General features: G+C 44.0%; 3 protein-coding genes and 1 long non-coding RNA gene across 5 annotated transcripts in view; 2 read left to right on the forward strand and 2 right to left on the reverse strand.

Moving 5' to 3' along the window:
• The window catches only part of Cd8b (CD8b molecule), a 16,793-nt gene extending 12,617 nt beyond the window's left edge, over positions 1-4,176 (forward strand). Inside the window, exons 5-6 of the mRNA XM_028860223.2 lie at positions 681-717; positions 3,494-4,176. Of these exons, the coding sequence (XP_028716056.1) occupies positions 681-717; positions 3,494-3,506 (50 nt within the window). The 3' untranslated portion in view covers positions 3,507-4,176. The remainder of the gene's footprint in view (positions 1-680; positions 718-3,493) is intronic.
• A 17,165-nt stretch (positions 4,177-21,341) lies between these two features.
• Positions 21,342-38,345, reverse strand: LOC114685582. 2 transcript variants are annotated; one of them, XR_005091105.1, is made up of 5 exons: positions 38,259-38,345; positions 26,817-26,886; positions 25,822-25,899; positions 22,613-22,767; positions 21,342-21,671 (listed from the first exon to the last, which is right to left on the reverse strand). It is a non-coding gene; the product is annotated as an uncharacterized LOC114685582 (long non-coding RNA). The 2 variants fall into 2 exon arrangements; XR_003733478.2 differs by having other exon boundaries at positions 22,613-25,899.
• Positions 37,894-44,564, forward strand: Cd8a (CD8a molecule). Its single transcript, XM_028860222.2, has 6 exons — positions 37,894-38,183; positions 38,273-38,635; positions 39,164-39,268; positions 39,438-39,548; positions 40,325-40,355; positions 43,360-44,564. The coding sequence occupies exons 1-6, from the start codon at positions 38,138-38,140 to the stop codon at positions 43,409-43,411; spliced, it is 708 nt and encodes a 235-aa protein (XP_028716055.1). The 5' UTR covers positions 37,894-38,137; the 3' UTR covers positions 43,412-44,564.
• Positions 44,565-49,547: 4,983 nt separating this feature from the next.
• On the reverse strand, positions 49,548-104,670 carry Rmnd5a (required for meiotic nuclear division 5 homolog A). Its single transcript, XM_028860224.2, has 9 exons — positions 104,247-104,670; positions 90,447-90,589; positions 77,386-77,520; positions 76,001-76,101; positions 60,029-60,195; positions 59,146-59,311; positions 58,371-58,473; positions 55,605-55,759; positions 49,548-54,077 (listed from the first exon to the last, which is right to left on the reverse strand). The coding sequence occupies exons 1-9, from the start codon at positions 104,386-104,388 to the stop codon at positions 54,014-54,016; spliced, it is 1,176 nt and encodes a 391-aa protein (XP_028716057.1). The 5' UTR covers positions 104,389-104,670; the 3' UTR covers positions 49,548-54,013.
• Between the last annotated feature and the right edge of the window lie 39,509 nt (positions 104,671-144,179).

Consider the following 144,179-nt stretch of genomic DNA (forward strand, 5'->3'; position numbering starts at 1 on the left):
GGCAGAGGCAGGCGGATCTTTGTGAGTTCGAGGCCAACCTGGTCTACAGAGCGAGATCCAGGAGAGGCACAAAGCTACACAGAGAAACCCTGTCTCGAAAAAAAAAAAAAAAAAAAACAAAAAAACAAAAAAAAAAAAAAAAAAAAAAAGATAGAACTGGAGTAGATGAATTTCATTAAAACTCTGGCATTAGCTACATGGCTTTTAGGCAAGTTATTTGATAATTCATATGTTCCATGCCTCAGTTTCCACACATGTAAGATGGATATAGTGGTAGTAGAATCTAGTAGCATGCGTGAAGGCTCTTAAAAAATGTGGAATGAAGGCGGCGTTGGTGGCACAGCCTTTAATCCAGCACTTGGGAGCAGAGCCAGAGATCTCTGTGAGTTCGAGCAGCCTGGGCTACAAGTGAGCTCCAGGAAAGGCGCAAAGCTACACAGAAACCCTGTTCGAAAAACAAAAAAAAAAAAAAAAAAAATGTGGAATGAATGAATGATTTTAAATACTTTAAACCTACATAAGCAAACAACAAAAGTGTGAAATATGAAGAATTTGGGGCCCACCCTAGCACCACAGATGAAGTCGTGGGTGTTGGTTAACCCTGCCATCCTCCTCTCGGGCTCCAAGGCTTGATGCTGGTGACCAGCAAAGCACTGACTTGCCTTTCTCTGCTCTTCCAGGCCAGCGCAGGAAAGCCCGAATTCGCTTCATGAAACAGTAAGTGCTGTTCTCCAAAAAAGCCAGGAATGGGGGGGGGGGTCCTGAGGGTGTGGATGACTTGGCAGAGTGCTTGCCTAGCATGCTCAAAGCCCTGGGTTCCGTCCCCAGCACCATGTGAACCAAGCATAGTGATTTACTACCGGCACTAGGAGGTGGATTACAAGTTCAAAGTCACCGGGTGTGGTAGAGCACACCTTTAATCCCAGCACTTGGGAGGCAGAGGAAGGCTGATTTCTGTGAGTTTGAGGCTAGCCTGGTCTACATAGTGAGTTCCAGGACAGCCAGGGCTACACAGAGAAAACATGTCTTGAAAAGAAAAAAAAAAGGGAGAAGCTCAAAGTCAAAGTCATTCCCTGCTATATAGTACCAGGCCAGCCTGAGGCTACAAATCCTATCTCAGAAGTAATTAACCAGCTACGTAAATTTAAAAATACATGAAAAAAGGTCATGTATTTTTACCTGTCAACCTTTAGCAGGAGCTAGAGGCTTGTACAAGACAGAGGCTGTGGTTGCTCCTAACGTCAGGTCTAGGATCCCATCCTCAGGCTCAGACAGTGTTCTTGGATTTGATTTGTTGTTGTTTTGAGACAGGGTCTCCCCTATTCCATGCTGGTCCTGAACTTGCTATTTGCTAAGGCTGACCTTTAACTCCCGATCTTCCTACCTCCACTTCCTGAGTGCCGGGACAGCACACATACCACCATGCTGAAGATCAAACTCAGGGCTTGGCGCACACAGGGAAATGCTCTGCCGATTGAGCCCCAGCCCGCAACCCTTGGATGTGATGTTTTCCTCCAGCACAGACGATGCTTCACATCTGCCAACCAACCATACATATCAGTTTGATCCCCAGAACATCTACACACACACACACACACACACACACACACACACACACACACACACACACAGAGGTTTGAAGAAAGAAAGGACCATGTCTCCAAATGGAAGAGGGCAATAGAGCCTTGTGCTCAAGGGAGAGACAGGCGTACATGTGAAATGGCAGTAAGCATCTTTACCCACTGAACAATCTCTCCGGCCCTGCCTGATATATTTTATAGGCTGTTTGTAATTATAGTTTAGGTGGTGAGCAAGTTCTGATGGTGAGCTGGTTCTGCAAGCTCTGGGCTGGAATTAGATACCACCTTCACCTAACAGACGAGAATCATAACGTGAAAGCTTCTAAGACTCCGGAGAGTTCTGGGCAAAAGCCTCCCCTTATGGCCTTTGTAGAGAACTAGCCTAATGCTGGTGCTCCCTGTGATTTGTCCCAACATGTTTTTTCATTTTCACCCGCTCCCCAATGACCTGACAATGCCATTTTTGAAGAAGCAGGTGATAGGATGCTGAGATTTGACAACCAGGAGTTCTGTGGACCAGTGAGGCAGAGAGTGTGCACAGTGTGGTTGTGTGTGTGTGTGTGTGTGTGTGTGTGTGTGTGTGTGTGTATGTGTGTTTGGGGGGTCCTGACCCCCCTCCTTGCTTGGGGCAGCTCTGCACACATCTATGATTTGTTTTTATATTTGCTTATAGTTTGTACTGATTGGCAAGGTTGCAAACAGCTGTAATACCGGCACTTAAGAGGTGAGGCAAAAGGATCAGGAATCCAAGATCGCAGCCAGTTTGTCTCAAAAAGAAAAAAAAAGAAAAAGAAATTTAGCCAGACTTGGCAGTGCATACCTTTAGTCTTGGCACTTGGGGGACAGAGGCAGAGGCAGGCAGATCTCTGTTGAGTTTGAGACCAGCCTGGTCCACATATCGAGATCCAAGAATATGTAAAGAGACCCTGTTTCAAAACACCAAAAAGAAAGTGAACAAAAATGTTTGCAGATTTATTTACTTGAAGGAGTATGTGTGTGTGTGTGTGTGTGTGTGTGTGTGTGTGTGTGTCTTGAGACAGGATCTCAAAGGCTGGCCTTGAGCTCATTGTAAACTCCTGATCCTGTAAAGTTGGGTTGTGGCTTCCAAGTCTTTGGAAACCCCTTCTAGTTCTGCTGTTATGGTCCAGGTATGGACACAACAGCCCCTGGGCCTCACAGATCACCTATTAGCAAACTCAAGTTGCAATTTGAGGCAGATATTCCCAACCTTCCATTGTCATAGCTCATCCTCACACCAATGGCCCATCACCTCTGGACTCCTGTGTGCTCTTGTAAGTCAGCTCATTCTAGAAAGGGCTTCAAGAAGCAACATCATTCAAAACCAGGGGCTTTTAACATTTTTAAAAAATGTTTCTTTATTATGTTTGTACATGTGCACTCTGGCAGGTCAGAACTACTGGTACTGGATATTGAGCTCAGATCATCAGACTTGGAAGCAAGCACCTTAACCACTGAGCTATCCTACTGGCCCCAAAGCTAGAGTGGTTTTGAGCTATATTTGTGTGTGTTATTTTGTTGTAGTTTGGTTTTCTTTGTTGTTGTTTTGTTTTGCTTTTTTTTTTTTTTTTTTTTTGAGACAGGGTTTCTCTGTGTTACTTTGGAGCCTGTCCTGGATCTCACTCTGTAGCCCAGGCTGGCCTCTAACTCACAGAGATTCACCTGGCTCTGCCTCCAGGAGTGCTGAGATTAAAGGCGTGCACCACCACCGCCCAGCATTTTTTTTGCCTTTTAATCCTTTTAATGACAGAGATGGGCCCTAAAAAACCATCCTAACATAAAGCTCTCAGCCCCGGGCTCACCTGCTTCCTCCTGCATCTGCCATTTGCTTCTGCTACAGAAATGCAGTGTCACGAGCCTGAAAGGGAGTCTTACAGTTTGCTCTTGCTTCCCAGGTTTCACAAATGATCAGTGCCCACAACACCGATATCCTGCCACAAAAGGATCGTGACAGCGCTCAGTCAAAAGCAAGATCTGGACAAATAAGGGAAGGGTTCATTCAACGGTGGAGACTCACTGCCTTGCTGAAGCCTCCTGCCTTGAACTACCGCAAGCTCTGTCTATGGACCGCATGCATTGGAACCGCTTGGTGGTTCATCAGGAGTCTCACAGAGATGGCCCCAGCATCCAGAGTCACTCACAGAGTGTGCGGAAGAACCAAGAACTCCCACCGTGACCCCCCTGTGGTTCTTGTACCCTTCTTGGACTGGACCTTGGATGGTGGCCTTTCAGTCACCATCTTTGTAAGTTGCTTGGTAGGGCAGCATTTTGGGCTCTTTGGCCTCTCATGGGAGAGGGCTGGGGACCAACCCTGGGTCTTCCCAGAGAAGACTGCCCATCTTCATAGGGAGAAGCCAGCTTGTGAATGAGGCTTCCTGCAAACAGCTGCTGGGCTCTGGGCAGCCATCCTGGTCTCTCAGGGCTTCCCGGGGGTCAGGAGACACACTTCTACTTCGTCTCATAGTAGGAAATTCTTAAGTTTCACTTCTTCTCTCTCACGGCTTGGATACTTCTCTCACTCTCTGGCGTTTTTATGAAAATGTCGTGGCTCTAAAAATAAAGTCCCGTGTTAAAGATACAAGTGGTTCCTGTGACATACAAGGATAGTCCCTCTACGGCAAAAGTGTCAACTTAGGCAAAAAAAAAAAAAAAAAAAAAAAACAAGGCTTGGGAGTGTAGAACACTAGTCTAAACACACAAAGTCCTGGGTTCAGTCCCCAGCCCAGGGTGGGGGGTCATTCAGTATGTTCTCATCTTACATCTAAGACCCTCATTTGGTCATATAATGTGTCCTTAACTTGAATTGTGGATGAAGACAGATTAGGAAGTACCCAGGACTCCCAAAGCCAGGTCATGTGGCTTTGGGGCCACTACACACACACACACACACACACACACACACACACACACACACACACACGTTTTCACCTGCAGCGATACGAATTCTTTTGATAGGAAAGAGCAGGTGTTTGTTCCAGCCGTTGGGGGGCTTTGGAGTCTGTTAGCAAAAAAAGAGAGCGCTTTGTTTATTTATTTATTTATTTATTTATTTATTTATTTATTTATTTATTTATTTTTGAGACAGGGTCTCACTATGTAGCTATGGCGTGCATAGAACTCAATATGTAGATGAGGCTAGCCTTTAACTTGCAGAAATCTACTGGCCTCTGGCACCCAAGTATGGGAATAAAGGTGTGAGCCCTACACCTGGCAATTATAAAAATATTTTAGTGTGTGTGTGTGTGTGTGTGTGTGTGTGTGTGTGTGTGTGTGTAAGTAGGTAGGTAGGTCTGAGAACAACTTTTAGAAGTTGGTTCTCGCCTTGCGCTGTGATTCCAAGCATAGAACTCAGGTCATGAGGCTTGCACCTTTACCTACTGAGGCGTCTTACCGACGATCCTGACCAACTTTTTTTTTTGAAGAATGAGCTTTCTTGTGGTGTATGGAGGTTTCACAGATCAGTAGCCATTATGTTCCTGGAGATATTCAGGTAAAATTTTGGGTTTTTTGGTTTTTCTTCTATCATAAGATAAGGGGAAAAGAACAGGCATACTTTATACACTGCTGACAATCACAGAGAGGAACTTTTGGTAGGTAACAGTCTTTACAGATTAGAGCCATAAGGACCTATCACCTCATGTCCCCATATGTCCCTCCCTATTTTTAGCACTTGCTCAGGAAGGTTCAGCCCCAGAGACTCCTGCATCAAGACCACCTTGTACCAAAGCAAAGGTGTAAAACCAGAGTTAAGATTGGTTCGTTTGCTAAGCATGTTTTAGCCTCTGTGGCCAAAGAGGGACTGACCAAGGAGCAACCGCTGAACTGGAGTCGGGGTGGAGAGGAAGAACCCCAAATTTTAAAAGCCTCTCCGTTTCCTCCGCCATGGCCTCTAGCCGTTTAGGACGAGGGAGGCAAAAGCCGTTGCAACAGGCACGTGCAGAATTCCCAGAAGCATTGTGACGCGGTCCATCCTGCCTGCTCTTCACGGCCACTTCAGAGAAGGGCCAGGGCACACTGGGCTGTGTTCTGAGGTCTCGGAGAGTCACAGAAGCAGAGCTGACTCCAGAGGAAGGGCAGCACAAACCCCCTCCCGCCTCTGAGGCGCAACTGAGGCAGAACTGGGTGTGGGGGCTGAGAGTCAGACGGTGTAGGTGCACAAGGTCCTCAAGTGAAGCAAATGCCTTCTGCAAACGACAGGCCGTGCCCCAAGACTGCTGGGAGAATAGAAAAGGGTCAAGGCAGTCTCTTGCTCTAGCCACACTGTGTCAATGGTAAGTCTGAGACCCAGGCGGCTTATAGATAGCTTCTGCTTCCTGAAGGCTCATACCCTGTCCGCAGCGGAAGGAAGAGCGCACCGCACGGTAGCTCAGGCCACCCCAGGCTGTGATATGTGAGCATCTCCCTGCCTCTGTCTCTGCAATTACATTTGCTTGTTTACAAGTTCAGGTGGGGCTGGGCTGGCAGGAGGTGGTTGGCTGCGCGCTGAGCTGGATCAGGCGCGGCTGCCAAGGGTTGGGGGCTGTGATGAGGTCTGTGCTCAGCACCTGACTATTGTACGGGAGAGGGAACTCAGCTGTCACTTACTGCCTATAAGTCTTTGCTAGATACATTCGGCTGCCATGTTGGGCCTGGCCTTCATTTTAAATAGGTCACATGCCATGCACAAAGAAAAACTCATTGAATTGTTCCTTGTGGTTTTGCTTACTTGGTAGCCTAGAACTGGAAACACTCAAAGGTCCAAAAAAAAAAAAAAAAAAAAAAAAAAAAGATCTCAAAACCCTGGGTTAAATACCCAGCATGTTAAGAAAAAATGAAAGGGTAGGGGTGATGAGGAACCAGTTACATAAATTATGGTTCAGCTTTATAAATGAATTTATAAATTAAGAAATGTGTTATCTAGGCGCCTTTAATCCTAGCACTCAAGAGACAGGTGGATTTCTGTGAGTTCAGGGCCAGCTAGGGCCACATGGTGAGACCTTGTCTCAAAGTATATTTATTATATATTTATAATATAAAATACATAGGAAAAAGAAAGTGGTGGTGCACGCCTTTAATCCCAGCACTCGGGAGGCAGAAGCAGGCAGATCTCTGTGAGCTCAAGTCCAGCGGCAGTCTACAGAGTGAGCTCCAGGACAGAGAAACCCTACCTCAAAAAAAAAAGTGGGGGAGAAGAAGAAAGGAAGGAAGGACAGAAAGAAGGAAGAAAGGAAGGAAGGAAGGGGGGAGGGGAGAGAGAGGGAGAGAGAGAGAGAGAGAGAGAGAGAAAGAAAGACAGAAAGAAAGAAAGAAAGAAAGAAAGAAAGAAAGAAAGAAAGAAAGAAAGAAAGAAGAGAAAATGTCACCCGACTGTTCTGCAAATTGGATTTTTGTCTAATGATCGACAGAGTCTCCAAGTATATGTTTTATATGCATAGAAAAGGGCCTGTAAGAATTTACTCCAAGAGATGACTCAGTGATTAAGAGCACTGACTGTTCTTCCAGAGAACCCAGGTTCAATTTCCAGCATCTGCATGGCAGTGCATAACCATCTGTAACAAGTTCCAGGTGGACCCAATGCCCTCTTCTGGCCTCCACGAACGCCAGGTGTGAAGGAGTTCACAGACATTCATTCAGGCAAAAGACCATATACATATACATAATTTATTTTATTTTTTTATTTTTCAAGACTGGATTTCTCTGTGAAATAGTCCTGGCTGTTCTGGAACTCCTTCTGTAGACCAGGCTGGCCTCGAACTCACACAGATCTGCCTGCCTCTGTCTCCTGAGTGCTGGGATTAAAGGCATGCGCCACCACCACCTGGCCATAAAAATAATTTTAAAAAAGGAATTTACTTTAAGCTGTTACTGGCAGTAACTTTGGAGGCTTTCCATTTCTGCTTTATAAAACCATCCTCCGGGGACTGAGGATGTAGTTCAAAGGTAGACTGTTTATCTGGTGGTGCATGAAGCTCTGGGTTCAATCCCTACCACCTTACAAACCTAGTATGGTGGGGTGCGTGCCTGTAACCTCAGTACTCAGGAGGCAGAGACAAGGTGGATCAGAAGTTTAAGGCCATCGTTAGCTACATAATACATTTGAGACCTCATCTCAAAATACAGCAATAAAAATAAAACTCTAAGTATAGAACATTGCAAAAATGAGTAAGATTAGTATTTGAGCTGATTTTGTATGGATCTGTGCTTTCATATATTAATTTTATGACGATGGAGACAAAATTTTGGAAAAGGCCTATTGCACTTTGTAAAAAAAAAAAAAAATTAGACCATCCAAACAATTCTTCCATAAATGTAGCATGAAACTTAATGTAGTGTGTCCCCTTACTTGCAGCCTGAATGGCCTTGGCTGTGAGCTGGGATCTCCAGTGTTAGGAGTGTCTCCCTCTCTGCCCTGTGGTGGGTCTGGATAGACAAGAGGAAGGAGAAGCATCTGGAAGCAGCACTGGTGTCCTCCTCTGCCTCCTCCAGAGAAAAGCAGCTGCAGGTGTGCTGCCCACCAGGCCCCTCCACGGAGGCAGAGGGGCTCCGGCACCAGCCCCGTCTTTCATCCTTACTCATCGCGCTCCCGACCACAGCAGCTCATCGGCGCTGTAGGAAGTGGGCGACTTGTTTTCAGAAAGAGATTCCCCAGCTCTTGCGGGCTGAGAAGCAGATCCGAATCTGCCACCCAGTCAAAGAGAAAGAGAGAAACAGCCCTGGGTTCACAGCCCTCTCCAGGCGGTAAAGGACAAGGAGACTTCCTCTGTCGTTTCTTGGGAAACCTCCTCAGCTCGTCACCGACACGCGGCGGGACATGAGTCACTGTTTCCTGGACTCTTCCCATAGCACGGCGCAGGGACTCGCATCTGAATCCAAAGTCTCAAAATCGGGGGGAATGGACATGTGCGGGACACCTCTGCTCCTGTTGTTGTTTTGTGTTTTTGCTGTTGTTTGGGGGAGGTTGTTGTTTGTTTTCCGGTTTTGGTTTTTGTTGTCTTTCGGAGACTGGGTCTCACGTGGTCCTGGCCGATGACTTGCTACGGAGTCTTGAATGTCATTCAACTGTTGAATCCTCCATCTTCCTTCCTCCTGCTACCAAGCGCCGTTTAAAGGAGCATGCCACTGTGCCTGGCTGCTTTGGTTTGAGATAGCCTGTCCCTTGTGGGGGACTGAGCCCTCCTCCTTGGGAATCTTCATACTAGTTCAAATATACTTATTTGGGTCACCTTCCGCATGTCCAGCTCTCCCTGTGCATGGCTCAGGGGTACACCATGGGCAAGACAAAGCTAGCTAGGGCGCGTGGTCTTTAACAGGCACTCAGCAAAAAGACTTCCCAGTGTCCTTTTCACCAGCCAGAGCCACGGCCTCTAGAAGCCACTGGCTTTTCCTGTCATCTGCTCACATGGCCAGTGTCCCTAAGCCTTGATGCAGGAAGTTAAGCAAAGAAACCGAGTAAAATGCTGTTTAGAGGTCTTCAGGACCCGGACAGCAGATTCTACTGAACTGAGAGAGCATGCCCCTCCTGTGGCTGCCCCTCTGGCAGCTCCCCGCCCACGTGCTTTCCACACTCCCGAGGGAATGCCTAGTCTACCCAGCATAAGTGGCACAAGCTTGGTGACCACGGAAAGAACTCAAGCTCAGAGACACAACCATCAACAGGGCACTCAGATGTGTCCCAGCCATGGAGATTCGGCACAGACACGTCCACCAACCCCAGGAACTGATATTCATGGAGGACTTTGACTCAAGGCCAGCATTTGAGAATAACCTGCATGGGTAGGTCACTGTCTACTCTTTAGTTCCAGCCCTGGACAAACAAACAGAAAAGTGCCCGGACGGGATGGCCTGAGGCAGGAGGCATAAACTGGCTTCAAGAAGTCTCAGCAGCCTCTCACGGGAGATTTTGTGAAGATCTCTGTGGTTGGGTGGGGGTAAAAAAATATGAGGGGAAGAATTGAGTTGGTGTGGGTTGGGGGTGGAGGCCCACCTTCCCCAACACTCCCCTCCCCAGCACCTCCAGCATCCTGTAAGCCTGAAGCTGGCTGCTGGGCTAGCTACACCAAGCCAGGCTCCATACAGGCCGTGACCCCTGTGCTCCACCTCACTCTTACCACAGGCTTCGGCCACCCTCAGGGAACGTGTAGAGGGGACCACAATAGGAAACTCAGCCATCACAAAGCTCTACCTGCCTTCGAGGCTGGACAAGAAAAGAGGAGTCTGGGCTGACCCCTCCTTCATCCAGCATTCACCCCAAAGCCACACTGCCGCTGAAGTTCAGACATGCGGAAGTCGGATGATTTCTGTAGGCAAGCAGGCCTACGTGGAAAGCCGTTTGTGGGTTCTCCATCCCATACCTGGTGGTCTGCCTTGTGCTCTGGGAGGCAACAGAGACAAGAGGCTTGCTGGCTTCGGGAAGAGCCAGGCTCTCCTGGACCAGGGGGTCTGACAGCTTACCCAGGACACAACGGAGCTGTCACGGGAGAGGCAATAAGCTTGTCTGGCTTTTAGCTATAAAATTTGAGAATGAGCATGTCTGTGCGCACTCTGAGAGAGGTAAGCGAGGGAAGAGTGGATCCAGGGAAGGTTTTCCTGTAACTATTCCTGATTATCCTGAACACTGGCTCCTCAGTGAACAACTCGATTTCATCCTGGCCAGTCTTGCTGGATTTTAATTCCAAACACTCTCCTCTCTTTTTAGTATCCAATCTCCATTAAGACCCTGTGCATGTCTGTGTCTAAGGGAGGAAGGCTGACTCACAGATTCTCATTTTTCCTGCTGTGACCTCTGTCTACTCCAAATCTCTTTTCAGTTTGTTATTTGTTTTGTTTTGAGACTGTGTGGCCCAGGTTAGCATCAAACTGGTGATTATTCCGCCTTCTGCCTCCCAAGCACTGGAGGCACCACCACACCCATCCTGCAGAGCTCATTTTCAAAGCATGAGTTGTGACCTGGACCTTTTCTAAACCCCGTGGCGGCGGCGCAAGCCTTTAATCCCAGCATCCAGGAGGCAGAGGCAGGCGGATCACTGAGAGGCCAGCCTGGTCTACAGAGTGAGTTCCAGGACAGCCAGGGCTGTTACACAGAGAAACGCTGTCTTAGAAAAGCAAATATCAAAACAAAACAAAACAAAATACATTTTTCTAGCCGGGCATAGAGATACACACCTGTCATCCTAGCACTCAGGACTTGGAGGCAGGAGGATCATGAATTAGAAGCCAGCCCAGGCCACACGGCAAGTTCCAGAACAGCCTGGTTAACAGAATGACACTTTTTCTCAAACAAATTTTGGAGACAAATGAAAACTGTCACTGGCATACACATGTCATCGGGTAGGTGAAAAGTTAAAAGGGTAAAGCCAGCCGGGGGTTGTGGTGTGTGCCTGTAATCCCAGCATTTAGGAGGTGGAGGCAGGAGGATCAGAAGTTCAAGGTCAGCCTTAACTACATACTGAACTGGAGACAAATGATAAGAAACCCTGTCTCAAAAGCTGCTTCCCGGGGAGCCTGTGACTGGGGTATTGCTGATGGTGCATCCGCCGTGTGGAAAAGAGCTTGGTAACACTGTCTAAAGTCAAGTGAAAGGCATGCTCTAACCCAGCTATCCTGGGAAGGAAGCCCCGGTACAGGAGGAGCACCATTCCGTAAGAAGAAACACGGAGTATCACCCTACTATCGTTCTGGGGATGGTGCAAAATAACTAGTAATAATCTCAAATTCATCAAGAGGGAATCACCAAATAAATATTGGCTAGGTATACCCCAAAATATCACGAGCCACCAAAAGAATGACTTTGAAAGAATAAATTGAGAGCCAGAGAGATGGCTCATTGTATAAGGGTCCTCAGGCCTAATGAGCAAAGTTCCATCACTGGGACACACAACATGGAAGCAGAGAACTGATTCCTGCAAGCTGTCCTCTGTCCTCTACATGTGCTCTGTGGAGTGCACAAGTACACACTTGTGAAAACACACACACACAAACATGCACACACTCGAGTGCATCCATGCACAGACTAGGTAGCTAGGCAGATAGACAGATATAAAAATTTATTTTAAAAAAATGAATTGGTTGCCGGGTGATGGTGGCACATAATTTTAATCCCAGCACTTGGGAGGCAGAGGCAGGTGGATCTCTGTGAGTTCGAGGCCAGCCTGGTCTACAGAGTGAGTTCCAGGACAGGCACCAAAGCTACACAGAGAAACCCTGTCTCAAAAAAACAAGAAAGAAAGAAAGAAAGAAAGAAAGAAAGAAAGAAAGAAAGAAAGAAAGAAAGAAAGAAAGAAAGAAAGAAAGAAAGAAAGAAAGAAAGAAAGAAAGAAAATTGGCCAAATTGCCAGAGTGGACAGCTGCAACTTCCAATAGTTAGATTTACACTCTTTAGACTTTGTGACATTGTACATTCAGTAGAAACTGAACCCTGAGTTTTGAATTTTGATCTTTCCCTGGTTAGTAAGATTCAGTGTGATAACACTCTTCAGAAGCCGAGCGGCAAGAGCAAGCGGTGGCTCACAGTGGGCCACCAGGTCCTCAGGGAGAGCAGACAGCACTTGCCGATGCACCGTGCAGCTGATCCAGGGTGTTTGGCCGGCTGGTCAGATTCAAGGTCTTTTCAACCTAGGATATTTTCAAGTCAGGACAAGTTGATTTGGAGATAAAAGAGCACCAAGAACCACCCAGGGAGGCAAAGAAGGGTTCAGAAAATGTAAAATATGATTTTGTTTTTATAAGAAGCTTGATCACCCACAGAAAGCAGAACTCTGAATCTCCAGCCATGTGTCTAGAGTCCTGTGAGAAGGCAAATCCCACCCAGAGCGCGATGCCGCCCAGAGCAGGATACCTCAAGGCCACACTATGCAGGAGTAAAAAGCAAACGTTCCCCTGCAAAACAAAACAAAACAAAACAAAAAAACCTTCATTTCATCTAAGTAGCAAGAGATATTTATTTTTAAATTATTCCTCTTTTTGTTTTTACTAACTGACTTAAATTTTAATGCATTGAAAAATATAAGTGTTTTTATTCATTTCTTGAGCACTCTAATTCAAAAAAAAAAAAAAAAAATCGATCAGAGCTAGCTCAGAAAAGCAGACACGAAGGGAGCTGTATGACCCGGACAGTCGGGGACTGTCGAGATGGCCTTCTGAATCTAGGCAAGCATTTCACCAACTGAGCGATGTCTCCAGCCCTGGGTCACCCAATTTTTTACAAGTGTCCATAAGAGGACACAATGGTGGAGAATATTGTCTTCAATAAACACTTGTTGGGAAAACACCCCACACTAAATGTCAACTTACAACCAGCAAAGACTAAATATATCGAAGTCATAAAACTCCTAGATCAGGGGGCTGGAGAGATGGCTCAGTGGTTAAGAGCACTGGCTGCTCTTTCAGGAGACCTGGGTTCAAGTCCCAGCACCCACATGGTAGCTCACAATTGACTGTAGCTCCAGTTCCAGGGGATCTGACACCTTCACACCAATATATATAAAATAAATAAGCTAAATAAATTAAAAAGAAAACTCCTAGGTGAGAACTCAGCAGCTAGCCTTCTTGCACTGGTCCTGATTTCTCAGATATGAGAACAAAATCTCACACAGTGACAGTGAAAAGAAATACAGGGGCTGCATTATAAACTAGGACGTTTCTCCACAGTCTAAGCAGCATCGGCTAAATGAGGAGAGGCAAAATACTTGTCAATCACAATCTGATGAGGGCTGAGATCCCCAAATTAAAAAGATTAATGAAAAGAACTAACAGTAATAATAACTTGATTTTCAAGTGAAGACAGGCAGGACTGAGAGTGTATGTCGGTCGATTGGGAGAGGGCCTGCCCAGCACACGTTCCAGGTTGAGCCCTGCACATCAGCAGGTGTAGCGGACACACTGCTGGTATTAGCACTGTGGGGGTGGAGGCAGAAAGATCAGGAACTCCAAGTCATCCTCAGCTACATAAGCAAAATCAAGGCGGCCTGCTCTACGTGAGACTCAGTCTCAAAAACAATTACAGAAAATAAAGGGCCAGAAAGATGGCCCAGCAGGTAAAGGCACCCAGCACCCAGTGATGTGGACCAGGTGTCCTGGAACTCAGATAAGGCAGAAGGGAGACTACTGCACAAAGTTGTCCTCTGACCTCCACAGAAGCACCGAATGTAACATGCGTGAATGAGCACACACACACACATACACACCAGACACAAGCACACGCTTCCTTATATGCACATCGTACACACCCATTACTCCATAGTAATAAATAAAATAATAAACAAAGAAAGGCACCATACAGACGCTGCTTTAAAAATGACTAAGAGCTATGTGGGAAAGTAATCAACATCAGTAATAATCAGAGAGAAATTAAAACCAATACAAGGCTACCTCAAACCTAAGGGTGGCCACTACCAAAACAGGTAAATGTTGCCAAGGATGTAAAGAACAGGCCCCTTAACACGCTGTTATGTAGGCTGCTGCAGTCACTATGGAAACACGGTATGGAGGTGCTTAAGGAAATAAAAAATTAAGGGTGAGAGGATGTTTCTGTTGGTGAAATCATTTGCTATGGCAGAAGGAGAGAACCAGAGCTGAAAGCTGACCTCTGACCTCCACCTGCATGCGCAAAGACACACCTAAAAACATAAATATGTTCTTTAAAAAAATTAAAGAAAGAAGGGATTGGAGAGATGGCCCCGTGGTTAAAAGCACATACTGTTCTTCCAGAGGACCCATCAGACGGCTCACAACCACTTTTAATTCCAGCTCCACATGATCCAACACCCTCTTCTGACCTCCAAGGGCACCTGCACTCACATGCACCTACCCTAACACAAACACATTCACACATACACATAATCGAAAAGAATAAGTATCTTTTAAAAACTTGATAATACAACGTAAACTAAACGTAGAATTACCATGTGGCACAGAATCCCTCTTTTAGTCTCTGGTCTCTGTGTTGATCGCAGCACTGCCCATGATACCCAAGATATGGAAACAGTCCATGTACCAGTTGATGAAGAAAATGTGGTTCATATAATACACAACTGCACCATGAAAAAGCAGCTCCTACCATCTGCCATGAGGTGGATGGGCTTGGAGAACACTATTCTAGTCAACTAGTAATCGAAGACAAAATAATGTCTAATCTCACTTAGATCTGGAATCAAGAAACAAAAGCCTAGTTCTTGAAGATAGCTAAGGAAATGGTGGTTACCACACTGGGGGTGGGGGAGGAAACAGAGTTCTGCCCGTCAAAGGACACAGATCACCAGCCATGAAAGAGTCTGGAGACTAAAGCTAATTGAATTGTATTGTTTGGGGGATTTTTAATCGCTCTTGTCAGCAAAAAGATAAAGTCTTCCTCACCATTTTAACCAGTGACTGACTGTCTCTCACAGCACTGTGCTGTAGCCGTCACGTACATACACATGAAATTTATTAAAAGCCCCAAACCCAAGCATTTATGAGGGAAATAAATAAGAATATACCATGAAGCATAACAAGGCTCATCCAACACTGCTGTTCAAGAGAGAAAATAAATACAATCAACTAAGAGAAATCCATGACTTCTCCTTTTGAGACAGGGTCTCCTGTGTCACAGCTGAGCTTAAAGTCACTATGTGCTGGGGAAGGGCCCCCTGGCATGCTGGTGACACTACCACCTGAGTCACGCTCCAGCCCTACAGTGGACTCTTAAACCTGCAAATCGAGTATAAAATACCGCACACCTAGGCAACCTGGAGATGGCTCTGTGCTTGAGAGCGCTTGCTGCTGCTCTCCCAGAGGACTGAGAGGGGTTCCCAGCACCTCCGTCAGGAGGCTCACAGCCAATTATAACTCCAGCTCGGGGGGGGGGGTGTCTGATGCCCTCTTCTGGCCTCCACGGACACCTTCGTGCATGTGAGAACTCCCCCACCCCCACCTCCCATATGACATACCTATATGAACTGAATCCTGAGGGTGGGGCAGATAGTATTACATAATAGATGTAATAATGTCTACATATTATTATGTAGATCATCCCAAGAAGGGGGTTCTCTACCTGTGAGAAGTATGCATTACAGAAGAAGCAGAATGTGTATTCTAAGACCTGCACTCTGATTGTTCTGGTGTTCAAGAGACCACAGAAGAGAGGTGATTTTTTACCTTCCTGTCTATGTTTGGATAGCACATTTTTCAGCGTTGCAGAGTTATAGCCAGACAGAAAGAACAAAGCAACCTTAGTTCTGAAAAAAAAAAAAGTGTTTGTGCATTTATCTGTGTGAAATGTACCATGAAAAGAATTGCTGGGTTGAAAAGTCATGTCAAAGCCGGGCAGTGGTGGTGGTACACACCTTTAATCCTGGCACTCAGGAGGCAGAGTTAGTCAGACCTCTGTGTGTTTGAGCCCAGTCTGGTCTACAGAGCTAGTTCCAGGACAGTCAGGGCTATAAGAAAAAAAAGAAAAGAAAAATCATGACCGGCCATCATGGTGGCACCGACCTAGAGTCCCAGCACTGGGGAAGTGGAAGCAAGAAGATCAAGATTTCAAGGTCAAGGTCAAAGTCATCCTCCCTGGCAAGGTAAGTTGGAGGCCAGTCTAAGCTACCTGACACCCTATCTCAATAAACAACCAGAAAAGACATGGCACACAACAGCTTTTATTACTGCTGGAAAATAAGCCCTGAAAAGAAAAATAAATCACCAAATTATAATGAATTGATCTACTTTCTGTAACCATGTGAAAAACATATCTGTGAATCCAATCCAACACATTCTCTCCTTCCCTCCCTCCCCCCTCCCCCCCCCCCTCCCCCCCCTCCTCCCCCCTCCCTCACTCTCATATACACAGAGGCACACAGAGACAGGCATGCACATACACACACCCTCTTACACTCACACACACACACACACACACACACACACACACGCAGGCATGCATACATGCAGACACATGCATCTATGTTTATTGTCGGAGAAGTCTGGCTACATCTAATCTCATTACAAGAGACTAAATGGACACATGCTTACTGGCCCGGGCCTCTTTCATTAGTCACTGTCAGCATTTATTAAGCACCCCTCGTGTGCTTCACACTGTGCGGTTGTACTGCACTTCCCCAACCAACCCCTTACAAGCACGTCACTCCTGCTGTTTAAAAAGAGGACCCTGGTCTCTCTTCAGCCTGCTCTACTTCAAGGAAGTGGGCATTTCCAATTGTCACACTCTGTCCCCAGCCAGCGACACAAGAAGGCATCTGTGCCTGCCGAGGGTGAAGAGGCTGAGTTGCGATTCTTTCTGCATGCCTGGGCTCTGGAAATTCATCTAATTTTCCCTCTTCCCCCTTGCTGTGTCTCCCGCTTTCCTTCCCTGAAAGTCTATGACCCAGAAATCCTTCTCGACTTCAACATTGTCCTTGTGCACTCACTGATCAGGGGTTTCTGTTTACCAAGTTTCTCAGAATAGTCCACTGTTGACAAGGAAGTCCACACTTGAGAGTTAATCTTCATTTCAAAACCATGTGGGCGACTGCCACCATTCTTGGTTGCCATTAGAAGTAGATGGTGAGACCCTGTCACTGAAGCCCCCACATGTTTCCCTTGAGGGCAGAGAGGAATCAAGTGAGGACGTGGCTGGAGGTGTCCTCCTCGCTGGGATAGCCTTCACAGTGCCAGAAAGTGCTATGCAGGCTGCCAGGGGGGAATTGTCACCAACCGTCTTGCTCAGCTGCAGACCACGTGTGTTATACTGCCAACCTGCCAGGCATGATACGCACACTGGTGGAACAGGGGCACACGTGTTAGGGAGCAGATTTAAGGCCTTTTCTACAGGAGAGAATTCATTCCTGCTGCTGCTGTAAACCTGGCCCCAAGCCCGTGGCTGGGTGCTCAGAGTTCCTAATGGGGCACTCCTGCTGTTGGTTTGCTCAGTAGAGTTATTCTTTGTTTTATTTTCATTGTTGAGAAGCACACATTGGTGTCATAGTGCCATCACCCAGCCATACAACTAGGGAGAAGTTGCTGGCTAGCTAGGGTGCAGGGGCAACCCCCTTTCCATCCCCTCTCCCTTGCTGGAGCTCAGATGACCTCCTTGAGCGAGAAGTGGAGCTAGAAAAAAAAAAACTCAGGCCCTCCTACTGGTACCATGAAGCACCCACCAAGACCACACTTCCTCCCTGGTTTTCAAGGGCACATTAATGTAAGATAATGACACTTTCTAAAAGCCACCCGAAAATAGGGGTGCCTCAACCTGCTTGGTCTACAGACTCGTCGGAGCAGGAGGATGCTGTCTGGGATGTTTCCCTCCACAAGCTCCAGTCAGAGATGACCCTATTCAGGTAGGCGCTTCAGTTCGTGACCAAATGATGCTTTGTGTCTTCTCCGGGAGGGCGGGGTCCGCCACTGCTCCTTGCTGCATGCCTTTGTAGATGGCTGACAGACATGAGCTGCGCCATGAAGCCTGCCACAGCTGGGCAATGGCAATAAAATGTGGGTGGAGGATATGCCAGAGGTGAGCAGGACTGTGTCTGAAAGGCTCCAACACCTCCCATTTGGCACGAGGACCATTTAGACTCATAGGTGAGAGGAGAGAAGAAGTCTCAGCCCTTTTCTTTGCTTATGTTGAGGATACATTTTTCTTTTGGTCCCCCCTCACACACCTGTGGTATCGGGGGTACCAGGCTCCGGCCCGGGCTTCCAGGTCACTCCAGAGCCCAGGGCATCTGCTTGCTGTGTCCTTTCTCACACATGCTCAGGTGCCTCATCCCAGGGCAGTCATTGTCTGGCTTTATCAGTCACAGGGACACACTGCCACAAGCCCCTGTCTCTGTGTGCCTGGGGTTGCTGTGACAGTCACTAACTCAAATGGGGTCAGATTAAAATGCCAAAGAAGCCACTGTGCCCTTGGCTCTAAGAGGAGTTTGAAAATGGCCTAGGAAGTGATTGAGAGGGACCTTGGAGGAGAGAGCAGTTGCCTCCTGGGAGTTGAGGGGAGTCAGGCAGAGCCTCTGCCCCTCACCCCCAGTCACCCCCAGGCTCCCAGCTGCACACCTGCACCCTTTATTGTGGGGATGCTATGTAGGGCAGCTCGCCACCCTATGACGCCCCCAAACCTCTGTGCTTGTTGGGGCTGGAGGAACAAGCTCAGAAAGCAGACATGCCTGTCACCCTGTTCAGTTCCCAGCCTCCTCGTGCTCAGGCTTTTCTCTCCCTCTTTCTTTCTTTCTTTTTCTTTCTTTTCTTTTCTTTCTTTTTTTTTTTTTTTTTTTTTTTTTGTTTTTCGAGACAGGGTTTCTCTCTGTAGCTTTGGTGCCTGTCTAGATTTTGCTCTGTAGACCAGACTGGCCTCGAACTCACAGAGATCCGCCTGCCTCTACCTCCCAAGTGTTGGGATTAAAGGTGTGTGCCACCACCACCCGGCCTCTCTCTGCTTTTTCCAGTCAGCTCGGCCCCACTGACCTGTCACCTTCAAAGCTCACACTAGTGTCTTGAGTACTGCGTAACCCTGCACAGCACCCACACACATGAGTGCACAACAAATATACCAACACCTAACAGGCAGTATGCTTAAAATAAAAAGGCAAACAGGGATCTGGTTATCTGAGAGTGCAAGCTGGGTTTGGTTCTTTGGGGACATGGTCTCATGTAGCCCAGGCTGGCCTTGAACTTGGCCACAGAGATCTGCCTGCATCTGCCTTCCGTGAATTGGGATCAAAGGCATGCGCCACCATGGCTGGCCCCTGGTTTTCTTAGTGAAATCCGTAGTGATAAGTAAGATGAGATGGAGTCTTAATACAGCTTTGACAGGATGTCTGGATAGGTTGCCAACATTTTAACGGTGTGCATTGCCCGAATGAACACCCTTGCAACACGCAGACTCACGCTCATATAGCTGAGACAGAGAGCGTTTGCTGTAAATGTGGCAGGAACTCAAAACCTAGGACCCCAAAGCACTGGTCTGTGCTGTGACGTGCTCAGGGACAGATCAGGGCACAATGCTTCTAGGTACAATCCAAGAACTGAATTTTACAGATCGCTGAGCCTGACATCAGAGAGGCAAGGGCTCTCTGACCCGAGCCGCAGACAGAGCCTGAAGTAGTGCCCAAGTCTGCACCCCGCCGTCCCGTGGGGAACAGAGCAGGAAAAGCCCACCAGAAGGGCAGCGCACAGGGGGAGGAAGAGGCTTTAGGAGCCCAGTCAGCCAAGGACTCACCATTTGGAGAGAGCTGTGTATGTGGGGGCTAGCCCTGTCACCCACGGCTGAGCTGGGGTCTTGCTAAAAGTGAAACTGATTTCTGGAGGGTTCTGGAGGTGTTTGCTACAGGGGAGTAGATGTTCCACCCCGGGGTCCTCACAAGCTTCAAAAGAGTTCCTCTGCTTGCTTTCGGCTTCTGAGGCCCGTTGGCTGCCTCTGCTACTTCTAGATGTTTCTGAGGTCACAGCAGACCACAGCGTGTTTCAGCCTAGGCAGAGGCAGTAAGAAACCCAATGTGAACGTGACTCTAGTAGGCCAGAAGGAGACCCTCTCCTGCCTCCTCAGCATAAGGCAGCCACCTGCAGGCTTCCTGGTCTCAGCATTGCCCAGGGAGCTGTTTCCTCTCCTCCCAAGCAAATGAGATAGACATCAGTGATCCTTTCAGCAGATAAGAAGTAGGATCAGAGAGGTTCAGAGCATACTGGAAATCACACAGCATTAATAAACTGCAGAACTAGGATTCAGACCCAGTGGCCTGACCTGACACCTTAACCAGTGAGTGGCGTGTGACAGACAGCTCAGTAGTCCATAAGCAAGCTTTGTGGGTGTGGGAAAAGGATCCAGGAGAAGGCCAATGCAGCTCTAGGAAAACCCAGAGTTACTGGATTTGAGGGCAATAAGACAAAACTATACTCACCCCTTCAAGATAACTCAAAGCAGATAAAGTCAGAGAGAATCAGAGGCTGAATGGGCTGCATAAGACACTGGAGGGGGGGCCAAAGAGAGAGAGGGAGGGAGAGAGCGGGAAGGAGGGAGGGAGGAGGGAGGGAAGGAGGGAGGGAGGGGAGAGAGAGAGAAAGAGAGAGGGAGGGAGGGAGGGAGGGGGAGAGAGAAGCAGACAGGGAGATGATTCACTGGTTAAAGCACTTGCCACTCAGGAGTGAACCAGAGTTCGGATCTTCAGAAACTCATGTAAATGTTGGGTGGGCCTGTGGCCTGACTGTGAAAACAGAGGCAGGATTCCCAGCAAGGCTTGAAGGGCCATAGAGCATGATTCCTGACTTCAACCCCCCCACTCTCTCTCTCTCTCTCTCTCTCTCACACACACACACACACACACCACTGGTGAAAAAAATAAAAAAGACAGGAGCCGGGCAGTGGTGGCGCACACCTTTAATCCAGCACTAGATAGGCAGAGGCAGGGGGATCTCTGAGTTCAAGGCCAGCCTGGTTTACAGAGAAAGTTCCAGAACAGCCAAAGTCATACAGAGAAACCTTGTCTTGGAAAAAAAAAAAAAAAAAAAAAAAAGACATGACATGAAAGCACAAATCATGGAGGCATAATTAAATGTCACTATACTTGAGATTTTTGCTTTTTTGAGTATATAGCCTGGCTAGGGCTCTAGCTCAGTAGTATGGCTCAGCAGTATGTCAAAGCATTGGTGGGCTGGTTTGTATAAAGCTGGGCAGGAAACACATTCACGCTAGGCAAGCTCTCTAACAACCAGGCCCCAGCCCCAGACTCCTTTTTATTTTTTTTTTAAGAATCTTTTTTAAATTGTATTTCTATTTTATATGTGCTTTGGTGTTTTGCCTGTGTGCATGTCTGTGGAAGGGTACTGGAACCCCTTGAGCTGCCATGTGGTCCTGGGAATGGAACTCAAGTCCTCTGGAAAAGCAGCTAGAGTGTTCTTCACCACGGAGCCCCTCTCCAGCTCCCCAGACTCGTTCTTGAGTCCTTGTGTTAGGTTTTGAGACAAACCTTTTGCTGAGTTGTCCAAGCTGGTTCTGAGCTCACTCTACAACACAGGCAGGCCTTCAACTCGCCATCCTGCTGCCTTGGCCTCCCTTGGAGTGGGATGGCACCATCAGCCCCAGGTGAAATAATCTTGAATCCAAATAGCAGGGACCATCTCCGCACAGTCCACACCGAAATTCACCTTGATTAAGCGTGATATTAAAATTGAGTATGACCCGGCAGTCACCAGACCTCTAGGTGTGGTGACTGAGGGTATTGTAGCAGGAATCTTAGAGAGTCTTATTAATAAAATCAAACCTGAGGCCAGTTATTGGGGTGAGGCTGGAAGATCAGAGAAGCAGAACAAGCCACAGCTACCTCACCTCACCAGTTCCTCAGCTGATCCTGTTTCCTCAGGCTGGAGGCCTCTGAGTCCTCATCCAGAATGGGTCTCATCTGAATTGCTGCTCGAAAGCCTGAAACTTAACTAGCTAAAAGCTTAACCAGCCAAATATGGTCTTCACGCCTCATATACCCTTCTGCTTTCTACCACCACTCCCTGGGATTAAAGGCGCGATGAGTCACCATGCCTGGCTGTATCCTTGAACACATGGATGTCTGCCTCTGGAATGCTAGGATTAAAGGTGTGTGCTACCACTGTCTACCCTCTATGTTTAATATTGTGGCTGTTCTGTCTCTGACCCCAGATAAGTTTATTAGGGTGCACAATATTTCGGGGAACACAATACCACCACAGGGTATTTCCAAAGAGATCTGGCTGAGGAGAGGAGACGCACTCTAAATGTGCACCAAGGTCCAGAACTGAGTAAAAAGAAGTGAACTGGGCACCATGTCCCCTCTCTCTCTCTGCCTCCTACCGCAGACTCCTTCCGGCTCCCAGGGCTCGGCTTCCCCCACAGTGATAGACTGTGCCCTCAAACTGGGTGTACGGTGGTGGGGCACGCCTTTAATCCCAGCACTCGGGAGGCAGAGGCAGGCGGATCTCTGTGAGTTCGAGGCCAGCCTGGTCTGACGAGCGAGATCCAGGAAAGGCGCAAAGCTACACAGAGAAACCCTGTCTCGAAAAACCTAAAAAAAAAAAAAAAAAAAAAAAAAAAAAAAAAATCAAAAAACAAAACCCACCTTTCCTTAAGGAGCCTTTACCAGGTGTCGGAACAGCAGGGCAGGTGACTAAGTCAGAGCCCTACGAAGACAGGAAGAAGGCCCTTTCCATCCTGCACGCACCTGCTCTCCGCTGGGCACATCACAATGGCTAAGTCAGTTTGTGGGTTTCTCGTCTAAGGATAAGTTAGAAGAAAAAGAGCTTTTTGGTTTCTTGATCCTGAAGTGAACAGATTTGGACTCTCCGCCCACTGAGTGTTCTAGTCCCACAAGGAAAGTATTTCAATATCCTGGCTTGGAAACGACACATGTTTATTAAGAAAGCTTATATCTTTCTCAGCTCCAATAAATAAAACGAAGAGCATGGGGCCAGTAAGATCCTCAGCTTTACAGGCTTGGTAGATTGAGAACCGACTCCCATGAGGGATCCTCTGACTTTCACGTGGGTGTTTGCACATAGAGGTAAATAAATAAGCAGTTAAAAATCATAGGAGATATACGTTTGTTCCAATGTACAAGATTTCATGCCCAGTCACTCATGCAAAACTATGCCTAAAGTTATTTGCAAAATTAGTCATCAATCAAAAACCTCAGATTCCCAAAAGCACAAATATGGTTACAACCTCAGACTGCAAGGAAATAAAATGATGTATGAAAGGAAGTGTAAGTGAGGACAAAGTGAAGCCATGGGTAGAAAGAAAAGTTTACTGGGGATGGGACTGCCAAGACGATGGGGGAGGGGAACAGAGAAAAGCAAGATGGCAGAAAAGCAAGATGGCAGGCTTTATAGGCAGCCCACAGGGTGGGTTTTTTGAGCTGATGCAAACCATTCTGATTGACCCAGAACTAGACGCCCTTGCCCAAGGTAGTTGGACCTTTAAGGGCAGATGAAGGAAGGTTCCTGGTAAACAGAAACCTACCTTATGAGATCTGCTTTCTGGTAAACAGAAACCTACCTTATGAGATCTGCTTTCTGGTAAAGAGAAAAATGCCTTTAGGCTTCTGTTTCCCAGCCAGAGTCCTTCTGTTTGGGACATGGTCGCCAGCTCTGCCCCTTTGGGGGGCTGCTTTGGACCTAACAGGAGGGGAAATCTATTCACTTGGGTATTAAAAACTTATTTTAATAACTCTTAGAATAACTAACAAAAATGGAAATTGCAGACTATTTCAAAAATCACTGTATCATAACAGAAATGTAGATAGGACCTGAATGCCCACCTCATTAATTAATGAGCAAAATTAATGAAATTGTACTCAATTACCCCTGTGAGATTCTGGCCACAAAGGTGAAATAAGAAGTTTTCTAAAGCAGTCTGGAAACTCGTATATTCACTCACCCCCCCACACACACACTCCTTCCCTTAACTCCTCTCAGATCGGCCCCCATGTCCCTACCCCATCAATTTCACACCCTCTTTTTCAGAATCCAATTTGTGCCAACACAGGTCTCGTTTTTTGTTGTTGTTGTTGTTGTTGTTTGTTTGTTTTGCTTGTAGTTGGGTGACGGGAATTCTACTTCCCAATCTCTTCCCCACCCCCCACCCCCGTTCCAAATTGCCAATACTAATTCAACACTGCCCCCTGCAGGGCTGACGCCGCTTTAATTCAAGGCTGGTGACCAGCATGGTAGACACCGACAGGACTGTTTACTGTTCCCAGTCTGGGTGACTTGGTAGAATACTCATTTTTCCTGGGCTTTTGTGTCCTCTGTGTCCTTCCCCTTTATCACTGTGCTACAGCATCACTCCTTCCTGTCTCCTTAAAAGGAGGAATGTTGGAGCAGGGCATGGTGGCACATGCATATCATCTCAGCACTTGATCAAGCCAGAGGATCAGGAGTTCACAGCGAACCTCGGCTACATAGAGAATTCAAGGCCAGCGCAGGCTATTTTAGATACTGTGCCTCAAAATGTTGGCCTGCATCTTCTCTGAGTTCACCCCTGACTCCGCATTCTAGACCCTCTAATCTCCGAACCCAATCAGGTGGTGTGCACCCCCCAACCTCCGCGCCACTCTGAAGTCCGGGTTTCTGCCTCCCTGCTGCATGCTAAGCTCTACCCGCGGCATGCTAAGCTAAGCTCTACCCGCAGCATGCTAAGCTAAGCTCTACCGGCGGCGGCATGCTAAGCTAAGCTCTACCCGCGACATGCTAAGCTAAACTCTACCCGCAGCATGCTAAGCTAAGCTCTACCGGCGGCGGCATGCTAAGCTAAGCTCTACCCGCAGCATGTTAAGCTCTACCCGCAGCATGCTAAGCTAAGCTCTACCCGCAGCATGCTAAGCTAAGCTCTACCCGCAGCATGCTAAGCTCTACCCGCAGAGCACAGCTGCAAACCTGCCCAAACCTGACTGGTACAGAGACCACCGTTCCCTGGGGCAGCAGTGGGGGGAAGTGCTGGGACTCTGCTCTGGGGCTTTCTGTGAGCAGACAAACGAATCCATGTGCCATAGGGGAGAGGAGATCAGGTCCTGCATCAACCGCGGTGGGCATTCCAGACCCTGCCAAGTCTAGTCCAGAGACCAGAGATGAACCTGCAAGCCTGGCTGTTGTAATCCTATCTCATCTCTCCAGCCATCATGCTAGGTACTTGGAAGCCAAGATCCCTACCTTCGGCCTGGTTGGCTGGCCACTTGCCCTTTCTTGACTCCACCCAGATTCAGTCTACACTGTTTCTTTTGATTCTGACTCTGGTACCCAGGCTCATCTCCTGTGTCATCACGTGTTCTCTAGCGGCTGTTGTTCTGGTGCCCCTTAAGTGCACAAGACCGAAATCACATGAGTGACCAGCACAGAATCTGCCAGCTGCAAACATCCACATCTCGGCATGACGCACTTGAGAAGCTGAGCATGGAGCAATGGGGAGACTCTAGGTCGTGGCTCCGACTCTGGACACTTGCAGAGACATCCCGAAAGACTGCGTAAAAAATGCAGAAGCTAAACCGGGAAACACTGAGTAGAGCTTCCCAAGAAAGGCCCTCCCTCCACCCCAACCAAAAGAGGAAGGACCACCGGAAGGGGGAGAGGGCAAAGCTTCTGCTCCTTCCTCTTCTTCATTCTCCTCAGAGTCCTTTCATTTCTAACTCCCTCTCTCCCCGTCTTCCAAAGAAGAAACACTCCATGTGTTGTTCCCAACTGCAGGAGTTAGACCCATTGGCTCTGGTGAGTAGTAGAAGCAGGGTCCACCTCTCCCATGTTCCCATCCCTGCATCCTCTGTGTTACACAGCTCACCTCAGGGGTCTCAGACTGCTCAGATCCCTTTAGAAAGTCAGGCGGGTTTGGCTCTCACCAATAATGAAGTCCGGGTTCCTAGAGCGAGAAAGGGAAACAATTTACGATTGAACTGAGGTTGCTAACTGCCTTCTTGGGTAAAAAGAATCAAGTTTCCACTGACTTTTGCACGTTTCTATTTAGAGTAAACTGTTTCAAGATGATGAATTCCCTCCCACACAACAAGAAGAAAGATTACAAACAAGGGGTGTGGGAAGGACGTCTCTTCCTAGTGTTTAGCCTGAGCTGTTGTTGGAAGAGTTCAGGACCCTCCAATCAATAAAAGGAAAGCTGAAGACTCGTTCGGTTATGGTAATTAGTGGAACACTTGGCAGGAAAGAAATCAGATTCACTGACAACCAGTCAAACACCTCTTTTAGCTGGGCATGGGGGGACGGGCTTGTCATCTCAACACCATGCAAGTTCCGGGACAACCTGGGCTACAGAGTAAGAAAATTTAAAAACAAAAACAAATAAACAAACAAACAAAAAACCCACCAAATTTTTATTTTAAGAGATTTGAATATGGAAGGTGTATCCCTATTCAAATCCACATCCAGTACATGAAGGTTCCTCAGCTCCTGCAATCATGTTGAGATTCCTTCAAGCAATGGGTGGGCAAAGGATTCAGAGAGGTGTTTTGAGAAGAGGAAGGCTGGGTTACCAATCGGCAAGTGGCAATATACTCACAAACTGGGGAGGCACAAGTTCCGACTGTGAAATATCGACTGTGTGGCCAGCTTCAGCTGTCAACACAACCTGGGGTCACCTGGAAAGAGGGACCCAGAATTGAGGAATGACCTCCATCAGATTAGCCCATGGGCACATCTATGGGGCATTGTCTTGATTGATGATTGGTGTGTGAGGGCCCAGCCCACCATGGGCAGCACCAGCCCTAGCCAGGGGTTATCTAGGCTGTATAAGCAAGTTATCAGAACATAGGGCTGGGAGCAAACCTTCAAGCAGCACTCCTCCATGGTTTCTGCTTCACGTCCCTGGCCTGACTTTCCTCTGTCATACTGTGACCTGGAAATATAAGCCAAATAAATGTTTTCCTCTTCAAGTTTCTTCTGATCAGAGTGTTTTAGCTAGTGTACCAATATCACAGAACTGAGAGACTGAGCATTGCGAAGTGTGTTGATACAGTATTCATCCACAACTCACCTGGGTGCTAACTAACACCACTTGCTTTGGAGAGAAACTTACCTACAGGTACCGGAGGGGAAGAAAAGTTTCAGGCAAGGTGTTCTTCTCCAGGTTGATACGATCCTCAAGTCATTCACTCATTTTCCAACCCAACACCCAGAGAAATATATTTTTAAAAAAAAGAGGTGTGTGTTTGTGTGTGTGTGTGTGTGTGTGTGTGTGTGTGTGTGTGTGTGCATTCAAGTGCACTTGTGCATATTCTGGTGCCCGCGAAGAGCATGGATCCCCTGGAGCTTGATTTACGGGCAGTTGTAAGCCACTTGATGTGGGTGCTGGGAGTTGAACTCTCTGCAAGAGGCCTGAGCCATCTCTATAACTCCAAGAAATCGCCCCCCCCACCCTGCCCGCCCCCAGTTAGGATGAAATTTCATGCAGTCCAGGCTGATCTTGAGCTTTCTATGTAGTCAAGGATGGCCTTGAACTTCTGGTCTTCCCGCTTCATCTCTCCGGTCCTGGGATTACAGGCATGCCCTGTTATACTCAGTTCATGTGATGCTAAGGAACAAACTTAAGGAAGGATTCATGTGTCCCAGGCAAGCAACCCTACCCACTTAGCTACATCCCCAGCCTGAGAAAACTTTATATTTGAACTCTACATAATACATGCAGGGATGTTGCTTACAGTGTTGATTGTAATAGTTAAAACAAACAAACAAACAAAAAAACAGAACCAGCCTTAAAGATCTGTCAAAAAAAAAAAAATGGCTGAAGAGTGGTGGTTGCTGTAGAACCCTATTATTTTTATATTCCCTTTACCTCAAACTTAAAAGCTTATACAACCATTTATTCATTTAAAAAGTTATTAAGGCAAGATAAGGTCTTCGTTTTGAACTTGGACGGTTAAGGAGCAAACAGACTCACACTGTTATGCAGATGACCGCAGCCTTCTCAGAAGCTCTTCTCATCTTGCAAAAATGAAACTCCATTGAACAGTGACTTCCCACCCCACACCCTCTCCAGCAGCTACCATCCTATTTTCCACCTGATGTTGACCACACCGGAGTCATAAGGAACTGGCCTCTCGTGAGTAGGTCGTTTCACTTAACAAGACGTTTTTAAGGTTCATCCACATTGACACACACTTCTGGAAACCCTCCCTTCTGAAAGCCGAACAGTATTGTTTTTATTTTATGTGAATGAGTATTTTCCTGAATGTATGTATGTGCACCACAAACTTGCCTGGTGCCCTTGGGGGCAAGAAGAGGATGATCCCCAGAACCTGGAGTTCCAGATGGTTGTGAGCCGCCCCACGGGGGCTCGGAAACTGCCTGGCCATTTCTCCAGCTCCCTGAACTGTATTTCACTGTGTGTGCATATGCCGTCTCCTGCTCGTCTGTTTACCTGTGCGTGGACGGTGCTTTCACGGTTTAGCTCTTGTGAATGATGTCACAATAATGACTTGTTTTTAACTTGACATCAGTGGCTTCTCATCATCAAAAGGAACCTATTCCCAATGTAAATATTGTTATTTTAAAATGAAACCACAAGAGCAACCTTGTAGCCTACAAGCAGCATGCCATTCCTACCTCAACCACCATCCATTATAAAGACAGAAGACTAAGTTAACTTTGGGGAAATTTTCATTACTCCTTTTCTCTCCTTGAATATAAGATTTTTTAAATTTTTTTTTAGAGAGAGTCTCATGTACCTCATGTTAGATTCAAACTCAAATATGAAGGATGCCCTTGAACTGATCCTCCTGCCTCAGCCTCCCAAGTGCTGGATTTACAGGTGTGCACCACCATGTCCAGCTCTGAACAGAAGAATTGCACCTCACCTCCTCTGCAGAAGTCTATTTTCGTGTATTATGTGACATGAAAGCAGAAAGGGATACTGTGGAGAGAGGAAGGGACCAGCGGCAGGGTGGCAGGGGACATGGGAGAAGATGGGGAAAGAGCAAAGTCTAATGACATGAAGTGTGAAAATGCCATAAGAAAACCCATTAGTTTGCATGCTAACTTAGAAATCAGTACATTTGATTTATTAACATTTATTTATTTTCCTGTACATGTGTGCCTATGTGTATCTTTGTCACCTGTGGACATGCCCAAGGAGTCCAGAAGAAGGCAAAGGATGCCCTGGAGTTACAGGTCATTATGAGTCTCCCTACATGGGTTCTGGGAACCAAACCTGGTCCTTTGGAAGAACAAGTGCTCTTGACTGCTGAGCCTTCTCCCTGTCCCTATTTTTTGAGATGGGTCTCATTATGTAGCCCAGGCTAGCCTCAAATTCATCAAGATGTGCCTGCCTCTGTCCCCCCAGCGCTGAGATTAAAGATGTGACCCACCACACCCAGCCAATAAAAATTTGAAGCCAAGGAACCTTCAGTATCTCATTAGAATTATTTAGGATGATGATGTTAGGGGACGGTGGATGAGAGGCATGGGCTCTCTTGCGTTGCTCCTTATAACTGAATGCCATTGCATAATCACCTCACAATAAAAAGCTCCATCTTAAACATAACCGGGGAAAGCATTCAGCTCTTAATGACTTTGGTAGATCTCAATAGGAAATCATTACCACCGCAATGAGACTGAGTTCAGCATCTATGGTTTTCCTCTTTGTTTGCCGTGTGGGGTAAGCACTGAAAATCTTAGTCTTGCGTGTAAACAGTTGCTTTGTTACAACTCACTAGTCTTTTTGACTTTTGCCAAGTTTTTTGCAAGAGGAAAAAAGAGGCAAGCATAATAGTAGTCCATCATCAAATTTCACTTAGTTTATTTGTGTGTGTGTGTGTGTGTGTGTGTGTGTGTGTGTGTGTGTGTGTGCCCATGTGCGCCCATTTGCCAGGATACACATATTGAGGTCAACAGGACAACTTCTAGAATTGGCTCTCTCCTGTTACTCTGGGCTCCAGGAATCAGATTCAGGTCATCAGGCTAAGGCAGGTGCTCCTACACATGGCATGTATGTAAAGGTCAGAGGACAACTTGTGGGTCCCAGGGAGCACACTCAGATCATCAGGTTTGGCAGCAAGCATCTTCACTTTCTCAGCCATCTCACCACCAGCCTCCAAATAAATACCTCTTGAAGACCAGGTGTGGCACTCTGGGATAAATGTGAACACAACCAGGTCTCTTCTTCAAGGGGTGGTGGGTCTGGTTGGCATGTCCAGGTATGCTCAAGGTCCAGGTGACACAGAGGACATGCGTGGTCTTTATTGCTTGGAATTGGGGATACAGAGAGAGGATAATTCCAAAAGGAAAGCTTCCTTTCCAGTCTGGGTCTTTGTTTTATTTTGTCTTGTTTTGTTGAGATGGGTTTTCATACAGCCCAGGCTGGCTGTGAACTTGCTAGTAGCTGAGGATGACTAAACTCCTGATTCTCCTGCTGCTACTTTTAACATGCTAGAATTATAGTTGTGTGCCACGATATACTGCTTGAGCTGAGTCTTGCAGAAGAGTTTGCAAGCAAAGAATAATAGAACAATCGATGGCATGAAGCAGAAAGGAGCAGATTCTCCACTGAGGAATGGAGACCAAACCTAGAAGTGAAGACATCAACCAGGCGGGAGGAGGAGATGGGGCCATGGGGACAAGTGTTTCAGGGCCTCACAGGCAACATACAGGACCAGCCAACATTTTCCGAGGGACCATGGGAAGCCCTGAGCTACCAGGATGAAATTTTTACTGGATAAGACCAGAATAAAAATAGGTTGATCATTTCAGAAACCATCACAAAGATCCAAAAAGCAACCTAGTTGTACTTGAGGTGGGGGTGTTCCAAGTACAGGAACATAAAAATGAAAGAAGTGAGATTGTTCTTTTTATTATGTATGTTTATATGTATGCATGCATGCATGTAAATATATATGTGTGTGTATAATATATGTATGCATGTGTATGTGTATGCATATATGCATTGTGTGCATGTATATGTATATGAGTGTATATGTATCCATGTTACATGGATACATTGTATTTTGGGTATTGTGGTAGTTTAAACTTTCCATAAGCTCATAGGGAGAGGCACTAGTAGAGGTGTGGCTTTGTTGGAGGAAGTGTGTCACTGTGGGGGTGGGCTTTGAGGTCTCATACATACTCAAGCCATGCCCAGTGTGATAGTTCACTTCCCATTGCCTGTGGGATCAAGATGTAGCTCCTTCTCTAGCACCATGTCTGCCTGCATGCTGCCTTGTCCCGCCATGACGATAATGGACTAAACTTCTGAAACTGTCAATCACTCAATTAAATGTCTTCCTTCTTAAGAGTTGCCATGGCCATGGTGTCTCTCCACAGCAATAGAAACCCTGCTAAGACAAGTTTAGTACTCTACCACTGAGCTTACACCATGAGTCCTTGACAGACATCTGTTTTTAATATAATATTTTTGTTTATTCTTTGAGAAATCATACACATCTGCAATGTTATTTTGATATTATCACCACCACATTCACCCTCCAGCTCCTCCCAGATCCCCCATCCCTCCTCAAAACTTCATGTACTCTCTTTTCTTTTTTTTGATAACTCACTAGGTCTAATTAATGCTGCCCATATGCACATGGCTGTGGGGCCACCCATGGGAGCGTGACCCATCTACCAGGGATGACGCTCCTAAAGAAATCTGCCTCTCCCTCCCCTAGGATCCATAGCTCCTGCACTAGGGGGGCCTCGGTAGCCCAGGCCCTCCATGCCATGTTGTTCACTGACGGGGTCACCTCCAGGCCTTGCACAAGCAGCCACAGCTGCTGTGAGTTCATGAAACCAAACAGGGTTCTCAAAAGAAGAAATGGAAATGTCAAAAAAAAATTTTTTTTTTAGCCATTAGGGGAACATAAATTGAAACCACTTGGAGATTTTCTCTTACCCCAGTTAGAATGGCTAAAATTAATGACCACAAATGCCAGCTAGGGTGTGGGAAAGGGGAAGGGGAACGGTCGGTAGAGTGGGAACTGGGAGAGGTAGTATGGAAATCAGTGAGACGATCCCTCTAAAGGCGAGAGATAGAACAGCTATTAGACCCAATGCAAGTATTAATCAAGGGTCTCCAAAGGAACAATTGTTAGAATGAATATGTGTGTGTGTGTGTGTGTGTGCGCGCGCACACACACACACACACATACATACATATATTCATTCTAACAATAGTGTGTATATGTGTGTGTGCTGTGTATGTGTGTGTATATGTATACATATACACATATACATATGTATACACACACACACACACACACACACACACACACACACACACACACACGACTTATTACAGTGGTGTATAGCCCGTGGTCCGAGTAGCCCAACAATAGCTGTTCCATGACAGGAAGGCCAAGGATCTGCCAGTGGTCAGTCTATGAGACTGATGTCTCAGCAGTCCCAATCTGGTGCTGGAGTCCCAGGGAAGACCTAGGGAGTGGTGAATTTTCAGACCACGTCGGAATCCTGAAGAAGCAGGTTTTAACACCATTGACGGGATGGCTCAGGGACAGAATAGACGAACTTGCCAGTAAAGCGAGGGCAAGCAGGCAAAAGGCAAAAGCTTCCTTCTCCCATACCCTTTTTAAAATGTGTGCCGCACCAGAAGGTGTGGCCCAGGTTTAGAATGGCTCTTCCACCTCAAGAAATCCAACCAAGAAAAATCCCTCACAGGTGTGCCCAGCTGCTTGGGTTTAGTTAACTCCAGATGTAGTCAAATTGACAGCCAAGATCAGCCATCCCAGCCAGCTGTACTACTCCTGGGAATTTCCCCAAAGGATGACATATCCTCCTGTGGAGACACTTGCTTCTCCATGCTATCGACGCTCTGTTCAGAATTGCTAAGACTTGGAAACAGCTCAGATGTCCCTGCACTGATGAATGGCGGTACACTTACACAATGAAATCTTATCCAGCTGTGAAGAAAAATGAATGTGCAGAGTAATACAGCTCTCAACCCTAATCTGAGAAGCTAATACAGTGGACAGTGGTTAATAGGGAGACTCACAAACAGTCAAAGCGCTGAGAATAAGTGTCTGGGGAGTGCCCAGCCATCACTGGGACCTCTGCACCACTCCCCATCCGCCGAGGCTCAGGGGAAGTCATGGAAGAAGGGAAGAGTCAAAGTCTGCTGACACAGTGTCTTCTAGACACCGCAGGACCTGCTGCCAGGTATTTGTGACTGAGCTACAACGAGGTCCTGATAACCCCAGCGTTTCCTGTGCCGTCTCTGCAGACCTGAGCTGATGAGGAGAGCAGCGGGCCACTTCAGAATCACAGGTTCCGAGATGTCTGTGCTTTCTGTGGCACAGAGTCCTGATGAAGGGTAACCACAGATATCTTTTCCACTGCTGTAAATCAGACTTCCATGGTTAAAATTATTTCACTCCCATGTTTTAAAAACATAAGGACAAAGCTCACTTAAAGGTGCTTCAGTTACTTTTCTGTTGCTATGATAAAACACTATGACCAGGGCAACTTATCTAAGGAAGCGCTTGTTTGGGGATTAAAATTCCAGAGGGCTAGATATCCATCACCATCATGGTGGGAAGCATGGTGGTGGGCAGGCAGACTTGTGCTGGAGCAGTAACTGAGAGCTCACATCCTGATCCACAAGGAGGAAGTAGAGAAAAGGACACACTGGAAAGTCTTTTGAAATGTCAAAGCTTGTCCCCAGTGACACACCTTCTCCAACAAAACCACACCTCCTAATCCTTCTCAAACAGTTCCACTGGTGGGTGACCAAGTATTCAAAGAAATGAGCCATGGGATCATTCTCACTCAAACCAGCACAAGGGCTACTACTATCAATTCTGTCTTTCACATCTTAAGAAATAAAGGTCCAGCCATGGTGGTGCATATCTTTAATCCCAGCACTGGTGAGGCAGAGTCAGGCAGAGCTCTGAAAGTTTGAGGCTAGCTTGGTCTACATAGTGAGTGAGTTCCAGGCAAGCCAGGGCTATATAGTGAGAACTTGTCCTTTACAAACAGAACAAGACACTTGCGTGACAGAGTACAGTCATTGTTCTTTGTGCCACATATCACAGGATGGGTACAGGAGATCAGATGCTGTGATGGACAGGCCCAACTCCAGCTCTCTGCACGCCTGGGCTACAGAGAACAAGCATCTTGGAACGATGCAGTCATATCAGCTCTGCCGCATGCTACAGGGCGGATGTCGCTGTGGTTAACATTTGAGAACCCACCGACTTCTGTGAAAAATATTCTTGGGGTCACAGAAGCTCTTTGGTGGGTTTGACATGTTGCCTTGGCATTCCCCTCACCCCCCATGGGGCTCTGTGCAAAGGGCAATGGCACCCTCGTGGCTGACAGTTTTCTTAGCTGCAGGACTTGAAGGCTCCTAAGTCAGCTACAGCTGCTCACTTCTGAGAGCTTGAAATGGAATGGCTATTATCCCCTCAAATCCATCCATCATCCTATTCGGGGATCTGGCTCTGAAGATCCGCATAACTGAAGGTTGACTGCGGCTCTCATCTGAAAAGTATCTTTTCCACCCTCTTTCTTATTCTTCTGACTGTCCCCGTTGGCCCCCAGGGTCCTGGGAACATCCTCCTGTAGGAGGAGCAGTGACCAAGCGAAATAGAAAACTATCATCTAAAACAAGATTGGTTGTGTGGGTGGTCAGAACCTACCTGTTTCCTTGCTGCCCTCATTCATGTAAGTTAAGAGAAGCACACACACACACACACACACACACACACACACGCACGCACGCACGCACGCACACACACACACACACACACACACCATAGGCACACAACTATATACGCACACATATACACTGTATGTGCATACACATGCACACTATACACATATACATACACACTACACATGCACACATACACTCACAGACACAGGATGAGCATGCACGTGTTGGCCATTACAAAGGCTTTGCCTCCTCTGACTCCCTCATCCTCTTGTTTGAAGGCGTCCTCGTCCTCTTATGTGAGGCGCCAGTGGGATAGCAACGAGGGTAAAGGTGCTTGCTGCCAACCCCGCCAACCTGAGTTCAATCCCTGGGACCCACACAGTAGGAGGAGAAAACTGACCCCAGTACTTGTCCTCTGACCTATAGTGCTGAGGTACATGATGGTACACATACTAAATATATATTTTTTTCTTTATATATATATATTTCTTTATATATATATTTCTATATATATATATTTATATATATTTCTTTAAAATTGAAAGTGTTGTGTGAATTTTATAATTTCAACGATAAAATGTTACAGGCATAATATATTTATGCAGCAGCCTTGCTGGCACAGTAACTACTTAAAATGGGAAACTCCCTAAACACCCACCAGTAAACTAAATTTTGAAACAGACATGTGGAATGCATCCGTGTAAAAGAATGAGGTAGGTCTACAACTACCAGCCTGGAGAGTTTCTTTCTCCTATTCTCAAGTAAGAAAATTGAAAATACACGTATATTCGTAACGCGACCCTTGAAATACGTGATTTGAAATGAGGAACGAACACCTGCGCAGACGACATCTGAGAGACCCAGCCAGCTGCTCCAGTGGTTTCGACTGGAGAACTGGGGGGCAGTGAGGAGAGATGAGATAGAGGCCTTTCTCTGCACTCATTCTTGTATTGTCTGACATTTTAAAATTTACAGTTGTGTGTGTGTGTGTGTGTGTGTGTGTGTGTGTGATATGCATGCATCCGTGCCTGTGTGGGGGTGCACAAGTGTGGGGTTACAGGTGCACATGTCCAAGTATGTTCAGGAGTGTGTGGAGGCCCAACGCTGGTGTATTTCATTGCTCTCCACCTCATGGTACGAGACAGAGTCTCTCAGTTGAACCCAGAGCTCACTCACTGCCAGAGCAAGTCTAGTTAGCCTGCTTGCTTCGGGCATCCCGGTCCCTTCCTCCTGGCAATGGAATTGCATGGGCTCTGGGGATTCGAACTCAGCTCCTCAGGCTCCCACAGCAAATACTTCACCCACTGAGCCGTCTCCCCAGCCCCTTGTCTAACATTGTTTCAAGAATATATTACTCTTGTCATTCGAAAAGCCACTTTAGAGCCGATGTGGTGGTTCAGTAGGTATTGTGCTTGCCGTGAGAGCCTGGTGACCCGAATTCAGTCCCCGGATGTAAAAGTGGAAGGAGAGAACCCACGCCACAAACGTGTCCTGACTTCCATCCACATTCATGCTGGGGCATGTGTGCCACGCATTCCCCCCATCATACACATCACACACAATAATAACAAAATACATAAAGTGATGCCGTCAACAGCTCTGAACATAAAATGCTCATGTCAGAGTGAGCATTTCGATGTTCTAAGAGCGGGGAGCGCTGAAGCCCAGGCTCTTGAAGCTCATCCAACACTTGTCTGCATAAGTCAGCCATACTGAGCCGGTGGCCCAAGCCTGCAATCCCAGCACCCCGGAGACCGAAGCAGTCAGGTTACCATGAACCCAGGGCCTACTTGGACTGCATAGTAAGTTCCAGGCCAGCCTAGGCTACGGAGTTGAGATCTTGTCTTCAAACAGAGACAACAGGAGAGCAAACCTCTTCAAAGGAGTGCAAGCTCAAGTGTGTGGCAGAGAATGCCAGGTGACTTGCCTCAAGCTATAGTCGAACAGTGGCAGCAGAGGTGCACTCTGTGTGGGACTCGAAGTGGGAAAACGCCACTAAGTGGAAACCCTGGGAAACTGAGAGGAAAGCACATCACCGAGGGGAAGAAAGAATGAGGTGCCCGTGTGCTCGGGACAGAAAAGAGTAAGCAACTGCACGCAAGATTCACCCAGGACACTCACACGCCACGCACTTATGTACGCGCATGCTCGCTGGCTTGCCTTTGAGTAGAGCGGGAGGAAAAGGAGGTCCAAGGCAGACAGCACGGGTCCTGGCATTTGCCAGGCAGAGAGCAGCCAGGGCTTGAAAACACAGAGGAGTATGTATGCAGTGAAGGAAACATCTGTCTGTCTGTGAGGCTGCGGCTGCAAGGACGTGGAAAAGCCAAGGGCTAGTCGGCAACCAAGTCAGGGGGTTGTTTTCATCCCGCTATGCAGGTCGCGGGGTGATATTGTCAGATCCCCAGGACAAGAATGATGGTCACAGTGTGTGGCTGGATCATCCCATTAGAGGGAGTTAGGTATGGAGGCCAAGGCTGCCAAGGCTCTCAGAAGGGAGGCGACTGAGCTGAGTTTCGTCCCCTGGGAGGGAAGCCAGGGAAGGATATTGCCAGTAGCTGAGTGCCACCCAAGGCTCTAGCTGAACCACCCACGTGGAAGTCTCCTTGGTGGAAGGCGCAAAGCCCTTCTGGTTAATGTCTCCGGTCTGCTTTGCTGGGATGGCTGTGTGTCTGATCCTTCCTCTTTCCATCTCAACCTCCGATCCTCATCAGACGGAGGTGGGAAGGGGCACAAAGCAGCGTAAGAGACGCTATTGAGAGCAAAAGAAGCGGGAGAACAGGAGGATCTAGAGTTCAAGGCCAGCCTTTGCCACGAAGTGAGTTTGAGGCCAGCTTAGGCTACCCAAGACCCTATCCAAAAGAAAAAGGAGAAGAGTGGGCACTCTTCTCCCTTCCTTCCTGTCACTCCCGTTTTATTTTATTATTTTAAGATTTGATCTTGCCGGGCGATGGTGGAGCACGCCTTTAATCCCAGCACCTCGGAGGCAGAGGCAGGCGGATCTCTGTGAGTTCGAGGCCAGCCTGGGCTACAGAGTGAGTTCCAGGAAAGGCTCCAAAACTACACAGAGAAACCCTGTCTCGAAAAAAAAAAAAAAAAAAAAAAAAAAAAAAAAAAAAAAAAAAAAAAAAAAAAAAAAAAAAAGAAGAAGAAAGAAAGAAAGATTTGATCTTTCTCCTTCCCCTTTTCTGCCATTCTTGCAATAGAACAATCCCCAAGGACCGCTTTCCAAGCGTTTTCTCTTCCCCCAACCTCAGTTTTCAGCTGCCCCCAGGCTGCTCTGCAAGGCTCAGTTCTCTGAGCTCCCTCGCCCCTGGAAGGTGATAACCGCAAAAAGGAGGCTAACAGTTTCTTCAGTGGGGGCTTCGGATGACATCATATCCTCAGTCTGCAGCAGGGCCCAGTTTCCTCACCCACCACGGCCCCCCCCCGTTCCTGGGCCCCTCCCTTAGCGCCCTAGCTTGACCTAAGCTGCTGGTGGGAGCATACCATGGCCTCGCGGGTGACCTGCTTTCTCTCGCTGACCCTGCTGCTGAGTGAGTTGGTGACCCCGGGGAGGGCAGGGCTGGAATACATCGAGGGTGTGGGGACTCCAGACTCAGCCTCCTTACCTGGCCCCCCGCAGACGCCTTCGCTGGGCTCCAGGGTTCGAAATCCTTTCAAATGTCGCCTCCGAATGTGGTGGCGGAACGTGGCGAGAACGTGAAGCTGATATGCAAAGTGCTGTTGTCCACTTCGCAAGGATGCTCTTGGCTCTTCCAGAAGCGGGGCGACGGACTTGCACCCACCTTCCTCATCTATCTCTCTTCGACCCGGAAAAAATCGAATGACAACCTATATTCAAATCAGATCTCTGGCGAGAAGAATGGTGACGAGTACACCCTCACCCTGAGCAAGTTCAGCGAGGAAAACCAAGGCTACTATTTCTGCTCTGTCACAAGCAACTCAGTGGTGTACTTCAGTCCTCTCGTGCCGGTCTTTCTGCCAGGTCTGGGCGCGCAGGTCTCTTCCCCTGGGTGTTGGGGGGGGTCACATCTGAACACGTTTCACACGCAGACGTCCTCCTCTTAAATCTCTTGGGGACCCCTGGGGGGGGGCTACTTTCACACCGTCCCTATTTCACAGACCAGAAAACTGAGGCTGAGGTGCCAGGCGGGATTGGAGGTGACTCTTAATACCCCGGTATCTGGGATGGAGTTTGAATATGTGTACTGCCCTGTCCTTGTTGGCTGGGGGAGGGGCGTTAGAGCCGGATATTGACTAAAGCGTTTGGTGGCGGAGGGCCGCGGCTGCTGCGCTGCGGGGATCTGGTCCAGGCGTCCTAGGCCCAAGGTTACACTTGCGAGCAGCGGGAGTGGCCCGGCACTTGTCCAGGGGTCCCGTCTTTCTCGCTAAAAAAAAAAAAAAAAAGCCAGGAGGGGGCGTCTTCTTGGGTAAAAGCTAAGCGGGAAGAGTTTGGGGCACCAGTGCATCCACCACCACATCCTAACCCTCAGGCATCCTGTTGCTCCTGCAGAGAAGCCCACCACGCCAGTGGCGCGACTACCCACACCAGTGCCCACTACCGGGACATCCCGGTCCCAGCGACCAGAAGCTTGCCGGCCCGGGGCGGGCGTTTCAGGTTAGACGCTCTCAGGGTCCGTGATCGGGGTGGGCAGACAACCTGGGAGGCTGCTTGCCAAGGCAAATCCTGATCCTGGAGGGAGACCTGGGCGGGGAGCAGAGCTGGGGCCGGGGGCGGGGGACTGTCCCCGAGGGTCTCTAAATGCCACCCACTCGGACCTTGTCAGTGAAGAAGAGCGGATTGGACTTCGACTGTAATATCTTCATCTGGGCACCCTTAGCCGGAATCTGCGGGGTCCTTCTGCTGTCCCTGGTCATCACTCTCATCTGCTGCCACAGTAAGTCCTGGGGAGTCGCCGCGGGGAGGAGCCTACCCCACTCAAGTGCTTTGTGCTCGCCCTGACCGCCCTTGTGGGAGATGAAGTTCAGGCTTGGGGGGAGGGGGGGCAGCTGCCCTGCAGGACCGGTGCCGCTTTCCTGGAGGCAGGAGACAGGCAGGCCACCCCGCTGCTCCTTCCACCCTCTGAGAACCCTACTCCAGGACCGCCAGAAGCAGCTAAGCCAGCAGCTAGCGCAGCCAGGGAGTGCATAAACCCTCCAGGGAGGGGGCGGCTGTGGCCCTGAGACCTGGCCCCAAGAAAGCTGGGTCAAAACCGTGGCTGGCTTGAGAGTTACCCTTAATTCCACCCCCACAAACCACTCGCTCCTCTTGAGTCCTGTGCCAGCCTGGTTACAGATTCCCAGCTTCGCTCACATCTACACTTAAAATGCTGTTGTCGTCCTGTGTTCCCCAACCCCCTCCGCCTGGAGACAGGGTTTCATGTTGACTAGGCTAGCTTAAAACTAGTTATGTAGCCTAGGATAACCCCAAACTTCTGATCTGATCCTTCGGCCTCTTTCCATTTGGGAGTGCCAGGACTACAGGCATAGGCCACCAAACCAAATTTAAGATTTTTTTTTTTAACTGAAGCTTGAGGACAGGGTTGGCAAAGTAGTGTTCACTCCAACTCTGAGGAGTTATGATCCTCAAAAGACCAGAGTAGAGAACGCTCTTGAAAGGGCATCTAGAAACTGCAAGAGGGCACTCATTCACTCGCCCTTCTTCCTTGTCTAGGGAACCGAAGGCGTGTTTGCAAATGTCCCAGGTGAGTACTTTTCTGAACTCTGGGCCTGCTCACCGGGGCAGCCTGCTCACCGGGGCAGCCTGCTCACCGGGGCAGCCTGCTCACCCCGGGCAGCCTGCTCACCGGGACAGCCTGCTCACCGGGGCAGCCTGCTCACCGGGGCAGCCTGCTCACCGGGGCAGCCTGCTCACCCTGGACAGCCTGCTCACCCTGGGCAGCCTGCTCACCCTGGGCAGCCTGCTCACCCCTGGGCAGCCTGCTCACCCAGGGCAGCCTGCTCACCCGGGCAGCCTGCTCACCCCTGGGCAGCCTGCTCACCCGGGCAGCCTGCTCACCCCGGGCAGCCTGCTCACCCCGGGCAGCCTGCTCACCCGGGCAGCCTGCTCACCCTGGGCAGCCTGCTCACCCGGGCAGCCTGCTCACCCTGGGCAGCCATGGTCCCAGTGGTTCTGGCTGACCAGTGGCAGGTGGTTGGGGACTCCTACTCAGAAAGAGGTCGTGACAGTGAAGTCCTGGTGGCAGGGAAGAGTCAGCCAGTCCCTAAACAAGGAGAAGAAGAAGGCAGGTAAGGTATTGGAATTCATTCCTGAGAAAAGGAAGGCCCACAAAGGGCTTGGTGGGAGAGCACTGGGACTTTCTGGAAATCCTGTTCTGTCTAGCTCACCTCCTCTACCACCATCAAAAAAATAAAATAAAATAAAATTCCCCTCCAACCCAGCATAGCTCCGGGAGTACATGGGGTCCTCCTCTTGTTCTAGATGATTCCATATGGGTGTTTTGGAGGTGTATCAAGACACCTCTCTACTTATCCTCTTGATTGGTCCATTTTTTTTTTAAAGAGAAAGCCATGTTTTATTACTAAAATATAATAAACAATGCCCCCAGTTCCTAATTTTTCTGTGAAAGCACAGGGCCTTGAATTCCTGTCAGGGTTTAGGGGATAAAAGGACCAGAAGCAAAGGCAGTTAGCTCTCTGGTAGCTCAAATGTCTGCCCCACCCAATTCCAGCTCAGTCATTCTGAAATGATCAGAAAACTAACTACAGCATCTAAGAGAGATCTCAGTTTTCACTTTGCTTTGACCTTATGTTAGGACAGCCCCTGCCCCCAGCAGTGGCATCATCCAACAGCCCCTGCACCCCAGGGAGTGGCATCTAACTGCTCTTGCCTTCCAAAGGTGGCATCATCTAACAAGTGTTGTCCCAGCTTGGCAATGGGACAAAGGGGTTCCACTCAGAATTTGTCTGAATCTACACAGCAGCCGCAGCCTTGTCTTGCAGATATCATCGCCCCCCAACTTTCAGACCACAGCTACAAGATAAGGAAACCCATCTGAAGGGGCAAAGATGGGATCACAGTCAGATGATCAAAGCCAGACCTCTTAAAGCAAGGTTTCAGTGTGCCAGTTGCCTGCTTTATGCAGTCAGCCCTTCATGCCCCATGCCCATGGGTTCCACATCATCAGAAGGCATGCCCGTCATGAACTTTCTTTTTGGTCATTTCCCCCTAAACAATAAACAGATTTTACAGTTTTAGGTATTACAGGCCATCTGGAGATGATCTGTGTGGCAGTGCAACGTGTACAGGCTAAATGCCATTTTATATAAAAGGAACTCCAAAGATTTGGCTCTCCAAGATGGGTACCCCAAGCAGGGATAATATCGAAGTCCTCCTTGGATAGTAAGGACAACTGTATGTTTTGTTTTTCTTTTCATTTCAGGTTTTGTAACAATCTTTAAAGTAGTTACTATGCCCTCCATTTTACAGAGGAGGAACCTGAGGCGTAGGACTTTTGGTGATATGTCTCAGGTCATACTGCCAACAAATATCAGGCTTTTGCAACTTCCATCTAAAACTCAGTTTACCTTCCCGGGTCAGCAGGCTGGCTGGGGCTGAGTGCTAAATACAACCCACTATATACATTTCCTTCCAGTAGATGGACGTATTTAAAATTTCCTATCCGGGTTCACATTTTGCACGTTTTCTATCTCCGTGCTGGAATCTGCCTTTAGCAGCTTAGACATCGTTTAAACCAAGGCGATGTAACAGTATCCAGTGTGGTTGTGTTGCAGGTGGTATGCTGAGGGCATCAAGACAAAAGCCTGTGAAGGGTTTTCCTTGCTTTCATGATCGAGTGTACTTGGTTGCTTCGGCAAGACAGTCACTTATCTTGACTTTTTCTGAATACTCTCATTTTGAAATGTAAAACAGAAAAGCCTGCCCTGGCCGTGAAACCCAGAGCTATCCAAGGTTGCCTCCTAGAACTCACACGTTTGAGTATGAGCTGAAAGGCAGGGAGGTTTTGGAGGAGCCATTCGGGGCACCCACTTTTAGTGTGACGTCAAGTTCAGGGACTTTGAACTTCAGCACTCTGCTTGACTGAGGATGGCGCCTTAACCCTTTTGCATCCTCAATTTCGGGTTGTGGGGATCAGAATCAAGTAACCGCCGGGCGGTGGTGGCGCACGCTTTTAATCCCAGCACTCGGGAAGCAGAGCCAGGCGGATCTCTGTGAGTTTGAGGCCAGCCTGGTCTACAAAGCGAGATCCAGGACAGGCACCAAAGCACCACAGAGAAACCCTGTCTCGAGGAAAAAAAAAAAAAAAAGAATAAGTCACCTGGTTTCTTAAACAATTCACCTCAATATCCCACCTTCCTGAGACTCCAGAAGGCTCTAGGAAGCCTAACTGGGCTCAGATCCTGCTTCAGCTGCCTGATAGTTGTGTGACCTGAGGCAGGTTCTCTAACCTCTCCTGAGCAGTGCATACCCCTAAATGGTACCACGAGGCTTAAAAAAGGGTTACTTACCCATTCTTGCTGGCACCCTAGGGACAAGTTCTCAGAGCCATTAAAAACTGAGGGCAGCGGATGCTGTCCTGGAACATGCTATGCAGACCAGGTTGGGCTCCAACACAGAGACCCGCCTGCCTCTGCCTCTGGAGTGCTGGAATTAAAGGCGTGCGCCACCCAAGGCTCATTAAAGAGGTTCTTGCTACAGTGATGGTCAGTCTCCTGCCTCTCTTTCAGGCCCCTGGTCAGACAAGGAGGCAAGCCCGGCCCTTCAGAGAAATTCGTGTAAGATGACGCCAGAGACCTCTTCATGCAAGAGATCAAGCCCTCCTTTTCCAGTATTTCCCACCTTCCTATATATTGTTCTCTGTATTATTTTAGTGGGGTGGGGTGGGTGGGAGCAGTTTCTTTTCTTTATAAATTCACTTTGACACAAAACAAGACCACATACGTCTACAGGACACAAGGGTGGCAGCTCTGTTGTTGCGTGCACAGAATGGGGTGGAAAACTGTAACAGCAGAGCTTACTGAGTTCTCAGGGTTACGGGATGATCGGCACCCACTTGATGATCTAAATTCCCTGTCTGCCCATTATACAGAAGAGGCTGAAGGTCAGAGCTAGGGACGGCAGGATCTGTGGGCCAGGAGAGAACCCATGCTGGAGGAACCCTCACCAGCTGGGGAACTTGCTCCGTACCCTGAGCTCTCTATTCAGGGCTGTGCCTGCGTAGTGTGTAGGCTGTGTAGTGGTGTGCGTGTGCCTCAAACCACAAGAGAGCGAGCAGTGTCACCTGTGACCTGCTCAGCGCTGGCCATGAGCACAGACGTCACACAGTCAGGAGAGGAGGACTACCTTTATGCACCTGAACATCAGAGCTCCTTGTAAGGCGGTCCAAGCTCCTACAAGTCAAGGGGTATAGTCAGCCCTGGAAAACAGCTCCCTCTGTTGCTGAAGACCGCCTCTGTGAGATTCCTGTGGAACTGTGACTGCCTCAGCCCTTGCACCACAGAGGGTGAGGTTTTACGAATACGATTTGTGCATCAGAGCAGCTGTAGACAGGCTCTCCCCCATTTCTAAACATCTAGACTGGGATGTGCTCGTGGGGTCACGGACATGTTTATACTTTATAAACACAGAATCCTTGGAGAGCACTCTTTGGCATCCCTGGAAGACAGATGTGTGGATGAGGCAGGGTAGGCTTGAGGAAAGAGGCTTACTGTCAAGACTACTGCCCCAGGGTGAATTTCCTCTCACAGTATTATATAAGCAACAGATGCTATGGAATAAAAAACCTGAAGGAACTAGGAGTCACCCATATCTGATTATTTCCTATGCATATATAAGTAAGAAAAATATACACCTTGGGTTTTTAAAATGGGATTATACCACACTTTTTGTAAGTGGCTTTAGTAAATAAACATAGTATCATTTAATGGTTAAATAGCATTTCATATTTTGTTGTGCCCCATTTACTACCTAACATTAAATTGTTTCAAACCTCCCCCTACTTAATACTACGAAACCTTGCACACATCTTTGGGGTTTGCTTGTTTGGTTTTCTTGTTCAAGAAAGGGTCTCATGCGTAGGCTAGATTTGAAATCCCTATGTAGTTAAAGATGCTGTTGAATTTCTGATCCTTCTGCCACCACTTCCCGGGTGCTGGGATTCCAGGTGTGGGCTACCATGCCATTTATGTGGTGCTGGGAATATATAGCTACACAAGCATCCCTGAGCCACTGAGCCACACGCCCCAGCCCTGACACACCTTCTTAAGGGTATACACTTGGAAGTAAAATTACCAGACCAGTCCCCTTCCTTACTCTGTACTATAACCACATCAGTCAAAATGGACAGATCAACTCTTCTGTTGCCTTCTTTTTCTCTTGGTGACAGCTGAGATGACAAATCTCCCACCATCAACCACAAAATCATTTCTTTTTGAGATAAAATACACATACTGAGGTGATAAAATATACAAGTCCTGAGTGTTCGTCACAGAGTAAGAACACCCACGCACCCAGAAGTGGGTCAAAAAAGAAAGTCACCAGCCAGCACATTCAGCTGCCTTCTACTACCATGTCCCCTGGCAGGGACTGAACCCAGAGTCTCACACAGTAACTACATGTTCTACCACTGAACCATGTTGTCCAGGTTAGCCCCAAACTCCAAGGCTCAATCGATTCTCCTGTTTTGATGTCTTCCCAACACCGCGCCCTAGGAGTTGCCTTTCTATTGTGTTTTTAAACTAGCATATACAATCATGCCTGACATGACACCCCTGTGAGCGGGAGATGGCCTCCACTTTGCCGGCTGCAGCAGCCTGAGCCGGGAAGCAGGGTTCACAGGCTCTTTATTTAAGCCCTGCTATTGCCACCTCTAGTCTCTTCTGTGGAGGTGGTCCGCTACAGTTTGGGAAATAGGTAAGTGCTGCTTCAGGTCCTCCAGCTACTGGGAGGATTTGAACATGTGCAGGAGCCGCAGCTGGGGGAAAAGAGAGCTCTCTACCTGACCCACCCGCTGGGCAATGGTCCAGGGAATTTCTAGGCAAGCACTCTACCTCCTGGGCTGTTTTCCCGGAAGAAGGCTCTCTTCAAAGCAGTTTAACAGCTAGAGAAAAAGTCCTTTCCCTGGTGCCACGGGACATTTGAGCAAACTATGTAAAGTGTGTCACTGTTTGGCCTCGCCTGACTAAGGCACCTGATTGGTCTAATAAAGAGCTGAATGGCCGACAGCTAGGGAGAAGAGGTTAGGTGGGACTTTCGGGCAGAGATCCGAACTCTGAGAAGAAGAGAGGCAGATTTCGTCAGCTAGACACAGAGGGAGTCAGACATACAGGATGGAGGAGAGGTAAAGAGCCACGTGACAGAACGCAGATGTAATAGAAACGGGTTTATTTATTTATTTATTTTGGTTTTTCGAGACAGGGTTTCTCTGTGTAGTTTTGCGCCTTTCCTGGAGCTCACTTGGTAGCCCAGGCTGGCCTCGAACTCAGAGATCCACCTGGCTCTGCCTCCTGAGTGCTGGGATTAAAGGCGTGTGCCACCACTGCCCGGCAGAAAAGGGTTAATTTAAGTTATAAGAGCTAATGGAACAAGCCTAAAGTAAGGCCAAGCTTTCATAACAAATAAGTCTCCATGTCGTTATTTGGGAGCTGGTGGTCCCAAAAGGAAGCCCAACAAGGACTAGCTACATGGTGTTGACTTCATTTCTTGGTAACCAAGTGCCCCACTTGTAAAATATGTAATATTCCCTACCCCAAAAGAAGAAACACACATTTATAGACTTCTTTAATGGACTAGAGCCATCCTCCAAGGAAAGTAGATACTGTAAGAAGAGAACTTGTACTGAACTTTTCACAAGCTATGTCATACCGACTAGGTCTCCCCAGTATTTTTTTTTTTTTTCATTTATGTATGAGTGCCTCTGGCGTGCCCCCTTACCTTCACTGGAGCTGGAGTTCTTTCTTTCAAAGACTTCCACTCTGACAAAGCTGGCATACCCTTTTTAAAAACTCTTTTTATTAGTCCAGGCATGGAGACTTAGGACTTTAAGCATCCTGAGGAGGCAGAGGTAGGCAGATCCTTGAATTCAAGGCCAGCCCGGTCTACAAAGTGAGTTCCAGGACAGCCAGGGCTACATTGAGAAACTCTGTTTGGAAAACAAACAAACCTCTTTTGGTACATTTACCTATCCATCTACCTACGTACCTACCTGTGTGTGTGCGTATGTGCACTGTGTCATTGTGTTGGTCAGAGGACGATTTCAAGGATCTGGGAAGTTGGTTCTCTCCTTCCACCACACGGGACCCATGGATGGAACTCGGGTTGTCAGGTGTGGCAAGTGCCTTTACTTGCTGGGCCATTTCACCAGCCGTGAGCTGGAGTTACAAGTGGTTGTTGACCGTGAGGACGGCTTTTTTTTTTCCCCTGAAAATACCTTCAGAAACCGAACTTTTACCTGACTTTCCAACCAAGTTAATAATATGCCTGTGAGCTGGGCCGTAGTGGTGCACGCCTTTGATCCCAGCACTTGGGAGGCAGAGGCAGGTGGATCTCTGTGAGTTTGAGAACAGCCTCCTCTACAGAGCTAGTTCCAGGACAGTCAAGTCTATACAAAGGAATCCTATCTCAAAAAACCAAACAAACAAAATGCCTGTGATTAAGTTTAACTAGCCTTCAAGAAAATAACGTAGCCAGTCTTGCTATTATGCATAGGGCTCCCATGTAATCAGATTTTTACAACCTAAGTTAAATTAAATGCAGTTCTAACCTTAAAATTATATATATTTTAAAAGATTTATTTATCATATATACAATGTGTTCTGTCTGCATGTGTGCCTGCACGCCAGAAGAGGGTCACATTGATCTTTCTATTACAGATGCTTTTGAGCTTCTTACCATTTATTTTTTTTTTTTGTTTTTTTTTTTTTTTTTTTTTTTTTTGTGCATTGCTGAAGCAGTTAAAAACATTATACACTTTGTATGTTTTTAATCTGGACAGAGTCACAGATCTCATTACAGATGGCTGTGAGCCACCATGTGATTTGCTGGGAATTGAACTCAGAACCTCTGGAAGAGAGGCAGTCTCAGTGCTCCATTAACTAACCTCTGAGCAGCCAGCCTCTCTCAGCCCCCAGAAGAATCTTCTTTCTGCTAATATGATACCCTTACAGTGAACACTGATGTGGGTGCTGGAAACTGAACTCAAGTCCTCTCGAAGAGCATTAAGTGCTCTTAACCAGAGCCACCTCTCCAGGGTGTCCCAAGGTAAAAAGTAACCCCTCCTAAGTGGACACTTATCCTGGGATCTCAGAGCTGCAGGAGAACCAAGGGCATTCCTGCATACATATACTTACCACCAGAGTTTGGCCTGAGAAGTGAGATGCTAGTCTCAACTATACCACCAGGATGACACGTTCCTAAGGTGCCTGGGAGAGACCTATATTATTTCCCAGACACTGCTATCAGACTCAGGCCCCAAAGCATATCCCATAGGAAACTAAAGTCTGAGAGATAAGTGTTGGGCAGAAATGCTTTGTTCAGTGGCCACAGAATGAAAAAGAGGGAGCTTTGCTCAAAGCTTAGCTTCCCCACTTCTGGGACTTACAGGAGTCACAGATAAAGGGAGATGGCCGGAGGGGATGGGCATTCATCTTTTCAGCAAGGAGAGAGTGATCTTTTAGGAATTCAATTGTCACTTTTTAATAACATGAGTGTTCTGCCTGCGTGTATGTATGTGCCCCACATGCATGCCTGGTGCCAAGCCAGAAGAGGGCATGACATCCCCTGGAACTGGAGTAATGGATGGCTGTGAGCCATCATGCGGTTGTTTCTGTTTCTCTGTAAGAACAAATACTCCTCACCACTGAGCCCTCTCTCCAGACCCTGCCACCTTTTCCCCACTGCGGTCATGGCCTGTGTTTTGTCATGGTGATTGGGAGGTGTCATGAGCCCTCAGTGGGAGTTAGCAGGTGAGAACCAAGCAAGTCTAGTGTGAGTTAACCCTGTATTGTAACAGCATTGGTCATTTCTCAAATAATCAACATGGCTACATACGCAGCCATGTAGAATCTGACCCAACCCAAAGGTTAATACAGCAAAAGGAAATAGATGCAATGTGAAGGAAGAGATGTCAAGCATTTTCATCAACGTTGTCACCACCAGACACCTGCAGGTCCAAGTGAAGAGTGTTTCTGGCAGGCATGCCCTTCAAGTAGCCTTGGCAACTGTTACCATAATGTGGCAAAGGAGTTAGAAGTCGCTAATATATTGCCTAAACATGTACCACCCACAATTAGCAATGTTGAAGTCAACTAAAAGGTAGAGTTTATTTAGTGCCCTTCCCTCAATGATACTGTACGGGTTCGTTTTGTCAACGTGGAAAGGAAACCCCCAATCGAGGAACTGACTCCAACGGACTGGCTTAAAGGCAAGTTGCTTTTGGTCACGGTGTTTGTAACAGCAACTGAAAACAAACCAGACAGCCATCAAGGGAAACCAAATTATGGTGGCCCGACTCTGCTCTGAAACTGTCAACACTCGGGGCTGCCTCTGGGGGCTCTTTCAGGCCATTTCATGAAACAAGATTTTCCCTTGGTAACAATCTCAATGTCTTTAAAAACTAGAAGGCACACAAATCAATTCCTGTTCTCAATAGATGGCCTTAGCTTCCTGTTAAGGCTAGACAATTCAGCCTCTGTTCTTGCCCATCACTGCTGAGCCGCACCCCGCCCCAGCAACCTGGAAACACAAAGTCCCCTCATCTCAAGCTCTAGAAGGCGTCCAGTCACCTCTTCTTCCCACACTGCTGGTGGTGAGGTGTTGACAAAGACACTCTCTCAGGGACTTTCTCCTCTCACAATGACCACCTCCACACTCCACCCGGACTTGTCACCTAGCAAGTTCACAGACTGGTTCCACAAAACACTTTTTAAATGTGCAATTCTTTAATCTTAAAAAATATACACGGGAGAAGCCATGTGTTTTACATAGGAATACACACGTTAACAAAGCATTTCTTATAGTTTTCCAAACTCTATTGTATCAGTCTGAAATTTATAAATTAAACATATCAGAATTTTTAAGTTAAAATGAAATCCCTGAAACTACTGGATATGTTAAGACTTCCCCCCCCCCAAATCAAATGAGCAGAGAGTATCAGTATGATTTAAGTAAGGTTTATTGTTACCTTTATTGCCTATAATCTAGAAGATGCAGTTTTATTGTGCCTTTGCAAACAGGATACATCTCTTAAAAAAACTGATCAAAAATTTCCATACATATAGCTCTATATGATAGATTACAGTGCAACACTATTCATAATTATAGAAACACTATAGAACCCAGGAGCACGGGATAAGCCAAAGAAATACAATCCTGAGCCATCTGAGCAAAATGATCTGATGAATTCTTAGTGTAGGCTAGAAAACATAGTGGAGAAATCCATGCACGCTGCAGACATGAGTAAAGGGCCAGCAGCCGTTGCTTGCTAGCTTCGGGGGTGGTGGTGAATTTCCACACATGCACACTCTCACACTCCTGTTTCCTTCTGCTGCCCTCCCGCCCCAGTACATTCACTCCAGCCCCTTCCCAAAAGAAATGTTCAGGCACTAAATCCTACAGAAGCCCACACCTGCCTGGCCGTGAGGAGCTTAAGACTGCTGCTAAAATAGTGTAGGAATCCACCATACCGTGGAGCGAAGCACACACTGTAGGCCAGTCTAGCTTCGTTTTGCCTCTTTGGAAGTAAATGAAGCATATGCCTGCTACAGCTTAAAAACACCTTTAAAAAAACTTCTCTTGCTACATCTTGAAGTAAAATCAACAGTGGAAAATTCACCCTAAAACTAACTGCCTCATCTGCTACTAAAATACATTTGCCACTCTATTTTTGGTATCTACTCAATTGTAATTCAATATGAAAAGTTCATGAAGCTTGTACCTGCTTATGGTGAACACTACAGTACCACATACAACCTGTCAGCTGAAGGCTTACGAAACACCAAGCTTTGTATGTGATCCTTGCTACATGTTCCCTCTGTGTGTTCCGCAAGACCACAGTATTCTATTGTTACCAAAGATAATGTACAGACAGTTCAATGGTGAAAAGTATTTGGTTCGTCTTCACCATACACATCCTAGGGATGAACTGAACAATCCACGTCTCCATACCTTCCCTGAAGATAACCTGAGTCGGCTGACTAGACAGACAGACAGCATGGCTGTCAGTCTATGAGAGGTTGAGCTGGGAAACCAGAGGGCTTGTGTAGTCTACCAGCAGCTTGAATTGTGCAGATAAACCGAGCTCTTGGCTTTTGATATGCACTGTCCCAAAGGCTGACACCATTGAGGTGGGAACCACACACAGCACAGCCTACGGGACTGGCCACCTGGAGAGGATGATTGGGGATCCTCATCCCCACATGATTTGGTGTGGGTTTAACGTCTCCCTACACATTAGCTGCTGTGGAAAAAGTCAAACGAAAAATTTACCTCCTAGCTTTCTTATTTTCAATTAAATGTCACACACTCACAAAATACATACTCTATGAATATGAGGTGGCTCTTTTTCATTTTTTTTTTTTTAAAAATAAAGAGGCACCAATACCCGTTCATTTATGTATTAAAAGTCTCATATAGTCATCAATAAAACAGAAATGGCATCTGTGATGGTCACACAAAGGAGAAAAGGATCAATGACAACTGTAGCCACTGTGGAGAGGCTGTGGCTACACCAGAATCTAACGATGTGCTAAGAAGGTTTTACTGGTTTAGCAGAGTCCCATGGCGGCCTTTGTCCACTTCCAGGAGGAAATGGTTCTCAAAGAAGCCATTCTGTGGCTGTACCTGGCACATGCCTGGTAGCCAAGTGACTGACAAGCCTGAAGAGACAGATGGTACCCTCCTGCACACTAGCATGAGCACGGCATCAGTGATGGCGTGTTCTTCACTACTGTGAAGGAGGTTCTAGAGTGTAAAGGTCCTAAGGTTGTACTTCAGCATCTTTGGTCAAGGTCTAGCTTCTTCAAATCCACCTCTGCTCAGTCAGTCTCTCACAGGTTCAAGTCCACACATGTGAAGAAGAGCTCAAGACCTAGTTCCCATGGTAAATTGTCAGATCAAGTTTCTGGTTTTGGCCCTTGCCCTCCCAGTCCACCAGGACTACAAGACCTTACAGAGGAAGCCGTAAGGCCAGACACTTGATAAAACTCATTTTTTTTTTTCAAGTTTAATGAGCTTCACAAGAAACTGCCAATGTGACTCCCAGCACCAGGAGGACCAGGCAGAGCCTTTGTCCTTAAAACGGCCTGAGCCAACTGTGTAAAGGGTCTTGCTTCCAAAAAGGATTTGCCACCAGCCTCAAAAACATGTCTGTATCACACAGATTCTATGTGAAGTCTAAATGTCATGTAGATGTTTGAAGTTGGAAGGTAAGAATAAGTTATGGGGAAAAAAACCTAAAAACTAAATTTGGCCTATGAATAACAAAGTTGTTTTAAAAAAGTCTGACACTCTAGAATTTAATTCTGAGGAAAAATTATCTGTAGTAAACGAGTTTACACCCTCAACAGGACACTGCCTGGTACTATGCCTTTTCTCCTTGCTAGTCCAGAGGTCTCTGCTCTTCTTTCACTGCTGCATGGGGCATGGGGGATTCGACAGAGCACCCCAACAGTGAAGCAGAAATCACTGTGAGCCAGGCCAAGTCTGAACAAAGCATGCACTCTGAGCTGGGCCGATCATGATCCCGGCTAACCAACCCAGCACACAGTAGCCGTCAAGGTGAGCTGACCACACGGTCATTTCACAGGGCTTCTCTGCAGTATTAGTTTCTCCCTTCACAAGCAAATGCCAGCTCCCAGGCAAACATTTCAGCAAAGACCATCAGGCTAGTATACCACCGTGAATGCTGGCAATTTCTAATTGACTTAGCACCAAAGCCATCACCCCATCCCCTTAAACCAAGTCCATCTGCAGTTTACAATAGGAAGAGTCACATTTCTCTTTGCTTCTGTGTTTACAACTTTTTTCATTTTCTCATGAAAGTATTCCTATGTTGATGTTCAGATCTACATCAGATGAAATAAAGTTGTGAACTATTTGGTGATTCCACACAGCACTCTTCTCAAGGTGAAGCATTTCATGGGGTTAAGTCAGAATTATGTCCACAGAAGTCTTTTCCATGTAGTTCCTCATACAGAATAACTCTTACACATGGCTCTTTCTGGGCAGTACATTAAAAGAAGATACCTCACAAGAGAAAAGATCATTATCTGTCGCCATTTGACTAATATACAGGTTCACAGTCAATCTGATAAGACACTCTGCAGAAGAGAGGCATGAACAAATACTAATTAAACACAAAACCGCAGTAAACATGGTCCATAGCACTAAAAGTTGCTAGTGTCTATCCTTAAGGACCTGAAGTGATGAGTCTGGTAACTGCATTTAGAACTGGAACATGCTTCTTCTTCCCTTCCACATACACAATGTTTGATGCTGGTGCACATATTTATATACACATGCACAACACTGTGTGTCTATGATGATAAACTAATGTGATACCCAGCCAAGTCTTGAAGGCAGATTTGAAAGGGCAGGGTGCTAAGACCGAGAGAGCATATATCAACTTAGTAACACCCTAACTTCAGAATTCCATTTATTAAATACACTTTTTAAAAAGCACCTCTTGGTAATAAAAGCAAAGAACCAGTAATATCTCTTTCATTTTCATATCAGCCTGCTAAATTCATGATGGGATTTTAAACAGGAAGCCTTCTAGGGCTTACAGACAGTACTCGAATGCAGGCGTGCTGATTTTGAAGCAGGAGCTGGAGCAGAGAAAAACATCAAAAAGCAACATACATTTGGAATTTATCACAGCTTTCTTCCTTAAGCCAAAAAAGAAAAACAAAACAAAAAAGCAAATTCGTTGTATAACCACAATTCAATTTGTCAAACTCCTATGAAGAATTTTCATTTAATTATGTATACATAACAAGAAAGAAAGTTCTTCCACAAACACGCTCAAGCTTACAATTATCAAGAAGATGACAGGAGGAAAAGCAGGAGGAGTACTAAACACAGGTCAGGAAGGGCCACTTCTGTTTCTGTTTGAAGTAAAAATCACCGTATAGGAAGTACAAAACCTGCTCTGAATGACAACTGCTGGTGTGTTTACTTGATCAGAAGCAAAGACCAAGAGTGAAAAGCCCTATGAAACACCCGTCTGGAGCACTCCCTCCCTCGTGCACACGAGTGTGCCAGCAGCTTCTGGAGCACAGCTTACAAACCCGGAAGTCCTTGGATAGCTGCAGTCAATGGATCGCTCTTGTCTCGAATGGACCCATAATTCAGTTTCACTTACAAGTTGCAAACAAACTCATTTCTTCAGAAAAATATCTGTTTGGCATCTCCTGGACTTTGTTCCATTGGGCAATATGGACATTTTAATCTGAATACAAGATAGAAAAGAATGAGTCAAGAACAATGTCAGCACTCCATTTGCACTTAGGTACATACACCTACAACATGTGCAAAAGCGCAGCTTCTATGTTTATTTGTCTGGAGGATTAACTGCACTCCCTTAACGTAACTGCCAGCCAGGCTTTGTAGGGTCACAGAAAATAACACCCCAGTCAGACCCTCACCTGAAAGCTTCTTTAATACCTAGTAACTGGTGAAAATTGTTTTGCAGGTAAAACAAAGACAATTTTCTGAATACCGATTCCTGAATTTCAGAAGTAAATCTAATTTCAGCCCACCAAGGTTTACATTGCACCTGCCCCTAAATGAATTTCAAATGTGTGAACTGTATAATTTATTTAAGGACAGCAAATCTGTTGTGAGCTGCCAAGCCTGCACCAAGAACAGCCCACATACCTTTCAGTGACAAAGAACACTGGCTCCATGTGAACAGGGTCACCAGTGATCTGCACTGCCAGGGTTTCTGTGTGGTCTGAGAAGGGCATAAACAGTTTCTTTCAAGCAAGAGACCTCCCTGGAAAAAGTGTCTTCCCACAATGGTCCAGAACCAACACCAGTGAAGACTCCCCTAACTGCCTAAACTAGAATACCTTTGAGACTTTTTTTTTTTAATTGGGCTCATTATCTATAAAAATTACCATGCACTTTGAACCGTGATTACAATGGTAGGAATTTATCGCATGTGGATAACAGACACTAACACTGTATTCATCAATAGGAAACTAACTAAATAATAATATTTCCATACTGCAGAGTAGTATACATTTGGGGGGGGTGGTGGAGGCAGGAAGGCATGAGGTTGAAACAATCTCATGTAGCTAAGTCCAACTTGCTATGTAGTCGAGGGTGATCTTAAACTCCAGATCCTCCTGCCTCTACTACTCAAATGCTGGGGTTATAAGCAAGTACAAGTACAACCATGCCATGCTAGTCTGATAACTTTAACAGTAACAAAGGGCAGCATACTGCCTACGTTGCAGCATATAAAAAGATCTCCAAGTAAATCCCTAATTGAGAAAAGTAAATCACAGAAGGGAGAAGAGTAAACACAGTACATTACTCTTAAAACCTTGGGGCGGTGTGTGTGTGTGTGTGTGTGTGTGTGTGTGTGTGTGTGTGTGTGTGTGTGTGTGTCTACCCAAAGAATTAGACTACATTTATAAATCTAATCACTAAATCCTTGAGCAGATTAAACTAACCAAAGAGATTAGATGTTACCACTTTCAATGAATAGTTAAGAAACTAATTTCTAAATCTAGTTATGGGGTGAGCATGGTGCTGCATACCTTAAATGCCAACACTTGGGAGGCAGGGGCAGACAAATGTATGAGTTTGACCCTGGCCTGGTCTACAGATTACCAGGAGTACACAGAAAAACCTTGTCTCAAAAAACCAATAAGTAAGTAAATACATAATTCTAACTTCATTCATTTATCCTTATTACATCTTATCTTCACATAAGATTTATTTAATGTTTAAGAAATCAGACACTTACTTGCTACCATTAAACATTTTATTCAGGGCATCTCTTGATATAATATGACCACAAACCAGTTTCATGGGTGGATTGTTATCTGTTGTTTGCTGACGAAGAATGGGGCAGGCAAATATGGAGTGATACCAGCACTTTTTACCAAGGTCCACTTCAATCTGTTTGAAAAAGAAAAATGAGAAAGGTTAGTTAACCCTGAGAACGACCCACATCACCATCACTGTGCAGCAAGAACATCTGTTTGAGCTGACTCCAGTGGAGCCGTCACAAAGAACGGCAAGTCTTAGGATTCAAAGTGGAGTTAAACAACAACTTCCACTTTTTAAACCAGATTCTGAAGTCTGAGAAAACCAGGCATGGTGCTTTAGAAGCTGATACCTTTTTTTGGTGGTACCAGGCAGCCAACTCATAGCCTGGCCCATGAGCAACCACCAACCACTAAGCCACATACATCCCCAGCCTAAACATCTCGAAATTTATTAGAATATATACCAAAGGCAAAAACACCAGCCACCCTGGTTGCCCTGTAGGCAGCACTTGGTGAGGTGATCAATTCAGTGCAACAACTCCTCCAAGGGCAGTCTAAATATAGTTACTGCTTGTGTGCACTTCAGACCTGAGCTTCCTACATAGTGTGTGTGAAGTGGTCCAGAGAAAACCTGAAACAGGGAGGAAGCCAAGGCTTGCCCCCCCCCCCCCCCCGCCTCTTTTCTGCAGTGGTGGGAATCCAATGCAGGGCTCTGAATGTGGCCAGGCAGTGTAAGCCAGCCCAAACCCTACCTCCTACCCCTTATGTACATGCCTCTTTTCTTTTTTGCTTTTTGAGATAAGATCTCCGTAAGTTGTCTAAGCAGGCTTTAAACTTGTGATTCCCCTGCCTCAGCCTCTCAAGTGCCTGGAATTATGGGCTTGTACCAATATTTAAGCTAAGTCAAATCTCAAACAGTATGTTTTGTGATTGGTACACTAAAGCTCATGGTACGGCATCCCCATTATGTTTTTGCCACAAACATATCAAATCATATAAAAGCCTGAAGTCATCTAGCAGAGCAGCTGCTTCACACAGAGCCTCAGCAAATACATTGCTTCCCTTTCTTCTCAATCTAGAATAGCTATTGTCCTAAAAGTCCATTACTGCCAGGGGTGGTGGCACGAGCCTTTAATTCCAGCAGAGAAAGGAGATTTGAGTTGGAGTACAGCCTGACCTATACACTGAGTTCCATGCCAGCCAGGGACACACAGCGAGACACTGACTCAAAAAAATAAAATAGACCTATTAAGGTTCTTCAAGGAAAACTGATAAAAGGTAGGGATAGAGTCTAGTGTTCACAGGGCCGGAGTCCAAATTACAGTACCACAAAAATAGTGGAACAGACCTATAAACCTGGTACCCAGGAGGATTGGAAGGAACCTAAACTAGACACATAGTAAGAGCCTCTTTAAAAAAAAGACAAAAAGAGAATGAAAGTCAAAAGTACATCAAAGCAATTGTGAGGGGAGATCGCCAACCACCACCTCCTGTTGCTTTCCTAGCCCCAAGTGCACGTTGTCAGCTGGGATCCTACCGAGTGCTTGACTTCAGTGTGCACATTTCCAAGATGCTCACGGCATGATCCTAAAACGGCCAGGGCCGGGCACCTGCTCACAGAACCGCGCTCTTCCACTTGCTCAGGCAGCAGAGCAGAGCGCTGCTTCTGTCCCAACCACAGGCAGTACCGAGGGCACCTGTCCTTTAATCACAAACCATCTTCAACAAGCTCTTCCAGGTGATGCAACCAAGTGACAGGCTTCCAGCTGGAAGAACAAGGCAACTACAGACAAACCTGTGGTGGTGTGGCAGCGAGAAGCCAGCACCAAAGGCTTAACTTAGTCCTCCAGGGCCTGGACATAATGGTGTCAGAAATGGTAATTGCAAGTTAAAAAGTCTTAGTGTCTACTTCCAGAGGAAACACATACAATAAACTTTGCACCTCACGTCATAACCACCAGGGCAGCCACAAAGTGCCTGCCACCTCTAGGCTTCCATAGTCCATAAAGAGAAGGGACCCTCTTTTTACAGATAACAAACTACTGCCCACAAGTGAGTTCACTAGAAAACACTCTGTGTGCTAACAGAAGGCACAACTCTCCCCACTTCTGGGGTTTGCATCTATCAGCTTACAACCGAAACTGGAGTCAAAATTTTGGATACACTCCCCCAGTGTCTCCAAAGGATACTATGTCCCACATATCTATTTTCTTGTTTGATTTTGTTGTTGTTGTTGTTGAGAGAGGGTCTTAATGAGGCCCTGGCTGCCTTGGAACTCACTATGTAGGTCAGCCTGGCCTCAAACTCAAAAGATTTGCCTGCCTCTGCCTCCCAAGTGCTGGAATTAGTGTGCACCATCACTCCCTCACATCTATTTTAATTTGAATTTGTTAACTGATTTGTTTCCTTTTTAGAGTGGTGCTGGACCCAAAGCTATTCTCTCAACTTTATTTTTCACTCCTGTTATGTGCATTAAAACAAGCAAACAAAAACAAACTCGTTGAGTGTCTATAACCGAGTTTCCTGAAGAAATGGCACAATCAGCACCTTTTTTTACAACTTTATGCCAGAAGAGAGCATCAGATCCCCCTATAGATAGTTGTGAGCCTCCATGTGGTTGCTGGAAATTGAACTCAGGACCTCAGGAAGAGCAGCCAGTGCTCCTAACCACTGAGCCATCCCTCCCACTTCGACCTCTTCTAAGGTGGAAGGGTAATTTGTAAACTGTGGCTAGAACTCACAGGTAATTCGTCTTTCTGGTTCCAAACTCCGGTGCACTGTCTCTGCTCGATCACAGCTTTGATGTTAATGAGTGCGGGCAGTGCTACGCAGCCTGCGGAGAAACTGAGGGCAGAAGGAAGAAATGTCAGTGCCCACGCCAAAGCACAGACCTGTAAGCTGTCTCCTCTGAAAAAAAAAGAAACGCATTCTCTCCTCATCCTCCTGCTTCCAGCCTGCTCTCAGCTATATTTCCTGTAGTTACTAAAAAAATAATCCCCTTTACAAACAAAACATAAAACCCTAGTGCTACCAACATAAGCCTAGCCAGTATGGGAGAAATGGGGGGGTGGGCTAAGTGCTTTATGCAAATGCCCTTTTGTGTCATACAGAATGCTAAAAAAAAAAAAAAAACATGACCCAAATGCCAACTTAAAGCAGTATTTACCGCCTACCCAAGGCACTGCAGAGCTCAAAAGGCACTTCCTAGGTAGCCAGCACGGTAGTGAGGAGCACAGTGAGCACCTGCCAGGCTGGTGACAATGCCCCCAACAACACAGACCTTCATCTGTGCAAAGGTCGGCTTCGGAAAAGGGGCTTTGGACTCCCTGGGTCCCAGACCACACTTGGAGAAGAGCTGCCCTAAAACTGTGTCACTGCCAACTGTGACAAGCACTTGAAGTACCCACTGCACGCTTCTGCAGAAAGACAACACAATCCACTGGCTTAAAACAAAGGAAACAGGAGAAGTTGCCCAACCCAGTGGCCATTTCCGAGTGAGCAGGGCCATTACTGCACCTGACACTGAGCGGAGACTCCACAGAGAGCCCAAGGAGGGCACAGGCATCCCGTGTAAAGATGTCACAGATGTCAGCCCACTGGTTTGCATCAAGCAGGTGAACATATGGTGAATTCTCAATCCCTTGTCTCAGGTACACGAGGCTTCCCATCAATACCTGAATGTCTGAAAGAAAAAGCCCCGGAAAATGGAGGTGTGCACAGCCATATCTGAAACAGTATTTCCTTGTGAACAACAGGCTGAAAAAGCTAAGAACATCTCCATCCCATGCAGCATATCCTAAAGCAATGCAAACATTCTGGTCCCTAATCTTGACTGCCAAGTCCCTCCCCCTAAACTAAGGACACAGCACGGGAGAAGAGGAGAAAAGAGAAGCACTTAAACACTGAACTTGGAATTTCTAGTCTTTCACCAGCACGTATGTTTGGTGAAGGAGGAGCCATACTCACCACACTGGTATGTGAAAGCAGCATGTGGTAATACACAGTGTCCAAGGTGCATGCCACCCCTTGGTCTTGTCAGTGTCTTATAGTGAGGATGCCCCATCTCTGCAATGTCTCTGGCCTCAGTGCTGTGCTACTGCTCTAGTCAGTGTGCAATGTTCCTATTACCAGTCAGCCCAACAGCCTTATTCCTTAGCAGACGTACGGGACAGACACTGTGGTGACTACTGGCTCTTCCCAAACCCTAAAAATCTCGGACTCCAGCCATGCTGGAGGTGCTCATCTGTATTTTCAGCATTCTGGAGGCTGCTGACACAGGAGGATCACAAGTTTGAGACTACATAGAGAGACTCTCTCAATTCCCTGTACTTTCTCTCCCTACCCTGCCCAGGCTCCCTCCCCAAAGTACAAAGGAAAACAGTTGTCTGACTCGACTTACCTTTTTGATGATTTAGGGCAAATGGTTGGAAATTTTTCGCATACTGTAAGGCTTCCCGCTGATTTGTAGTTCCACCCATTAACAAGCTAATAAAGTACAGTCGGTGTAGCTTAAATTCCAAGGAGCTGTTTTGGGCTATGAGCATTTCTCGGTTTGATACTGCCCACCTAAAGCAACAGAACAAGGTTTTAAGAATAATGAAGGGCATGAGCAAGGTGTTTTAAAAACTGGTTGACATCTAGCATGTGAAAAGGGGGTCTGGTCTGCCACCTTGTGGGAAGCTGTAGTAACATCAATCATTAGGAGATGCGAACACAGGGAAAACACACTAAGTTAGAGAACAATGACTTTTTTAATGAGGTTTTATAGTAAGAATGGCTCTGGAATGTCATATAATACACTTGGATTAGAAGAGGCCACCCTCTGGAGTGTGAGCCTTGGGATTCACACCTAGATTGCCTAGAGCTACCCTCTTCCTACTAAACCAGCCTATCTGCAAATGAATCAAAACTCTGAAGGTGAACCTCTGAGCTTTTAAATTACAGTCTCCCTTTACTTATGCATTCATTCCTTATTGGGGGGCCCTCTCATCATGACCTTCATGTGGAAGTCAGAGGACAGCCTATGAAGTCGTTTCTTTCCTTCCACCGTGGTGGACAGAGGGCACCGAATCCAGGTAAGGCTTGGTGCGAGCGCCTTTCTCTACCTGCTGCTGCAGACCTCACTGCAGGCCTGGAGTCTCCTACTTTATGCTACTCCGTTTTGCATTAAAAATTAGCAAACAGGGGTGTGTGTGTGTGTGTGTGTGTGTGTGTGTGTGTGTGTGTGTGTGTGTGTATACAGCTTAGCAATAGGGTGTTGGTTTACCACATACAGAAGGGTCCTGGGTTCAACCCCCAGCAGTACACAAAAAAAAAAAAAAACCTTTATGCTACTCTGTTTTGCATTAAAAATTAGCAAACAGGCCGGGCGTTGGTGGCGTACGCCTTTAATCCCAGCACTCGGGAGGCAGAGGCAGGCGGATCTCTGTGAGTTCGAGCCAGCCTGGGCTACCAAGTGAGCTCAGGAAAGCGCAAAGCTAACAGAGAAACCCTGTCTCGAAAAACAAAAAAAAAAAAAAAAAAATTAGCAAACAGATGTGTGTCGTCGTCGTGTGTGTGTGTGTGTGTGTGTGTGTGTGTACAGCTTAGTGATAGGGTGTTGGTTTACCACATACAGAAGGGTCCTGGGTTCAATCCCCAGCAGTACAAAACAAAACAAAACCAGCAAACAGATATTTCTCAATGTACCTGTCTTTTATCTTATGCCTGTGTTCTGTCCCCATGTATGTGTGCACACTGTGCGTGTCAGGTGCCCTCGAAGGCCAGAAGAGGGCACTGGATCTCCTGGAACTGGAGTTACAGACTGTTTTGATCTGCCACGTGGATGCTGGGAACCAAGCCCAAGTCTCCTGGGAGAGTAACAATACTCTTCCGCTGAGCACCAGCACGCTCAGTCTAAACAGAAGGACAGAAAACAGCACACACGTACACACACTGTATCCACACACAGTGTCCAAAAGGTCTGTATAGATGCCATATATGTTACGAAGGGGAAGGACAGCTTCTGCTCTGAGACTCTGAGGTACCCTGAGTGAGTAGGTAGCAGCAGCACAAGCAGGGACTAACTCAGTGAACTGGGACTACCATGTCAAACGGGATAAAAACACATGTACCACAAGTCAGCTGTTAAAATCAAAGCTTACAAATGTGATAAGGAAGCTTTATTTCTCTAGATGTTCAACTATAAAAGCTATTCTTTAACTGACTTTTACTTGGGCATTTGTCCAGCTAACCCAGCGGAATCTGAGCTAGGTATGAATATAAAATGTGAGTAACTTGAGATGGGGCTATGTTTCGGTGGCAGAGTGCCTGCCCAGCATACACAAGGCCTCTGCTTTGATACCTAGTGCCATTGGGTGGATGGGGGAGGCGGGTATAATAAAGGTGACATAAAATCTGAGTAACTTATTACACCATACTTAATAGTAAAATGTTTCTTAACTAATAAAATCCTGGAGGTGTTCTTGTCCCCACCATTAGCTTTCTCAAGCCGCCTAACACTCATCAGTGAGTGACCATCTGAATGGATGAAACAAAACACTGTTTTTCTAGCTCTCTGCGGTTAGCCTTCTTCCCAACGGTTCAACTAACTTTAACATTTAGGCTGAGGTTAGACAAATTCAAATTTTTATAAAAGCAAAGGCTTTTAATCCAAAGCAGAAATAAATGTGCCAAATAGGCATGTCCAACTTTTTGACTTTGTGACTTGATATTATCATACTCAAAATTTATGCTCAAGAATCAGCAAGAGGGAAAAAAACCCATGCGTTTTGTTTTTGTTTTCTTCTGAGATTGGCTGATCCTGCTTATTATTATGTATTCTAAGTCTCTGCGTTTTCCTGAAAATTTTGTGCTTTCCCTTTTCTTTAGAGCTGAAAATATTCTGTATTATCCATATAACATACTTTCATCATCCATGCATCTGCTGGACTAGGTTGGCTCCGTTTCCTGGCTACTATGACAAACGCAGGGTGCCACTGTCTCTGTGGTAGGTAACAGGGTTCTCTGTGTATATGCCCAGGAGTGGAATGCAAGTTTCTGTTTTGTTTTGTTTTTTTATTTTATCAGTGTTTTGCCTGAATGTTTGTCTGTGTGAGGGTGTTAGATCCTGGAGTTACAGACAGTTGTGAGCTGCCATGTGGGTGCTGGGAATTGAACCCAGGTGCTCTGGAAGAGCAGTCAGTGCTCTTAACCACTGAGCCATCTCTCCAGCCCACCCACACCCTATTTTTTTTTTCCGAGACAAGGTTTCTCTGTGTAGTTTTGGTGCCTATCCTGTATCTCACTCTGTAGACCAAGCTGGCCTCGAACTCACAGAGATCCGCCTGGCTCTGCCTCCCAAGTGCTGGGACTAAAGGCGTGCGCCACCACCGCCCGGTGAATTCAGGTTTAAGTAAGTTTACACATGTTGTGCTGCCCACTCAGCTCTCTTGGACACATGGCTGAGGCTGTATCAGCCTCTGCTCACCATTAATTCAGATTCAGAGACTGTGGCTACTCTGCCTTGGTTTTCACTTTACCCCACAGCTTCCCATGGGCTGATGGCTCATCCTAGCTTCACTGTGATGTTGTCAAGTGACATGTAAATGTTACCACCTTTCAGCCTTTCATAAATGTATCCCCAAATGCTGCTCCTTAGTGACTAAGCAGTGGCACCCACCCTGACACACACTTGACAGGACATGGGCATTCTACTCGGCTTAGCCCATGGCAAGGATTGGTATACTGAAGGCTCTGTACTCAGAATCCCCACCATCCCCCAAATAATACCATGATTTCGCTAGCACTGTTAACTCTCCCTCAGGAGTCTACTCTGCTGCTCCCTCTCCTCCCCTGAATTTGACACTCAGATAGGTATCTATTTCTGGTAAGAATCAAAGAAAAATACACCCGGCCAAGTCTCACAACATACACCACTATACCCTTTCCAGCAGGTTAAAGGCTACAAACATCCTTCCCTTCTAGTCTTCCTTAGGCAGACTTTCTCCACTCTTCCTATTTTTTTTAGTCTCAGCCCTATAAGTACGGGCTTAAAGAAAAGCTTTTAATAGTACAATCCAAATGTCTTCAAAATTCAAACACTAATAAGTCTAATTCAACGAAAAAAGCTAGCAACCCCATAACTTCACTGTGGAGATGGACCACAGTTCATTCAAAGGTACTATCAGCCCTCTGGGTGTGGACCCAAGGTCTAACTCCCCTCCAGCCTTTCCTCCTATCCCATCTTTGTGTCCTGCCAATCTAAGCCACAAAAGCACTCTCAACCAGGGATCCCATGGCATCACAATTAACTAGGATCCAGAAAGGGCAACAACAACCAAAGAATGGGATACCCACCCACTCACCCAAAAAAGACAAGTCTAGGTATCTACACCAAGAACACCTCAAACATCCTAACTCCAGATACCTAGATCCAAGCCTCAAAACACAAATATGAACAGCAAAGACAACATGTCTCCTCCAGAAACAAATCTATTGCAAGAGGCCCTGAGAAATGCAATTTAACTGACGCACAAGACAGGGGCTTCAAAATACCAATTATGAGTATGTCAAAGAGGGTATGAATAAAAGCCTCATGAAGACCATGAAAACAAAAACAGTGGAGTGAAATAATGAAAACATTTCAAGTAGAAACAGAATCACTAAAGAAAACCAAAACTGAGATAAAACTAGAAACGAAAAATTTAGGATATCAAACAAAAACGTCATAGTTAAGCCTCACCAACCGATTACAAGACATGGAGAATGTCAGGCATTGAAGACAAAGTAGAAGAAATGGATAACTCTGCTATTGGACAGGACATTGTTAATATATATAATGGAGTTTTTCGTCCAACTCTGTCAAATGTTAATGGACTAGACATTTTTAGAAAAGGAACTAAAGAGGTGTAAGTGTATAAATTTGAAAGACATTATAAGATAGTTCTGTTAGTGATATAAGTTAGGATAGAAAGTGAATCAGGTACATTTTGGACTTACCAAAATAGGATAGATAATGGAATTATTTTCTTGGAGTTTGTCAAATGCAAATGGACTAGACATTGTTTAGGTATTTATTGCATATACTGTACTTATTGGATATATTTTTTCTTGTATTGGTTATAAGCTTTTTTAAATTTTAGATAAAAAAGGGGAAATGTGGTGGTATTGTGTTCCCCAAAATATTGTGTGATCCTAATAAACTTATTTGGGGTCAGAGAACAGAACAGTCACTAGATATAAAGGCCAGAAAATGGTGGCACACATGCCTTTAATCCTATCACTTGGGAGGCAGAGATCCATCTGATCTCTGTGAGTTCAAGGCCATACTGGAAACAGCCAGGCATGGTGATTCATGCCTTTAATCCCAGGAAGTAATGGCAGGAGGCAGAAAGGTATTTAAGGCATAAGGACGAGGAACTATAGGCTGCTTAAGCTTTTAGGCTTTTGAGCAACACAGTTCAGCTGAAAAGCATCCAGTCTGAGGAAACAGGATCAGCTGAGGAATTGGCAAGGTGAGGTAGCTGTGGCTTGTTCTGCTTCTCTGATCTTCCAGCATTCACCCCAATACCTGGCTCCAGGTTTGTCTTTATTAATAAGAACTTTTAAGATTCCTGTTACATAACTCAGTCAAAAAAAAAATGTTAAGTCCAAAAAATTCCAGGCATAAAACATCTAGGAAACATGGGACACAATGCAAAGACCAAATCTACAAATAATAGGAATAGAGGAAGAAGAAACCCAAGTCAAAGGCAAATAAGATAATTTTAAACAAAATCATAGAAGAAACTTCCCCCATCTAAAGAGGAAGTTGCCTACCAAAGTATATACTCAAAAAATACCAAACAGACAGGACCAGAAAAGAAATTCCCCACAACACATAACAACCCAATCACTAAACATACAACAGCAATATAAAGGATGTTAAAAGATGCAAGGAATAAAGACAAATCATATATAAAGGCAGGCTGATTAGAATACGCCTAATTTCTTAATGGAGACTCTAAAAACCAGGAAGCCTGGACTGAGACCACAGATGCCAGCCCAGAATACTATACATAGCAAAACTATCACTAACAACTGAGAACAAGAAAATGAACATTCCACAATAAAACCAAATTTAAGCAATTTCTATCTAACTATCCAGATCTACAGAAGGCACTGGAAGGAAAAACCTCAGTTTGCAGAGGTTTAACTATATCCAAGAAGACACAATGAATAAATAATCCCAGAACAGTAAATCAAAAGTGTGTATGTAGAGAAACAACCCACATCATAACAATAAATAACAGGAATCAATAAATACTGCTCATTGATACTCTCAATATCAGTGCTCTTGATTCCCCAATGAAAAGACACAGACTGGATTAGAAAACAGGATCCAGGGTGTGCAGAGAGTGCTCAGTGGCTAAAAGCACTTGTTGCTCTTGCAGAGGATCTGAGTTCGATTCCCAGCACCCATGTGGTAGTTCACAATCATCTGTAACTCTGGTTCCAGGGGACTCATTCCTTCTTCTGACCTCCAAAGGCACCACCAGGCATGCACATGGTGCACAGGCAGACATGCAGGCAAAAATACAAAATAAAATTATAAAACTAAATAATAATAATAATTTTTAAAATACAACAGGATTTATCTTTTGGCTGCATCCAAGAAATCTACCTCATCATGAAGGATAGATATCACCTCAGGGTAAAAAAAAAAAATGGAAAAAGTATTTGAAGCAAATAAACCCAAGAAGCAAACAATTATGGCTATTTTAATATCTGATAAAACAATCTTCAAACTCGACCTAATCAAAGAGATAGGGAAAGATATTATATACTCACCGAAGGGGAAAATCCACCAAGAGGATATGACAGTTCTAAATATCTATGCACCAAACACAAGGGCACTAAAGCTCATACACTACTACAGCTAAAATCACATACAGACCCCCACCTAATGACAGTTGTTGACTTCAACATCCCATTCTCACCAACAAACAAGACAGACATCTGAACAAAAACTTACCAGAAATCCTAGAGCTAAATAATACCATAAATTAAACGGACCCAGCAGACATCTACAGAACATTCTACCCAAACATTAAATATACTTTCTTCTCAGCAGCTATTGGAACTTTCTCCAAATATTGAACACATACTAGGACACAAAACAAATTTCAACAGATCTCACTACTGAATAAAAAATGGTCAAGACAGAAATCAAGAAGAAAATTTAAAAATTTCAGAACTGAATACCAAGGAAAACACAACACAGGCAAACCTATGGGACACTACAAAGGCAGTTCTAAGAGGCCAGCGATATGAAAGTTAAAGAGAGATCAATAAGAACTTAAACAAACCCCAAGCCCCTAGTGAAATAGAAGCAGTAATTACAAGTCTCACAGCCAAAAAGAGCCCAGGGCCAGATGTGTTCAGCTCAGAAAACTACCAGACCTTCAAAGAAGAATTAACACCAATACTCCTCAAATTCTTCCACAAAATGGAAACTGAAGGAACAGTTACTCATTCTTCTTATGAAGCCACTGTCACCCTGATACCAAAACCACACAAAGACCCAACAAAAAGAAAATTACACACTAATATCCCTTAAGAATGTAGATGAAAAATTTCTCAAATTACTTGCAAACTAAATCTAAGAACACATCAAAAAGGTTATCCACCATGGTCAAGTTGGAGTCATCCCAGAGATGCAGGGATGGTTCAACATAACATAAATCAATAAACATAATCCACCATATAAACAGATTGAAGACAGAAACCACACAATCATCTCATTAGATGCAGAAAAGGCCGCTGACAAAATCCAGCATCTCTTCAGGATAATAGTCCTGGAGAGACTATGGGTACAAGGACATACCCCAACACAATTAAGGTGATTTCCAGCAAGCTCACAGCCAACATTAACCTAAATGGAGAGAAACCTAAAGTATTTCCACTAGTATCGGGAACAAGACAAGGATGTCCATTCTCTCCATAGTTCAATGTAGTACCTGAAGATTCAGCTAGAGCAGTAAGACAACTGAAGGAGATCAAGGGGGTATAAAGATGAAAGAAAGAAGTCAAAGTATCCTTGTTTGCAGATGATAAGAGTTTATACATAAAAGTCCCTAAATACTCTACCCAGAAACTTCTAGAGATGAATCTACTTTCAGCACAGTAGCAGGATAAAAAGTTAACACACCCCCACACTCACACAAAAACAAACAAAAAACCCCAAACAAACAAATATATAAATTCCTATATATAAATAGCAAAAAAAAAAAAATAAATAAAAACTGAGAAAGAAATCAGGAAAACATCTTTCACAATAGCCTAAAATAAAATTAATCTTGAGATAAGTCAAGCAAGTTAAAGACTTGTAGAATAAAGATTTTATGACACCAGAACATGGAAAGATCTTCATGCTTATGTGTGGTGATATATTGTTTGTCATCTAGGAAATAAAGCTTGCCTAAAGATCAGAGGACAAAGCCAGTCACAGAGTTAACCACAGAGGTCAGGCAGTGGTGGCACACACCTTTAATCCCAGCATTTGGGAGACAGAGGCAGAGATCCCTCTGTATTTCTGTGAGTTCAAGGCCACACCAGCTACAGAGATGATTCCAGTTTAAAAGAAAATGAGACAGGCAGTGGTGGCACGCACCTTTAATTCTAGCACTTAGGATCACACACCTTCAATCCCAGCACTAGGATGGTTGAGACAGGAAGTGATATGGCTAGGCAGAGAAAGGAATATAAGGCAGGAGGAGACAGGAACTCTTTCAGACTGAGGAGCTGGTGAGGTAAGAGGTGGTATCTTTCAGCTTTCACCCTGGTATCTGGCTCTAGGTTTTTATTAAGACCAATTAGGATTTGTGCAACACTTTGTGGATCTGTATTATTAATATTATGAAAAAGGCCACCCTACCAAAAGCAATCTACAGATTCAATGCAATCACCATCAAAATTATATCATAATTCTTCACAGAAATTGAAAAAGCAATCTTCAGCTTCATATGGAAGCTGGCATAAAGTTTTGGGGTATTTTTGGGGGGGGGTTGTTGTTTTTTGGTTTTTTTGTTTTTGTTTTTCAAGACAGGATTTCTCTGTAGCTAGAGTTTTCCTGCCTTGACCACAGTCAGGACAAATCTTTGTCACCTGCCAGTCCCACGGCTGCTCAGACCCAACCAAGTAAACACAGAGACTTATATTGCTTACAAACTGTATGGCCGAGGCAGGCTTCTTGCTAATTGTTCTTATAGCTTAAATTAATCCATTTCCACAAATCCTGCCACGTGGCTCGTGGCTTACCGGCATCTTTTCATGCTACCTGTCAGGGTGGCAGCTGGCAGTGACTCCTTCTGCCTTCCTGTTCTTTCTTTTCTCCTCTGTGTTAGCCCCGCCTATACTTCCTGCCTAGCCACTGGCCAATCAGGTTTTATTTATTGACCAATCAGAGCAATTTAACATACAGATCATCCCCCAGCACAGTAAAGTGCAGACCATCTCAGACACCTGCACTCAGGCCCGTGGTCCTAATCATCCTCTATGTGGACCTGCTGTGTAAAGCCATGAGGAACCCAAGAATGTGCTCCCACAGGACATACAGAACATCCTACAGCACTTCTCTGTGTAGCTTTGCGCCTTTCCTGGAACTCACTCTGTAGCCCAGGTTGACCTCGAACTCACAGAGATCTGCCTGGCTCTGCCTCCCGAGTGCTGGGATTAAAGGTGCATGCCAGGACCACCCGGCGGCATAAAGTTTTTATTGGCATAAAAACAGCCATAGTGGCCAATGAATCAAACTGAAGATCCAGACATAATTCTGCACATTTTGGACAAAAAGCAAAGAAACCAAAAATATACACCTGAGAAAAGACAGTAATTTCAAAAAATGGTGCTGGTCAAACTGGATGGCTGAATATAGATGTAAATAGATCCATACTGATTATCTGGCACAAAACTTAACTCCAAATATTAAGGTCCTTGAAACATTTGTAGTTAAGTTTTATGATTTGCCTGCAAGGTATGCTGGTGCTATAATAGCATAATTGTCATGGATGCACCCCATGATTGTATTTAAGGTTTACTCCATGAAATGGCACCCATATCTGACAACTGCCAAGAACCAGAGACCTACTATTATCCTGCTACAGAGCACAGCATTAAAATGACTCCTAATGACATAGTGCTATACATATAATGACTGTCTCACTCAACCCATCAGAGAAGTTCTTTCAGTAGATGGGAATGAACAGAGGAACCCTCAACTGGACAGTGAGGTAGAAGTCCCATGCCCAGGTGCAGTTGGCCAATACAAATGAATGGTATTTCTGTAGACACCTTTTGTTTCATTTTGCTTTGCTTTGACTTTTGAGTCAAGGTTTCTCCGTGCAGCCCTGGCTGTTTTGGCACTCACTCTGTAGACCAGACTGGCTTTGAACTCAGAGATCCACCACCTGTCTCTACCTCTCAAGTGCTGGGATTAGGAGTGTGAGCTACCACTGCCTGGCTGTTTTTGTCATTTTTTGTTTGTTTGTTTGTTTGTTTTTTTTTTTTTGGTCTTTTGCTTATTTATTTAGATTTCCTTGGTGTGTTTGTGCTTTTTGTGTTGTTTTTTGTTGTTTGTTTGTTTGTTTTGTTGAAAGAGAAAAAAAATAGAGCACAATGTTGGATGGGTAGGGAGGTTGGGAGGCTCTTGGAGGAATTGAGAGAGGGAGAAAAACATGATCAAAATATAGTGTCTGAAATTTTTTTTTCGCAAAAGGAGGGTATTTTCAAACAGTGAAGTCGTGGCTAACTCCATCATTAGAAGTACTTATGTTTTTTTCATCTCAGAGTTGATGTAGCTTTTAAAAGAAGATTTTTATTAATATTATATTTAAAATTATATCCCTGTGTGGGTATGTATACATGAGTGCTGTCTAGAAGAGTGCCAGGTCCCCTGGAGCTGGGGTTACAGATGGTTGTGAGGCATCCAGCCTGGGTGCTGGGCATCAGACTTGGGTCCTTTCAGAGAGCAGTAAGTGCTCTGAACTGCTGGGCCATTTCTCCAGCCTGTCTTTGTCCTTCTTGTCAGCTGTTTAAGAAACCATACAAAGGGGCAAGATTACTCAGTGGGTAAAGAGACTTGTCACCAAGAGTGACGATCTGAATTTAATTCCCAGGGTGCATATGGAGAAATGAAAAAACAAACTTCTGCAAGTTATACGTGCACATATACACGCACACACAAAAAAATAAAATGTCAACTGTTTTTTCTTAAAGAACTCAGTCACGTGTGGTGGTAAAGGCCTGTATTCCCAGCACTAAGGAGGCTAATGACCGCATGGGCTACAGATAGCATTAGTGACATTTTGTTTCAAAAAGAACAGAAACAGAGGAAGAGGAGAAGATAGAGACTAGAGTATTACACCAGGACTAACACAAACACAAACAAGCTGGCCACTGATCCCAGTACTTGGGAGGTCGAGGCAGGACAATCAGAAATTCAAGACCAACCTAAGCTACCTGAGACCCTATCTCATAAGAACAAAAAATCCTACAACAAAAAGTAACACACACACATGCTCAACTTTACAGAGGTTCTCAGGCATACAGGCCCACTTTGTTCCAATGCTGAACCCTCGGTGAGGACAGAGTTAGAGTATGCTTATTCTCTTCCTGAGGACCAGGCTTGGAACTTCCTACAAACTTCTAGCAGCAGTAAACTGAAGACAGAAAAGATGTTATTACCTCCACTGTGCTCTCCTCTCCTCGAGTCTCCTTACTGCACTGCTCTCCCTTTCCTGTGGCCTTGTCACTGGCCCCTCACTACACTGTTTTCTGAGACAGCTGGCCCACACTGGCCTAGAACACTTCCTATACAGCAGAGGATGACCTTGAATTCCTCATCTTCCTGCCTCCACCTTCCAAGTGCTGGGATTACAGGTGTGTGCACCACACCCACTCTTTGTAATTAGCTTCTCTTTAATTGAAGTGTTTCCCTTTCTCCACCACTCTGCATATAAACAGATTGAGTTGAAAATGGATCATCTTTCTTTTTTTTGGTTCTTCTCAGAACTAAGGCCAATTAATGGGGTAAGAAGAAAATCAAACTCGAGGGGGGGGGGGAATCCAATTTGTTCAACCTTGGATGCCCTTCTCCGCTGTCTCCCCAGGAAAGCCCTGTTTCCTCGACTGCCTGTGGTTACTGAGAGCTGCTTGAGTGAAAGGCTGCACACCCGGGCGAAGCTTCACAGTGAAGAACAAGAGATGGACACCACTAACTATTTAAAATTAAAAAAATTCATGTGTGGATGTTTTGCCTGCATGTATGTCTGTGTACCATGTACATGCCTGGTTTCCACAGAGGCCGGAAGAGGGAGTCAGATCCCCTGGAACTGGAGTTACAGATGGTTGTAAATCACCATGTGGGTGACAAGAATTGAACCCAGATCCTCTGAAAGAGCAACCAGTGAGTCCTCTTAACTCCCAAAGCATCTTTCTAGCCTCAACCAGAAACTAAGCACTGTACACTTGGTTTGTTATCAAATCTCTGATCATCAGGTGCTTCCACCTGCTTCTCCACTTTCACTTCCTAACCTGTTTTTCTATTAAAAAGCTGTATTTTATTCACTCATACTATAGCTTCTCTTAATAAGGATTTCTTATCCGTGAGACCACTAATCAAACAGTATACCATGAAACCACAAAGGCAGTCAGTCTCATCTGACTTTTCTTTCCTTCCCTACCTAATTTCTGGCCTTAGAGATGGGGCAGCCTGCCGGGTATTGCTGACAGCCTGTCCCATCTAAACCCTTCTGCAGCATAAATCACGGCATTATTTTCTTATCATATGAGAAAAATTCTGCATCCTTTACTTTTCTTTCTTCCTCCTTATAATCACTCAGTTATTTTTGGTTCTTCAAGGTGTTTCATGGAGGGTTTTTCACTAACAGAGGCAGTGGGGGAATGCTCTCACATGTCCCAGGAAATCATTTTATGATCTAAGATGGTTATATATCATCAGTAGTGATCCTTAAGATGTCCCCTGGAGTCAAAAGATTACGTCTGTGCCATCAGGAATGCATAAGCCTATCTATCTACAGAAGACACAGGTAAACTTCCTTATAAGATAAATGCAAACTAAATATACTAAGATGCTGTCCTTTCCTACAACATACATGTTATCAAAGTTGCAAAGGCTTTATTATTATTATTGTTTCTGTTTTCCGAGCAGGGCTTCTCTGCCTCCTGAATGCTAGGATTAAAGGTGTGTACCACCATCCACGGCTGAAGGGACTCTTTAGACCTATGGCATCGTTTCATTTTGGAACAATTTGTAAAGAGAAAAACTTAGCAAAAAAAATCAACCCAAGTTTTAAATTCACCATGACCCAATGTTCTAGGAAGGCACCCTACAGACAGAGCAGGGCACAATGAAAATAACATTAATAATTAAATAAAATTAATCACTGTTAGTTAATTTCCAGATAAAATGCTGGAAACTATCAAAATATCTATCAATATACCTAAAATGGTTAAATAAAATCCAGGTATAAACTCAAAATACTAAGCAGCCACTTTGGGAAAACAAAACAAAACAAAAAACCCTATTTTTGTCTATTCCAGAATAGGCAAGCAGTTCAAATTTTTTCAAGTTAAAAAACAAACAAACAAAACCTCACAAGGTAGAGAATGGTGTACAACAGATACATAGAGACAGACTTACACTTACACACACACACGCACACCAATATAATACCTATCACACTGAAAACTTACTTATCCAGACGGATGCATAAAAAAGGTTAATGGTGACTGCCTAATGTGGTGAGATACTGGTTGACTTACAGTCAGGAAGAGAGATCCCTCACTACATTATTACTTTACTGTACCTTTTAAAATTTTTTTTTAAAACCTGATCCATGTATTACCTACTTGGAATAATTAATGTTAACCTTAAACTCAAATATAAAGGTTTTGTGTTGTCTGTTTTTTACTCTTAACTCTTCTGGGGACCCATCACCCAAATAAATCGCATGGAGACTTAATATTACTAATGAATGCCAGGCCTTAGCTTGGCTTTTTTAAAGCCAGCTTTTCTTAAATGATACCATCCTTTTACCTCTGGGCTTTTACCTTTCTCTATTTTTGTGTATCTTTTTTTACTTCTTACTCTGTTTCTGGCTGTGTAGCGGGGTGGCTAGCCCCTTCTTTTCTTGCTCCTTCATCTCTCCCAGATTTCTTCTATTTATTCTCTCTGCCTGCCTATCCCTTTCTCCTGCCTAACTATCAGCCGTTCAGCTCTTTATTAGATCAATCAGGTGTTTTACACAGGCACAGTAACACAGCTTCACAGAGTTAAACAAATGCAACACATCTTTGCATCATTAAATAAATGTTCCACAAAATCAACAAATGTAACACATCTTTTTTTTTTTTTTTTTTTTTTTTTTTTTTTTTTTTTTAACATTTTTTTACTTTGCTTTTGAGACTACTTTACCATGCTCAATCACAAGATCCTGTTGCTCGATGCTGGATTAAAGCGTGCACCAGCGCTAATGTAACACATCTTAAAATAATATTTTACAACAGTTTCATATAAAAATACTTAACAATGTAAATTTTTTTTTTCAAGACACAGTTTTCTCTGTGTAACAGTCCTGTCTGTCCTGGAACTCACTTTGCAGACCAGGCTGGCCTCAAACTCATAGAAATCTGCTTGTCTCTCAATGTGATGTTTTTGAAGGGAGGCCAACATCAGATTTTGAACTTGTGAATATAAATTTCCGACAACAACCTCTTACACTGACGGCATGCTCATGGAGCGTGCACTAAACCACCTTCTACTGGAGCTGCTCAGGAGCTACCTCAGAGCCACAGGCAACTCAAAGCTTCTCAAAGTCTTCTTAAGTGTTTTGTTTTGTCTTTAAAGAAAAAAAAAAAAAATCCCCAAATCCACAAAATTGAAGTCAGATTCCAAGTGTTTCCAATCTATCAAGGTAATATTTAGCAAAGCAACCAGCTGGCTTCACTGGACACAACACTTTGCTTCTGAATGCCAGTTACTGGAATAACTCCAAAGACAAGTTTCCAACCACTTAGCATTTCCTTCTCCAACAGGAAAAGTGGTGAGTGCTTCTAAAGCTAAAGGAGATCAAGTACTCAGCACAGTCACACGGTGAGTAATTAGCCCAAGCTAGGTGGACCCCTAACCAACAATGGAGAAACGACTGTCTCTGGACAGACACCCAGCTACACATCTGGATCACTGTGGAACTGGGAAGCTCAGGACACTTCTGTACTTGGGCCCCTCACGCTTATTCACCTAAGAGTAGATGCTAATTTTGTAAAGAAAAGGTTACAGACACTTAGTTAAATTTATCTCCTAGGTGTGTCACAATCTAAAATCAACCCCCAAACCCACAAAACATGCCAAATGTGTCATCCCAGCACTTGGGATACTATGACAGAAAAATCACAAGTTCAAGGCCAGCCAAGGCTATAAATAACAACACCCTCTCCAAAACCAAACCAATAGTACTCACACACGCTACACAAAAGTAACATACACCTTACAAAGACACACAGTTAAAAAAAATTTAGTTCTAAACAGATCACTTATATTTTTAATTTTTACACAGAAATCATAAAACACAAACATTAACACAGGAACTGTTCATCTGGGCTAGTTCTAGAAATATGCAAATTTTTTAAAGAACTGATCAAATGTAGAAAACTATGCAGTAACCACCCCAAACTCAAAATACAATCACCTGTTTTAATAATTAAAATATCACATGGATTATTCCCAACCATTAATGCTGTTTTCAGATCTTCCAAGTTATAAAACACCAGGACTCTACTTTGATTATCTTGTTCTTTAACTTCATTTTATATTATTTATTGTAAACATCTTAGTAATCTTCACATTACAAATTTCAGAATGGAGTCAGAGACTTTAGCAATGGGACAAATAACTTGCTCCCGTTCCCACATCTTATACAGAATCTCTGCTCTGTTCATGAATATCACCTAGTTCTCATAGCCAACTAAATAACCTCTCAGAACGACAGCACAGCACCCAAGCCAATTCTCGAAGCTCAAATATCACATAAAGATTATGAAAACAATGGTGCTTCAGTTACAATGCTGGTCTACCCGAAGCAGCATTGCAGCATAGACAAGGAAACCCCTTTCTCTTCTGGAAACACGACCAACTGCTAAGTTAAGCAGGCTGCCCAGGTTCTCATCTTATATAGTCCATCTTTCACCTGGTTAAAAGAAATGTAAGTATTCTCTCTCAAAACCTCTCAAGTCTGCCCCAGGTAAAATAGACCTATCTAAATATGTCTCCTGTGTTTTACAAATATTTTCTTACAGAGTTCCCTTACGGTACCTAAAAGAAACAGTAACTTACTCCAGAGCAGGTCTCAGAACTCTGACTTTTAATGCTTCTAATATTCGATTTAACTCCACAAATGGTTCTTTCTGACTTGGGTCCACAGACAGCCCAGATTCCTAAAAGGAAAAGGAAGGCAAACAAACAAAAACTTGTTAGTATATTCATTCAAAATGGCAAAGGCTGAGCTAGATGATAAAGCACAGGGCTGTCAAAGCTCACTTCTTTTAGCATATACTTCTGTGGCAGAGACTGTCCTACCACTATGCTTCTGTTGATTCTGAGCTGAACACAAGACCACGGCCCAAAGCTGGGTGTGTTCTGCACATTCAAGCCAATGAAATCTAAGTACACACTCTTTCCTGGGACACAAGGTGCAGCTGGAGGTCTGGCCACAAGGAGAGGAGGAAACACTGGGAACTGCAGAGCTACAAGGAGTGTCTAAGAACTTCATAGGACAGATGCTATGAATCTCTCTTGCTATCTCTCTTTCCATACAAGAAAAACAAACTCTCAATGATACATTACTCTAAGATTTGTATGGGCACACACAAATACACCTCAAAAGGTACGAAGAAAGACCCAAGTACCATTTATTCCAACTGTTTCAAATAGGAAAGGCTTCGATTATAGATTCACTTTAAATTATTTTATCTTTTGAGTTCTTCATTTTTTAAGCAAAAACTGCACGAGTGGAGTTTGAAGAAGCGAGTAAGGGCTGAATCCCAGCTCCTTCACAAAGGCTCCCCGATGGCCCTAGGCACAGTCCTTGATTCTCCACACCTCACACTTCTCATGTGTAGAACATCAACAGTAACTGCCACTTCACAGTGCAGCAGAAAGGAGTAAGCAGGGTGTGGAAACACACCAGACAGCAGCTACTTCTATCGTGACTTCATGGTGTTCCTGTCTAAAAGAAATAAGAGGAGCAATGCCCCCCACTGAAGTAAATTTTAGTTTGAAATTCATTTGATACAGTTTTACTAGATCAGAAAAACAAATATTACTATTTTTGTGTCTTTCCTCTTCTCTGCTATATTAACATTTCCTATCAAAAGAGGAAATATGAGTGGAGTAAACAGTGCATGACCGTAACTGCAGCACTGGAAAGGCTGAAATTGGAATGAAGGACAGCCTAGGCCACATAGAAAAAATACCATCACTTTTAATATGTTGACTCATGACTAGAAACCAATCTATCAGACTCAGAATCAGAAAAGAGCAACTTAGCTATTAAGCTTTCAGAGTATAATTTCTTAAGGAAAGGGCAATTCAGGTATTAAATTGCAGCACTATAATTTCTAAGAACTTAAAAAGTTTCACACAAAGTCTCAACTGCAGATAATGCAAACTCCACAGCATTGCCTTGTTTGTTTTCCCTCTGCTTGTTGGCATGTGGTTACCTGGCAGAGCTCCTCGGCTACATCCAGCATTCCTTGTCTGAAGAAGTGTTCCACCATCACCTCGTTGAGAAGCCGTTGGCTGTCTGCCTGCCAGCAGCCATCTATTCCCACACTGCTAATGTCAGAATCAAAATTCTGGGGGGGGGGGGGGATAGAAAAGAATCACATATAGATGACTTTCTTTTTTCACCCCACCTAACAGAAAGAAACAAAGGTTTACATCTTACTTTGTTAAAAGTACCCAATTCAACTCATCTGAACAATCACAGGCAAGTATTTTCCTAGTTTTCTTTTAAATCTTTTCACTTTTGGGGACTACTGCTGGAATAGTCCCGTACATTAAAGAAATAAAGATAACTTGAGAGCACTTTGGGAGAATGTATAAATTTAACACTGACTTCTGTGAAATTGAATGAAATCAATAGGCCAATGTCTGGGCATTCTACTATAGCAGAATTTTCAGAAGCATGCTATAGTAATCTGTTAAAAGTATGCTGAATACAGCACTATCTGTAATGCAAAGGACAGAAACACACACACATCTCCACCAACACAGGACCGCTAATAAACCATACTGCAGCCCGACAGCTGCAGTTCTGAGGCTGGGAGTGAGGAGACGGGAGGGCCAGATGGCCAAAGGGCAGCTTACATATTCCTAGGCCTACACCTGAGCTATGGATACACAATTCTGACTCCACAGAGCACAGTACAGATTTTGAAAATCAAGGTAAGGTAGGCTGGCTACTTAATAGTTAGTACATTCCAAACAAGTGTGAAGTAAACTGAATCTGCAGTCTCTGGAACACGGTGAGGGGCAGCACAAATTTGTCTGGCATACAAAGAACCAAGCACAGTTCAACTGGAACAGGAGAGGAAGTGACCAGCACCAAGGTCAAAAGGACAAATGCTGAAAGCCAAGACTTCCAAGAGATCAGTATAAAAATGTTCTAAAAACAAGGGCCAGCGCTCTTTAAAAAAAACAAAAAAGAACTCGTATTGCATGTATTTATGAAGGGGAAAAGGAAACAGAGTCCCTATGGAAGTCAAGAAAACGACGTGCTCTCTTTCTACCACATGAGTCCTAGGGATAGAACTCCAGTTGTCAGATTCTGAAGCAGTCTTCACTGGCTGAACCCCATCTCAGGCCCCAGAAGTCAAACATTCTTGAAACGTCAGGGACACATAGTAAAGAATTAGAAGATACAGTAACCAAAATAAACTCACTAGACACACAGAAAAGCAAACACAAAGTGGCAGTGCAGGGAGCCAGTGTGTATAAATATTATCCAGTTAGTACAACAGAAAAACAAGACTCAACACAACACAACACAAAACACAAATGAACAGAGCATCAACGGTAAGGAAAATAACAAAAGATTTAGTTGGTGCCATTAGAGAATCAAAGGATGGGAAAAGAATTGCCAAAGAAATACACTCAGATACAAGAAGCTTGGGGAACTCCAAAAGGACAAGCTCAAAGAAATCCACTCCAGAGCATCAAAACACTAAAATCTAAACAAAGCAAAAATGAACCAAAGCCCAAGCAAGGCAACCAGCCGATACAAATGGCCTGTTGGGCTAAAGAGCTGGTTCAGTGACTCTAAGATTCATTCATATCCCAAGCACCCATGTAAAGCTGGATACAGTAGCACACATCTATAACCCTATAATCCTATGACAATATGGCAGGCAGAAACAGGAGAATCACCAGAAGTCCATAGGCCAGCTAGTCTGACATACACAGCAGGAACAAGAAACTGTCTCAAATAAGGTGAAAGGCAAGAACATCCGAGGTTATCATGTGCGTATATAGATGAAAAGGAAAAATGGACTGTTCTTTACAGAGAGACTATGATTTCAATAATTACAGATTTCTCAACAGAAACTATGGAGTTAAAAGAATATTTACATTTTTCTAGTAGCAAAAGAAAAGGTCAATATTCCCAGAATTATATATCCAGTAAAAATATCCTTCAGAGAGGCAGGCGGATCTCTGTGAGTTCGAGGTCAGCCTGGTCTACCAAGTGAGTTCCAGGAAAGGCGCAAAACTGCACAGAGAAACCCTGTCTCGAAAAACCAAAAAAAAAAAAAAAAAAATCCTTCAGAAAGGAAGATGAAATAAAGCACTCTCAAAGATTTGTTACATCCATGAGAGTGAAGAAAGAGCCAGGTGTGGTGGTGCACACCTTTAATCCCAGCACCTGGAAGGCAGAGGCAGGCGGATCTCTGTGAGTTCGAGGTTAGCCTGGTCTAAGTGAGTTCCAAGACAGCTAGGACCGTTACACAGAGAAACCCTGTCTCAAAAAAACGGGAAAAAGAAAAAAAAAAAACCAAATCTTTATCATGGTCTCAAGGTTTTCTGCCTAGTTCACTTTTGCCTTCTTCACCTTGCATAGGCATTGCCCTATAATAAGTCCTACTGCTTAATTTTTAAAAACTACACAAATCAATGAGACGAGATCATCTGGATATAGGTGAAATTACAATTTCTAGGCAACCACTGCTTAAGTAGCCTAACCAATAAATAGGATACTAATTATAGACTATAAAAGAACAGACTGCAAGTAACCTGCAACAGCTTACTATTTATAATGACCAAGAGAGTGCTCCTTTCCAAAATTGAGCACATTTTTTCATAGTGATATTTCCTGTTTCTAGGTGTCCATGCAGGAGCCCAAGTAAATACATTAAAATCTGGAGTCACTTAGGCAAAACGAAAGCCAAGAACTCAGCATTATTATGTCTTAATTCGAATATAATACTTTTCCTCATTTTTAGCTTTTATTTACACTGACAATTTCATACATGTATATACTCTATTTTATCATATTCATTCCCCACTTACCTTGTCTTATTGATACTTCCAGACTACTTCTTCCTAATAACTCCCCTCCTACTGCATGTCTTTTTTCCCCCTTAATGATTGAGGAGTTAAACTGAGGGTTACTTGCATGGAAACGACAATGGGGTTATTTACTGGAGTATGGGTAACTTAACAGTGAGGAAAAATGACTCCCCTCCCTCCAGCAGCCATTAATCAGCAAAAGCTCAGCTAGAGTGGGGGTCTCAGCCCTCCCTTATCACTGTTTTCTAATACAATCTCTTGTGCTAGAACTTCACCTAACCAGTGGAAAAACCACAACTAACTTCAATGCAAAAATAATGCACATATGAACTCACTAATGAACCACCATCACCTACAAAGGTTTTGAGTTTTGTTTCTGCTCATCAGAGACCCTGCATTTGAGAGTTGACTCGTGGCAGGTCATTGACACTTTTAAACAAAATAATTTCTATTTTTTGTGCTGTCTATAATAACCAAAACACAAGAGTGGTGGTATTTTGCTCTTCTTCTGAACTCAACTAGTAATCCAAAGAATGATGTGACTATTTTACTACTCCAGAGGCCATTCAAATGAATGAAACAATGGGTATCTAATGATGCAATTTACTGCAAACTCAGGAATCTGCCTATAATTCTCCACATACATGCCTAAGCTTATGTAACAAGCAACAACCACTTTAGAGTTATACCCTTCACTGATCTGTGAACAAACAGACCCCAGGGTGGTAATAATTCATCTAATAATTAGTTCTCAATCTTATCAACCTTCTATAAACTTGTCATCAGATATTTAATTCTCCAGGAGAGAAAGAAACAACCATGGAAAATAAATATGCTTTCAAAGACATTTTTACTTGTTAATATGTATTATCAGTTTGCTTGTTTTTAGAAACAGGGTCTCATGTAGCCCAAGCTGGCTTCCAGACACTATGTAATAAATGATGACTTTGAACTCCTGACCTTCTTCCTGCCTTCCTCCCAAGTGCAGACTACGAGTATACAGGCATCATGCCTCGCATACTGTCAGATTAATAGTCACTGATAGTTTCCTGCTGAAGAACTACACTTCCCAGCTTTTCTTGAGGACTACAGAAGTCATTTCTGCCCATATAAGAGGCCGCATTCCATCTTCCTCTGTAGGCATTTTGGCCATTCACACATGTGGGTAATGAAGATGCCCCCTTGCCACGAATAAACACGGTCCAGTCTAAGGTCAGACCAAGACTCTCTTTCCACCTTCTCTTCCTTACAGCTGCTTTTAAAATAATCTAACAGTTATCACCAACAGTACCTGCTCACATAATAAAAATTATTTGGATAATTAATTTCCTTGAGATGCATACTAAAAATAAATGATTACTGAGGAAACTTTAAAAAGTCTAGTATTTAAACAGTGTTATGTAGTTTTACAAGGATGCCTTTCACGTATTTGCTTTCTAAAGGCTTACTATGATTACTATCTCATGGGAAAGAAAAATGGAACAGCCCTTACAGTAGGCATATCTTTAGTCACACTGAAGCCTTGTAACAAAGTTGCTTGTCTTGGAAAGTAAGCAAGAACAATGCATGTTTCTAAGCTCCCTTCTATCACTCATTTAAACAACTAAGGGAGACAGGAAAACCTTTCACAGTTTATGTTCTGGTTGCACATAATAAAAGTTAAAGGCAAAATTATAAATGGATGCTGAGGAGATGCAATATAAGTCAAACTCTCCTTGTTATATCTGCAGATTCTTACTCACTGTTGCATCAGAACTGGCGTTCCTTCTAGCTTCCGTTACTAGGTGACCAAATACATTTACATGGCTACCCAGGAAATGAGCAACACTGTAAACCAGCAGAGGCGCTAATGTGAAGAAACATCTATTATTAGCATCATCTGCTTTACTTTTCCCTTTCACCTTCTTCAAACAATGAGAACCACCTATATGCAGCACGTGGGAAGCAAAGACCATTGGATCCTGAGTTCAGAGTTAGCCTGGGTTACACAGGAAGACCCTGTCTCAAACAAAAAACCAAGCAATATGCCAGGCAAGTTGGTACACAACTTTAATTCCAGCACTTGAGAGGCTGGGGCCTGCAGATCTCTGAGCCTGGTCTACAGAGTGAGTTTCAGGACAGCCAAGACTACACAGAGAAGCCCCGTCTCGAAAAACAATCAATAAAACAAAAAGAAGCCTGACATGATGTTCCTACTCAGGGAGGAAGGATTCAAACAAGGACCAAAAAAGGAAAAGCACACGTTCAAGGGCATGTCCATTTGTACAGAATGCAATAAAGCTTGGAAAAAGAAATCCACAACACACTAAATCTAGAGACTGAAGGGTGGAGGAGCACAAAACATCATGAACCTAAACAACCTATCTATGGGCAGCTCATGAATACAACCAAATCAGTTTAAAGACTAGTTTTCATTGCTCACCAAATACATTCATAAATCAGTTACTAGCAGTTCATGGTAAAACAGTATTTGCTTTAATTCCTAAGTGTCAACTCTCAATGTTACTTTTAAGCTTCCCATCTACTTTGAAGAAAATTTGGTATATGACCCCAACAACTGCTGCACCAAGGAACTGGTTTTCTCAACATCTGGTTAATCTGGGTTAGAAAGAGAGAGCAGACTCCAAAGGATTCTCAACAGAGTAAGCAGACCTGGACTGGGAGAAGATGGCTATTCACACTCAACTTACAAAGATTACATTCAGAAGAATACGGAAGCAAACCCTCCAACTGATGAGACAGACTGAGGAAAACCACGGGCAAAAAGAACACCAAATGCACAAAAGGAGGCGATCCTAATGGTCACATGTGAAAAGATGCTTCACCTCCAAACATAAGAAAGGTAAAGTGAATATGACCAGATACAATTTCACATCCATCTGTTTATCTTAAAAGATGTTAAAATCTGGCAAATGCAAATGTGGTGAGAAATGAGGGAACAGGGCTGTCAAACATGCTGGGCAGGACTGTAAACTGGTATAAACCCCTCAGGGGAAAATCTGGCAACATCCTGTAAAGCTGATGCTAAGGTGCAGGACCTAGGAGGAAATAAACCTGTACTTAGGCATATACTAGACAGCAGTGCTTCACAAGCTATGGCTCGGAAATGAACTCAGCAGTAGCATCAGGAGTGGTATAGGTGGAACTCTAGATGCCGACACTATCTTTCTGGACATCCTCGTACCTCCTCTGTACAGTACTCACACTCATACCTCTGCTTTGGTTTTCAAAGTTAAGAGAAAGGTAGATAGAGTCACACTAGTAAGCTTTTACTTTATAAGCACAAGGGCATATACTAAGCCATACCACATGTTGAGCTCTTAAAAAGGTAATAATCTCCTGTCTGCCACATCCCTATCCAAGGATCTCATGTTCCAATCAGCTGCCCCACTATCTCCTTATTAGAACAGAACACAGAAATGTCAGTGATTTTATTCTCCCAAAGATGGCAAACATCTTTTACCATTCTACAAGGAGAGAGAGATACCTGTGCACAGAGCAGGTGCTCCCATTGCACTAAAGATCATTTCTCCCAAGGAATTCTAGTAGAGAAAGGGTCCTTAAAGTCTCAGATTTAGGTTTTAATCTCAGCTTTTCTATATTCTCTCTGGCTCTAACATAAACCTCAGCTCCACATTCATGCTTGGATGGCACTTGTTGGGATGCAGATTAAGTTAAACAGTTCAAGATGATGTAAATAATGTACAAGAAATGTTCCACCAAAATTCTTCCAACAATAAATATCCGACATGCAATAGGTGATTCTGAGTCAACCCATGCCACCAATTCTGATGCCACATTTAAAATAGCTTTCATTAGAAAATACAAACTTTAAAAATTTTTATTGTTGTTGTTGTGTCTATATGATGTGTTTGTGGAAACAGGTAGATACATGAGTGCCATGGCACATATATGGAGGAATCAATTCTCTCCTTCCACCCCGAGTTCCAGGGATCAAACTCAGGCGCTATGGGATGTCTTTCTGTACACTGTGAATATTTGCTGCTCTCATTGGTTAGTAAATAAAGCTGTTTTGGCCTATGGCAAGAAAGCTTACAGCCAGGTGGAAAATCCAAGTAGATCTATAGAGAGAAGAAGGGCAGAGTGAGGGAGACGCCAGCCACTGTCCAAGGAGCAGCAAGATGCCAGCAGACCCGTAATGCCACAGCCATGTGGCAACTTATAGATTTATAGAAGAAATGGGTTAACTTATAAGAACTAGCTAGCAAGAAGCCTGAGCCATTAGGCCATACAGTTTGTAAGTAATATAAGCCTCTGTGTGTTTACTTGGGTCAGAGTGGCTGCAGGACCAGGCGGGACATAGGAAAACTCTCCCAACTACATTTGGTGCCCAACATGGGGCTTGAATTTACACGACCCTGAGATTAAGAGTTTCATGCTCTACTGACTGAGTTAGCTGGACAGCGCACTGACATGGTAGATTTAGCTTTTGCTAATTAAAAAAAAAAAATGGTTTCTGGGCTACATGCTGCTTGATGGAGGCACAGACCCACTGCCCAGAGCTGGCAGTAAAAGTACCTCTGCCATATTGGGAAGCTGAGATGGGCGGAGTCAGTCAGCAGCCAAAGCCGGCACTTCAGTCCCAGCCACGCTGCAGTTTAAAGCAATGATCAAAAAAGAATTATAGATACACAAAAGACAGATTCAGATGGAATAAACCTCTAAATGGTTTACAATATATATAAAAGATACATAGGCTTGAGAGAGAAAAGAGAAAAGATTAGATAATCATAAAAATAAAATCTTAAGAAAATAATATATATATACACATATATATATATACATATATATATATAAAATAAGCCACATAAAGATAGATATTACCAAGCACAAGGCCCTGGGTTCAGTCCTCAGCTCCAGAAAATTTAAAAAAAAAAAAAAAAAAAGATAGCTATTACACAGAGAGTCTGGATTATGTTGTCTTTGGGATTTTTTTTTAACTACAAAAAGACATTTGATTATAAAGGCTGCTAAATTAAACCAATACATATTTTTTTTCCCAATACATATATTTTAAAGGTATCTTGACTTCAAAACTTGGATCTAAGGTTATATTGCTTTGGAAAGGAGGCTCTGCTTTTGTTTCCACAGGAAACAAGAAGCTATGGATTTGTTCCAGGTTAAGATGGATCAGATTTGATCAAGCAGACCTCCTGAACCTTAACAGAGTAACAAATCTGCTAACAAGGTTAAAAGAGGTTATAGCCAGTCTTTCCAGAACTTGACCTTTATCCCAAATTTCCTCAGGATCCCCATAAGATTGCCAGCAACCCCAATCAACAGAAAGTAATATAAAAAGTTACACCCAAATTTCCAAAATATTGTTTATATGTTTACTTTTATTTTAAAGGGGATTGATTATAAATACAATCTCTTTCTAAAAAAGAAAAGGGGATAAAGATATGATAGGATAAAAGGATAGATTGTTGAATCTACTTTTAAAGAGCAACAACTTCTTTGAAATGTTTTACATTGCTATGGATTTTGATTTATTGATACAAATTTAAAGTTTATACTATATACTTCTACTCTTAACGTATGTTTAAGCCAAGCACAAGCTCTTTCCATTCTTGAAATGGAAAACCAGTTAGGCTGACATAAAAGGCAGTTCCAACTGTTTGCCTGCAACTATTTAAAAACACTAGCTATTTCTCTTTGTATACTGTCAGCATTAAGACCATCAGCATTTTCTTCCCCAATGTTAGCTGCTCCCTCTAGTGGCAAAAACCAGTTTGGGCAACGCAGTAAGCTTTTTGGCCAGCACTTCACCCCACCATTACTAGCCCTGCCACGCCTCACTGATTTTAAGCAAAGTTTAGGGAAAAATTCACAGTTGATAACATTTCCACACCTTGGTTTGCCCTCCAGGCTCAGGGCATGTTGTTCAACATCTCTTCACCTCTGTTTCCTCTAAGTCAATGAGAACATACACTAGCATCATAGACACATAAATGTAAGGAAAGCTCAGTATCAGAGATACAGTCACCCCTGGGTAAGCGAAGCAACCCCTCGTTGCCCTGACTACCACTTATGTCCATCTTATACGTCAAGCAAACCCTCCCTGCCCTGACTACCACTTACGTTCATCCTATAGGACGCCAAACTAACCCTCCCCTGCCTTCACTGCCTTCGTTTCCTTCTGGTCACCTGTTGAACAGAATTCAGGATGGAATTCATAAATAATCCCTAATCTTTACCAACCTGATCTTTCCCCAGTCTCAGGAAGAGAACCTACCCTAACCAAGTCACCCCTTCAGTCTCTAACATGTGTTGCACTTCTGTTTCCTATCCTAACAGAATCTCACTTCATCGCTTTCTTCTTCCAACTCATATTTAAGACACTAACTCTGCAAACCTTAGATTTGCTAAAAGTACAATCTTTCCTTTACAATTCAACATGCACTTGCCTCAGAACTTTATTCTTTTATGTGTCAAGAAAACCCAGCACACCTTTAATCCCAGCACTCAGGAGGCAGAGGCAGACTGATCAATGTGAGTTCAAGCCCAGCCTGGTCGATAGAGCGAGATCCAGGACAGCCAGGGGAAACTCTGTCTTGAGTGCCCCCCAAAAGCCAGAAAATACACTTTTTATAATCTTATAGTTAAAATTCCTAGCATATAAATAACATGTACTATTTTTCACTCTTAACTATAACATACATTTTAGAAGCTTAAAAATCTCATTATTATTCATTTCAGTCCTCCCCATAGCCCTAGACAGAATTTCTAAGAAGTAGAAGATAGAAAATTAAAAACATCCCAACACACTATTTGTTTTTTAAAAAATAGTGAATGAATTAAAAAAAAAACACACACACACACAGAATTCAAGGGCTAAAATACTTAAATAGCCAACACATGAAAGTAAAAACATCAATGATTTATATTCACAATAATAAAAAGCTAGAAAATTCCTTAGATAATGCAAACATTTTTGCTAACATTTTCAGAGAATAAAAAAATTTAATACTAAAACGGAAAAAAAAAACCACTTAAAACAAAAAACTGTACAGCTTAGCGTTTTAAGGATACACTCAAAGTTTCTCACTCCCCTCAGCCACTTGTCAAACAAGTGTCTTAAGCATACACAAACACACACTACAAGTAACACAGGCTTTCGGAACAAAGATTTTTAACCTCAGCTGTGTAGCTGTGACTGAAGCTACCATCCCCTCGAGAGTCTTCTGAGAACAGAAACTACGATTAAGCTGAAGGCTCCAGTGCAAACTGGAGTATCCGAGGTCTTACTGTACATACACATTCATACACAACACACACACACACACACACACACACACACCTAATAGATGACGGCTGCCTGGTTGGTCCTTTAACCTTTCTTTTTCCCTTTAAAAAAGGCCATGATTTGTTTTCCTCTATGCTGTTCCAAACCCTATGCTTTGAATCTGTAGAAATTACATACTCATTCCTGTTCATAGGCTGTTCTCTGTTAATATGATTTTTAAAACAACAAATCTAGCCTGTTCCTAAGGAACCAACTGTTTCTCTGTCACCTTTCAAAGGAAGAAGCGTGTGCCTATAAGATGGCATTCACAGGCAGCTAGACAGCATTCCAATGTATTACTCAGGTCAGCTTGCCTTGACACCACAATCCTTGGACCACAATAGTTTCAGCTTGATCCTATTTACTCACCACCAATACCTGAATGTACCCCACCTTTACAAAAAGCTTCTCAGAGTGTGCATACATGTGTCAAGTTCAAGTTAAGTGTGTAAGACTTAACAAGGCAGAGGAGTCTTATGTAATAACAGCCTACATAGATTCCTCATGCATACACAAAACCTCTTCACATCTAGGAACATCAGTTGGGAAACAGCTTCCTCTCCAAGCAGCAGAGTAGATGCCAAAAACACAGGGAGTATGTGCTGAGAGAGGCTTGAAAACTGAGCCCCGCCGTCGAAGTCCTCCTCCATGGCTCTGAGCTACAATCTACCAAGCACTTAGAGTATTCACTAACTGCTCTAGTTTCCTATGCTGGTTGAGAAGAATCAATGTACCTAGAATTTCAACTCCCTTCCTAAAAATAAAAACTCTTTCTGGAAGGAACTATTCTGTTTCTTTCAGAACTGCAGTTATTTAAAGTCCTTATAACTTTCAAGGATATGAAAAAAATTCTCAAAAGTGTAAGACTAAATAAAATACCTAATAAGAAACATGTTTCTAATATCCTCTCCCAACCGTAGTCAGAATGTAAATTATTAACTATAAATGTGTTCCCTAGACACCCATTCTCAAAGAGAAACTTTATTTTTAGCACCAAGTATACCTTATTACTTTCTCAAAGACTAGTCAAAATATTTGACAACCCTTAGTGGTATCTGTAAAAATATGCTGCATCTAGAGGAAGCCATGCACACCAAGTCACCTGCAGGAAGGGGGCCTAAGAGCAAAAGAGAATTCTGTAATTCCAGCAGGCCAACAGAAAGAAGGCCTCCAACATTAGCCGGAAATACAGAATCCTACCAGAGCAGCAGACACACGAACCTGAGGTGACTGCTGAGACCATCCCCACCTCCTCCAAGCATCAACTCTGTCATGACATCCGGTCTGCTGAACAAACACTAACTACAGGGAGCAGCAGGCCCTGTGGTCCAGCAGACACCCTCAGAACCTCCTAGGGTTCTCTCTATGTCATCAGGACCACCAGGATGCTTTGACCACAGAGATGTACAGCTTCTTAAGCAAACACAAGGCTCCTCACCCAAAGATTATTTAAGATTGTCTCTCAAGTACCCACCACTCCACATACATCAAAACAACCACTTCAGGTACCAAAGGATAACTTCCAGTGTCACGGTGCCCTGATGGTATGATGCCAAGCCTACTTGACAGTCATGTTGACCTGCATCAAGTTACCAAACAGGCTTCAAACCTCAAAGGTATTTCAGAGACTACGTACTACATTCCCAGCCTGTGCTCACAGGCTGACAAGCTGCTAAAACTTCCCTAAGTCACCAAGTCAGTCCCCCAGAGTAGCTGCTACTCACAGTCCTACTGTACCACACATACTAGCCAATGTCTCTTTAGCAGCTGTCCAGATTTAGGCACCACTAAGCCCAGCCTTTCGAAGCTTTCACTCTACAGGGCAACTGATGAGTTTCTTGGACACACTCTCTGGGCTATTCTGCCATCTGTGTTATGCTGCTGCCATCACTGTACATACAGGCAGGTGTTAAGTAACTCAGGAATGTTCAGGAGGTATGTTTGCTACAAAGCTCTCCACCATTCTGCCTCCTCTTTCCAAAGTTCACAACATATAACAGAAATGGCCATGGCCAGTCACACTCTCCCTAATAGGTGGAGGAGTCAGCGAACATCAGATAGAAACCTTGGGCAGCTCCTCTTAAAATTCCTTCAGAACTGTGAACCTCATGGGTAAAACAGCTTCAATGCTAAAAATAGAAACTACTTATGAGTCAACCATTAAGGATGGCTTCTTCAAGAAATGTCACAAGGAAAAAGAAAAAAAAAAAAAAAAATCACCCAACCAAAGAGGCTTGCCTGGCTCCCTAACAACCAAGTCACTCCCTCGCAGAGAAGACAACCCCAAAGAAAAGCAACTAGTCTGCCTGCAGGCAGAGGTAGGAGAGACAGATACAAAGGTGTTCTTCTAACCATCCCACGGACAGACAGGGTCATCACCAGGGATTCACTTAGGAAGCAGCAAAGCTTAGTCCTATAAACAAACTCCCACATAGTGGCTTAAAATTTCTCTGCACCTTTATCCATCAGGACTCTGGGCACATAAACAAATGGATAAACAGTAAAGCTATAAAAAGAAAGTGTTTTATTGGTTTATTTTTATTTCTGTTTCTCAAATAACAGCAACAGGAAACTTTTAATGAGTAACATAGTAAACAAGAACTGTAAAAGTTATCAGAAGCAAAGAAAAAAGGAACGGCATAAAGCAATTTGAGAAAGCAAAGGGTGTCAAAATACTGGTAAAGGATGAGTGTTAGAAACACAGAGCAGTTCTTCTGGGGCTGGTGAGGGGCTCATTAGGGAAGAGAGTCTGCTGCCAATCTTGATGATCTGAATTCAATCCCAGAGACCCACATGGAAAAGGAAAACTGACTCCCCAACTGTCTTCTGACATGCACACAGGTACACACCAACAATACAGTAACTAAGATGAAACGAAAAAGAACAAAAACAAGTCCCTCAACTCCATACCTTATCGATGGCTTTCCCAACTCGAGAAACACTGCTATGGATGTCTTTGTGGTCGGAGGCCAACTTCTGAACAGTGTCCTTTATTCTTTTGCAGCACTGTGTCAAAACAAGTGAGAGGGTCCCTGATAACTCAGCATCTTGACCTATTAAACAACAAAACAAGAAATATTGGTGACTCACTAGAGCAAACGCCACAAAGAAAGATGGGAGAAAACAAAGAAAAATCAGTATTGTTTTTAAAACAGATGGTCACATTCATAGATGCTATTTTTCAAGTGGATACTAAGAAATAACTGAATCTATTTTTGGAAATTAAAAAATTAAAATTTTACTATGAAACAAACTACCTCCACAACATCATCACCACAGACTGTGAACTATCCCATCATGCAGTATCACTATCTACGTCTAAGTGAATGAACCCACCTAGATACTGGGTCAAAATCCTAACAAATGTTGACTAGGCAGCCATGATGGGCAGGTGAGAAAGAGGTGAAACAGCAATCAAAACCCTTCCTACAAGCTACCTTCTGGTGCAACCACAAACAGCAACCAAAACCCTTCCTACAAGCTACCTTCTGGCGAAACCACAAGCACGATAAGGCAAATGGGACAGGATGACAAAGATGCTACATGCAAAAGCGCCGCATCAGACACAAAGTAATTCACACAGGAAAAAGCTCCAAAACTGAAAGCTGAAACAGTCTGAACTGTGTAAAGAAAAAAAAATGTATCCTGGATCTTGAATTACCCAATGGTTTCTTAAACAGGACATCAAAAAAACTAAGTTTGACTTCATTAAAATTAAGTTTGAGCTGGTGTGCCTGTAACCACAGCACTTGCAAAGTAGAATTAAGAAGATCAAGAGTTCAAAGCTAGCCTTGGCTACAAGAAATTCTGTTTCAGGAAGTTGAAAAAAAACAGAATGGGAGAAAATATTTGCAGATCATACTCTTAATATGTCAAGAATAAAACAAATTTACAGCCGGGCGGTGGTGGCACACGCCTTTAATCCCAGCACTTGGGAGGCAGAGCCAGACGGATCTCTGTGAGTTCGAGGCCAGCCTGGGCTACCAAGTGAGTCCCAGGAAAGGCGCAAAGCTACACAGAGAAACCCTGTCTCGAAAAACAAAAACAAAAACAAAAACAAAAAACAAATTTACAAGGAAACAAGACAGGGATATAACTCAGTGGTGGGACATTTGCCTAGTATGTGTAAGGTTATAGGTTCAATCCTCAATATAGCAAAGTAATAATAAAACAAAACACACACTTCCAACTCAACAACAGCATGACAATTCAACTTAAAAGCAGCCAAAAGAGGGGCTAGGGAGATGGCTAGTAAAGCGCTTGCTGCTCACACACGAGGATCCCCATCACTTACATAAAAAGCTAGGTACAGCAGCACACACCTGTAACCCACCAAGGTGCTGGGGAGGCGAGACTGGAGGATTCCTGGTGGTGGCTGGCCTGACAATAACTGAATCCGTGAGCTCCAAGTTCAGTCAGAGACTTGAGACAGTCATGCACCACATAAAGATGGTTCAGTAGCAATGGGCCACCACCTATGGTGATGTGGAAGATGCTATGCCATCTAGGTGTGTGTAAGTATATGACAATGTTCATACAACAATGAAACTCCTTAACAAGGCATTTCTCAGAACAAGTTCCTTCAGTTAAACACTGCCTGCCTCTCTGGAAGCCCAAGAAAATCTCATGGAATAAGCTGAAGGAAAGCCCTGCTCAGAGAGGATCCACTAATGCATTTTCAAATGCATTCAGTGGAAAGCAGCCAAAGGTAAAACCCAGGCTTGAGTACCACTAAAATGACCTGACTGAGACAAGATCAAACTTCGAAGTCCTAATGGGAGTCTTAATGTTTTTCTGATCTTTCCATGAAAACACAACCAGCTTCTAGAACCTTCCTGTGAAAGAAATTTAATTAGATTTACTTCCGAGATATAAAATGGAAATAGGAAGACAAGCATCTTCATCATAACTAAAGTAGAATACAGGTTGGCCACTTATCACCCAGAATAAAGCCTATTGTCCACTGTCTCTTTCAATGTGACAAATCCCGTGGACTCCATATGCATGCACAACCCCTGAGGAGGCACTGCCAGCATCGACAGAGACAAGTACAGTCAAAGGTCATGTCTAACATGACTGGTTAAATGAGCATGAATCAGCATGTTGAAGCCAAGCAAACAATCATCACATACAGACAACAGGGAAGTTAAAAATTGTTTCTGTAACTGTAGGGATGCAGCTCAGTTGAGGGCACTTGCCATGCAGGATCTCCCAATCCAGCAAAAAAGCCCTAAAATAACTTGAATGTAACCTTTAAAAAATACAATAATATTTTGTTGTTATTGTTTTAGAAAAGTCTCACTTTGCAACCCAGGCTGGCCTCACACTCAGGGACCTCCTACCTCAATCTCCCAAGAGCTGCTACAGGAATGGGCTACCACACCCAGCTAACCCTTTTCTCTCAGAAACAGATTTTAAGTATAGTGTTTAAGTATATATACTACTTATGGCATACAGGAATTTAAGGCAGAATCTCCTCTAAACCCAGACAGTCACCAAACTAAATCAGACACAACCGAGTTGACATTTGTGTGTGTGTGTGTGTGTGTGTGTGTGTGTGTGTGAGAGAGAGAGAGAGAGAGAGAGAGAGAGAGAGAGAGAGAGAGAGAGAGAGAGAGATACCTACCTAGACTCCAAGTCTAACTGTGGCCTTTCATGCCTAACCATTTCAGGATTTATGTTCACTAGTTTCACAGAAACAGTATGTTAGAAATGCATGTTTCCATAGTATCCTGTGCTTCCCATCAGGGTTTTATGTTTTTTGGCTTTGTGAGACGCCTCTTTATGTTCTGATATTAGGATGTACTTTTTTGAAAAAATTATTAGTGTGTGTGTGTGTGTGTGTGTGTGTGTGTGTGTACATGCATTGTGGTCCGAGGACAACTTCATGAAGTCAGTTCTTGCCCACCTTTATGTGGGTTCCAGGGATCAAAGTCATCCAGCTTGGCAGCAAGCACCTTTACGATCTGAGCTACCTCACCCGCGTGGGATGCGCTTTGATACACAGAAACTGAGGTGGATGTCTGTGTCTTTAACACAACTCGGGGTATTTTTGTTTACTATCTGTTGTATGTATCTGTCTATCATTCCCATGAATTACCTGAAAACAGGAAGCACGACTATCAACTCCTAACATTTAACCACGGTGACTGGCATCTAACAGGCATCCAATAACTTGTTTTGTTGGTGGTGGCAGTTTTCTTATTTTTTTGAGACTGGGTCTTGCTTTTTGTAGCTTAGCCTGGCCCCAAACTCACACTCCTGATTCTATCTCCAAAGCAATAGGATTATAAAGTATGCATCTTAACACCAGCTCAATAATCCTGTACAGAATGAAAATAAAAATAATGGCGCATAACATGCTCAATTTCAAGCCCAGCATAGGAGACCGTCTGGTATTACCAACATACTCTAAGGCTGCCAGCAGTTTCACAAACAGCAGTTTACGGATCCCCTGGCTTCTTGCAGAATGTTTAGTGTCTCCTACACAACAGAACTGTGGCCTATGATTTCCAAATGCCAACATAAATCCGGAAATAACAGTGCCCTTTCCCAGTGAAATCATTAAGAAAAGCCCACAGAATCTTCACATGCACATACGCACACGTTCCTTTTCCTCCCTCTACCTCCCCTAGAACTACTAACCTTTGTGTGCACAGTCTCTTATTTTCAAGTATGGCACACCAAGTCCTCCTGCTCCTCTGCAGTCCTAACCTTCTCTCTTCCAAACACCTGACATCACCACATGACAGGAATGTACAGGTTTGTATTCTGACAGGAGTCACTTGCGGGTTGGGTGTTTTTATTTGTAAAACAACAATACCCCGAGTTGTGTTAAAGACACAGACATCCACCTCAGTTTCTGTGTATCAAAGCGCATCCCACGCGGGTGAGGTCGCTCAGAGTGTAAAGGTGCTTGCTGCCAAGCTGGATGACTTTGATCCCTGGAACCCACATAAAGGGGGGCAAGAACTGATTCCATGAAGTTGTCCTTGGACCACAATGCGTGTGTGTGTGTGTGTGTGTACACACACACACACACACACACAAATTTTTTTTCAAAAAATTACATCCTAATATCAGAACATATTAAATATCTTAAAAAGGTATCTCACAAAGCTAAAAGTTATAAAATTTTTAGTTATTTGTTGGTTTTAGTAAACTACAAATGCATTTTTAGCATTTTTTTAAATACCATTTATTTGGTCTGTATTTCTCCTTACTCATCTATCACAAAGGTAAGAAACCCATGTGCCCAACTGTGGTACTATTCACTCCATTTGACCCATCTAGACTCAATCAAGTCAAAGACAGTAAAACTGAAATCAAAATTCCTATCCAGTTTTCGAACTTTCAAGCTTGTCTGGTACTTACTTCATACGGGGTGGGGGTGATGTAAACAACCACAGACTTGCTGTTAGCAAAATATCATTGTGAAAACCATGGCTGTCGGGGAGCACCATCGAAATGCAGAAGAGTGAGCAGACAATCAAAGCTCTAATTCAGTTTATAAAAGAGAGTTTAAAGGTGTTGATACACCATCAAGTACAGGCTGCCCAGCAGTCATGAGATGAGACCCTCTATAGTAGAGAACATTATAAAACCAGTGAGACAAAAAAAAAAAAAAAAAAAAACACAAAAAGACGCTAATATGCAAGATAATTATGATTCAGATTTTCAAAAAGTCTAAAAGCTACTGCCTAAGACAAAAAAACGAACTGTCAGATCCTCTAGAAATCACAGACCCTATTTATATATTTTTATGAATATGCTAGAGGCAAAAAATTAGTTTGTAAATATTACATATACTGCATTTGAGCTCCTGTGAGTTATTTGCACTTTGACAAAATGGACAGAGATCTTAATAGAATTAAACAGAAAACAAAATAGGATACAAATTTTAATGCAGAGAAACAGAACTCCTTTTAGGAAACATAATCCTAACTATACCAAATAAAACTCAGACCTTATAAATTTGCATTCCAGAATTCCATGAAATCAGTTCCTAAAAAATTAAAACAAAACACTTAAACAACTCCATAGAGGCTGGAATGTAAGAGTACTTGTCTAGCGTACAAGAAGTCTTAGGTTCAATCCCAAGCACAGGGATGGGGATGATATTCACTCCTAACCCTAGCACTGGAGTGGAGGTGGGGTCATGAAGGATGGTTGTAAGTTCAAGGTCGTTCTAAGCTACCTAGCAAGTTCCAGTCCAGTCTAGAATATGAGATTGTCTCAAAATAAACACATCTATAAAATTACAAAGCACAAATTTAAACAAGTCACAAGAATATTAGGTATGACTAAGAAGACGACTAGAAGGGGTATTTTTATGGTATCCCACCCTTTTAGAGTCTTTTTTTCTTCTTTTGAAACCTTTTGTGTTTTTCAAGACAGGGTCTCACTACGTAGTTCTGGCTGTCGTGGAACTCACTATGTAAGACAAGGGTAGCCTCGAACTCGCCCAAGTGCTGGGATTAAAGGTGTTCCCCACTATACCCAGCTTAGAGTCTTAATATTTAAAAATAAAATGAAACCAAAACAAACCCAAAAAATGTCAAAAGCAAGGGGAAAATGATGACATTTGGATTCAATTAACAGTATCAGAGCCTTGGCCAGCAATGTTCAAGGTGTATTCCCTCATGTTACTAGTTTCTAAATAGGTTAAGAATTTTAGAAAGCGAACAAAGACAAAGACATTAGGACTTAAAACTGACTCTTAAAAAGTCACCTGTCCAAAGTGAACATGGCTCTCCTTGCAAAATATTAAGACAGAAACTTGAAAAGCTAAGCCTGATGTTAAATTAACAAAGGATTATTTCACATGTTAGTACCCTAATGGTGGTCAAGGAGAGCTGTGGCCTTGAGAGCAACCTTAACATCTAGGCTTCCAGCTGATTCAATAAAGAAGGGAACAAACTCATTCATCTTTTTTCTAGAGGTGGTACACTGAAAACAAAACCTTTTAGGGTCCACTCAACATGAGTAAATCTGTAAAGCAAGCATTCTGGTGCTCAAGTCCTGACCGACCTTTTAGAACAGGGCAGTTCTAACAGGCAGGATTCACAGATAAGTGTTCTCATCCAGGGACGTTATTAAAGACCACTCCATCAAGTCACAATCCTAGAGCAGCAAAAGCAAACAGGAAAACTGAAACAACAAAGTTTGTATTTAAAAGCTCAACCTCATGGTACAGACTGGACAGTGTTCTTGGGGCAGAGAACTGACCAATGGCTGGTGGGGGGGGGAGAGGCTTCAGAGCACATATGACAAGAACTGGAGAAAAAGAAGAAATATGTAGGCATGTGTTTTTAAATGTCTGCTGCACAGTCCTTATTTTTAAAGCCCACCCCCCCCATTTCAAAACACAAATACTTAATCTCTAAGTATCTTAAAAATGAATGGTTGAACCCATTGTAACATTTAAATATGGATTTCTATTTTAAAAATCAAACTTGGGCTTCTCCGACTCTTCCAAACTTTGCTGTTTTTTGAGGTTTTTTTTTTTTTTTTTTTTTTTTTTTTTTGCTTTGTTCTATAATTATATATTTCACTCCTGCTTAAAACCTTGAATTAACCTTTGATTTTTCCAACCTTTACTCCACTCTGCCAGACTCCATTCCCGCACAAGTCCTGGTCAATCTCAAAGATCCCTTAGGAAGTCTCTTTACATTTCTACCACTCCTACCCAAAGGACAGGCTCATGTCACCAGATCAAACTAAACCTGAGCACTGCGGGCAACAAGCCTCCAATCACACCCTGCCCCATCGTACTGAAAATGTGGGTGTCTTCCCTGTTTCTGTCACTGGTGTCCGTGACTTTAGAGAATGCTTTTATCCCATGTTCCTTCACCATCTCCTTCTCTGACCTTTGTTCTTGCCCCCTCTTCTGGTTCTCCATCCCATCTTCCTGCTTCCCACATCTCCATGTGCTACTAAAATCTACCACAGGTGGGAGAGTCCCTGTCCTGAAGCAGACTCCTTTCTCTACCACTCACCAGCACTGGGGCTCCATGGATGGTCTTGATAACAAGGCACTGTTTTTGTTAGATAGAATTCATACCAGTCTCATCCCCCTAATTAGATATAAAGTTCATAGGCACTTGTCCTATAAGACTTAAGCCATTTCTGCATACTTCTGGGATGATCTGTGTTACTACACAGAATTAAGGACATTTAAAAGATAAATAAAATACTCTTAGAAATGGCTTTATGTAAAGCATCAAAGCCATTTCAAACAAGTCCCCAAAGCCGCATGAACTAAGATCTATTCAGTATTTAGAATAATATGAACAGAGTTAGGACACAAGGCTAAAACTGGGCAGTAAAGGTTGGGCTAGTCACCAACACTTCTCCGAGAACACTACTGTTGACACAGTTCAGAGTTCTTCCATGTTCATCAACATATGTTATGAGCAAACGTGCCTTTCCAGAGCTCTTCTTCTGAAGAACGGGGACACATGTGGCTATGTATCTTCTGACACAGGATGAGCAGAGCTCAAGGTGACCAAGACCAAACTCCAGCTCCAGTTACTAATTAAGGAGAAAGGACACAAAACCAGAAATGTTTGTCTTTTGAGCTCAATCAGCCATCTTCACCTCAATATGGGGAAAACTCTGAAAACGCAAGTAATCATGGAAAGTATAAATGATGTAAGACAAGACTTCCTGGTGACATCTTTTGTATCTCAGGAGCCAGCTTTGCTTAACCTGGGCCCATTCAGCTATAGGTAAAAAAAAAAAAAATCTACTTTAATTAAAACCACTTGAAACCTAAAGAATACTGGAAACACAGAAATCTAAATGAATTATGTTCCAAATAACAAAGAATTATCTCCCACATGAGCCTGGATAGGAATGGCTAGCAAAAGTTAAATCTGCTTCTAAGCCCAACTGGAAACACACTGACCTTTTATTTTCCTACTTAAAATAGCCTGAGTAGCTTGGCAACCCATCTATTCTGTTTACCGTGCCTGAACAATGGTACAGCCATCCACCCAAACTTTTATTTATGATCCACTCACACGCTACTTGCTACTCTAGATGTAAATTTAGACCACACTGTATTCAATTCAAAATTCAAAAGTCATTCTTCTCTCAAGAGTATCTTGATAATATTAGTGCAGTTTCAACAAATGGAGCCTGGTTATGTGATCTAACCTGAGTTAACTAAAAAGTAAGGCTGAATGAGTCCACCAGGCCCTAACTGATACCTTGGTGGTCTAAATGCAAGCTTGAAATGTCACACCCATAGTATTTTCTCATACTCACTTGCCTAAGTACCTTTGCATCTGATCACTCTCAAACTTAATAAAACAAGAAAGCAGCGGGTGGTGGAACACACCTTTAATCCCAGCACTTGGCAGAGCCAGGCGGATCTCTGTGAGTTCGAGGCCAGTCTGGGCTACAGAGCGAGATCTAGGACAGGCACCAAAACTACACAGAAAAACCTGTCTCGAAAAAACAAAACAACAACAAAAAAGAAAGCTTTGACACTAGTTCAGCTATTTTCTGACTCAACAGTAAGATTGTTATAGAAGTCACAGTTTAAGTTTTACAATTACAAACACACACAAAAGTGAGTTTTAAGATGCTATTATATGGACCAGCAAAAGGACTCAAATAAAGGCCTGCTGCCACGCCTGATGACCCGGGTTTGATTCCTGGGACCCACATGATGGAAATAGAGAACCAACTCCTGCAAGTTGTCCTCTGCCACCTGTGTTCTGTGACACCTTCCCATACACACACATACACAATGAATAAATGCAAAAAACTGCTTAAAATGCTTTGATGTAGTTATCACTCCACACACAATAGTGTCTTTAACCGACTCACAAAACTAATCATAGTAAGTTTAAGTACACAGCCAATGCCATTTTAAAAAATGACACATTACCCCACTGCCCCCATTTCTGAGGTGCTAGGCAAGCAATCTACTACTGAACCCCATTTCCCTCGATTCTTTTTTTTAATGTTTCTGAAAATTGGCATTTTCGTCTGTCAGTTAGGCAATTAGGAGATCGTACAACAGGAATTGTGGAGAAGCTTGTTCCCAGGAAGCCTATTTATTGTTTGGATGCAAACTATCTGCATGCATTATCTACTCAAAATAAATAAAATTTAAAAAGCACAAGAACTTTAAAGGGATATACACACACACACACACACACACACACACACACACACACAGCTCAGTGGTTTAGAGCTTGCCTAGCATTTATAAGGTCCTGGGTTTGATTCCTAGTACAGCCAAATTCCTTTTAGTAATAGTCTAAAAATAACCTAAAAGTAATATGGCACACCCTTAACTATTACAATTATAATTTCCCAACTACATTTTAAGTATATTGTGAAACTGTTACCAAAATTGTTTCAGCCTCTCTTTTGTTCTTCATTCTACCACAAAATGCTAACAAAAAAAATGTATTTTCCACTAGGAAAATGCTAAGAGGAAAAATAATTATCACAAACTAGATTGGCACAATTATCACAAACCAGCTCACTAAAACCATTGTGCTTTGGTTTATTATTCCTATTGTCCAGTCTATGACCTCACAAGTACCAGTGTCTGAAAATGAGGATAAATTCACATATGTTACTACAAGCCCATGTAAAAATTGAGCGCACATACATGTCTGAGTAAAGTGTCACCCACATTAGACTCAGGGCATCCTGGAAAAGATCCCAGCCAGCAACCACTATACTCAATTTCTTCCTTCTGAGAAAACCACACTGAGAGGTGGACACAACTAAAAGCCATTGTATGCTCCTCTCCTTCCAGTTGAGAAGTTAATGAACCTGAACTTCAATCAAAATAACTCAGCCTATGCAGCAGAACTCAATACAATTCCTGAACTTCTGACAAAGTAGGTGAAAAGTGGTCTTATTGTCCCAGACCAACATACTGGTCCCTGTTTTCCATCTGACATGAATACCTATGTCTATCCCTTTCACTCTGGGCACCCCATTGAGGCCTATAGCCTCATGCCTCCATGTCCTATCCAAGGCAACAAAGAGAATCCTCTGGAGTCCAGCTCCATGAAAAGGAATGGCCCGGTTCAGCCAGACTTCTCTAAGCTCTCCCTAGCCTCTAATGCCCCTCCATTCTCCTATTATCCTCCTAGCTGCCCTAGAACCTCCCAAACTCAAGGCCTAAATCTCCTTCTCAGAGTCTTATACTCTAATATAATTCCTCTAGCAGAAGCTGGACACTACACACACACACACACACACACACACACACACACACACACACACAAAACAAACCCCACATTTCCCACCCCCTTTCCAGGCTGATGAACTACAGATCAAGTGGCAGAACATAAACTAATTCAGCAGATGGGAGTGACTATCACCTACCACCCTCATTCTCCTGAAGAGAATGCAATAAGAAACCTACATTTTAAAAAGACATAGCTAGTGGAGAAATTTCACATGAAACAACTTTAGGTTACAGAGAGGCAATTTAGAACTCATAGCAGGACTAGTTTCAGGCAAGTCCTCTTGGGTGGTGTTTACAACCTGGAGCAATGTGGAAGAGCTTACTAACTCCATTTAAGTACAACCAGTTTCCAACACAAACTTCAGAACTATGGTCATTTATTAGTTGTCTGTGATCCCTCTTATCTCAGACACCCCGCTATAGATTCAGGGTAAACCTAAGTGTGGGAGCCCAGTTTGTGGCTTGATTCCATCTTGACTCAAGGTCAGAGAGTTCAAGTTTGTCTTTGCTCCTTAAGGCTAGGTAACAGGATATATCACCAAAGGTGTGGTTGTCAGATGTCTTGAGAATTGAGGAGGTATTTATGTTTGTTTGTACCTTGAACCATGGTGTCCTTGAAAGGGAGAGGTCTTTTGTCCCCCTTGCTTTGGGTATAAAACGGCTGTGAGAAATAAACTTGGGGCTTCAGCAGTATTAACTGAGAGCCCTCCTGAACCTATCCTGTGTCTCTGTCTTTTCCTCTATGGTTCTTTTTTTTTTTTTTTCCCTAGCTGTTTTTTCTCAATTCTCACTCCCCTATTCAGGACTGTTCCACAGGTCGGGCAGGACTCAATACCTAAGAAATTATGGCTTTTTAAAATTGGGCTAATCTCTGCTTACTGGTACAAGATGCTTTTGAAAGAGGAAGTTACCTACCAGTATATACAATGATCTGTCCTTTATCCGGTCTGGCAGGCTAGTGTTTACAGTCCCCAAGGTTCTACCTTACTCATTCTCTTCTTCCAAGAATATCACCACTCTAGCTCGGAGCATAAGATACAGAGAACCCTTACAGAAGACCCCAATTGGAGTCCCTCTCTCAGATCACAGCAGCCTACTGGATTACTTGCCCAGATGGGCACGTTCCAAGTCTTAGATAGAGTGGTAAACTCCGCTTTCAGTAGGCATACCTTTAAAGGGGGCATACTTAAGATTGAATGTATTATCCACCGCCCATCACCTATATGAAACTTTAATTTAGAAATTAGCTGCTTCAAAAAGACCATAACCAGATACCAAAGCATGTTTATCTTCACTCAAAAGAACACCAAGAGAAACAAAGAAGACTACATTAAAAACCAGACCTAGTATTTGTGGTATATGTATTTCTTTCATGTTTTTTAACTACCTTTCATCACTTAATCCTATTCAACTTATTAAAGGAAATTAAAAGAGTTGCCATAGAGAACTGGCAGGCATTTGGTTCACAGGAAGGTAAAAAGGGGGGGGGGGTTAAAAAAAAATCAAGAGTACAAAGGGTACTGTGGCTACTACCTTCACACCATAGGTTTTGAGAAAAGTTTCCCTACAAGTAAAGAGACCCAAACCCATGCCTTGGCAATCTTTGGAGTCATTTTATCCATTTGGGACTGGTTTCAATTTCCCTAAAACGAACCGCACACTCACATCTCCCTTCTACTATAGTCATTCTTCTGTAAGGACTCTATGGTCCATCTTCTCTCTCTCAAACCCTCCCTCTGTAACCCCCCATCCCTGGTCTGGTCCCCAAAAGGAAACATTCCTTCTTCACCTCTCCAAGTAGAAGCCCTATATTCATTCTCTTTCCCTACTGGCTTCTTCCTTTTTGGTGAAAAGACAACGATGTCTTCTGGGGGAAGGGGTGTGGTGTCTTCAAGCACTGGACTTGAACCACCCTGGACTGTCTTCCACTGCAGTATGCGCTGGAGTTTTCTTAGCCCCAATAATCTGGCTTGTCCATGAAATGGTCACGGAACAGCTCGGCAGCCTCTCCCCCTTCTCACTTCTGCTCTCCTTGGTTGTGTTTAGAGCCTAAGATCTTTCATCTCACAGCCTATGATATCCTCCACTGTCTTCTTAGAACTATCAGAGAACAGAGGTGGTACACCAGTAATCCCAAACACTAGAAGATGAAGACAAGAAGGCCATGAATTCAAAGCTGGCTTGGGCCACACAGTGAGACTATCTCAAAACACCACACACAAAAGAAAACAACCAATTTTAGTCTCACATATACCCCAAGACCTTTGCTATCTTCAGCAAACCCTTGAACTTTATCTCACGAATCAAAATTCACTAGTTTCCTGATTCCCTCCCACCCCACCTTATTCCGTTTGTACTATATCATCACCACCAAAGCAGTCAGATGACTTTTCACATGCAGCCATCAACATGTTTTCCATATATCTATAGAGAAACCTTACTACAGTTAAAATACACACACCACACACACACACACACATTAATATTTCAACCACAATGGCTCCAGCTTAGCTCTCTCCCAGAGTTCCAAAGTGACAGCTGTGTCAGAAGTTGTCAGACTCCTTTACCAGGGAGGAGCAGTCACCCTCAACTGAACTGTCGGGAAAAGGAAGGTGGAGAGGAGAGGAGAGGGGGGGGCGCTAACAATGCTGTCGCCTCACCTGCTACATCTGCATTTATTTCTCCCTGGCTAGCAAGCACCCCTTTAATCTCTGTTCAGACCACTAGACGACAGGGACTCGGCCTCTTGAATGAATCCATCACAAGTCACCTCTCACTCAGAAAGAGTCAGCACTGAGGCCCCCAAGTACCAGACCCCTAATGTTATTTTAAAAACACCTAACCCTTTCCTCAAGTTAGACCCGGCATCTGTCCTCCAAGACGAAGGCCAATTCACGAAATAATCTAGGCAGAAGCGCTTTCTACGGAAACCCCGTTTTCTTCTGAAGGGATTAACAAGTACAAACTGGACCAGGTTAAGGCAAGTAACTAACAACTAACTGCACAACGGCTCCGTCGGTCTCCGGAGAGGCTCCGGCAGCCTCTGGAGCGCTGATCGGTCCGCTCCGGCCGGCTTCCTAGGAATGCCGAGTTCAGAAGAGCTGCCTGCACGCACACCAGTCCAACTCTGAAGTTGCAGGAGCGGCTCCTGTGGACACCCACAGCTAAGAACACCCAACTCCCTAACCCCAGAACCACCGGGGGGTGGGAAAAAAAAACCAAGGTCTCCGAGACCGAGGAACTGGACAGAGCCCTGAGCAGACCCCATTTATCACTCGCACACCTGCGGCCCGCAAGACCACGCAAGACCCCGCGCCCCGAGCCGTGTGCAGCGGACTGCTCCCCCACCCACCCACCCACCCACCCAGGCCACCGCGTTTCCGGGTGGGTCCGTGCGAGGAGGGCAAGTCGCCGCGGCCTGGGCACCGGCAGACGGCAGCGACGGGCCCCGACCCCCGCGCGGCCGGCCGCCCGCCCGCCCTCACCGTGGCTCTGCAGGATCTCGTGCTTGAGGCCGCCGGTGTAGTCGATGAGCTCCTCCAGGCCGCGCTCGCACAGCTGCCCGTAGCCCGAGAACTTGTGCAACACCTTCTCCAGCTCGCGCTCCACCGTCACGCACTGATCCATGCCGGAGACCGCGGCGCTCGGCTCCCCGGCGCTCGGCGGTCCGCAGCGAGTCGTCGGCCCGGGCCCCACCGAGGCCGCGTCCTGCTCCTCGTCCCCCAAGGCGGCGGGCGGCGCGGGAAGCTAAGGCGAGGCGGGCGCGCTAGCCGCGGCGCCGGGGTAGCCCCGCGCAGCCCGTGCCCGCCCGCCCCATGGCGCCCCGGCCCCGCCGCTCGCGCTCTCTCGCCCGCCCCACCCGGCGCCGCCGCGTCCCGCCCCGGGCCCCCCTGGCTCTCCGCGTTCGGCTGCCCCCCGGCGGCGCCGCCGATTGTTTTTGTTTTCACGGGAACCGGCCGATGACCTGGTTCTCCCGGGCGGCACCAAGAGCCGCGGCCCGGGAGGGGGTCAAGCCTCCCTCACGAGCGGAGGAGGTGGCGCGGGCCGTACCAAGCGCGGGCTCGGTGCGGGGTGTGTGTGTGTGGAGGGGGGGGAGGAAGCCGCGGGCGAGCGCGGGCGGAGGGACGCGCCGGCGTTCTCAAGGCGTGGGCCGTACCACGCGGGAGGCGGCCAGGGAGCGCAGCGAGGGCGGAGCGAGCGGCGCGATTGGTCGGCGCCGCGGAGCAGGGAACTTCGGCGAGAGCGTCCACTACGCGGCCGGTAAACAAGAGGGTGGAAACCGTCCCCGGCGACTCCGCCCAGAAGCGGAAGGCTGACCAATGGACGCGGGCGCTGGGACAGAGGCGAACGTCCTCCAATCCCTGGCCGAGGCGTAAAACTTCAGCCAATCCGGGATGAGGGGCCAAACCAATGCGTTCGCTGTTGGAGGGGGGTGGCTTGGAGAGCGAGGGCGAGCATCTGCTCCTCCTGGGAAGCCGGGAGGGGAAGCGAGACAGTAATCCACCGGGCTGTTTTCCCCAGGACTTCGCCCTCATCCCAGTTTATGTTCTCTCTGCATGGCATCTTGACCAAAGTTCCGGCGGTGAGGCCCGCCTCCCGGAACGAAAGGCAGTTAGGCTGGCCGCCTGCGGGCGGAGGGCTCGGGTGGGGTCGCTCGCCCGCTGGAAGGTGGTGGCCCTTCTAGGGATGGCCGGCGCCCGGCGTCGTCTAGTTCTCGGTCCCCGCTGCCCCTCGGCCTGCCAGCGGCCTTTCCTGTCGCCTCGTCCACGTGCCGGACGGATTGGCAGTGGGCAGGGACACGCGTCGGCGAGCAGGGCAACCTGGCCCTTGCTCCTTGCCCTTACCTTGGCGCAGGCTTTGCCCTGGTTTACCACGGGGTTTCGGCCTTGGCCGGTGCCCCCTTGCTCACCAGGCTGCAACCCCACTAGCCTTTCGCCGAGTTCCTGCCTCACAGCCTCTGCACTTGCCCATGGCTGGGCCTGGAGAGTCCACCTTCCAGGTCCTGAAGTTGCCAGCTTGCCTGTCTACTCATAGCATGCCCAGCTCCACCATGATTGTATCGACGCTGCCTCTCCCCACATGTTCTCCATCGATCCACCATCTCTTTTATGGCAGCATCTTTTCCCCATACCATGTGTCAAAGTCTTAAATAATAATTGTTTGGAGTGTCATGTGTTTGGCTTGCACCACTCAAAGCTGTGAAGGGCAAACCCCTTTGTTGTGGTCTGTTTGTTCGCTTGAACACTGCCTGCACAGTAGTGGACAGCCTTTGTTTCCCTTTAATTAAGGAGGTAACCTTTTTGAACTTCTATTTCCGTTTTCATGGTGTGGAAGCAAGTAGAGGAAAAAAAAGAAACTTCCCTGGTTAGACTTCATGGAATAATATATGATGGCCCGTAATGATAAAGGTGGTGCTTGGGAGTTGGGAGCCCCAGCTGATGGTATTTCAGGGCTCCTTTTACCCCTTTATCACACCATTTGTTCTATCCCTCTTTCTTGGCAGATGGCCCTGATTCCTGCTTCACGAAGATAAAAGCCGTTTAGCTCCAGCAACCTTACCATTCTCCCCAAAAGGGTTTCTAGCAAACGTCCATTTTGTGAAAATTCTCAGGCACCCGAAGGAACAAAAGGCCGCCTTCCTTTCTAAGACAAGCCGGAGGGCACCGAGCCTCATCTTACAACTGCCTAGATCTTCCTGGCCGCCGCACTTGGGTTCTTCTTCCTGCTTTGGGACGGCAATGGACTTGACTTAGCCCAGAGCGTGGGCAACCTTCCCTTGGCCCCCTGAAGCTGTTTTCCTCTTTAGCTGCCACACTGCACAGGCAGATCTGCACTTGTGCCTGCCCTCTGTCCAACGATCGCCGTGACAGTTTGTCACCTTTTTTTTAATCTCTCTTTCCCCTCCTTTTTTGTAGAGGTTAGTAGAATAGCTAAATGCAATAATCCATGGAAGGCCTTCAACATAATGCCTGGCACAGTAAGAGCTATTATTAGCCACCAATGAGAAATAAACAGTGACTCTTCGTTAACTGCAGCTTCAGCTCCAGAGAGCAGCCGTGATATCCGGTGTAACCCGTCACAGCCCCGTCATCGTGTTGCCCAGTATTGTCACACTCTCAGTGTGAGCTGAGCACGCAGCTTGTTCATAGCCCCACCCCACCCCTGCAACAGGACAAATTTTATTTATTGCTAACGCCTGAGCCTGCACAGATACACAAGGTACCAATCCACACTTCAATGAAAAGTGATGTGAAATCAAACATGGAGTTCCTTGACTGTCTGTACTAATCACACTTGAGATCCTCAGTGAGCTGACTGATGGCTGCTGTACTAATCATTATAGAATGAATAGTTCCCTCCCTGTTGAAAGTTCTAATAGGGCTGATTGAGACTCTGTCCACAGTAAAACCACTAGGATGTCATCCAACACCTACATACTGCCCCATATTTCTAGTTCAGTTTCTAGTTGACCACACGGTGTGCACTGGCCTGGCTAATTTATTATCCGCTTGACAAAGTTATCTGTGAAGAGGAACCTCGACGCAGGAAAATGGCTCCATCGGATTACTGTGTAAGCAAGCCTACTGGAGAATTTCTTAATTGATGATTGATGTGGGAAAGACCAGATCACAGTGCCACCTCTAGGCAGATGGTCCTGGGGTATCTAAGAAAACAGGCTGAGCAAGCCAGTCAGCAGCACCCCTCCACGGCCTCTGCTTCAGTTCCTGCCTTGAGTTTGTGCTCTGACTTCCCTCAGCAATGGAGTGTTACAAGCTGAAATAAAGCCTTCTCCTCCCTCTTCCCCTCCCCGCCCCAGCTGTTTTGGGTTGTGGTGCTTTATCACAGAAATAAGAAACCTAACTAAGACATTTCCGTAACTACATCGGCAGGTCCCAGATCAGACCTGACTTCTTTCCTTTCTCATTAAACAGAAAAGTGCTCTCATGCGTTTGTTAAAGGAGAGCCATACACTAGGTGAGAGGAAGCTTCCAGCTTGAGTGGAGGGGTAACGTAGTACTTAGACGGTCAGATGCTTTTACATTCCCTTTGCATGGGTTTTCTCACCCAGCTCATAACTGTGTTAAGCCTAAGCACTGAGTTCTCAAAGAAAGATCTTTAGAAGGAAGAAGTATTATGGGTGCTGAAAATATGGTCCATGGTAAAGAGCACTTGTTACTTTTGAGGAGTTCCTGGGTCCAGTCCCCAAGAGCTTATGGTCAACAGTCTGTAACTTCGGTTCTAGGGAATCTGAATCCCTCTACTGGCCTCTGCAGGCACTGAACTTACATGGTTGAGTACAAATATAAAAATAAATAAAATGAGCCGGGCGGTGGTGGCACACACCTTTAATCCTAGCACTCGGGAGGCAGAGCCAGGTGGATTTCTGTGAGTTCGAGGCCAGCCTGGTACAGAGTGAGTTCCAGGGCAGGCTCCAAAGCTATACAGAGAAACCCTGTCTTGAAAAACCAAATAAATAAAATAAAAAATAAAATGAAACTTTTTAAAAAAGGATTATGGGTTTGAATATGAAATGTTCCCCTTGGGCTCATGTGTTGATCACTCGATCCCCATCTGGTGTTTGGGAACTTTCCGGAAACTGCAGGACATGTGGTTTCCTGGAGGAAATAGGTCCTGACGGTGAGTCTTTGGAAGTGACAGTTGGTTCCCAGCCCCTTTCTTGATTTCTTTACCCGCTATGAGGTGAAGAACCTCCATGGCGTGTTTCTGCCACAGTGGTGTTCTTCCTAGGGACATGAGGCAGAGCAAGCCCAGAAGGAACCCCCTGAAGCCTCCGAAGAATGAATCTTTCCCCTTTGACATTGTTTGCGGCAGGGATTTTGTCACGGAGGAGGCCAGTAACGAACCCTAAAGAGAGAGAATTCAGTCTCCGGAGCAGCCACAAATTGTTTTGTCTATGATTTTTGCATTTTTACCTTAATAAGAAACTTAGATTAAGACCTCCTACCCCTTCAAGAAATGGCATTCGACATTTAAAATTAAATATATATATATAATTGAATGAATACTGCGAATGTAATCTATGAATACCACAAATGTGATTAATATGAGTGTGATTTAAAAAATTAATTAATTAATTTTTTTAAAAAAGTCATCAACAGTCTTGAACCCAGCTGTGACCCGGAAAACCACAATACTGACCTTCCAGGCAGGATGTGCCCACAGATGTATCAGTGTCATGATTATGATGGTGGTAAGCAGTCACTTGCTGAGTGGATCTGAGGCCTGCTCCACAGGAGGGAATTCATACCTGCTACTGTAAACTGTGGCCAAGAACCAGTGGCTGAGGAGGTCATAGGCCCTCATGGGAGAACTTAATACTGTTGTTCTGCTAATCAGACATATTTGTTGTCAAACTGCCTTCTAAATATTGTCCATACTCCAGTAAATAAATTTGATGTGGTTTAAAAAAAAAAAAAAAGAAAGAAAGAAAGAAACAGACACACACTAAGGAAAGCACACTGCAGCGTTGAATGGACTTCCTGGGAAGGCATTCTGTTCAGTATAGAGAATCTGTCCTTTGCAGCTATTCTGGACTTCGCTCTGGTCTCCCTACACTCTAAATTTGATTCTCTGGGGCAACTAAATAAACATTAACTAAAAAGTAAAGAGGAGCTAGGGTGTCACTCAGTAGGGAAGCATGTGCATGGATAAGACCCTACATTTGATCCCTGCACCAGGCTAAATAAAAGGAATGGTGTGCGGATGATAATATTGACTGTCAATTTGACAGGGTCTAGAATCACTCGGAGACAGGCCTCTCTGTATGGCTGTAAGAGAGTGTCTGGCTTAGGTTATGTGATATGAGAAGAAGCACCTTAAAGGTAAGCAGGCACCCTTCCATGAAGGGCACCCCAGACTGGATAAGAAGGAGAAGCCTCTGGGCTGTGGCTGCAGATGACAGCTCCCTCACACTCCTGCTGCTATGACTTTGCTACCATGTGGCTGCACCTCTAATTTTTGAGCCAAAACACACCATACCCTGCATCGCTTTGGTCAATACTTTGCTGCAGCAACAAGGCAATTAACAAATAAGGGGGTGGGGAGCTTTTTGTCATCTGATCAAAATACATATTACTTTTAAGAAAATAGAAATACAAATAAGTAAACAAAAGTAAAAATCCTTTGAAATCTCAAGACCTGGGATGGAGGTTGGGAGGAACAGCTCTGGGGTGAATTCCCCTAGTTATTCCTATACAGAAACCCCCACGTGCATTTTTAACAAAGAGAGAGTTCATTATATTTACAACTTTACTATCTTATCATTGAGAAAGGGTCTCACATATTCCAGGCTGGATTCAAACTCATAATGTACCTAGAGATGAGCTTGAACTCCTGATCTTCCGTCTCTATGTCCCTGGTGCTGGCACTTCTGAGATTCCAGGTGTATGCCACCATAACAGATGTCATATGGTACTAGGGGTCAAACCCAGGGTTTTGTGCATTCTACCAACAGACCTACAGCCCTAAGTCCATTTCACTATCTTATCCAGTAACAACAACAAAAACCACAGAATATTATTCCTTTTTAATAACTACTTTGCACTGGAGGAGAAGGTTCAGTGGGTTAAGCACTCACTTTACAAGTTTGAAGACACAAGTTTGGGTGCCAAGGACCTCGAGTTTGGGTGCCCACTACCCACATAAAGTTGGATGCAATAGTGTGTGTCTGTATTCGTGGCACTTCTACAGAGAGATGGGAGGTAGAGATGGAATACCCAGACATCGTGGGACAGTTAGCCTGGTGCACTCAGTGGCAAACACAAGACATACCACCTCATACAAGTTAGAAGGTGAGGACTGACACCCAAGGTTGTCCCCTGAATGTGCACATGTTGTGATATATGCACAGCCTGACTCACACAGGTGAGCACGCACATCGTACACAACAATTTAAAATGGAAATAAAATGTCCTGGTTTTTGTAACTTGACACAAGCTAGATTTACTGGGGAAAAGACTGAGAAAATGCCTCCATCAGATTGCCTGCAGGTAAGTCTGTAGGGCATTTTCTTGGCTAATGATTAGTGTGGTAGAGCCCAGCTCACTGAGGGTGGTACCACCTCTAGGCAGGTGATTCTGGGGTGTCTAAGAAAGCAGACTGAGCAAGCCACGGGGAGCAAGTCATCAGGCAGCATTCTGCCATGGCCTCTGCTTCAGTTCCGGCCTCAGGTTCCTGCCTTGGGTTCTTATCCTGACTTCCCTCAGCAACGGACAGTGATGGGGAGTTTTAAGAGGAAATAGACCCTTTTCTTCCCAAGTTGCTTTCGATCATGATTTTTAACACAGCAGTAGAAATCAAACTAAGACATAAAAGAACAGATTGATTAATTTTTAGAATCTGGAAACCAGATAGAAGCATGACAAAACAACAACACACACACACACACACACACACACACACACAAAATCATAAATTTCATTTCTCATAATTGAGAAATTTTTAAAATGTACTTCCTTAAAAATATTTTTATGCAAAATATGCTTTGAGATGAGGATAAGAAAGACCATGATCATAACAGTGAAAATGAATCAGCAAGGTTTTCTTCACAGATCTTGGAGCAAGTGCCCGGCTTTGTTATAGCTCTCAGCTAAAAGGAGAGGGCCAACTGACAGACTGTGCTATTAAAAAATACTGAATCATGAAAAATAGTCCTCTTCAAGATTTCACAAAACCAATTTTCGGCATATTCATTTCTGGAAATTACCTCTATGACCAGCTTAGGAAGTGAATGAAAGCAAAATGTCTAGCGGTATGTATTGACAACATGAATGCTCTCTGCTCTGCATCCACTGCATGGTCTGGGACACATTGACATTTGCTGGCTGGATGAATGATGCTTGTTTGCATCATGACCTGCTCTCTAGGATCAGTGGGCAGCGCAGAAAATAACATGTTTCTTCTATGCCAATCTCCCCCCTCCCTTTCTGCTCCATTAATGTGGAGGGAAGTTAGCCCCTCCACGGCAGCCAAGTTCTCACAACACAGCCTTCACTGCTCTCCGGGCTAGAGTGGTTCTAATCTGGCCACCAAGCAAAAAATGCTACTCTCCTCTAGACTACCTGTGAGGATGGTCACTAGTTTCTGGTACTCAGCCCCCTGGGGGTGTTCATGCCTTGTAGACCTGTTCTTCTGGGTTTTGCTGGTATGATTCATTTTCTTTCTGTAATCTGGTTGTCTTAATTTCCTGACCTCTCTTTTGTGTGCTTTACTAGGTAGAGCAGGAAGGGTGCCAACACACTGTAACCTTGAAGTAATTAATTCCTTCAGTGCCTCCCAGCCTCACTCTCCTTATCTATAAAATGGATAACTTAGAAGGGGTAAACTGTATGTTCTTTCCAGCCAACCCTGCATGACAGAGATGTCAATGCTCATTAAGTAACAGAAGATGCTGTACAAGGAAACAGGTATGGGAAGATGCATCCTTCCTGCTTTTGAAAGCTTTGAGTTTGAATCATGTTGCATGAATCCTAAAAGATCTTATAATAAAAACCCAGGGCCAGATATCAGGGTGAAAGTTGAAAGATCAGAGAAGCAGAGCAAGCCACAGCCACCACCTCTTACCTCACCAGCTCCTCAGTCTGAAAGAGAGCGAGAGTTCCCGTCTCCTCCTGCCTTATATTCCTTTCTCTGCCCAGCCATATCACTTACTGTCTCAACCTTCCTAGTGCTGGGATTAAAAGTGTGTGATCCCAAGTGCTGGAATTAAAGGTGTGTGCCATCACTGCCTGTCTCTGTTTCTCTTTTAGACTGAATTCATCTTGTGTAGCTGGTGTGGGTTTGAACTCACAGAAATACAGAGGGATCTCTGCCTCTGCCTCCCAAATGTTGGGATTAAAGGTGTGTGCCACACTGCCTAACTTCTGTGGCTAACTCTGTGGCTGGCTCTGTCCTCTAATCTTCAGGTAAGTTTTATTTCTTAGATTACAAACAGTATATCACCACATTTCCCCTTTTTTGTCTAAAATAATAAAGAAAGGTTATAACATAAGAAAAACTATATACAATAAGTACAATAACTATATACAATATATACAGTCAAGAATTACATTAATAATGTCCAGTCCAGAAACATTTGACAAATTCAGAAAAAATACTCCATTATTTTTCATATTTTGGTGAGTCCAAAATGTTGTACCTAATTCACTTTCTATCCTAACTTGTATTACCAACGGAAAACTATCTTTTGATGTCTTTCAAACTTACACACTTTACACCTCTTTAGTGAGTTTCTTTTCTGATTTTTTTTTTTTTTTTTTTTTTTTTTTTTTTTTTTTTTTTTTTTTTTTTTTTCTGAATTTGTTAACAAGGAAAACTATAACTATCTAGTCTTCAACTCCCTCAGAGACCTGAGAAGGAAAAAAATATTACCAAAAAAGATTCTTAGTAAGCATGCAATAATTTTTTTTTTTTTTTTTTTTTTTTTTTTTTTTTTTTTTTTTATTACCTTAAACAGGAAGTGCAGGCAAGCAACTTACAAAAAAGGTGAGAAATGACAGAAACAGCTGGATGCCTGGACAGTCACCCAAGGTTCCTTTGCAATGTTGGAGCATCTATCTTTGGCCTACAGGCCTAGCATATTTGACAGACTTATCTGTGAAGCAGGATTTTTTTTTCCCAAGACACTGTTTCTCTTGTGTAGTTTTGGTGCCTGTTGTGTAGTTTTGGTGCCTGTCCTGGATCTTGCTCTGTAGACCAGGCTGGCCTCAATCTCACAGAGATCCACCTAGCTCTCCATCCTGAGTGCTGGCATTAAAGTCATGCGCCACTGCCGCCCAGCATGAAGCAGGATTTTATGAAGGGATGCTCAACTTTGTCTTGGCAAAGTTTAGCGGTCATTCATTTTGTGTCCTGCTTGCCCATTTTGGACAGCATACTGTTAGTAGTTGAAGTAAGGGCATTTTCTTGCTCAGTGACTGACTTTTGCCACAAACTACATAAGGAGTTTCTTTGATGCCCATCATCTTCTCTGAAGTAGATTGGTGCTGCCAGGAACAGACATGTCTCATGGTCATAAAAAAAAAAAAAAAAAAAAAAAAAAAAAAAAGAACCTATGTTATTAAAAAATCCTAAATGCCATAGATCTCTGAAGTATTTGAAGATGACCCATCTGTCTAAAATATATCTCTGTTTGACTTTGAAAACATACCTAATATGACTACAAGTTCAATTGCAATAGGTGACTAACTACTAATCTGCATTTCTTTATTGTCCTAAATAGTCGGTAATAACTTTCAAGGACTAGCAATTTGCATTACATTGTTAAATGAGCTGTATAGGACAATACCTTGAACAAGATTAGAAGTGTATATATATATATATATATATATATATATATATATATAGTATGTTCTAATAAAATTAATCTCAAATTTGTATCAATATACACAATTTGTATACAATATAGAAAAATCCAATCCAATGTAAAATATTTAAAACTAGTAGTTGCTTTTTAAAAGTAGATTCAATAATCTACCCTTTTTGTCTTACACCTATATTCCCATTTTTTTTCTTTTCAGAGTAGATTCAGTAATCTACTCTTTTATCCTATCACAACTGTATCCCTTTTTTTTTCAAAGTAGATTCAATAATCTACTATGTTATCCTATCATATCTGTATCACCTTTTTTTCTTTTTCTTTTCTTTTCCAAACAAGAACCCTGAATCTAATCTCCTTTGTTCAGCTTTTTTCCTTACCATTACCAATAACAACTTGTAGCCAACCATCCTAACCAATGACAAATATTTGTAACCCATTGAAGGACCAAAATCCATCCACCCCCACCTCTTGGGAATGTGGGTATCCTGTTCTTAAATTTACTTCCTGCTGTCTGGGGGTCAGTGAAGGTATCTTTTAGGGGATCCTGAAAAGAAATTGTTTGGGTTAATTGTCAAGTCCTGGGAGAGGTAGCTGTAGCATTTGTTATCCAGGCTCTGCATAATGGGAAAGTGGAGGGCTTGGCCTGGCTATAGCAGTCTGTGAGGCTGGATCATCTCAGCTAGCCATCTCAAATTGTCTTGAGCAGTTTGTAGTCCAATGCTGATTTTTGGGTGGTGTTTGTCAGCTTGGTGGAATTATCATAGTCCATGTGGAATCATCATTGTGAGATCCTATCATCTTTTTGGAGAATTTGGAGATTGCATTAGGTTAGATTATTTCTTTTCTTGGTAATTTTTTTTAGGTAGTTTTCCCTTCTTCTTTGGGTGCTTATTTGTCCAAAGGCCTTTGAATTCTTCAAGATGGTTTTTATTTTCCTGTGGAGTTCCCAAATCAAATCTTTATCAATTTTGACTTAAAATTTCTACTTAAACTTTTGTTTTATTTTCTAAAGCTGTTCTATCATCCAGAGCAGTATGATTTTTTTACAACAGGCATTAGGTTCTTCATTTGCTCTGGGAAGGAGTTTCTTCCCGATGACAGGAAATGACTGAACCAAATTTGACATGGGGGCCTGAGAGAGGCCCCTCAGGGCATTTCCCCACAGCAAAGGCAAGGGATTACCATTGCTTATCTACATTCATTAGTCCAATATCTGCATTTGCTACACCTTCTGCATACTCCAGAAGGGAGGAACATTCTGTTGAGATTATTCCTTGAGAAAACATTGTTTCTAGGAACCCCTTATTTACGGTCTTTACGGTCTCTTCTTTTTTTTTTTTTTTTTTAATTTGGTTTCTCTGTGTAGCTTTGCGCCTTTCCTGGAACTCGCTTTGGAGACCAGGCTGGCCTCGAACTCACAGAGATCCGCCTGGCTCTGCCTCCCGAGTGCTGGGATTAAAGGCGTGCGCCACCACCGCCCGGCTACGGTCTCTTCTTAAGTGACCTTGTTTACCACAATTGAAACATTTGGCATTACTATTTTTCTTTAAACCTCTGGAAATCACCTCTCCTATCTAAGCATCATCATGATCATGAGATTCAATATTGATTGTATCTCAGTTCCATTCCTCCAAGGGTGCTGATTTTGCTTTTAATGGCCTAATTACCCTTTTGCATTGTGCATTAGCATTTTCAAAAGCCAGAGATTCAATTATTGTCTGTCTGGCTTCTGAACTTGGTATCATTCTATTTACTGCTGAAGTCAATCTTTATAAGAAATCAATGAAGGTTTCTTTTGGGCCCTGTATAACTTTAGGAAATGACTCAATTTTCTTTCCTACTTCTTCAATTCTGTCCCTAGGATTCAAGGCTACTGTGAGGCATAAAGTCAGATTGTCTTTGTATATCAGAATAATCACCTTCTCTAAGAAGTTGATCTTGGGAAATTTCAGTACCTCTAGTTCAATGGTCTTAGCCTCAACCTTCCACCAGGTCCTCCATTGTAACTGAGGACCAACTTCTAAGGCTACTGTAACCAAATCTCTCCAGTCTTGAGGGTTAATTCTATTATAAGCTGACCATGAGTTTAACATGTGCTTCACAAAAGGTGAGTAAATGCCATGTGAGACTATCACTTCCTTGAATCTCCTCAAATCTAACAATTGCATAGGAGTCTATTTAACTCTTTTTTTTTTGTTTGTTTGTTTGTTTGTTTTGTTTTTGTTTTTCGAGACAGAGTTTCTCTGTGTAGCTTTGGCGCCTTTCCTGGAACTCACTCCGTAGCCCAGGCTGTCCTAAGACTCACAGAGATCCACCTGCCTCTGCCTCTTGAGTGCTGGGGTTAAAGGCATGCACCACCACTGCACATCGAGTCTATTCAACTCTTACACAGTCTTGGGGATATCTATCATTTGATAGTTCCTGTAAGGTTACTGGATAAATTAAGGTTGGCTGTTTGAAACCCTTAGGCTGTTAATCTGTAACCTTATGAAGCAATGCTGAAATTGATTCTCCTTTAAACTCCTCTGTCTGGGTCTGAATATCTCTATGATATGTTCTAATTAAGTTTTTTTAAGAATTGTATCTTGTCACTCATATCAGCCAACTTGGCACTCATATAAACTAACTTTTCTAGGGATAAAACAAGAATGTTCAAACTGATAATGTTTATAATTGACATTACGTAAATCCCATCTAAGATAATTATTCTCCCATTTAATTGTTCCATTTTCAAACCATCTAGCATAATATCAAACAGAGACCAAACTCCCTCCATTGTAAAAATGTTTCCCATTTTTTTTAATGTGGGGAAAAAACTCTCTTTTAACCAATTCCTTCCTTTAAGAAATTCCAATTGACTCACCAAATCTGCTGACGATGACGATTCAGATGACAGTGTAGTAGCGACCCGAGAAGGGGGCCCAGTGAAAGCCATAATCCACTAGGAGAGGAAAGAAGCCAAAGAGCCCACTGTCTGCATAGAGGAACGTGCAAAAGTGACTGACTCCTGTGGCTTTTGGAGCCCAAAAGCCTATGGAGTTTGCTGAAGATAGGCTGCAACAGAAAATGTTAAATCCAAAAAGATCCAGGGAATCTGTAAATCTAGGCATAATAAGAATAGATGAAGAAGAAGAAACCCAGGTCAAAGGCACAAAACAATGTTTTTAACAAAACAATAGAAGAAAAGTTTCCGAATCTAAAGAAAGGGATGCCTGTGTGGAGCAAGAGATGCTGCAGGAAGCATACAGAACACCAAATAGGACCATAAAAGAAGTGCCCCATAACACATGACAATCAAAACGTTAGTGTACAGAACACAGAAAGGCTACGAAAAGCTGCAAAGGAAAAAGACCAAGTCACATATAAAGGCAGACCCATTAGACTAACACCTGACTCTTCAATGGAGACTCTGAAAACCAAGAGGCCTGGACAGATGTTCTACAAACTCTGAGAGACCACAGATGCCAGCCCAGAATACTAAACATAGCAAAACTATCACTAATAATTGACAGAGAAAGGAAATCATTCCACAAAAACCAAATTTAAGCAATTTCTACCTACCAGATCTATAAAAGGCACTATAAGGAAAACTTCAGTCAGTAGAAGTTAACTATATCCAAGAAGGCAGAGAATAAATAATCCCAGAACAGAAAATAAAAAGGCTGGGATAGGATGCGGGCCCGCACCATAACAACAACTAACAGGAATCAATGCACACTGCTCATTGATAGCTCTCAATATCAGTGGTCTCAATTTCCCCAATGAAAAGACATAGACTAACAGACTGCATTAGAAAACAGGATCCATCTTTCCAGTGCATTCAAGAAAAAGATCTCACCATCGAGGATAGACATCACCTCAGAGTAAAAGGGTAGAAAAAAGAAAAGTAGGCAAACAAACCCAAGGAGCAAGTAGTTGTCTATTTTAATATCAGATAAAATAGACTTCAAACCGAAATTAATCTGGATAGGGAAGGACACTATATATTCATTAAAGGAAAAATCCACCAAGAAAATATTGTGGTTCTAAACATTAATGCACCAAATACAAGGACACGTAAGTTTATTTTTTTAAACCTACAACAGTTTAAACCATGTACTAACCCTCACGCACTGATAGTGGGTAACTTCAGTATCTCATTCTTGCCAATAAACAGGTCATCCAGACAAAATTAAACTAAGAAACACGGGAGTTAAATAAGGTCAAATAGACCTGGTGGACATCTACAGAACATTTCACCCAAACATTGAAGAATACAACTTCTTCTTAGCACGTCATGGAACTTTCTCCAAAATGACCACATACTCGGATACAAAGCAAGTCTCAATAGATGTAAAAAAAACATTCTATCTGACCACCACTGATTAAAGCTGGATGTCAACAAGAGAAACAACAGAAAGTTTACAAATTCATGGAAATTGAACAACTCACCACTGAATGAAAATTGGGTCAAGACAGAAATCAAGAAGGAAATGAAAAATATTTAGAACTGGCCAGGCAGCAGTGGCCCACACCTTTAATCCCAGCACTCGGGAGGCAAAGGCAGGCGGATCTTTGTGAGTTCAAGGCCAGCCTGGTCTACAGAGCGAGATCCAAGAAAGGGCAAAGCTACACAGAGAAACCCAAAAGCAAAAACAAAAAACAAAACCTCTTATCAGTAACTTAACAACACACCAGAGAGCTCTAGAACAGGAAGAAATATTAGGCAAAAAGAGGAGAAGGCAAGAAATAATCAAACTCAGGGCTGAAATCAATGAAATAGAAACAGGCAAACAAACACAACTTGCAAAGAATCTATGAAAGGAAGACTTGCTTCTTTGAGAAAATCAACTAGAGTGGCAAAGTCTTAGCCAAATTAATCAAAAGACACAGAGAGACAAGCCAAATTAATAAAATTAGAGATGAAAGAGGGATATAACCACAGACATCAAAGAAGTGCAGAGAATCATAAGACATACTCCAAAAACCTGTACTCCACAAAACTGCAAAAACTAAAAGAAATGGGTGAATTACTTGATATGAAAGTTAAATTGAGATCAAATAAGCAACTTAAACAAATCCCAAGCCCCTAGTGAAATAGAAGCAGTAATTACAAGTCTCACAGCCAAAAAGAGCCCAGGGCCAGATGTGTTCAGCTCAGAAAACTACCAGACCTTCAAAGAAGAATTAACGCCAATACTCCTCAAATTCTTCCACAAAATGGAAACTGAAGGAACAGTTACTCATTCTTCTTATGAAGCCATTGTCACCCTGATACCAAAACCACACAAAGACCCAACTAAAAAGAAAATTATAGACTAATATCCCTTAAGAATGTAGATGAAAAATTTCTCAAATTACTTGCAAACCAAATCTAAGAACACATCAAAAAGGTTATCCACCACGATCAATTTGGAGTCATCCCAGAGATGCAGGGATGGTTCAACATAACATAAATCAATAAACATAATCCACCATATAAACAGATTGAAGACAGAAACCACACAATTATCTCATTAGATGCAGAAAAGGCCATTGACAAAACCCAGCATCTCTTCAGGATAATAGTCCTGGAGAGACTATGGGTACAAGGACATACCCCAACACAATAAGGTGATTTCCAGCAAGCTCACAGTCAACATTAACCTAAATGGAGAGAAACTTAAAGTATTTCCACTAGTATCAGGACCAAGACAAGGATGTCCATTCTCTCCATAGTTCAATGTAGTACCTGAAGATTCAGCTACAGCAGTAAGACAACTGAAGGAGATCAAGGGAGCATAAAGATGAAAGAAAGAAGTCAAAGTATCTTTGTTTGCAGATGATAAGAGTTTATACATAAAAGTCCCTAAATACTCTACCCAGAAACTTCTAGAGATGAATCTACTTTCAGCAAAGTAGCAGGATAAAAAGTTAACACCCCACCCCCAACACACACACAAACAAAAAGAAAAGAAAAACAGTTTCCTTCCTATATATAAATAACAAACAAACTGAGAAAGAAATTGAGAAACAGCACCTTTCACAATAGTCTCAAAAAAAAAAAAAAGATTCATCTTGGGATAACTCTCAAGATAGTGAAAGACTTGTATAATAAAAACTTTAAAATATTGAAGACAGAAATTGAAGAAGACAATCAGAAAATATAAAGATCTCCCATGCTCATGAATCAGTATGCTTAATATCATTAAAATGGCCATACTACCCAAAGCAATCTATAGATTCAATGCAATCACCATCAAAATTATGTCACAATTTTTCACAGAAATTTAAAAACAACCTTCACCTTCATATGGAAACACATACCTCAAGATCCAGCTATACCACTTGCAGTAGTTTGAATGTAGTTGGCCTCAATAATCTCATAGGGAATGGCACTATTAGGAGGTGTGGCTTTATTGGAGTGGATAGGGCTTTGTTGGAGGAAGTGTGTCACTGTGGGGGCAGGTTCTGAGGTTTCCTATGCTTAGGATACCGCCCAGAGTCTCAGTTGACTTCCTGTTGTCTGCAGGACATAGGACTCTCAGCTACTACTCCAGCACCATGTCTGCCTGCATGCTGCCATGCTCCCCATGATGATAATGGACCGAACCTCTGAAACTGTAAGTGAGCCACCCCAATTAAATGTTTCCTTTATTAGAGTTGCTGTGGTCATGCTGTCTTTTCACAGCAATAGAAACCCTAAGACACCACTCTTAGGCATAGACCCAAAGACTCTACATCCTATCACAGAGACACTTGCTCAACCATGTTCATTGCTGCTCTATTCATAATAACCAGAGATTGGAAACCACAGACAAATATTGTACATTTTCTCTTACTCAGTTTGTTAGCTTTTAAGCTTGTGATTTGTGAGCTACAATCCACATAACCCCAGAAGTTAGGTACTTAGTAAGGGGCCAGAGAGGATCTTCCAAGGAAAGAGAAATAGAATATAGTGTTATGGGAGACAAAGGAGAACTAGAATAGGAACATTAAATAGGAAAGGGATGGGAGAAAGGGAGACTATGAGTAGGAACAACTAACAGTAAAGATCATTTGAAAAACTAATAGAAATCTATTATTGTAGAAGCTTCCTAAATATATATACATATATGAAAGGAATTTAAATGAAACCATCAAATAATAGGGAAGACAGTGCCCCAGCTAGACATCTTAAACCATCAAGTAAAACCTGCAGCGCTAGGAAAGAGTTATATTTTGTTGAATTGTTGGCCACAGGAGCCCTATGGAAACCCCCAACATTCTCAGGCTATTGCCAAATCTGTTTGTTACTTTCCACAACCTGGCAGTAAGGGCCTACTGCTGAAGGTAACACTTAACTTATAACCTCAAACATGAGAAATTCAGCTGGTGCCTTGCTAGAAGCTCCATCCTCCTGACTCGTGGTTACGGTAGTGGAAGGTACTCTGCATGTTACCTGAGGAGAAGTGAAATCACCAATATCACCCAGCTACAAACCCTGCAAATTATAACAGTGACCAGCGTGTAAAGTACACTTGCACAACAATGGCACAAATGTTATAGGAGCCACCAACTACTTTCTCCTTGGATTTAAGGCCCACTCCATGAAATGAAAGCCATATCTGGAACTGCTAAAATGGGCAAGAACCAGAGCCTAGCCAGGTCATGGGTCTAAAGGAAAACCTCCTGCTACTATTCAGCTAAAGGAACATAACATTAAAACGACTCCTAATGACATAGTGCTATACCATAGATCAGTGCCTCACTCAACCCACTTCAAAGAAGCCTCTTGCAGTAGATGGTAATTTACACAGACACTCACAACTGGACAGTGTGCAGACAGTGATAGAGAGCACTCAGTCCTAAATGGAAGCTTTCATCAAAGCCCTTCCCTCGAGGCTCAGGGATCTAAGAGGAAGGGCGGTGGAGACGGTAAGATCCAGAGGAGGGGCGTGGCTCCCAGGGAGCGGTGCCTTCCAGATACAACAAGACTGGTGCACGTATTAACCCAGAGACTGCAGAAGCATACGTCGCACCTTCTCAGGGCCAAACCACGTGGGGTCCCTGCACTGAGATGAGGACCCAGAGTCCTGCCCCTAACTGAGCAGCAGTCTGCAGTTGATGACCACAGACACAGGGAAAGCAGCTTTCTCCAATGGAGGCTTTCCCCCCTTTTTTTTGAAAGAGAGAAAAAGAACATAAATTTGGGTGGGTAGAGATCAAGAAAGGATCTTGGAGTCATTGGGTAAGAGGAAAACATGATAAATGATTTTGTATGAAAAAAAAAATCTTAAGAAAAAAAAGTGTGAGGTCGTCAAGTGCATCTGTAACCCAAGCACTGGATGGACAGACAGATTCCTGGAGTTCACTGGCCAGCTGGTCGAACCAAATTGGTGATCTCCAGGTTTTGTGAGAGAGCCTGTTTCAAAAAATAGAAAATAATTGAGAAATACATCCAGTGCCAACTTTTCCCTATATACACACACAAGGGCATGTGAATCGCACATACATGTGTTCAGACACGAACACACACACACACACACACACACACACACACACACACATACACAATTACACAGCAGATAAAATGGTAAAGCCGGAATCTGAGTTCAAATCTTTCAGATCAGTGACTATCTCAAAAAGCAAATGTTTGGAGAGTTATCTGTGAAGCATGTGCTCTCTGGTAAATAGAAGATAGTTTATCCTAAGTTCTCTGGTCTAGTCATAAGAACACAGAGCTGACATCCACATCAGTCACAACTCCAGCTTCTGAACCTTAGACATGAACAATGAGCACACTAAGCTTTAAATTGGAACAGCCGTCACACCTCCAAATCCCTATTCTAGTTAGTCATCTCTGTCATCCTGTTTCCGTCTCTCTCTTCCTCTCCCTCCCTGTGTAAACGCTTTGTACAGCATCACACCCATAGAACAAGGTGCTCTCCTTCCTTAACACCAATTGCCCTGGTGTTTCCGATACACCGGACAGCCAGCCCAAGCTCACTTTTACATATCCCTGGAGCCCTTCGGCAGTAGACTGGCACAGTAGCCCTCATCCTTCCCTCTGGTCGCTGGCATTTATATTTAAAACACTGGCTACTATTGTTATAATTCTGAGCAAAATCTTAACTATTAAGTCAGGCAGGAGCAGTAAGAGAGGACTGGAGAAACAGTTGGCAGTTAAGAGCGCTTGCAGCATGTCCCAGGGGCCCGAATTCAGACCCCAGCACCCAGGTCAAGCCGCTCACAACTGCCTATCACCCAGCTCTTGGGATGGGACACTCCCTTCCAGATTTGCTTTGTTGTTGTTTTGTTTTGTTTGGAGACAGTGTTTCATGTACCCCATGCTGGCCCTCACACTGCCTACGCAGTTGAGGACGACCTTCCAGTGTGCCTGCTTCTACCTACTGATGTTGGCATTAGGAGCATGCACCGCCACACTCAGTTCATGCTGTGCTGGGATTGAACCCGGAGCTTCACGCATGCTAGACTAGCGCTCTATCCACTGGGCTACTTGCTTAGTCTGCCTCCCTCACTTTAGAAGGATCGGAATTCTAAATTAGCACAGTACAGAATTCTAAATTCATGATTTTTCTCCCTCTCAACACTTTAAATTCTCCATTCTGCTTTCTTCCTGCTTGCCTACTTTCTGAGTTGGTTGCAGTTCTTTTCTTTGCTCATCTATGGGTGAGATTTTTTTTCAAATAATGTATTTATTTTTATTTTATGTGCATTAGTGTTTTGCCTGTATATATGCCTGTGTGAGGGTGTCAGATCCCCTGGAACTGGAGTTACAGATGGCTGTGAACTGTCATGTGGTCGCTGGGAACTGAACTCAGGACCTCTGGAAGAGCAGTCAGTGCTCTTAACCACTGAGCCATCTCTCCAGCTCCGAGATGTTTTCTTCTCTACTTTTTTTCAAGATTTTTTTTCCATTATTTTTGGATGATCTGGCATATTTCAATACAGCTGCTTTGCCTCTCTTTCTTCTAGAATTTCTAAGGAACTTTTCTGGTATAGGCACCATGAGAGCCTGGTAAAGCTCCTGGAAGTAAAACTCACAAGGGTGGGAGAATCCTCCGTGACTGGTCCCTCTGGAGTTCTTAACTCTCAGATGTGTCCACACAGTCTCAGCAATTACTCAATTAGACTTTATGTTTTTCCTGTCAAAACCTATTTCCCTCAAAGGTAGTATTTTGTTTTATCCTTTTTTGGTTTTGTTTTGTTTAAGACGGGGTCTCATGTATCCCAGGCTGGCCTAAAACTCCTGATTCTCCAGCTTCCACACTCCCACCCAGCCTCCAAGTGCTGGGTAGGTTCCACCATGCCTAGACCACCCCCCAAAGGTTTGTGTTTGTTCCTCTCTTCTCATGTACTGTGTGATTCTCTGTATCGGCGGCCGTCATCTCTCAGGGTGCATCTGTGTGCAGTGAGGCCTAGGGTGTCAACTGCTGAAGTAAAGTATTCATGGATGTTGACATCCTGAGGAGGACTCCAGTTGCTAAACTAAACAAGTGCCTTATAATGGCTTTGGGGGCGCCTCATGGTGAAGCACGGCTGTAATCCCAACACTTAAGAGGCAGAGGCCAAGGGCAACAAAGTTCCAGGCCAGCCTAAGATGCATAGAAAGTTCCAGGCTAGCCAGAACCAGATAAACAAACAAAATAAATGGTCCTCTGGGGCATGCATATGTGTGCATGTGCACAAACTCAGACACACATCACAAAAACAAGAGTACCTAGACTTCAAAAAGTGAGACAAGAGGCTGCAGAGACGATTCGGAGGTTAGAATCGCTGGCTGCTCTTGCAGAGGACCCAGGTTAGATTTTCAGCACCCACAGGGTTTTCACAACCATCTGTAACTCCAGTTCCGGAGGATCTCACACTCTCCTATGGCATCTGAGAGCACCAGGGATGGACAGACGCAGACATGCATGCAGGAAAAATACCCAGACACATAAAAATGGGCAATCTTTTAAAGGTGACGCAAAACTGGATATCCTAGGCATCCCGGGACTTAAGGAGACGGTTGGTGGTAAACTCCTGAGTTTCTTTACTCCTCCCATCCTAACAGGGCACCTCCATCCCTGTAGCTCCCAGGAGCACAAGCAGATGCAATAAAACAAAGGTCAGAGTATAGCCTTTGTTCCCTCACCAAAGAAGGGAGAAGTGCGGCCCACTAGCAGAAAGCAAGACCAGCAGTACCTTCCCGGGGCTCTAAACCGACGCTGGTGGATGTTTAGTGCCTCCGGACCTCTCCACTAGTGGCAGTGGGAGGCAGCGCTCCAACTCCCTAGTGGGTAGTTTGGGCCGACCTGTCCTCGGAGCTGACCTCTCATCCCCTGCCTAGCAGAAACAGGAAGTGCTCAGGAGTTCTTACAGGCAGTCAGCTGTTGAAACTGGCACACACACACACACACACACACACACACACACACACACACACACACACACACCAGTCAGAGACAACCAGACAGCAGGAGCTGGTACTCCGCTTAGCTGGGAATATGTCACTGTCGCAAGGGTGAGGCCTCCAGTTTTGTCAAAGTTGTGTCAGCACGGCCCAGAGAGGCCGGCCCTGCTTCTTAAAAATAAAAAGGAGGGGAAAGAAGGGAAAGGAGAAGGGAGCAGCCGAGGTAGCAGGAGGGGACAAAAATCTCACATAAGCTACCCAAAGTGTTCGGGATTTGTAAGAAAAACCACCCACGAACCAGGAAAACAATGTATGAAGAAGACAAATGAGCATACGTTAAGTTGTGAGATGAACTCAAAGTTGAATTACCTAAAAGTGATGCTAAACTAGGTATCACAAAAGTCGTCAGCAATAGTTTGAACATTCTTCTGAATCAAAAGTTTAAAGTCCATCAGAGGGCGGATGGGCTGGCACAGCAGCGTGCCACTAAGCCGGGCAGCCTGACTTCCATTCCCGGGCCCCACATGAGGGAATGAGAGAATTCATTTCTGAGAGTCGTTCTTTGCCCTCCACATGCACGTGTGCTCTCTCTTACATATACAATAAATAGATACATAAATACATAAATAAATAGTAAATAAGTATCATAAAATGCTAAGCCTCAGCAAAGAAACAGAGACGAACCAAATGAAGATAATGGAACTGAAAATTACAGAAAAGTCGGTTCAAAATGTGCTGAGTAGACTCAGTAATAGAAGGAAGACACCAGAGGCTGGAACCAGTGACTGGAAGGACAGACCGGCAGAACACATTCAGTCTGAACAGAGAAGAAACAGTCCTAGAGATCCATGAGATACTTGAAATATTCAAAAATTCCAACTGAAATTTTTCTTCATTTAGTGAATCAAATATGACAAACACAAAGAATCTGTGCCAACACACACTCTCATTTCTGAAAGCTAAAGCTTAAGGAAAAAATATTGAAAGAAAGCAGAAGAAGATGTTGCTTATAGGCAATGCCACTGTGAGTGACAGCAGATTTCTCTCTCTCTCTCTCTCTCTCTCTCTCTCTCTCTCTCTCTCTCTCTGTGTGTGTGTGTGTGTGTGTGTGTGTGTGTGTGTGTGTGTGTGTGTGCCTGAATCTGTGGGACTAGAAGGAAGTGGTATTTTTTTCTGTTTTCTCCTCAGACAAGATCTCACACTGAAACCCAAGACAACCTCAAAGCTGTGGCAGTCCCCTTGCCTCAGCCTCCAGATCATTGGAATTATAGATGTGCATCACCATGTCTGACTTCCCTACTATAAGAAAAGAATCATCAACCTAGAATCTTACGTCCAGATAAAATTTCTTTCAGTGATGAAAGAGAAATCAAGCCATCCCAGCTGAGAATTCATCCCCAGAAAACCTATCCAGAAAGTGGCTGAAGAGCAGCTCTAAGCAGTGTGGGGCCACAGAGGCTCCCTAGTAAGGCCTTATTCAAGGTCAGAGACTCTGAGCTTGTTTTACCCAGCAGGGCTGCATAAGGGGATGATTTGACCACCGGCATGGTTACCAGGTGTTTGGAAGGGTCTACACTTGGCTGCAAGCTGTGCTTTGATCTGGAAAGGGAAGGGAGGTCTTTTGCCTCTCCCCTTAGCAGTGTATAAAAAGCCCATTAGACTAAATCTCGAGGTGGCTGGGTACTGGCCCAGGGCCTTCCCGAAGTTATCCTGTGTCTCTGTCTTTCTCTCAGTCTCTGTCTTTATTTCTATGTAATACTTCCTCATTCCTCTCTCCTCTCCACAAGAACCCTTCAACAGGTCGGAGCTGGACTCCCACGAAGCAGAGAGGAAATGAGAAAAGAAAGAACTGTGGGACATTAGGAAGGAAAGCACAGCTAAGAAAAAGTGCATCACACAACTAGGGGTGTGGCTTGGTTGGGAGATCGCTTGCCTAACGTGCACAAAGCCCTGGATTCAGTCCCCAGCCCTGAACACAGCTGCCCTGGCTATGCACAGGTTTCAAGGCCAGCCTGGGATACATGAGACCGTGTTTTAAAGAAAGAAAAAGTTCTCTTGGTTTTTTTTTTTTTTTTAATTTCTAAATTGTTAATAAACATTTTAACGCTGATGCTATTCTAAGTTATGTAGAAGAAATGATCAAAAGAGTTATGTGGTCTACCGAGAGAATGATGATTCAAAGGGAGGTTTAGTAGCTAATTTTGATGTCCAACTTGATTACACATGTGTGTGCGAGAGGGGGGCAGAGGCCAAAAGAGAGTGTCAGGTTCTCCTGGCACTAGAGATTCGGCAATTGTGAGCCATTCAGTGTGGACGCTGGCAACCCAACTCCAGTCCCCAGAAAAAGCAGTGAGCAAGCGCTCTTAACCACTGAACCATCTTTACAGCCCAAACACTTTCTCTTTTAAGTTGTTTCTTTCAGGTGTTTGGTTGTAGGAACAAGGAAAACAACTAATACAGAAAGTCAGGTTTCTATATTTATCCTGAATGGGTAAATTGATAACTTCAGCGGACCATGATAGATTCACATAATGCAATCTAGAGAAACCACAAAAAACAACAGCAGCAACAAGACAAAAGATATTTTAATAAATGCCGCTGAAGGAGACGGGAAGAGTTATTTTTAATGGATACAAAGTTGTTATTTGGATGACATATAAGTTCTAGAAATAGATCCTGGTTACAGTTGCATAAGCAACCCACAAAGATGATACAAAAAAGAAACTAAATGACAAAAAATAGAACACAGAAAACAAAACATAACATGGCTTACTTAAGCTGTGTCAGTAATTACATTAAATGTAAATGTACATTGTAAATACTGCAATGAGAAGATGAAATTGGCCAAGTGGATTTAAAATCACAACCCAACTACATGAGGGTCTACAGTTTGCTCATTGTAAATATGATAAAAACATATTGAATATAAAATGATATATTACACAAACATTAATCAAAAGAAAACAACAACCACTGTGTTAATATTACATGAATAAACTTCAGAACCAAGAAAAGTAGGAGACACAGGTGGTCTTTATATTAGGAAAAGATCAATCCAGTGAGAAGCATAGCAATTCAAAACAGGTAAGTACCAGACAAAACACACGAAACAAAACAAGTAATGGAACTAAAAAGAAAAAGCAAATGCATTTATAATTCTCAATCTATCTGTAATTTATAGAACAACTAGACAGAAAATTAGTAAGAAGTCAGGCACTGATGGCACACACCTTTAGCAGACCTCTGTGAGTTCAAGACCAGCCTGGTCTACAGAGGGAGTCTCAGGACAGCCAGGGCTATAAAGAGAAACCCTATCTCAAACAAAACAAAAACAAAAAAACAAAAAAAAAAAGAAAGAAAGAAAAAGGTAAAGAAAAGAAAAAATTAGTAAGGACATAGAAATCAAAACCTGGTTTTGGAGAAGGTTTAGTTGGGAAAAATCTAACACAAAACCTGAGTTTGCATCCCCAGAACCCAAAAAGCTAGGAATGATTGCACATTCCTGTAACTCCAGCCCTAGAGGCAGGCATGGAGCCGGGCACCCTGGAGCCTAGTCAAATCAATGAGCTTTAGGTTCCTGAGAGATCATGTCTCAAAAGAAAGGGGGAGGGGGGTTTGAAGAGCTGGAAAGATGGCTCAGTGGTTAAGAGCACATGTTTCTCTGCAAGAGGGCCTGGGTTCAATTTCCAGGACCCACATGATGGCTTAAGACCACCCATCACTCCAATCTCAGAGGATCTGCTCCCTCTTCTGACTTCCACTGGCATGCATGCGGCATACAGACATATAAACAGGCCAAACACTTTTACATATAAAATACAAAATAAATACATCTTAAATAAATAAATAAATAAATAAATAAATAAATAAATAAATAAGCAAAGGCAGAGAGCACTTGGGGAAAGACACTCCACGTTGGCTTCTAGAGTCTCCACACATGCAGGTAGAACATGCATGTACTGCATTTGCATGCATTTACACTAACCACACTGGCCTCTTTGAGTGATTTTTTTTTTTTAAACTCGTGAAAACAGGGTTGACAAGATGCCTTAGTGGGCCTGTCTCAGAGTCAGATGGCAACTCAGTTCAGTCCATGGACCCACAAGGTCGAAGGAGAGAATCAGGTCCCTTAAGTTGTCCTATGCCCCCCACATGCACGCCCTTCACAAAATGATTTTTTATTAAAAAATGCATTAAATATACACATATTTTCAAACCAGTTGTTAGATTTATTTTTATTTTAAATTACGTGTGTGTGTGTGTGTGTGTGTGTGTGTGTGTATGTGTGTGTAGGTATATGCACATAAGTGCCCCCCAAAACCAGAAGAGGACATCAGATTCCCTGGAGTTGGAGTTACAAGTGATTGTGAGTCACCTGACATGGGTATTGGGAACTGAACTCAGGTCCTCTGTAAGAGAAATATGCACTCTGAACTGCTGAGACATCTCTCCGGCCCTCAAATCATTTTTAAGTGGTCCTTTGAGAGTTAGTATGTCCTTAACTGTTGTGTTGAGAGCCTCTTACCTGTGTTTTTAGTATTATGTGGTTTAATTTTCCCTTTGTAATTTCTTCATCCTTCTTTCCTACCAAATACTTAACAGGATACTTTGTGCAAGAGTATTTAAGTACATAACTTTGATTGTTGTTCTCAAATGCATGACAGACCCTCCCATCTGTCACGAGGGCAGTACGCCGATGACTTTGCTGTTGCCGTGATAAAACACCACAGGCAAAGGCAACTTAAGGAAGACAGAGTTTATTTGGCTCATAGTTCCAGAGGGTTCGAGTCCTCTGTCTGTCATGGTAGGGAGGCGTCGCCCTGAGCAGCAGGAATGGCAGCCGGAGCGGGAAGCTGACAGGTCATATCTTTAACAGCACGTGTGAAGTAGAGAAACAGGAACTGTAAGTGGAGCAAAGCCATAAATTCTCAAAGCCTGCCCCCAGTGACATACTTCCTCCAACAAGGCTATATCACTCCCCAGTGTCATTTTAAAAGTCTGATGGTGTAAATTATTTGTCTCATTAAGTCATTCCAAAGTTATCACACAGTTTGATGCCTTACCAAGCACCCTCTCCATTTCTGGGTTAGGAATCTGGGAGCACTTAGATGGGCCACTCACAGGCTATAATCAATCATTGCTCACTGGCTGCCAATCAGCTGGGGAAGAGTGTGGCTGAGGTCACTCACAGGGGCTGAGCTCTGCCTCAGCTCCTCCAGAGGCTGCCCTTTGCTCTGGCACCACACAGTCTTCTCTGCAGGGCACTTGAGATGGCAGCTGGCTTCCCTCGGGATGAGCAAACAGGAAGGTCTAAGCCAGACAGACAACAACCTGTTTTTACCACCTCATCTCAGAAGTGACTCACCTGCTGGGAAGTCAGTTGTTACAAGCCAGTCACCAGGTCCAGGCCACAGTGCAGGTGACAGAATTGGACAGGAGTAAGAAAGAGGACTGGCAGGTCCCTGGGAGCCTCCTCAAGGCAGCCTGCCTTCTGACCCTGGGGTTTCACAGTGCAGAGCACACAGTCTCCCAAAGTCTCCCAAAGCCTTACCTGATTGTAGGTGAATAGCTGCACCTTATTCGTAGTTGGAACTGTGCTCATCTTTTCTTACTGATTTGCAAAAGAAAAGGGTAATTATTAATGAGTACCAGGGTCCAGCCTCTAATAGTCTTTTCCCAGGCTTCCAGAAGAGACACTACCAGCGGTGAGAATCAGTCTGAGGGAATGAATCTAAGTACACCAAGCTCTTTAGTCCATTCACTTTATTCTTCTAAGACAAAAATTCACCAATCCTCTCAGGGACCCGGTCTATATACACTTACAAGCAGTAACTCTTCTATAAACACAATGCAAGGCTTTCAAGGTCCCCACAAAAGCAGTGATAGTCAGCTTCATTTGCAACCCAAAAGGAGAGTGAATAAAGGAGGTGGGGTCAATTAAGGGCTAGAATCTGTTAATAAGGCAGAAAGGGAATTTATGTGCTCAAACTATATTCTTAGAGTGGTTAGGTGAAACGTTAAGCGTTTATAAGTTACTAAGTCATAAATGCACTCACACTATATTAGAAGTGGTTAGGTGAAATGTTAAGAGTCTATGAGTCACTAAAATAAAACTGCCTTTTTTTCCTATGTTGTTTTCTGGCAGTGTGGGAGAGGCAAACTCAGTAGCTAGGTAACCTGCGTCACAACTTGATGCACCTGGTATGAAAAAGCCTTTTTGTTCTGAGTAAATTGTTTGAGGGGAAGTCTAGAGGCGCTGTGAGAGAAGGGGGAGGGGTGTCCTGAGCTTAATTTGGACAAGAAACAAAGCTATGTACCTAATGTCTGTCTGGGCTAGGTGGTGTCTCCGTACGGATATTTACCTTAATTCAGGAGACTAGCAGGTGGTCTGGAATGCTTATTCTGTCTTTGGATGTTTGAGAGGTATCTCAGATAAAATACTTTTGTCTGGAGCTGGCCATGGCCTTGGATGCTTGCTAAAGGCGATAATTACAGAAGGCAGACATCTGATTCTAATGCTAAAAGGACGAAACAAAGAGCTTGGAAGAAGGAAGTTTTGCCTGTGTGACATCCAAATACCTTAGTTGTGTATGTCCAAAGAATGATCAATCCACACTGTTAGAAGTTCTTAGGGAAACAAGTCAATTGGGGAAGCTATAACAATGTGCATGAAATTCATAGCAGAAAACAGCTGATATATTCAAAAGCCAAACAACACATATACTCCTTGAGCCTTGGCTTCCTCTAGAAAAAATCCTTGACTCTTCCAAGTAATAGCTTTGTCATAGTCAGCTGAATTCCTACTTCATATTTCTGCATCCCATAGCAGGTAATGGTCTTCATTATGAAAGAGGACTATAGGAGTTCACAACAACAAAGCCAGCGACATGAATAAAATTCTAGAAATGAAAATATAATCGAGATTTTTCTAGCTGTTAATTTGAATATCCTGATACTTTTTGGAGGATTTAATTACCAGATTTTTAAATATTCTCATTCAATTTCATTTCCATATTTGATTTGAATCTGAAAATATACCAGGAGATGAAAAGGTAAATTATACGACTTAAATGTCAGTCAGTTGCCCCTTGTAATTATGCTTGGTTGGTAGCACCAAGTAATCCACCGAGTGGCTCATCTATATTTCATGTCACAATTCAGCTCCTGACTGCAGCTGTCCAGAGTGATACAATCAACAAAACCCTGTTGCACAGAAGGAGAACTCTCCTCATCCGACCACCTTCAGGACACAGGTCCAGTCTCTGGCTATAGGTGTCTGCAGCCACAGTGGCCTTGTTCTGTGGAGTGAAAGGAAGGGAGCAGGAACTGCCACGGCTTTTGTCCTCTAGCTCTCTAACCTGCCTCTTTGTGACACACATTTTCTTAGACATTAATACCACAGGGTCAATTCCTGCGCCACTGAGCCTGACCAAGGGTCTTCAGCAGCCATTTCTCTTTTTTAAAGATTTATCTCATTTCTAAATGTGTGTGCACATCCATGCATGCACACAAGCATGCTCCTGCTTGCCCATGAGTGCAAGTGTCTACAGATGCCAGAAGAAGGCGTTGGAGGCCCTGGAGCTTGGAGCTACATGTGTTTGTGAACTGCCTGATATGGGGGCTGGGTACTGAACTCCAGTCTCCTACAAGAGCAGTACATGCTCTGAACAGCTGAGCCATCTCTATAGCATCTGCAGCACCCATTTCTATGAGCAGAGTACCTTGACCCAAACCAGAGGAAATGAACCTGAATCAACAGGTCCCACAGCATCCATGGGACATTGACTTCAAGGACTCCCAAGGACACCCAAACCTGCGATGCTCAAGCCCCTTATATAAAATGCCTTAATATTTGCACATGATCTCACAATCCTCTTGCATACTTTATATCATCTCTCAGGATTACTAATGCAATGTCGATGCTATGTTGTTGGACTGTGTTGTTTAGGGAATGGTAGTGGAGAGAAATGCCTGTACCTACTCAGTGCAGATGTCTTCCTCAAACATCGTCCACATTGAGTTCATGTATGGATCCTACATTTAAGGAGAACTGACTGTATTTTGATGGTATTATGATCAAAATCTACCTTTCTTATTCCCGTCCTAGAAGATCAGAAAGTTTCTTCTCTGTTAAAACTTTGAGGGAGGGCTTTTTAAAGAAACAAGTTTTGAGGCTTACAAAATTAGGAGAAGTTCTTTTTTTTTTTTTTTGGTTTTTTGAGACAGGGTTTCTCTGTGTAGCTTTGCGCCTTTCCTGGAACTCACTTGGTAGCCAGCTGGTGAACACAAGATCGCCTGCTTGCTCCGAGTGCTGGATAAAGGCGTGCGCAAGGGCTAGGAGAAGTTCTTAAGTTACCTCATTTGTTAGGGACAAAGATCCATTCTTACTTTTGAAAAGAAAAGAAAAAAGAAAAGAAAGAAATGTAAGAAAAGAAAATCCTTCAGTGGGGACCTAGTGGGCATCTTTGAGCTAAGTACTGATTTTAAAAATAGTGTGTGTGTGTGTGTGTGTGTGTGTGTGTGTGTGTGGTGAGTGGTGCATGCAGGTGAGTGTGCAGGTGTGTACACTCTTGTATATGCAGGTGTGGGCCAGAGCAGGACCTCGGATGTCTTCTTCTATCATTCTCTGTCTTGTTGCCTTGAGACAGAGCACTGAACTGGAAGCTTGTCCTTTAAGATAGACTGGCTGGTCAGTGGGCTCTTGGAATCCTTTTGCCTTTATCTCTCAAATATGGGCTTACAGGTGTGCCCAGACATGCTCTGCCCTGTATGTGGGTGCTGGAGATTGGAGCTCAGACCCTCGTGTTTATATGTTGTGTTCTCTTACCAACTGGATGTTTTGTTTTCTTTTTTCATGAGGAACTATAAAGGAAACAATTCACAAAAAGTGAAATGTATATTATAAATAATAAATAGCCATCTCCTAAACTATGCCTTCTTCTTTTTTTTTTTTTTTTTTTTTACATTCTTTCTGACTTGCTTTTAACAGCTGTCTGAATCATAGAGATCTGCCTGCCTCTGCCTCCTGAGTGCTGGGATGAAAGTGTGCACCTATTGATGTATCCAACCGTCTTATTAAATAAGAAACACAGAAACAATGTAAAAGAAAGCAAAGTCAGAGCTCAGACTAAAATCTCACCCTTCCTCTGTCCAGCTTCGCGAAAAAGAACCTACTTCCTGTCGTTTTTTTTTTTATATATTTTTCTGCTTCTCATTGGTTGTAAACCCAAAACATGACTGCTCTCTGTCTGAATGTACACCCCTAGTCTTAAGGCATATGTCTCCAATGCTGACTATATCCTGAAACACAGATCTTATGGATAAAGCATGTGCCACCACCGCACACTCTTGCTATGCTCAATAGCTCTGACCTGAACACACAGATATCTATGGATTAAAGGTGTGCCACCACCCCACACTCTTGCTATGGCTCTAATAGCTCTGACCCCGACAACTTTATTTATAACATACAATCAAAATAATATTTCAGTACAATTAGATTAACACCACATGCACCACTACCAACCAGCCTAAAATATGACGTTTAGAGGTCACCTGCACTGCCCACTTGTCTAGGGGTCACTCTCCATGCCCACTCGTTAAAGCCAGTAACCTTCCTTGTCCTTCTCATCACTGACCCACTGTTCTGGAAAGGACCTTCCAGTTTAAACTTCCTGCTACCCCCTCATGTTCTTTGCTCATAATCTTCTTGATCTTGTTCTGTTTCCCACCCCTTGGAAACCCCTTTGAATCCTGCTTGATCCTCAGAGATTCCCTGTTTCACATGAACCCTCTGATGGATTGCTCTTGTAGATTGTTGCCAATTCCTTTCTTCCTTTTTTAAAGAATTGTTTTTGTTTTATGTGCGTGTATGTTTTAGCTGCATGTATGTGTGAGCATGATATGTGTTCAGGTGCCCACAGAGGCCAATGAGGGCATCAGATCCCCTAGAACTGGAGTTACAGGAAGCTGTGAGCTGCCATACATCCTGGAAATGGGACCTGGGTCCTCTGCAAGAGCAGCCCATGCTTGTAACCCCTGAGGCATCTCTCCAGCCCCTTGCTTGGATTACTAACCCATCCATCAGTTTAGTTATAAGTTTCCCTGGCTAATACCCGGGATATTTGTCTCTCAAGTTCAGACCTTTGGAGGTGAGGCAAGTTACAGAGTCGGTGTCAGCCCTGTGCAGGGGCAGCACATGGTAGGAAGCAGGTGCTGCACGACCTTGAGATTTGAGGGTGCAGGAGCAGGAGAACGCACTTCCCCCAGTAAGCAGAAGTTTCTGCCTGCCTTATAGCAAAATTAAAGTTCCAGAATACAAGTTGGTTCAGATGCAACTTAACAGTCACCTACAGCTCATGTTTCAAAGCTTCTTACTAAAATATTATGTGTGGTGATATATTGTGCAGCCCAATAAAACTTATCTGGGGATCAGGGGACAGAGCCAGCCACTAGATTAGACATAGAGGCCAGACAGCGATGGCACACCCTTAATCCTATCACTCGGGAGGCAGAGATCCAGATCTCTGTGAGTTCAAGGCCACACTGGAAACAGAGTCAGACAGTGGTGGCTCACGCCTTTAAAATCCAGCACTTGAGATCTCATGTCTTTGCTTGGGAAGGACACACACTTTTAATCCCAGGAAGTGATATGGCAGGACCCAGAAAGGCATATAAGGTGTGAGAAGACAGGAACTCACATCTATGATCTATTAGATTGTGTGAAGGAACTGATCCTGTGGAACAATGACCACAGGATCTTCATGACTTGGGGCAACAGCAGGTATCTGAGAAGAGTTCCACTGAGGGTCCAGTGATGATGGTGCACCAGAGGCCAGAGGCCTTAAATCAGACTAAGGACTTACTGCAATGAACATTTGTGGCTGATTGGACAAAAGGGTATTCTGTGTGACACACTGCAGCTCCCGATGCCGCTAGGATGAATGAACAGGTCTTGGAGAGACAGAAGAATGAGGTGGCATTTTTGTTTGTTTTGTTTTTAATTAATCTGGGGGGGGCAGTGTTTCTTTTAGGAAAGGATGCTTCAAGGATGAGGGGCAGATATGGAGGCCTGGGAGGTGATCAAGATTAAAGTGTATGATGTGAAATTTCAAAAGAATCAGTAAAGCATTAGATTATAAAAAAAAAAAAAATACAAATCTCTATCTTACAGTCAGGAACCAGAACTTCTCATAGATTTTTCCACCAAATAGAAGATGATATTCAGCTACTTAGAAAAATTCAACTTCATTTTACTTTCCCATGGCTATCTATACTAGGAGCCAGCTTGACAAATTTCATTAATTTTCAGTTAGTTGGGGTTACTTTGATATGCTGAGCACCATGACCAAGGCAACTTAGAGGGAAGACATTTACTGGGTGCCTGTGTACAGCTTTAAAAGGGTAGTCCGTGGTCGTCACGTGGGGGGCATGGTAACAGGCAAGCAGGCATGGTGTTAAACAATACCTGAGAGCTTACATCCTCATCAGCAAGTTTCCTGGCCCAGAGAGAAAGCACTGGGTCTGGTGTGGGCTTTTGAAACCTGAAAGCTCACCCCCCAAGTGACACACCTCCTCCAAGAAGGCCACCCCCCCTAAACCTTCCCAAACAGTTCCACTAACTGGGAACCAAGCATCCAAACACGAGTCTGTGAGGACCATTCTCATCCAAACCACCGCACTGACCTATGTTACTCATGTAACAACTCCTCGGCTAGTTTTCCCTGGCATGACAGTGGTGTATGCATGATTTCATGATTCACTTCACATTAACTCTCTAAGACAGCATCACGTTAGCAGTATTGCTCTAGCTGGAGCTTGGTCTATTTTTTTTTTTTCCCAAAGAAAAATTTTTGGACTTAACTTTTTCTCTTTGATTTTCTATTTTTTTTTAAATTAGTGCATCTTTGCTTTGATTCTTATTATTTCCTCCCTTGCTTTAAGTTCAATCTTTTTCTAGTACCTTAAGATAGAAGCTGCCGCCACTGACTTGAGAGCTTTTATTCTGCTCTGATCTGGGGTTTTGTGTTTTTAAATTGCCCTTAGGTGCTGCCAGGAGCACACTCCAGACATTTTGATGACAGTGTTTTCATTTTCTTTCAGTTCAGAAATACTTTGCAATCTCCACTTTGATTTCTTTCCAATAAATGAGGTTGATAGACCATGGTGTCAGCTGTGGAATTCTCTGACTAAAACTATAGCTTCCAAAATGGGTACATACATCCCTGAAGGCATACAAAATATCTATTGAATATATACCATATATAATTTACTAAAAATAACATATGTATACATATATCCTTAAGTAAAAAGAAAATAAGTTTAGTAATGTTTATAGACTGATAATGTTATTTATGCTTTTTTTTATTTCTTTATTACTTTTATACATTGTAACATTCAAGTTGGCTTCCAAAATGACTGATACTGGAAGTGTTCTAGATTTTGGATTACAAATCTGGTCAGACTCACATCTGTGGGACAAAATACCTGAGGATAATTAGTTGAAAAGGAAGAAAGGATTTTGGCTCATGGGTTATAAGAAATTAGTCTATGGTTACTTGACCCCATGGCTTTGGACCTGTGGTGTCACAGTAGATCACGGCCAAGCGTCGGGGCAGAGGTTGTTGTCCTTGAGATAGTCGTGAAGTAAAGATAAAAACAGGAGCAGTCACGGTCCCAATGATCCTTTCAAGGGCACATTTCCAAGCCATGGAGGTAATTCCAGATCCAAACTGTAGCAGATTTTCAAATTTTGGAATATTTACACGTTCATTTATCTTGGAGATGAAACTCAAATCTGAACACAAGGTTCATCGATGTCTCATACATACCTTCTAAACATGGGCTGAAGGCAATTTATATCTTCTTGATGATCTGTGTTTGAAGCAGTTTGTGTGCTGTACCTTCAGAAGCTGAGCTGCATCCTCCTCCACCCCCTCTCCACTCCCACCCCACACCACTCCAATCCCACCTTACCCCCACCCCATCCCCGGTGAAGATGCTGAAGAAACCGTACTGTGCAACTGTCTTGAACACAGTCCATCTCATGAGGATGTGAAATCTTCCACTTGCTGTATCTCATTAGTGCTTAAAACATTCTGGACTTGAGCCGAGCAGTGGTGGCCCATGCCTTTAATCCCAGCACTCAGGAGACAGAGGCAAGCAGATCTCTGTGAGTTCAAGGCCAGCTTGGGCTACAGAGTGAGTTCCAGGACAGGCTCCAAAGCTGCACAGAGAAATCCTGTCTCGAAAAAAGCAAAAACAAAAACATTCTGGACTTGGAACACTGGGAATTTTCAGATTAGCGATGTGCAACCTCTCTCTCCTACAGTGTGTTTACTACAGGATTTATGAATATGGTTGATTTTATTTTTAGAAGGGCATAGCTGGGCATCGTGGTGCATGTCTACAATCCTAGCACTTGGGAACTAGAGGCAGGAGGATCAGGAGTTCAAGGTCATCCCCAACCACACAGTAAGTCTGAGGCAAATGAGACCCTATCTCCAAAACCAAACACGGACCTATAAGTACAGATCTTATACAATACTTGGTCTTGAGGTCACTTGATACCATGCAACTTTTAGTCCCACAAGGAGGTTCACAAGCATAGTCTTTGTCTGGAGAACCCCTGAAATAATTTCCAAGTCTCAGGAAAACTCTATCTGGGAATCATTAAGTTGTAGATGTAACAATTTGAGAACAATTGCCAATTTGCTTTTGAATAGGCAATGATATATTTTTCTGAGGATCTGTTATTTTGGTTAACTTCTTAGCTAACATTTTTGTGTAGTTCTTCCTTCCTGCCACACTCATTTTTTTTTAAAGCTTATGCATATATCCAAACATCATCACAAATCCAGACCAGCAAGGCTCTGATGAGCTTGATACGCCCTGCATGTGTGTGCAGCTGCTGGCTCTCTTCCTCATTTAAAATTCAAATGTCTCGGAGCCATCTGTTATTTAGTTAAAATTAGCTTACCTTTCTTGAAATGAATGTCCTCAGTGCCTTTTCATCAAATGTGAAAACTCTGGAACAAAAACATACATTTTTGTTAAATTACTTGCTTTAAACATAGTGAGATTTGACTTTTCTGAAAATAGAGGAAGCGGACTAGTTTATACATCTCATCAATTGGCTTTCATTAATGTTATTTACAACATGAAAATTTGTCAGCAATTTTTTTGGGAGGAGAGCTATTAAAACTATAAATAAAATAATATGGTGGATAAAAAAGATTAAAACTGTTATCTTGTGGTTTACTTTTTAGATTATTTTATTTTATGTGTGTGAGTATTTTGCCTACATATATGTGTATGTATCGCATGTATGCCTGGTGCCCACAGAAGTCAGAAGGGGACATGTGATCTAGAACTAGAGTTACAGATGGTTGTGAACTACCATGGAGGTGCCGGGAATTGAACTCAGGGCCTCTGCAAGAGCAAGTGCTCTTAACTTCTGAGCCATCTCTTCAGTCCCAAAACTGTTATTTTAAAACTAAACCTAAAACAAACAAACAAATAAATAAATCTCTTAATTAAAGCCTGTGATGGCATTTTTGCTGTTCCAACACAAATTTTATTTTTAACTAAAGTAAGGCAATTTCTTCTGTTTATTTTTATTTTATTTTATTTTAATTTTTTTGAGACAAGCCTCTTTATGTAGCCCTGGCTGTCCTGAAACCCACTATGTAGACCAGGCTGGCCTGGAAGTCATGGAGATCCATCTCTGCCTCCAGAAGGCTAAAATTAAAAGTGTGCCACCATATCTACCAGAAATTCTTCTTAAACAAAAAGATTATTTACACATTTAAGAAGGTAAAATCCTCTGCAAAATGTCCATTTCTTTCCCACAAAAACTTTCTTTTTTTCTATAAAATTCTAGAGTTTAAGCTGGACAGCAGTGGTGCACACCTTTAATCCCAGCACTCACGAGGCAGAGGCAAGTAGATCTTAGTGAGTTCAAGGCCAGCCTGGTCTTGAGAAATCCTGTCTCAAAAAACAAAATTCTAGAGTTTATAGAGATGCAGATCAGTATACTCCTCCTCATAAGTGAGATCAGACAACAGGTCACATCTTCCTTTGCTCTGTGTCACCTCTTCAGGTTGAACAGATGACTTGAAAAGTCTTCCCACAGTCACAGAGACATGCAGCACCTCTCACCTTCAAATCCAGGAAGGTCCGGATGGATATACAGCAAGATTTCCTTTGGAATGAGCAGGAGTAGTGGCATATGCCTTTCATGAAGCATTTGGGAGGAAGAGGCAGGTGGAGCTCTGTGAGTTTGAGGATAGCCTGGTCTATGTATCGAGTTCCAGACCAGCCAAGGATAAACAAGGAGACCCTGTCTCAAAAATAAACTAACCAACCAAACAAAAACCCTTAGTTTGGGCAATATTATTTGTTGTAAATTTCTGTTTCATATAAATCCAAGAACCTTGCCACGTGATCCTAGAGATCCAAGTTGGGCTGTTCGGCTTGTGGGCAGGCATCTTTACCATTGAGCCGTATCACTAGCTCCTCCTTCAAATGTTAAATGCCGACATCATTTGGCTCTCATCACTGTGTGCCATCTCACTTCCTAGATGATGAACAACTGCTACTTCAGTACAATAAAGGAGAAAGGGAGGAAATGGAATCCAGTGGTCAACTGTATTATTGGGGTTTTTAATGAAAAGGATACAATTTTTGCTATTACTTAAAATGTTTTAAAACTAGAAATTATCTTTGTGCTCCATGGTGAAAGAATCCAACATTCCAAATACACCTGGTTGTAAAAGTTTCTAAGGCAAACCACACCACTAACCCCAGTGTTGCCGCCATAGACTGAGAATGTCTGTTTTCTGGTAGGGTCATGGTGTCTTTCCTCATGCCTTGAGAAGATCTTCCATCCAGTCACCTCTCCATCCATTACACACCATCCTCATGTTCTGCTCTCAGCTTCAGAAATCCATTCCACCTGCTCCGTCCCTCTCGTACCTGTTCAATTTCTTGTTCTCCACTTGGGCATGTTCATATCTCTGTCACTTAAATAAGGGAGCAAAACATTGATCTTGATGGTGTGTATTGTTGTTGTGTGTGTGTGTTGTGCTGTGTTAGAAGAGTGTAGTTTTGTGTGTTAGGATACACATGGATATTTTGTGGGGGTCTTACAGGCAGGTCAGAGTACCCTGGAAGCTGGACTTCTATAAAGCAGTGTTGTTGAATCATCCATCCTGGATTTCAGGAACCAAGCTCAGGTTCTCTGCAAGAGCAGTGTGTGCTCTTAATTGCTGAGCAGATTTACTGACATGTCTTAAAAGCAAAGTCTAATAACTTGTTTTTATTTCCTCAACTCTCTGCAAACTTGCCTTCCTCCCCATCTTGAAATCTTCTCTCCTCAAAGGCCTACATCTTCCCCGTATACCCCTGAGACGTCTTTTCTTCTTCGGCTCTCCTTCTCATTAGCCATCTACTCCACCTCAGTAGGATCCTAACTAACCTTAACCACTTTCTAGTCTTTTCTATTCATACACCAACAGATCCCCAAATTGCTGTCTCAGTCAGCACCACTTTCCAGAACTCAAGAACTAAGTATCCAGCTGTTGAACAGACCTCTCTACCTGGACATGCCACAGACACCTTGGATTGAGAATTTCCAAAGTGACTCGGCCATCTTTTCTATGATGCTGTCTCCTGCTCCCCACTCCTAGCCCTGTGTTAGCCAGTCTATCAGCTTAGCAACCTAAATATCATCTGTCTCTACCACGGTACTCATGACTCAGTGTTACCCCAGCTCATTTCTCACCTGTGCTATCACTGACGTCTTTTTCCTAGAAATCTGCCTCCAGCCGGGCGGTGGTGGTGCTCGCCTTTAATCCCAGCACTCGGGAGGCAGAGGCAGGCGGATTTCTGAGTTTGAGGCCAGCCTGGTCTACAAAGTGAGTTCCAGGAAAGGCGCAAAACTACACAGAGAAACTCTGTCTCAAAAACAAAAACAAAAAAAAAAAAAAAAAAAAGAAAAGAAAAAAAGAAAAGAAAAAGAAATCTGCCTCCAGTCTTCTCAAACCATCTGAGGCAGATCAAAGGACCCCACTCTCCTTAAGGGTATATGCTAAGCCCTAGTAAGGTTAATTTTATATTTAAAAAAGATTTGTTTACTTTTATATGTGTGAGTGATTTACCTGCCCGGTTCATGCCTAGTATCCATGGAGGTCAGAAGAGGGAATCAGGTCTCTAGGAATGGGAGTTACAGATGGTTGCAAGCCACCATTTGGGTGCTGGTAACCAAACCCAGCTCCTCTGCAAAAGCAGCCAGTGCTCCTGGCTGCTGAGCCGTCTCTCTAGCCCACTTTTCTACTTTTTAAATCAGGAGAACTTTCAGGCATGGCAGTTCGGCCAACGGAATCACAGCCATCCCACCCTTCCCCCGTGCCCTGCTGCAGTGGCTGCTGCCCTGAGCTGTGCCGGTGTGGAGGCCACTCAGGACTGCCACTGTCATCCCCCATTGTTCCCGTGCCTAATGGCACTGTGAGCGATGTCACTGCTGCGCTTCAGGGTCTAGCTAGCCGGACAACAGCAAGTGCGTGCAGCTTCGGGAACAGGAGACGCCAATGAAGTGGTCACCCTCCTCCATTCCATTTGTTCCCATCATCACAGCCACAGCTGTGTTCTAAACATCTGGCCACTGCTCAGGAAGGTTCTGATGCAGCCGCAGACACCAGAAGAGGCTTCCAGCCAGGCATGAATGCCCTGAAGCACGTTCTTCTTCTCATGGCTGCCACCCCAATAGCACCTCGCCTCAGTTGGCTTCACTTCAGCCATGACAGTTTTAGACCTTAGCAGACCCCACTCAGAGCCGTGTGCAGACGCAGTCCTCACTCTGAATGGGTACCATCGCCTCCGAAGCCCATGGCAGCTAGTCTACGTGCATTACATGCATGACAGGATTATATAAGCAGCTCTGGTCTCACATTCCTCACACCCTTTTCCAATGCATCGCCACACTATGTGCTACAGCTCAGTTCTCAATAAACCCTCTGCTATTGTTTTTTGACTATTTCTGGTCTTTACTCTAGTGTGATGATTAGCTTTAATTGTCAACTTGACACAGCTTAGAATCACCTGGGGAAAGAGTCTCAGTGAGGAACTGTCTACATTGTGTTGGCCTGAAGGCATGTCTGCGGGAGGTTGTCTTACTATGTTAATTGATGTGGGAAGATGTATCCCACCGTGGACAGAGTCATTCTATGCATAGGGAGTTCTGAACTGTATGAATGGAGAGAACAGGCAAGGTAGCAATGGAGCACGCACGCACACGCACACGACGCACGCACGCACGCATGCATTTCTCTCTGCTCTTGACTGTGGATGTGATGTGACCAGTTGTCTCAAACTCCTGAAATGATGGTGTCCGCACAATGACGGACTGTAATATTGAATTGCAGGCAAATAAACCATTTCTATCCTAAGATGCTCTTTGTTGGGTTATTCAATCATAGTAACTGAAGGGAGACTCAGACACGTGGGTAGAGCAGGCTGAACTGGCAACGTGAACAGCAGACATCTTCTGGGGCTGTCACTCAGTAACAGCTAGAGGCAACTGAAGAGTTACAGAGAGCATCCTCCAGCGGAGACCTTGAACACCAAGACAGCAAAGGTCTTCTGAAAGGCTGCAATGCACTGAGACTGCAGAATCCCTGGCTGCCGAAAGAGCTCCGGGTATCGTTCCGATTTGGGCCGCACTGA

Source organism: Peromyscus leucopus, chromosome 3 (genome assembly GCF_004664715.2).
Source record: "Peromyscus leucopus breed LL Stock chromosome 3, UCI_PerLeu_2.1, whole genome shotgun sequence".
In the NCBI taxonomy this organism is placed as follows: domain Eukaryota; kingdom Metazoa; phylum Chordata; class Mammalia; order Rodentia; family Cricetidae; genus Peromyscus; species Peromyscus leucopus.

Coding starts and splice junctions, on each gene's coding strand:
- Cd8a (XM_028860222.2), top strand. CDS start 38,138: ATGGCCTCGCGGGTGACCTGCTTTCTCTCGCTGACCCTGCTGCTGA. Junction 38,184..38,272: donor CTCGCTGACCCTGCTGCTGA/GTGAGTTGGTGA, acceptor GGCCCCCCGCAG/ACGCCTTCGCTGGGCTCCAG. Junction 38,636..39,163: donor CGTGCCGGTCTTTCTGCCAG/GTCTGGGCGCGC, acceptor TTGCTCCTGCAG/AGAAGCCCACCACGCCAGTG.
- Rmnd5a (XM_028860224.2), bottom strand. CDS start 104,388: ATGGATCAGTGCGTGACGGTGGAGCGCGAGCTGGAGAAGGTGTTGCAC. Junction 59,312..60,028: donor TGCCCTAAATCATCAAAAAG/GTAAGTCGAGTC, acceptor TTTTTCTTTCAG/ACATTCAGGTATTGATGGGA. Junction 54,078..55,604: donor AAAATGTTTAATGGTAGCAA/GTAAGTGTCTGA, acceptor TCTTGTATTCAG/ATTAAAATGTCCATATTGCC.